At 45.7% G+C, this 144,179-nt stretch overlaps 1 protein-coding gene and 1 long non-coding RNA gene across 8 annotated transcripts; one reads left to right on the forward strand and one right to left on the reverse strand.

The window, feature by feature from the left end:
* Window positions 1-4,257: 4,257 nt before the first annotated feature.
* TRPM8 (transient receptor potential cation channel subfamily M member 8) lies at window positions 4,258-96,503 on the reverse strand. 7 transcript variants are annotated; one of them, XM_086377006.1, is made up of 25 exons: window positions 96,372-96,503; window positions 92,483-92,556; window positions 87,050-87,206; window positions 84,735-84,912; window positions 80,812-80,984; window positions 79,826-80,000; window positions 78,215-78,282; window positions 76,378-76,575; window positions 68,690-68,792; window positions 67,285-67,403; window positions 61,354-61,644; window positions 59,453-59,548; window positions 58,298-58,427; window positions 56,706-56,851; window positions 55,810-55,922; window positions 54,712-54,928; window positions 46,580-46,671; window positions 41,343-41,484; window positions 39,901-40,072; window positions 37,897-38,074; window positions 26,469-26,659; window positions 17,827-17,926; window positions 16,432-16,465; window positions 9,980-10,072; window positions 4,959-6,947 (listed from the first exon to the last, which is right to left on the reverse strand). In XM_086377006.1, exons 1-24 carry the CDS (start codon window positions 96,486-96,488, stop codon window positions 10,022-10,024), a joined length of 3,315 nt encoding a protein of 1,104 aa, XP_086233132.1. In that variant the 5' UTR covers window positions 96,489-96,503; the 3' UTR covers window positions 4,959-6,947; window positions 9,980-10,021. The 7 variants fall into 7 exon arrangements, with proteins under 7 accessions (XP_086233082.1, XP_086233078.1, XP_086233090.1 ...); XM_086376956.1 differs by lacking the exon at window positions 96,372-96,503 and having other exon boundaries at window positions 4,258-6,947; window positions 92,483-92,550; XM_086376952.1 differs by lacking the exons at window positions 84,735-84,912; window positions 87,050-87,206; window positions 92,483-92,556; window positions 96,372-96,503 and adding an exon at window positions 84,284-84,728 and having other exon boundaries at window positions 4,258-6,947.
* Window positions 84,766-86,681, forward strand: LOC147374910 (uncharacterized). Its single transcript, XR_015155085.1, has 2 exons — window positions 84,766-85,012; window positions 86,207-86,681. It is a non-coding gene; the product is annotated as an uncharacterized LOC147374910 (long non-coding RNA).
* Window positions 96,504-144,179: the final 47,676 nt, after the last annotated feature.

Genomic DNA, 144,179 nt, shown 5'->3' on the forward strand with positions numbered 1-144,179 from the left:
GAGTGGTGGCAATAAAGAGTGCTAATCTTCATTGAATCACTTCATGGTAAATAGAAGGGAAAAAAGTCAATTCTAAAGAAAATCAACCCTGAACATTCATTGGAAGGACTGATGCTGAAGCTGAAGTTCCAATACTTTGGCTACCTGATGCAAAGAGCCAACTCATCGGAAAAGACTCTGATGCAGGGAATTATTGAAGGTCAAAGGAAAAGGGGGTGGCAGAAGATAAGATGATTGGATACCATCACTGACTCAATGGGCATGAGTTTGAGCAAACTCTGGGAGATAGATGAGGACAGGGAATCCTGGCATGCTGCAGTTCGTGGGGTCACAAAGAGTCAGACATGACTTAGTGACTGGAAAACAACAGGCCTTCACTGAGCAGTAAAGAAGCGCCAGCCTGGACCTAAGCACCTCTAAACTTACCTCACTTAACCCTCCCACCTCTCTGAAGGGAAGGAGGTCATTTTACACATGAGTAAATTGAGGCACTGGATCACTGAAAAAGCAAGAGAGTTCCAGAAAAACATCTATTTCTGCTTTATTGACTATGCCAAAGCCTTTGACTGTGGATCACAATAAACTGTGGAAAATTATGAAGGAGATGGAAATACCAGACCACCTGACCTGCCTCTTGAGAAACCTATATGCAGGTCAGGAAGCAACAGTTAGAACTAGACATGGAACAACAGACTGGTTCCAAATAGGAAAAGGAGTACATCAAGGCTGTATATTGTCACCCTGCTTATTTAACTTATATGCAGAGTACATCATGAGAAACACTGGGCTGGAGGAAGCACAAGCTGGAACCAAGATTGCCAGGAGAAATATCAATAACCTCAGATATCCAAATAACACCGCCCTTATGGCAGAAAGTGAAGAAGAACTAAAGAGCCTCTTGATGAAAGTGAAAGAGGAGAGTGAAAAAATTGGCTTAAAGTTCAACATTCAGAAAACTTAGATCACGGCATCCAGTCCCATCACTTCATGGCAAATAGATGGGGGATTTTATTTTTGGGGGCTCCAAAATCACTGCAGATGGTGATTGCAGCCATGAAATCAAAAGACGCTTACTCCTTGGAAGGAAAGTTATGACCAACCTAGACAGCAAATTAAAAAGCAGAGACATTACTTTGCCAACAAAGGTCCGTCTAGTCAAGCTATGGCTTTTCCAGTGGTCATGTATGGATGTGAGAGTTGGACTATAAAGAATGCTGAGCACAGAAGAATTGATGCTTTTGAACTCTGGTGTTGGAGAAGACTCTTGAGCACCCCTTGGACTGCAAGGAGATCCAAACAGTCCATCCTAAGGATATCAGTCCTGAGTGTTCATTGGAAGGACTGATGTTGAAGCTGAAACTCCAATACTTTGGCCACTTAATGCGAAGAGCTGATGGATTTGCAAAGACCCTGATGCTGGGAAAGATTGAGGGCAGGAGGAGAAGGGGATGACAGCAGATGAGATGGTTGGATGGCATCACCAACTCAATGGACATGGGTTTGGGTGGACTCCGGGAGTTGGTGATGGATAGGGACACCTGGTGTGCTGCAGTTCACGGGGTCGCAAAGAGTCGGACACGACTGAGCGACTGAACTGAACTGAAATTGAGGCACAGAAAACTTAAGTAACCTTCCCAAAGTCACACAGCCAGAAAGCAGTGAAGCTAGGATTCATAGCCAGGTAAATGTGTCCCAGATTTCTGTTCCCTAGTAAACGATCCATTGAGGCACATAGCAAAACCACAGAAGCCGTGTGGCTTTCCTGGGATATAGGATACTGGATGGTCAGTGGTAAGAAACAGGCTGGGAGGAAGACACAGCATTTGACTCAGACCAGGAGAGCTACATGGACAGCTGTTCCTGGAGGTTGGGGACTAGGCCAGGAGGTCACATCGTGTGTCTGCAGAGGTGGGTGGGGGCCAGGGTGCCCCAGTCATAAGCTCCCTTTTTGGGATTTGGGCAGGAATTCAGTGGGGAACCATTGGAGACTCATGAGCGGGGCACGGGATGCTCAGTGGGGAGTGTCAGGAAGATGACTCTCAGGCAGGGCCAAGGATCGGGAGGAGGGGGTGCTGTGAGGGAGACACATAGAAGGATGTTGCAGTGGCCCAGCGTGACGCGAGCCCGTGGGTGGCTCCAGGTGTGATATGGTCCCTGCACGTGTTCTCTGTCTGCTTCCATGATTCCTTCCTGGTTTGTATTTCTTTCCTGATGATTGGTACCATCATAAAGAGGCGCTCCCAAGAACAACACCCTACACACCCCTTAATACACCCCTCCTGGCCTTCGTCTTTCTTCTCTGTCCCCATCTCAATAACCCTGTCACAATCCACCCCACCTCCAACAACTTCAAACATCTCAGCCCTGCTGGTGAACAGCAGTCAGTGACTAGCTTTAGCTACTTGGGTCTTGCTGTCTACCCCAGGGAGCTTCTCAAGGCATTTCTTTGATACAAACACAGAGGGATTTAGGGGAAGCCAGTCTCCTCCATCTGCCGAAAGATCAGGTGTCTCTTGGACCCTTCACCCCACACAGTCCCTCCTGGGTCCACACTCATGGCCTTTGCACTCAGCTTACTGCCTGCAGCATCATGCATGCATGCATGCTTAGTCATTCAGTCATGTCTGACTCTTTGCAACCTCATGGAATGTAGCCCACCAGGCTCCTCTGTCCATGGAATTCTCCACAAGAATACTGGAGTGGGTAGTCATTTCCTACTCCAGGGGACCTTCTTGACCCAAGGATCAAACCCAGGTCTCCTGCATTGGCAGGTGGATTCTTTGCCACTGAGCCACCAGGAAGCTTTCACTTTTCACTTTCATGCATTGGAGAAGGAAATGGCAACCCCCTCCAGTGTTCTTGCCTGGAGAATCCCAGGGATGGGGGAGCCTGGTGGGCTGCCGTCTGCGGGGTCGCACAGAGTCGGACACAACTGAAGTGACTTAGCAGCAGCAGCAGCAGCAGCACCAGGAAGCATCAAGTCCCTGTTTATCTTAAATCAATCTTGTCTCCCTGGTGGCTCAGACAGTAAAGCATTTGCCTGCAATGCAGGAGACCTGGGTTTGATCCCTGGGTCGGGAAGATCCCCTGGAGAAGAAAATGGCAATCCACTCCAGTATTCTTGCCTGGAAAATTCCATGGACAGAGGAGCCTGGTGGGCTACAGTCCTTGGGATCTCAAAGAGTCTGACACAACTGAGCGACTTCACTTTCATCTCCTTTAATGGATTGTAAGATGGTGGAGAGCAGGGCCTCCTGTTCCTTTCTTATTTTGATTTTTTTTTATTTTATTCTTAATCCCCAGGAAGTATTCACAGTGGGCACTTACTGACAACACATTGCACATTATGAGAAAAATAAGGGAAACTGCTCCTAGTCAAACAAGACTTCTGTAGGCGGAAAAACATTGATTAAAAATTTGAGGCTATAAATGAGCCCATGGAGTCCCAAAGCCCCAGCTTGATCCTAAACTATGGCTCAGAAACAACAACCAAGGTCTGACGGATGAGTGGGACAGGCCACTGAAGGCCGTTTTGCCCTCATGTTTTCCGTCTTCAGGAGAATTGAGACCTGTCCAGTCTATGTGTGCCTGGGTGGGGGTGGGTCAGAGAAGCAATGGGATGCTTGTGTCCAAAACCCGGCCCCAGCTCAGTGGAGGGCCTGACTCCTAAGACGTTTCTTTTTGAGGTGGAGGCTGTGGGCAGAGGCTGTGTCCATAACGACCACCGAGTCCAGTCCACCACATGGACCACGAAGGGGAGGGGCAGCGGAGGGAGACACACTCCCCAGTTGTGTCTGGAACCAAGGTGGCTTTGGAGGACTCTGCCTTCAGCAAGGAAACGGGGTCTGGGCCCCAGCCTCCATCAGCACGTGGGGCTGTGGACATAAGGTACCATCTTGGCCCCAAGACAGATCCTGAGCCCACAGGAGACCCTGTAAGCTCAGAAACAGCCACACATATCTAAAGGGTGGTGACCTAGCAGGGTGTCTCCAAGTCACAGAAGCTGGAGACCCTGGTGGTGTAGACGGGTGCCCAACCGGGGGCACCAAAAAGCGACCATGGATCCAAACCTGGCCCTGATGGCAAGAATCAGAACCATGGGGGACAGCCTTCTGCTTGCATGCGATCAGAATGCTCGAGTTATCTGCTTATCAAAGTCAGCTCATGTAACTCTGCGAGTCAGATCCCCACAGAAATAAATCTGAAGGGAGGGACTGTATTTTTTTCCACTCTCAAAAGAATGACAAAGGCAACCCATGACATTTCCTCCTCATTTAATTCAACACAGTCAATTGAACCAAGCCGCAAGGCTAACAGCAGCCGTGTACACACGCCCAGGACACCTTCAATACCAGATACAAAGACAGCACCTTTGGTTAGAGGTGCAGCTAAGACACTGCTGTTGTCATGAACTGCACCGAAACAAGGACTTGTCCTGCACAGAGACCACGGAGAGGAACCACATGAAAACCTCCGCCAGGCCGGCCGAGCTGGAAGCACCGGGCAGCTCCCCCAAGTGGACTCCGAGCATCATTCAAGTTCTCTGTCATTAGCATCAACGGAGCAGTTGCTTTTACTCACGATGTTGATGTGCACACGGCCTATTTCTTACACTAACAAAAGCATAGTCTGTGAAAACGTGAACACAGGGACAAGCACATTTAAGGAGATCAGCCAAGAGTTATGCTAAGTTTCATCTTCTAGGAGGTTTTCAAGTTACTGATTTTATTCACATTCACCATCTGAATTGAGGACAAAAGGTTGGGATGGTTGTCATTCTCTACGTGGTCTTATGGACAGGGCCAAATACTTTGTTGTTTTTTTTTTCCAGTCACTATGGCGATAACACAAGCCTCATCTTGGTGGATTCAGAAAAGGCAGTTCTTCTAGTTGCCATGGTGAAACAAAAACAAAATTCTCTCGCTAACAGAGAAAACTTGAAAATTCCATTCATCGACAATTTTTGTCAAGTAAATTTTATTCCACCTTTCAGAATCCAAAACCATGAATTGATCATCCCCACCACTAAGATTCCTTGTCAGGTCATTAAAGAGGTTTAGGTAAAAAGACACCTTTTATTTGTGTTCATTCCCTACAAACATCATGAATGTTGTGAGGAGTCATTTTAACTACTGCCCAGACAAAACAGAAAAACATTTTTTTGGTTCATGCTTTTGTAGTTTTTCTAATGAGTTAATCATTTAATAGCTTCCTTCTAAGATTTTCTTCTTTAGCCACTGAGTACATTCTATTCAAAGTGGAAAAACTAATCACGGATGTTTAAATAACTTTATGCACTTCTTTTGTGCAAAGATAACACCACTTCCAGACAAAGCTGGGAGTACAGGCGTTCAATAACATAATACCTTGAATTCTATACCAATGCCCTCACCTCTATAATACTGAAATAAGTATACTGGTTTCTTCCTAAACTAAGGATTAGATGCAATATTTTATCTTAGGAGTTCTAGGTTCTGTATCGTGTTAATAATTCCCATTTGCTAAACATTTCTGAAAAAGCCTTATAAATAGTTTGATAAGACTTATATTGAAGGCGGGAGGAGAAGGGGACGACAGAGGATGAGATGGTTGGATGGCATCATCGACTCAATGTACATGAATTTGAGTAAACTCTGGGAATTGGTGGTGGACAGGGAGGCCTGGCGTGCTGCGACCATGGGGTCGCAAAGAGTTGGACACAACTGAGCAACTGAACTGAACTGATATCAAGCTAACAATTCCTATTTGCTAAACATTTCTGTAAAAAACCTTATAAATACTTTGTTAAGAAGTACATATTCCTGGGAATCTAGCCATGGGAAATTTTCCCATCTGTGGAAAAAGATTCATACGCATAGATGCTCACCCCATTGGCCAACAAGAAACCACCTTCAATGACCAACGTAGCAGAAATCATTAGAGACTGAACAGCAAGCAAGTGTTAATGTAAAGTTTAAGACCCTGTATATAAAGAGTACATCTTGGATAAAATATTAAGTGAAAAAGCTTATGTAAAATCTATATGCTGACTTTATATAAAATTTTAAAAGAGACATAAAACATGCATAGGAAAAAAAAAAAAGCAGACCTGAAAAAACACTCTGACTTGTTAGCAGTGATTATCTTCAGATAGTGAGACTGTTTATATTTTCTACTTTCCTCATAGTCTATGTTTTGTATAATACCCAGGAATTTCCTATCATACCCATGAATTATTTATAATGGGAAAATAATAAGCAAGGGGACACTCAGTGAAAACAAAACCAGATGCGCCTCTGGGGAGGTCATCTTCAGGTGTCTTTTCGCACTGCTAGGAAGGGGGTACTTCCGTCAAGTGGGGTTCCTGGGGCACGTGCAGGAAGACGATGCTTTATCACCTGCTTTAATGATTAAAATCGTAGAGAGCAATGATGAGAGTTTCTCCTGAAAAAAACCAGAGTGCTCTAGCTGTAGCACGTCTTAGAATCTGACCTGACTGCAGAAACGTTTAACACTGTGACAGCTAAGTAGTCACATAATACAAAAAAAAAGGAAACAAAAGAGAATCAGTTGAAGACAGAGTAAGGATCCAGGAGAGAAAGCAAGACCAGGTTGCTATTCCTAGGAGAGACGTTCCCTAACATGCATGGGTCCAAGGAGGACAAGAGGAGGAAACGGGAGAACACCGGGCAGCTCAGAGCATCCACAGGGGGCTCTGGCCCCGGAGACGCGGAGAGCAACAGGGCGGCCTGGGGGAAGCAGGAAATGTTCTTCCTTTATATCCGCCTTCTTGAGTGAAATCGGGGACACATTTTATCCTCAGACTGAGCACACTGGAGTGATTAAAGCCATCAAGGTGCACCCAGGGGCCTGAACAATTCTCGCTTAGTCAGGAACACAGCTGTTGTCAAGATGCAACTGTTCAGCAGGATCCCTTGAATCTTCTCCATGCAGACGTCTGATGCGACCTGTGAAAACAAAGGGAGAGCATTGCCTTAAGAGCCATCTCCCTCTTCTGTTCTCAGGACAGTGTTGGCTCCAAAACACACTGGCAACATACTGACAGAGGGCCTAAGTGCCTAAAGCAGGCACTGAGACGTTGCTTTTCAGTACTGGAGCGAGTACATGACCATTTTTCCTCCCTTAAAGAGGTGAGTTCTGACCACTTTGCCAATGTAAACAAAATGACTATAGTTAAGACTCAACTCAAAGATAAGCTTTGCGTCCCAGAAAGCTTTCAAGTGCCCTATTTGTTAACTGATTTCTGCACAAGGATGAGTTGATAATAACATTAAGAACTGCAATAATGTACCGAAGAGATGAGCTGGAGTTTAAGTGCGGCCAACACAAGAACCGATGGATGATTATGGAGGGACCAAACAATTTCTGGTACCCAAAGGAAGTACCCCCTACCCCACCTTCACTCCATCTTGTCCTCAGGGAAGGTGTAAGGGTACAAGCAAACAAATGGCTTTCTCTCACCCTGCTTCTTACTTCTTTTCCATTTTAGCATGGGAGGAAGAAATATTTATACCCAAACATCTCATCCCAAGTTACTGGATCAAAGGCTGATTCAAGATGGAGAGCCCCGATGGGCAAACTGATAAAGACTTGTCCCCAGGTGTCCCCTTCTGCCCTGCCTTCACTGGTGCCCAGCTTACACCCGCTTGAGTTGGCATTCCCTTCCTTGCCCCTACTACTAGGAAAGATATCCTCACCTCTCTAGAGAAAGCAGTATCATAAAGACACTACAATAATAATATTTCAGCCCCATGTGCCAGTGGGGAGAGGTAAGAGAGAGGGGCAGGATATGGGGAGGGGCGTAAGAGGTACAAACTCTTGGTAGAAAATAAGCTACACGGATATATTATACAACACGGGGAATGTAGCCAACATTTATAAGAACTATAAGTAGAGTTAACGTTTAAAGAATTAACCTTTAAAATTGCAAATCACTATACTGTACACTTATAACATATAATATTTTATAGCAACAATACTTCAATTTAAAAAATCAAAAAATATATATTTTAGCAGCATGTAGGTGGTTGCCCATAAAATTACATTTTCTGCGAACTTCTTAAGGACATGCCAGACAGACGACATCAAAAAAAGAAAATGGATCTTCTACCCAGAAGTAAAAAGTATACCAACAAACTGCACATGCCAAGCACACTGTTTCTAAAGATATCTGTGGTTAAGACTATCTTGGGCCTCTGTGTTCTCATGCTCTTCTCATCCCCAGGCTCACAGATGCCCACATGGACATGAAGTAATGTCCTTCTCCCCATTCATGTTCATTCACCAATGAATTAACTCCCCCTACCTTAAAAAAAATTAAGTCTAAGCAAAGAGCAGGTTGCTAAGAAACCAGTCTGTGCGCTCATTTTCCTCATAGTCAACACTTTTGGGAAAAAAAAAAAAAGAGATGAGATTAGAGCTTTAAGAGGTGGATGAGTACATCTTTTCTGATTATTACACCTCTATGGATTTTTTAATCATTTTGAATTGTTTCATCACCTCCTAATTGCTTTTTCTATGGCTCAGCTCATAAACAAAATAACAAATGCTTCAAAACTCGAATTATAATTTACTGTAAAGTATGATGCTGTGTTCGTGAAGTGCCACGATGGAAGAGCTGAAATGCGTTCTTCCTAAATGTACAAGGTTTGTTTTCTTGAGCAACTTGCGAGGCTATCCCTGCTTCCACACAAAATAAATATGCAAATAAAATATGCGCCAATCTTGCCCTTACAAAATCTTCCAGGATAGAGGGCTTAGAATACGATCTGTAATTGTCAGAACCCAAGGAAAAGTGTTGAGTGACCAGATAAACCAAATGGGTCCTAATACAGTTACCCTTATAACACAGCCACTCTGTGAATAGAAATTCTGCTGTGAGAGGATTTATGCAAAGGTAGAAATCAGAGTCTGAGCCTCAGCGCTTAGAAGATGCTCAGTAAACATGAAGGGAAAGAGGGAAGGTGGAAGGGAGCCTTCATTGTGTTTCCATTCCGTGCAATTCACTTTCTCAAAAAAATTCTAATCAAATGGAATGCTCATAGCTGTTTCCTCCTAGCTCTACGACTCCCTAACAACATTGTTAACATTTGGTTTCAGCATTTGGACAGGTAATGAGAAAACTTAAAGTAAATGCTCAGATCATGGTGCAAAGCCTTGGGCTCAATTTTGCCAGTTAACTGAATTACATTTTTATTGTGCAAATGAGCTATTGCTAAAAACCTTGAAAGTGAAAGAAAGCGTTAGTGGCTCAGTCAACTCTTTGTGATCCCATGGACTGTAACCTGCCAGGCTCCTCTATCCATGGAATTCTCCAAGGAAGAATCCTGGAGTGGGTAGCCATTCCCTTCTCCAGGGCATCTTCCTGACCCAGGGTCTCCCAACATTGCAGGGAGATTCTTTACCTGTCTGAATTATCAGGGAAGCCCCCCAAATCTTAAAAGGTTTACTAAAACATTTTTGGTAGTAAGATGTGATCAACATGCATTTGTTGAGAGAAAATAAGCCAACCAAAAGACCCAGACATCTGTGTATCCCCTACAGCAATAATCATCAATGATGCACCATGAGAATGAGGTACATATTTGAAGCACAGATCTGTAAAGACACTCATGATCTAGAGTTAAGTTAAAAAAAAAAAAAGGCCAACTCTTTGAATAGTCTGATCTTGATTCAATTAATGTCAAAATAGCTGTACAATTTGCAAGTTTTTTTTTAAAGTTTCAAAAGGATGCTATCAGTGCTCACCTTGGACCAGGGAACAGTCTTGGAGTGTGGGCATGAGGGGGAGTTATGGGAGGTGGGTTTCTACCTGTATCCTTTCTATATCCCTTGATTGTTTTTTTTACACCAGTGTTATTTTGCAAATCTGATCACATGTGAAAATAAAAGAACTGAGAAAATATCATGATTTTGAATTAGTCTCAAAATATGTAAATTTTCAGATCAAAAAAAGAAGAAAGCTATTAAAATGACTTACCTTGCTAGAATTAAATTTTTCTCCATCAGAGTCCATGCGGTTTTATTTGATTTTATTAGCAATCTCTTTCAGAATACCTTTGAGGTCATTAAGCTTGGAAAGGAGAAAACAGAACCAGTCTTTAGATCAATTTTCCAACTTAAATTTTAAATCATGATTCTAAGGCTTTTCCATGAAACAGATTAACCATACATGAAATAAGAAGTATGGCCCATGCCTGGAGTACGGCAGAATATCAGACAGGTGATATTTCAGAGCTTGTTCACTACAGACTTTCTGAAATCAAATCACTAGCAGATAAGCATTAGCACCAATTAGGATTAGTTTTTGCTACTGTTGTTGTTTAGTCACTAAGTCATGCCCGACTCCTTTGCGACCCCATGGCCTGTAGGCCACCAGGCTTCTCTGTGGGATTTTCCAGGCAAGAATACTGGAGCGGGTTGCCATTCCCTTCTCCAGGGGATCTTCCCAAACCAGGGATCCAACCTGTGTCTCCTGCACTACAGGCAGATTCTTTACCGCCGAGTCATCAGGGAAGCACGAATCTTAATCACTAGTGATTCCCACACAGAAATGAGAGGTTTTTAACAACACAGAAATAATATATAACCTATATACAGATACAAATTTACACATGTAAGTCATAATGTTATATGTAACTAATACCAATAAATGATATCAATAAAGCTTTGCTTTGATAAGAGTATAACACTAATGAAAATAATATAACATTAATCAAGTTTTTGCAAATAAAGTGTCTCCCCTCACCAAAAACACAGTAAAAAAAGCTAAACAAATTTAGGTAAAAGGCATGATAAAATTATTTTCAATACATGCATATTTCACAAGTTTTTACACAAGATACATGAAGATGATAAAGATCACTTCAAATTACAAGCCATATTGTTACACTTGATAAAAGCTATAGACATAAAGCAATCTCTGTACAGTTGGTTTCCAACGTGCTAAATCACTCACTCAAGGAAAACTCTCAGTTTAACTATGGCTTCTTTCCAGTATTAACCTCATAATTTAACTGTGAGGTTAGAAAAGGACAAAAAGAAACCATGAGGGCTACCTAAAATAAAGAAGGCATAGTAAGATTCCTACTTACAGATTTAAGGTTAAGGAATGACTTTGTTTTCTGGTGTAAGAATGAGATGGAGTTTTTGTTTTTGTTTTTTTTTACTGGAGGGCTTTGGAGAAATCTCTATATTTGTTGCAGTAAAAGGACTTCAATACACTGTTTAGTATGGTTTACACTGTGGAAAATTCTGAAAGAGATGGGAATACCAGACCATCTGACCTGCCTCTTGAGAAACCTATATGCAGGTCAGGAAGCAACAGTTAGAACTGGACATGGAACAACAGACTGGTTCCAAATAGGAAAAGGAGTATGTCAAGGCTATATATTGTCACCCTGCTTATTTAACTTCTATGCAGAGTTCATCATGAGAAACGCTGGGCTGGAAGAAACACAAGCTGGAATCAAGACTGCCAGGAGAAATATCAATAACCTCAGATATGCAGATGATACCACCCTTATGGCAGAAAGTGAAGAGGAGCTAAAAAGCCTCTTGATGAAAGTGAAAGAGGAGACTGAAAAAGTTGGCTTAAAGCTCAACATTCAGAAAATGAAGATCATGGCATCTGGTCCCATCACTTCATGGGAAATAGATGGGGAAATAGTGGAAACAGTGTCAGACTTTATTTTGGGGGGCTCCAAAATCACTGCAGATGGTGACTGCAGCCATGAAATTAAAAGACGCTTACTCCTTGGAAGAAAAGTTATGGCCAACATAGATAGCATATTCAAAAGCAGAGACATTACTTTGCCAACAAAGGTCCGTCTAGTCAAGGCTATGGTTTTTCCTGTGGTCATGTATGGATGTGAGAGTTGGACTGTGAAGAAAGCTGAGCACCAAAGAATTGATGCTTTTGAACTGTGGTGTTGGAGAAGACTCTTGAGAGCCCCTTGGACTGCAAGGAGATCCAACCAGTCCATTCTAAAGGAGATCAGCCCTAGGTGTTCTTTGGAAGGAATGATGCTAAAGCTGAAACTCCAGTACTTTGGCCACCTCATGCCTACACATGAGTTGACTCATTGGAAAAGACTCTGATGCTGGGAGGGATTGGGGGCAGGAGGAAAAGGGGACGCCAGAGGATGAGATGCCTGGATGGCATCACCGACTCAATGGACGTGAGTTTGAGTGAACTCCAGAAGTTGGTGATGGACAGGGAGGCCTGGCGTGCTGCAATTCATGGTGTCGCAAAGGGTCGGACACAACTGAGTGACTGAACTGAACTGAACTGAACTGAAGACATTAAGAGCTTGCTCAAGAAACAAGTGGCCAGCCCTAAAATTCTCTTTGGATATGAAGGAGAATCTTTTTGTTGTTCAGAGGAGAAGGCACAGAGGATGGGGGAGGAGATAAAAGGGAGAGAGGGTGGCGACAGGACTAGAGAGGGGAGAAAGTGAAAGTGAAAGTGAAGTCGCTCAGTTGTGTCCGACTCTTCGAGACCCCATGGACTGTAGCCTACCAGGCTCCTCCGTCCATGAGATTTTCCAGGCCAGAATGCTGGAGTGGATTGCCATTTCCTTCTCCAGGGGGTCTTCCCAACCCAGGAATCGAACCCAGGTCTCCCACATTGCAGGCAGACGGTTTACTGTCTGAGCCACCAGGGGAGCCCCAAGAGAGGGGAGAGAGGCAGTGAAGTCCATGGGTGGGGCCGAGGGCTCTGTGTTGTATGGTTTATGGTTTCCCAGGGATCTGCCTGCTGCTGCTGCTGCTAAGTCACTGTAGTCGTGTCCAACTCTGTACGACCCCATAGACAGCAGCCCACCAGGCTCCTCCGTCCCTGGGATTCTCCAGGCAAGAACACTGGAGGGATCTGCCTAAATTCTACCAAAACCTGAAAAATGCAGCGTGTGGGGGACTTCTTATAAGAGCCACAAAGAGGCTGAGCTCCACAGCCAGAGAGACGCCAAGGGGCCTTGACCCAAGGCCCTCCCCTGAGGGCCCCACAGAACCCAGGCTCACATGTATGTGTGGACAGCCCCCAACTGTGACTGCAACCATCTGGGACCCCCTCAGCAGCCCCCACAGCCCCCACTGTTCAGGCCCACCGCCCCCACCACCGGATCACCCCAACCCTCCCAGAAGCTCACCAACTAGGAGGCCTCCCTGAACCCGGGAATCAGTTCAGCTGGACCAGTGCCCGGATGTCCGGCTGACCTCTGACCCCAGTCCCACTCTGCTCCGTCCCCGTGTTGCCATCCTGCCCAGGCTCTGCATGCCCCCCAGCAAGGTACACAGAAGGTTGAGTTCAACCCCAAGTCCACTTTCCATCAACTCCCTCCAAAGCCACCTCAACTGGACTCACAAGTAAAGCAACAGAATAACCAAAAATAGCCTGTTTTCTCTACATACAGACACACACATCTAGACACATGCTTCATACCTCTATTCCCAAGCCAAACTGTTTAAGTCCCTCTTATGTGGCCACTCTGACTGCCCAGAGGGCTCTTTGAAGGGAGTGTCCCCAGATATGTCCCCAGAGGTTTGTGGGGGAGTAAAACGCATCCCTAAAGAGGCCAACAAGTTCCCTCACAGGACGAAATAGCTTCCCCCTTCTTCCCACTCGGGGTTCCCTCTCGTTCACACTGTCCCTCTCTAGTCTACAACATTCCATGCCTCTCTGGACTTAGGGTCTTCACAGCTGCTGACCTTGTTCCCTGATACTATAGACTCAGGCAATCTGGAAAACACTCCTGATACTGCAAAGTGTTATTCCTAATTAATCCTATGTAATTCGGCTTGAAAATGCTCCCACACCCAAAACATTCAACAAAGGGTCCATTCATGAAATTTGGGGGCCATGTTTGCTTTGATGGCACTTAGCCCAATGGTGTCTTCCTTGTTCAATGGCTCAGTCATCTCCAACTCTTTGAGATCCCACAGACCACAGCACACCAGGCCTCCCTGTCCCTCACCATCTCTTGGAGTTTGCTCAAACTCATGTCCATTGAGTCAGTGATGCCATCCAACCATCTCTTCCTCTGTTGTCCCCTTCTCCTCCCACCTTCAATCTTTCCCAGCATCAGGGACTTTTCCAATGAGTCAGCTCTTCACATCAGGTGGCCAAAAGATTGGAATTTCTGCTTCAGCATCAGTCCTTCCAATGAATATTCAGGATTGATTTCCTTTAGGATGGACTGATTGGATCTCCTTGCAGTCCAAGGGACTCTCAAGAGTCTTCTCCAACACTACAGTTCAAAAACATCAATTCTTTGGCCCTCAGCCTTCTTTATGGTCCATTTCTCACATCCATACATGACTACCAGAAAATCCATAGCTTTGACTAGACAGACCTTTGTTGACAAAGCAATGCTCTGCTTTTTAATATGCTGTCTAGGTTTGTCATAGCTTTTCTTCTGAGGAGCAAGCAATCTTTTAATTTCATGACTGCTTCATCATCTGGAGCCCAAGTAATTTTGGAGCCCAAGAAAATAAAAGCTGTCACTGTTTTCATTGTTTCCCCATCTATTTGCCATAAAGTGATGGGACTGGATGCCATGATCTTAGTTTTCTGAATGTTGAGTTTTAAGCCAGCTTTTTCACTCTCCTCTTCACCTTCATCAAGAGGCTCTTCTTTACTTTCCTCTTCTTCCTTCACTTAGTTCCTCTTCACTTTCTGCCATAAGGGTGGTATCATCTGCATATCTGAGGTTACTGATATTTCTCCTGGTAATCTTGATTTTAGCTTGTGCTTCATCCAGTCTGGCATTTCTCATAATGTACTCTGCATAGAAGTTAAATAAGCAGGGTGACAATATACAGCCTTAGCATACTAGGGGTCTTCCTAGTCACTCAATTAAAAACCAGCAATAGTATAACATCAGAAGGAGAGCAGTTGAAACAGTATATACTCTTGTGTGATGGTGTGGTTCCAAAGATAGCTGTCACGTCTCTCCATGTCTACGCATCACTCCCACCTCGAGGGGTAGAGGATGGACGTGTGGCATTAACTCTTCCCCCAGCTAGATCTCAGTTGGCCTGGGGCTTCTTTACTCAATGTCATGCCAGGTCCAGGTCCCACCTTGGGGAGCACTTCCTCAGTCTTGGAAGCCAGCCCCTATGGAACAAAGGGAACTGACCCAAGATGCCCAAGCTACGTAGATCAGCGGTCATGTGGGGAGAAAAGCAATGAGGAGGAGCACCAAGGGGCCAGGTCCCGGCCTTACTGCCAGTTGAATCCAGCCCCGTAAACCCAGCTGAGACGACAAGAAGCAGAAGAACTGCCCAGCTGTTCCCTTCCCATACTCCTGATCCAGAAAAGCAAGAGGGAAATAAGATGGTTGTTTGAAGTCCCTAAAGTGTAGGGAAGTAAAGCTGATTGTGACAGAAACATTCTACACAGAATGTACCATCATCCTGAGTGGCTGACACCAATGTATGGAGCAGGCGGCTCCAGGGGAGGGAAGGCGATGAAGGAATTGACAAGCCATGGGGGCAGGGGGTGCAGGTAGGAAGGTTCCAGGCATCAGTTCAGCATCCTGCACGGGACCAGAGTGCAGGAAGGGAGACCCATGGACACATGGCCTCAGATTTTTACATGCTGCTGATAACACAGAAATACATATGCAAGGAATTGTGGACTGGATAAATCATCAGTTAGAGCTCTGAAAAGAGCAGTTTTGGTTCATTTATTCAATGTTCCTTGAGACGCTCCTACAGGAGGGGATTTGGGTACTGGAGACCCTGCCACCCCTGATGGGGTATTGTCAGCAGTGAAACGGCACATCCTGGGGGCGGCAAGGCAGGAAGCAGCAAATGTGACATGTGACTGCAACACCCATCCTCAAAACGCCATGATAAGAGAGACACCACCTCCTCCTCAGAGTCTAACAGGGAGCCAGTATTTATGAATCGAATGCCACTTCTCCTGAACCAAATCGTAATTTCCAGCTGCCCAGCTCAGGATGGAGGTGGGCATTCCCTCTCTAGGCTTGACATTTATGTGTGTATTCACACATTCATAATTCAAATTCAGTAGGTGACAAATTAGAGTGGCAACAAAGACTGGCATAGAGGCTCCCAGGCTCCCAAGCTGATTTTCTGAGCCTGCCTGGTGTTCCTTGTCATTGCAAGCATCTTTCTCTTGAGAGAAAAAGAGAAATGGGGTCCTGGGTTAGACAGAAGCAGGAGAAATTTCAGACGTTGTAGAAATGGGACTCAGGACTATTCCCACGTGGGCTAGAAACATCTGAAGCAATTTTGTTCCAGCAGTCAGACTTCACACAGTGAACGAAGACAACTGAACACAGAAGAGGGTCATATCCATTTTTCAAAACAATTAACTTCATTTATTTTTGGACACCGGCCTCTAGCTGAAAGCTCAAAGATAATAGAGTTTAAAAAATATTTCCCAAACTATAAACAGGACCCTACCTTTGTATCCAGCTGTCTAAAACGATGCCTTATTCTTCAAAGATGTTTAAAAAGAGAGAAAACAGAGAAAGAGAGAAAAAAGGTTATTAGGCTCCATTTTAAAAAACAAAATACAGATCATTTTCATCTTCAACTAAATTAACATCAGCTACTTTTATCATTTTTACTTTCTTCCAAATATCCAATCAAAGCAGAATTGCATTCTTGTCCCAGTTGGAAGGACACCAAATTGATGCTACCTTTGTTGATGTGGGTGGGAGGTGGAAGATGACATGTAATGTCCATTCCTTCCTTCCAAAACTAAAATCTCTGAGTCCAGGGACAGAGGAGGATAGAGGCCTCTGCCTCATTGCTCGAAGAGAAAAAGCACACCTCACGTCCCGTGCTCCCAATAGCTGTGTTAAGCCTAACAAAGGGAGTAGTTGTTCTTATGTTTATTCTTCCTTAGACGAATTCTGAGGTGTGTTTGGAGCTCTCCGTTAGAATTACATTTGACTATTAACCCTGTTATGGGGAAGGCAATGGCACCCCACTCCAGTACTCTTGCTTGGAGAATCCTATGGATGGAGGAGCCTGGTAGGCGGCAGTCCATGGGGTCGCTAAGAGTCGGACACGACTGAACGACTTCACTTTCACTTTTCACTTTCATGCATTGGAGAAGGAAATGGCAACCCAGTCCAGGGTTCTTGCCTGGAGAATCCCAGGGATGGGGGAGCCTGGTGGGCTGCCGTCTATGGGGTTGCACAGAGTCGGACATGACTGAAGCGACTTACCGGTAGCATTAACCCTGTTAACCCCATTTTAAGCTCAAAGGGCATGCTCCTGGAGACCCTGCAGCCCACATTCTTCGTGGACCATCTATGGAGGGAGTGATGTGCCTAGTTCTATGGGATGTTTACAGCAACTCCATGTGCCTCATAGAGGATGCTCAGGACTTCTCAGGGACAAGAACAGTCCGTGACACATCAACCCAAGGGCTTTGCCATCTTCTAATCTCTCTGTTTCTTCCTCGCAGAGACACATGTGTGGACCCTGTAAAGTAATGACTGCTGCCCATGATCTGTGGATCTTCCCAGAATTCACCTCTGCAGCTATGGCACAGGGACCCATGCTCTGGTCACCTGGTCCATGGCGTTGCCTTGCAGGTTCCAAATATCAACATCTCTTTCTTCCCTGCAATCAGGAGGGCCATCAGATAGCAGGGGGGAAGGTTTTGCCCTTCCTGGAAGGCTGACACAGCCTTCTGTTTGTCACCTTTGGCTGTCTGAGCCTCCTGATGCTGCTCTCTGGTGCGAATTTTCTTTACACAGAGTTTGTTCAAGTAAGCTGCCTGTGATCTGCTAGCTTCTGTACACAAGGGGACCCTCGCAAAGCAGGAATAAACGGCTGACATACTCCTCTGACGGGTCGCTGGCTTTTGTGTTGATCTTGACAAGGTAATTTTCTTTCATGACACCCTCCCATGCCAGAGTCATGTTGTCTTCATTTCTGAAACCTTGAATAATGAGACAAAGAAAAACATTCAAATTGTTTCCTTTACCCCTTTCCCTCCTAAATCAACACCTGCTAGGCATTTTGCCATACTCTGGAACCAAAGGACTTGGATTCGTCCTGCACAGGCTGATCTGACTAATGTTACTCACTAGTGACTGCAGCAGAGCAATGGAATAGTAATGAAGTTCTTGGTAACGATGAGAAATTGGAGCTTGCATGAAATAGGAATGTAATTTGCATTCCAAACCGAGATCCAGCCATAGCCCATCTGTGTGTCTTGTAACTTAACAAAATCACTTCACTACTCAGTTTGGTTCTCACATTTCCCATGTCCCATTTTGATGACATCAGAATGCTACACTGATTATTCAGTTGGATTATTACTGATGGATTATCTATTCTCAACCTAACGCTGGGGTAGAAACTTTGGAGGAGAGGAGAATCATCCCTGGACTTCATACCTATCCTCTTGAAATATGCAGTCTGGGTGTAGACCTCAAGGAAAATCTTATGTTTAGTCTTTTCCTCTCACCTAAGCCAGGTGTGCTGCAAAATTGGCCTGGGGAATGTTCCAGCAAGATTTTTAGTTCATTATTTTTTTTTTTAACAGTAGGGCTTCCCTGGTGGCTCAGACAGTAAAGAGTCTGCCTGCAATGCAGCAGACCCAGGTTCGATCCCTGGGTTGGGAAGTTCCCCTGGAGAAGGAAATGGCAACCCACTCCAGTATTCTTGCCTGGAGAATTCCATGGACTAAGGAGTCTGGGGCTACAGTCCATGGGGTCGCACAGAGTCAGACACAACTGAGCAACTAACACTTTTTACAGTGACTTAGCTTTTCAGATGGCATGCAAACAAAAGAACAGATCAACGAGTCACCTGTGTTTCCAGGACTAGTTCAATGGACAGCAATCCTCTATATGAATTTGTGGGGAAAGAAAAGTGCATACATTCATGCACGTTATCTTATTCTGAGATAAGATAAATCCCATGGATGGAGGAGCCTGGTAGGCGGCAGTCCATGGGGTCACTAAGAGTTGGACACGACTGAGCGATTTCATTTTCACTTTTCACTTTCATGCATTGGAGAAGGAAATGGCAACCCACTCCAGTGTTCTTTCCTGGACAGTCCCAGGGACGGGGGAGCCTGGTGGGCTGCCGTCTATGGGGTCACACAGAGTCGGACACGACTGAAGTGACTTAGCAGCAGCAGCAGCAGCAGTGTTTAGTTTTAAATTTGTTCCTCAAGATGTTAGAGTTTAGGAATTATTATAAGGTTTTCCTAGGTATAAACAGAATTAATTGGGAGTCAGAGGCAGAACCAATAGGCAAGGGGCAGAATTGAAGCAGATCGCAGATAGCAAATCCAGATTTATTTTTCAATGGTGGTCATTCACTTAAAAAAATAATTCCTAACTGAATTTCTCTTAACTGAATTTTTCCAAGCAAAGTCATTCTCAATTTGTTTTCCTCAAACTAAAGGTATGTGGAAGCCCAATAGGAGAACTTAATAATCAACTGGAAAAGGATAGGTGCTCCTGAACTAGGTGGCTGGACAGCAAAAATGGCCGATGACTAAATGTCCAACCTCTCTAAGAATCAAGGAAATGTTGACTGAGACAATAACATAGCATTTTCATAACGAAACTGGAAACTGAGCAGGGTCTACAATAACGACTGTACCGTGTGTTGGCAAGGAGGTGAGTAAACAGGTTTCCCATATACTGGGAAAAATCTGTGAACTGTTACAGCATTAGGGAACGAGGGATGGGATGGGAACAGACATATCAAAAGACTTCAACACGTACATACACTGTATCTAGAAATTTCTCCTTTGAAAAGAATTCAAAGGGGAAAAAAGTCACTGATGCGCTCAAAAATGAATATATAAAACTGCTTATCATAGACATAGTAACCAAAGAGGAGAAACCATACATGCTTAACAAGGGATTGGTTTAATGAAGTACAGTATATCCACAGGCTGGAATATTCCACAGCTAAAAATTGTCATAAAGGTATATATTTATGGTGATGGGAGATGTTCTATGGGAGGTTATTAGTTAAATGAGCAAATTAGATTTTGAATATGTATGTACACAGCAATCAAATTATCATACACCCACCTAAGAATAACAGAATCAATACCAATATGCTATCAATATTTATCTCTAGATGTGCTGTGCTGCTGTGCTTAGTCACTCAGTTGTGTCCAACTGTGTGTGACCCCATGGACTGCAGCCCGCCAGGCCCCTCTGTCCACGGGGATCCCCCAGGCAAAAATACTGGAGTGGGTTGTCATGTCCTCCTCCAGGGGATCTTCCCAACCCAGGGATCGAATCCAGGTCTCCCGCATTGCAGGTAGATTCTTTACCGTCTGAAGCCCATCTGCTCTTGCCCTCAGTTGAGCTTTTCTGTATTTTTCAAATGCTCTATAAATAAATACTTTTTCATTCATGAAAAGCGATGGGTTTTATAAAACTGTAATCACTGGGTAGCATACATTTTACCATCACTTGAAAGTATCGGCCCAAAAGTACAAAACAGGGAAGCTTGGATTCTACCTTTTCTGAAAAGTTATTCGAAAAATCTTGCATTTTTCTCTAAAGAAGAGCCATGTGAAGCTTAAACCCCATGATTCTCCTATCACTGGAGGCAAATGCAAAGTAAATGTAGGAAATGAGTTACCGTGAGAGGAGTCGACGGCCACAGAATGCTGTGGTTCAGGAATTAGCCATCCCGAAAGAAAGACAAAAGGGCAGGTGGTGACCAGATGCCCCAGAATCTCCAGGGAGTAAAGAGGCTCTTGGGTCCCTGTCTTCTGTCATCATTGCATAGTGGCTGGAGGATTCTGTCCTCCACCCCCACCCCCCATTATGTCTTTATTCCTTCCTGAAACTAAGAACTGTCTGGAGAGAGCGTCGTTGGCTCACTGTTTCTCCAATTGTGGTGTCTCCTTCAAGGAGACAGGTGCAGATGAACACAGCTCATTTCTGCCTTCTTTGCTTTCCCTAGTTGAAGTTCCTGTCAACTTGCTGGCCAGGTTGGGGGATTTGTTTTCACTTTATTTATTTATCTATTTTAATTGGAGAAGACTCTGGAGAGTCCCTTGGACTGCAGGAAGATCAAACCAGTCCATCCTAAAGGAAATCAACACTGAATATTCATTGGAAGGACTGATGCTGAAGCTGAAACCCCAATACTTTGGCCACCTGATGCGAAGAGCCAACTCATTGGAAAAGACCCTGGCTGGGAAAAACAGAAGGCAGGAGGAGAAGGGGATGACAGAGGATGAGATGGTTGGATGGCATCACCAACTTGATGGACATGAGTTTGAGCAAGCTCTGGGAGATGGTAAAAGACAGGGAAGCCTGGCGTGCTGCAGTCCATGGGGTCACAAACAGTCAAACACGACTGAGCAACTGACCAACAAATGTTGCTTTGCTGCTTTACAATGTTGTACTGGTTTCTGCTGTACAACAAAGTGAATCGCCATACGCATACATGTATCCCCTCCCTCTTGGGACCCCTCCCACCCCTCTAGGTCGTCAGAGAGCGCTGAACTAGCTTCCTGTGCTTTGTAGCAGGTTCTCTACTAGTTTTCTATTTTACACAGGGTAGTGTGTGTGTGCTTACCAAGAAACCAACACAGCATTGTAAAGCAATTATACTCCAATAAAAAATAAATGAATGAATGAAAACATATCCCCAAACCTGGCCAGCAAGTGGACAGGAGCTTCAACTAGAGAAAGCAACATGTCAGAATGAGTGGTATTATTCTGTACCTGTCTCCTTGAAGGGCTCACCACAATTGGAGGAACAGTGAGCCAACGACACTTTCTCCAGACAGCTCTTAGTCTCAGGAAGAATACAGAAATGGAACGGGAATGGGAGGCCACCAGACAGCTCATCTCCAATTCACTCACCTTCCTCAGCCCCCGTTTGTCCACATGCCTGTTTTCTACATTTACGTTCTTATTATGCTTAATCACAAATAAGTTTGGGGAGGATATCTGCATCTTATCCTGCCTTCTCAGCCCATCCTGAATCCAAAGGACTGATCTGTCCTCACCCATACATCACGTCTCCTGATTCTATTGATTCTGGGCTGGAGAGCAGACCTTCCTCCCATGGAGCCCCTCTACCTCCCCACCCCCAGCTGGAATCCCACTGGTGATGAGGAATTCCCTACCTCACAAGGCACCAAATTATTTCCAGACAGCACTAACTGTTAGACATGGCTTTTATAGCTCAGTTGGTAAAGAATCTGCCTGCAATGCAGGCAGGAGACCCTGGTTCGATTCCTGGGTGGGGAAGATCCCCTGAGAAGGGATAGGTTACACACTCCAGTATTCTTGGGCTTCCCCTGTGGCTCAACTGGCAAACAATCAATGCGGGAGACCTGGGTTCAATCTCTGGGTTGGGAAGATCCCCTGGAGAAGGGAAAGGCTACCCAGTATTCTGGTCTGGAGAATTCCATGGGCTGTATAGTCCAGGGGGTCACAAAGAGTCAGACACGACTAGGTGACTTCTACTTTCATTTTCACTTTCCTTCATACTTCATCAAACCTTCCTCCCCACAACCTTTCTCCATCATTTGTTTTTCCTCTGTAACCACTCAGGAAGAAGTATGAAACTTGTTGCCAAAGACTCTAGTTGGCAACACATTTCCTAAATTTACTTTGCATTTGCCTCCAAGTCTGCAGGCTTGGTTTGGTCCCCTGAGCCCTCCCACAGGTTCTACAGACATTCATCCATGACATAGCTTCAAAACAGACTCAAAGGTAGTTCTGAGACGCTTCATGACATGCCCCTGATCTTTGGGTGTAGTCTTTGAGTACAAATTCCAGGTCTCAGCTTTCAATTCCCATTCCTGATATAAAGACTTCTCATTCTTTTGGTTAGAAATTACTCACTCTGTCTTCCACAGCAAAACAATGAGAAGAAAGATGGTAACTTATCCAAATTGTCAAAACACTTTTCCTCATTAGGAAAGGCAATTACATACATTCGATAGCTAATGACATCCCCAAAGTGACATTGAACATCTTGAAATAATGCTGTTAAAAGAGTCGACAATGAGGATTCTTTAAACTGTGACATGAGATGGGGGTCCTTGTACATTTACATTCTGAAAGCCAGACTTTAGGGGATCATGGCTGCAGGAGTAACACAGAAGCAAATTATGAACAATACTGAAGGTCATATTCCTGAGTATCTTTCCCCCATTTTTCTTTGCAGGAATCAAACAAAAAAATGATGGTTCTTAGCAAATTAAATTTTTCTTAATTACAGCCAATTATCATATCTAGGTTAGTAAAATTCATGTTTTTACTTTCTGAATCATCAAAATATTTGGGATATATTAGAAAGACAGGAATGATTGGCCCAAAATGAAACATGAATCCCATGATGGTAGTCGTGCATTCTTAGTCACTCAGTCGTGTCTGACTCTTTGCAACCCCATGGACTGCAGCCTGCCAGGCTCCTCTGTCCACGGGGATTCTCCAGGCAAGAATACTGGAGTGGGTTGCCATGCCCTCCTCCAGGGGATCTTCCCAACTCAGGGATCAAACCTATGTCTCCCACATTGCAGGCAGATTCTTTACTGTCTGAGCCACGGGGGAAGCCCAGTCAGTGAGCAGATAAATAGTAGCGTTTCAAGCAACCAGGTCTCATGGAGTTGTTAGATAAGATACAAGAGATCTTCTTAGAGACTCAGTGAGACCCTTCTTGGCTTTTCCTCAAAAAAAAAAAAGAGAGAGAATGGAAATCTCACAGGTTCTAGGGCTGAGTCCAATCTGGGTCATCAACTCTGCATCCCTAGGCAGCACACAGAGCCACTGATGACCTCTGTGAGTCCCTGAACTGATGGAGTCCCTGGGATACAGGACTTCTAATTTTACTGAGATAAGTCAGTCACCCCAGGCCCTCAGCACTGGCACTTCTGCCATCATGGGCCCCTTCCTGGATGAAGAAAATATTTAAAAGATTATATGACTGGGTTGGTACAAAGACAAGTATATACCAACAGGGGTTTCCTGGACAGCTCAGTGGTAAAGAATCCACCTGCCAATGCAGGAGGCATGGGAGACACAGGTTGGATCCCTGGGTCAGGAAGATCCCCTGGAGAAGGAAAAGGCAACTCACTCCAGCATTCTTGCCTGGAAAATTCCATGAAGACAGAGGAACCTGGCAGGCTACAGTCCATGCGGTCACAGAGAGTTGGACATAACTGAACATGCACCCACATATATGAAAGTAAAAGTGAAATTGTGTCCAACTCTTGGCGACCCCGTGGACTGTAGCCTACCAGGCTCCTCCGACCATGGGATCTTCCAGGCAAAAGTACTAGAGTGGGGTGCCATTTCCTTCTCCAGGGGAATCTTCCTGATCCAGGGACTGAACCTGGGTCTCCCGCATCGTTGGCAGAACTTTACCGTCTGAGTCACAAGGGAAGTGCTGGCTTCCCACACATGTACCAATAGATTTTCTGTCACCTAAAAATTATTGCTTTTCCTTCTGACTTTTAAAAGAAATGGAAAGATCCGTGTGGACCCCAAAGGGTCTGGGCCCCATCAATGTGCAGACGTCTGCCCTGCAGCTGCGCCCCACTCCCACCCCGAGATGGAGCCCCCACTTAAGCCTGAGGCTAGAGGACAAGCTACAGGAGCCGGTGGTGCTCTTTCCCACTCTTTCTTCGTGTCCAAACATCCGGAGGAATGAAAATAGGCCTCTCTCTCCCTTGGGCTGAATCTGATGGAAACACATTTGTGGGTGAGGAAGACTTGCCCAGCTTAGTGGCTCAAGGAAGGGGCATTAGGAAACCCTAGGATCTCGGGGGAGAGAGCCGGATGTGGGTTCTCTGCAGCCAAAAAGATGGTGGAACCAGGTGTGACCGAGGGTCAATGGTCAGAGAGTCCAGCTCCCACAGCCGGGGCGAGCAGAGGGGCTGGTGGGGAACTGCCTGCCTAGAGTCTAACAGGGCTGAGGAGGTGGGCAAGCATGCAAGAGAGACAGAGCAAACCCCCGGCCGTGTGGACTCTTGCCTTCCAGAAGGCGGTGTGGGAGAGTGTGCAGAAGACACCCCTGGAGACCAGAGGCTCGGGTCGGGGAGCAGCCCCCAGAGAAAGCATTGCCAGACCCCAGGAGCGGTGGTTGGTGTGCAGGGGTCGGGCAGGGTTCAGCTGAAGGATCCACCACGCGCCACACGATCGCGGGTCAGCTGGAAACACGCACAGGCCAGAGGGCACGGAGCCAGCCCACGGCAGCGCCACTGTTTCCACAGAGGGTTTCTGCTCTTTCCTCTCCCTTCTCCCACGCTCCAACCCACAGAAGACCAGTTAGGGCAGCTGGTGAGTGAGTGGGCAGGAGGCAGGGAGAGAGGAAAGCCAGTGGCCCACCCTTCCTGACGAGTCCACCAGCTGAGAAGGGTGCTAAGCGGAGCCTCCCCTCTGGAAGACGGTGAACGGGCTGGTTAATCTATTGGACAGCGGGTCCCAATTCCTAAACTGAGATTCTTTAACCAAGTAAGGTCATCGGAAGATTTTCTCTAAGAGCCACCAGAAAAGTCACGAATGAAGAGGAAAAGTTAAAATTTGACATAACCTCCTTCTCGTTCTGCCTTCTGTAACTCAGCTCGCCCCTTGCAAAGACTAGATCACGTAGGTCACGTAGTCTCAGAAGGTGGGGACGTGCAATACTAGGAACTTGAGTTTATCTCACTCACCCTTGTCCTGCTCTTTGCAATCGCCCAGCCCCTGCAAACCTGCTTAATCATGCCTGTCCAGGCCAGGCATCCCCTTCCCCATCTTGACTGCTGTTCCTGCATGCATGAAACCCCTTAGTTTAAACCAGCCTATTAACAGCTAGTGTTGCCCACTACAGTCTGTCTATAAAAACTCTGTAACCCCTTTATTCGGGGCTCAGAGCTGAGAGTGTTAACTCCTCTGGGCCCGCCAGTGTAATAAACCTGATTCTCCAACTCTCCGAGTGTGGTGCTTGGTTTCTCGAGTACTGGCTTCTGCAGCAATGAGCCTTGCCAGAATCAGACCTAAGGTTTCCTGGAGAATAAATGTCACGGAAACAACAGAGAGCAAGAACCAAGTCACATTTTGACACTATCCCACCCATTGTGTTTGTTCAACATCCTACTTACACCATTATGATGTCCGTCCAAAAGCGAGCCCCCTGGAACAAGGCTGTCCCAGCAGATCTAGATGTCTTTCTTAATCTACTCTTTCTCCTGAGTTAAGTCACTAGGGGACTCGATGCCTGACCTTCACAGACGAACACTTGGGTTGTTTTTTTTTTTTTTTCGGTTGTGTGGCACGTGGGATCTCATTCAGTTCTCCAACTAAGGATCAAACTCAGGCCCCCCGCCCCTGCCTTGGGAGCTCAGTCTCAACCACTGGGCCATCAGAGAAGTCTCAGGACACACCACTGTGAGTGCTGAAATAACTGTGACTAACCCCACCGTTGAGATGTGGACCAGACACCCTCCCAGAAACGAACCGTCGCCTCTGGGCCCCGGCGCAAGGGTTACTCACAGCAGGCGGAGGGCTCCGTGCTCCTCTCTTTGCAGCAGCACCGGAAGCACTTCTTGGCCACCTTGTAGAAGTAGGCGAAGACCACGAAGGGGAAGGGGATGTTGAGGCGGCTGCAGTATTCCTGCACCAGGAAGTACCTCTGGAACTTCCAGACCTGGTCGTTGTTTTCCTGGACGGTGCCCACGGTGTAGCTGGCGGGAGGGGAGAGAGGGTCGAGACTCAGCCTTCCACAGGCCTGGCCATTCCAGCGCCGGATACGGCGACATCGGTATCAAGCTCTCACTGACACAGGAGAGAAAAATCCATGCTGGTATCAGAGCCTGAACAACTCAGGCACTCTTTCGTTCGTGCTGGGTCAAAATTAGATCTGGCTTTTGTCTTGTTGTTGCTAATCACAAAAGATTGTCCAATGAACTTTAAAATGATTCCTATTTCAAGACCTCTCAAGGGTTCTCTTTGTCCGTTACTCTGGTATTGTGTTTCATATTGAGAGGCCCAAGAGGATGACTCTCATAGGAATAACTTGCCTACGTCATTGTGGGAGTTTAATTATAAACGATCTGGGAGAGCCGTTTGTTAATATTTATCAAGGGCCTTAAAAATATTTATCCCTTTGACCCATTGATTTTATTTCTGGAAATCTAACCTAAGAATAAGGAGACACTGAGAAAAGAGAATATAGAAACGGTTATACATCATAGGTGTCTGGTGCCCCCACCATCCACCCAGCAGCATGGAACAACCAAAATGTTCAACACTAAGAAAATGTATCACAAATTATGGCTAATCCAAGTCATTAAAAATTACGTTTATAACTAACTTTTATACTTTGGGAAAATGCTTATATGTGAGTGAAATAATAAGGCTTGGGTTTTTACTTACAATACCATCCCACTGTGTAAATCACAGTTCATAGGGAGAAAGAGATCCCCATAAGGAAAATTAGGATGTCTATTTACTGGGAAAATGTCTGATTATACTACTGACTTACCAGTTGCAAATTAAACCAAGATTGCAAGGTAGCCAACACTTGTATCTACCAGACCCTGTTGTCAACATATAAGTGCTATGACTAACAGATCAGGAAACTGAGGCAGAAGCAGGGTAGGTAAATTGAGTTGCCCAACTGGGAAGTGATGAAGCCAAAATTTGGACCTTGCGACCCACTCCAGAGCCTGTTCGCCCTGTCACTGCTCGATGCCATCGCATGACGTGGCGCATGAGTGTTCTGGGTTATGCTTGTTTCAAAAGGACCTGCTTGGTGGTGGTTGTTGTTTAGTCACCAAGTCGTGTCCGACTCTTTGTGACCCCATGGACTGCAGCACGCCAGACTTCCCTGTCCCTCACCATCTCCCGGAGTTTGCCCAAGTTCATGTCCATTGAATCGCTGATCTGCTTGGACTACTTAGTAAAAGATTACTGTGATGCATTCTACCATTCACTGAAGTTCAATCATCCAAGACAGTTTTACTGCTAACACCAAACCACCCCATTAAGAGCCAAAGAAGTAGCAGTGAATGCTTAGAAATCACCTCCAAGCAAACCCTGATTGCAGATAGATTAAATTCTCCAAACTCTGGGTAAAAATTTCAGAGGCCAAACTTCTCAGGCAGGCCAAATGGGATTCATTTGTTGTGAGACCTCACTCTTGCTCTCTGCCACACTACCACCTAAGACTTAAATATCTTCAGGCAAGTGATGGTCATACACACAAGCAAAGCCCTAACCTACATGGAGCACGGTTGTGGCTTTGCCTGTAAGTTCAGCTCCTCTTATCTTGGCATTGACTGATGAATCAGACTCCTCCAGGTCCTGGGGTCTGTGCGGGGCAGGCTTTTGCAGGGAATGCCTCTTCAATAGGGGGTGGTTTTTAAAGTGGAGGGAATTCACATTTACTGAGTATCTACTATCCATAACCTCCCAGACTAGGCATGTAAAATGGTTTCTTGATTGATCATGTGTCATCTTTACGTGGTAGATTCTCTAGGTGAAAAGCAGACAGGACTGTGATGCGTGAGCGTGCAGCAAACTGAACCCAGCAGGGAAGCTGCCGCTTCTTCCAAATGTAGGTCAGGTTGCTCGGAGACGAACACCCAGCATCATCATCTGTCCTGGCCAGTCCCTGCTGATTCTGCGTCTGCAAAGGACACCGCCGGCTTCTGTTGCTGCAATGAGAGAGGACGGCAGGCACGCCCGGGTTAACGAAGTCCAGGCGGGCAGCCTGCCAGGAATCACGTTTTACTCTATTCTTTGTGCTAGAACCAGTATCACCATTCAAATGGTAATGCCCTGGGAGCAGCAACTTAAATCCTTATCTATGCACCCAAAAATGGTTTCTGCCGATTGCTACTGCAGTGCCCCAAATTAAAAAAAAAAAAAAAAGTTGCATCAAATGTTGTCTTCTTAAGTTTTATCCAAAAGGAATTACTCCTTCCTATTGAAGGGAGGAACACTCAGGATGCCTAGAGCTGGAGAACATGAACCGTCCCTCTCTTCCTGGGAAGCTTTGAGTGGAACTATGGCCGAGAAGGGTCCTTCCTAGTGGGAAGAGATTGGCATCTTACCTCACCAGTCACTCAGAGGCAAAGGAAAACATCTCACGCCTCCCAGGTCATCTAGAAAAGGAACTGGCAATGTGACCCAGGGGCCAAAACTGCTCTGTAAGGGGCCATGAGCAGAGAGGAGGGGATGGTGCAGGATCATGAGGCATGGCTTCTTTCCGCATTTCTGGTCGAAGCCAGACCATGGCTGGCACATACAGAAAAGGCTGCCAAGCCCTGGTCTAAAATGCACTTAGACCAGTGCCCACAACAGAGGCTGGTGTTGGTAGCAGTCTTCACCTTGAAGAACTCTGCCTCCCGTCTCTGTCCCAGGTGCTCCTCAGGACAACCCAGCAAGCTCCATGGAGCCCCAGCTGGAACCACTGCTTCCTCTGCACTTCAGGGTCCAGGTGGATCCAGTGAGCAGCGTTCCTCTCCTGGGCAAGCAGTAAAAGCCCTGATCCGCATCCCAGGGGTTGTAGACGAGCTGGCTGATTACTGGACATGAATACCCAAAGGCCGCTTTGCAGAAATCACACATTTCCAGGGCTGACCATGCTGAGGTCCACCTTTACTCAGGCCCACCTTCCCCCAGAGAGCAGCAGAAAAGGATAAACGTGACCCGGAGCCAAATCTCACCCTAGACCTTCTAGATTGCTCTTCTTCTCTCAAGTCAGCCCCAGCCTCCGTCAAAAAGACATAAGGACTACCCAGGGCAGGCTAATAACTGGGCACTGCTTCAAAGCACTTTGCTCGAACGATTTTGATGTTCTTAAACATGGTTTTCCATTTCCGTAGAGGAGAGGCTGAGTTCTGCTGTCGATGCATCTCAACCCCCTCAGCAAACCCAAATGTCCAGAGCAGCTCAGGGCCCCTCCCTCAGGTTCAGGCTCTCATCCACCCAACTCTGATGGTCCTCACTCTCCCTGCCAAGCACTGGCCATCTAGTGTCTTCCTTGGGAGAAATTCTGCAAGGTCTCCACCTTTAAAGAAAAACATTTAGCTGAATCACGCTAAATGTGGGATCTTAGTTCCCCAGCCAGGGATGGAACCCACGCCCCCTGTATTGGAAGCACAGAATCTTAACAACTGGAGCACCAAGGAAATCTGAGCACAGTCCCCTTTGACTAAACATCTCTCGTGATATCTTGTGCCCTCAGCTACCCAGCCGGCAGGATCTCTGTCCCCTAGGAGCAGCTGAGTACGAGAGGATGAAGAGACAGGAGAGACGAACCCTCAGACATCCCTTGACAGTGAAAATGTTACTGAGAGATAAATGTTTAGGATTCAGATAGCCTTGTAATACACATGGCTGAAATTCAGCATTACGTTAAAAGAGTAATGTGCCTGACCAAAGAACAAAAGGATGACTAAATATTAAGGTCACTTATGTAATTCATCATTTTCATAATACATCATAGATCAAAAGAAAAAATACCATTTCAATTATTGCTAGAAAGTTTTCTGGCGACATGCAACATCCATTTCTGATTAGGAGGGGAAAAAAAGAAGTAGAAGAAAGAAGGAGCTTAATAAATATGAAATAGGAGGAAACTTCCATGACATGAGAAAAAGAAAAGAGAGAGAAAAAAAAGAATTCAGTAAGGAGACATGGAATTATTTTTTTCTCTCTTTTCTTTTCATCACATCATGGAAGTTTCCTCCTGTTTCTTATTTATTAAACTCATTGGAAAAGACCCTGATGCTGGGAAATATTGAGGGCAGGAGGAGAAGAGGGTGACAGAGGATGAGATGGTTGGATGGCATCACCAACTCAGTGGACATGAGTTTGGCAAACTCCAGGAGATAGTGCAGGACAGGGAAGCCTGGCATGCTGCAGTCCATGGGGTTGCAAAGAGCCAGACATGACTTAGCGGCTGAACAATAACAAAAGAGACTTATTCCAAAATGAGTTATATTTCATAACCTCCCTACACATCAAAAAACAGTTATCGAAAAAACATAATAGAAAAACTATATCACTCACAACCACAAATGGCTAGGAAAAAATGTACAGAACATTGACCATATCCACGTGGAAAAAGTCCACAAAACTGAGGAACTATATGTAATTAAGTGGAGAAAAACCCATTTTTTTCTGGCACTTCTTTTAGATTTCAGCTTCCCCTAAATGAATCTACAAAGTTAACATCAGCACAATAAAATTCATTAACAAACTTTTTGGAATAGGAAAGAAAAACGGATTTCAGAAGATAAGCCTTAGGCCCTCCATCTGATTAAACATACAAGAAAAGCCAGGAAAAGTCTAAGTAAGACTAATGAAGGGCCTTCATACAACAGATGTTAAAATGATTTTTAAAGATCAGTAATTAAAGCCGTTTGGTAGTAAAAACAAAAAAAAAGAAAGACCAATCCACAGAGCAGAATGGAAAGTCTGCAAAAAATTCACAAAGAAAAAGTAGACGCTAAAATGATGTCAGAATCTAGAAAAACCTGCAATACAAAAAACTTGCCAGCTAGACTGCAAGCAGATCAACCTCTCTTCCAAGCTTTTCACAGATTTCAGGCATTTTCCACCTGCCCTTCTTTGCCCGACACACTAGCCATATCCAAGGACCCTGGATCACCCTGACGTTTTGCACCCATGCAGTGCCCCAGCGGGTGTGTTAAAATGTTTCCGCACATCCAGGCTCCCCTCTGACTCTGCAGCACCAAAAATGCATCAAAGAGACCAGTAAGAGACAGTCAGCGATTTCATGGCACTGGTTTTTGTGATGCTAAACGTTGAGTTTGTTTTTGTCAAAGTAACACAACTAAGATTATGCTGTTTGCCTGTGTGCTGCTGCTGCTAAGTCACTTCAGTCGTGTCCAACTCTGTGTGACCCCATAGACGGCAGCCCACCAGGCTCCCCCGTCCCTGGGATTCTCCAGGCAAGAATACTGGAGTAGGTTGCCATTTCCTTCTCCAATGCATGAAAGTGAAAAGTGAAAAGTGAAAATGAAGTCGCTCAGTCGTATCCGACTCTTTGCAACCCCATGGACTGCAGCCCACCAGGCTCCTCCGTCCATGGAATTTTCCAGGCAAGAGTATTGGAGTCGGGTGCCATTGCTTTCTCTGGCTTGCCTGTGTAGAGACCCATGAACACCTCCCTTCATCTGCAAGAAAAACTCCAAATTCTTTGCCACGGCAGACAAGACTCCATAACCTACCACTTCAACTTCCTCCCCTCTGTAGTCGCTGGTCCTCCCCAGACCGATTTATCTCCTCTCCCTCTCCCTCTCCAACCCAACCTCAAAGGGCAAAGGTCTCACCCACTCACTGCTGCCCACCTGGGATCTGTCGCAAGTTATGACCCCCACTCAGCACCATGATCCTTTGTCAACAGCCTTTTCGTGCTGTTTATACTGTTTGTATCACATCACATCGTCTTATATCACTATGCCTCGTGCCCATCACCCTCAGATAGCAGGGATTTCTTTCTCTTTTTTTTTTTTTTTTGGAATATAATTGCTTTCCAATGCTGTGATAGCTTCTGTTGAACAACACGACTCAGCCATAGGTAAGCATACATCCCCTCCCTCTTCAGCTTCTCTCCCTACTCGGTCCCCATCTCCCTGCTCCCTTAGGTCATCAGAGCACGGCAGGGCATATATGTCAGCCCCACTCCATCAATTTGTCCCAGCCTCCCCTTCCACCGCACATCCCCATCTCCACATGTCCATTCTCTACGTCTCAAATAGCAGAGATTTTAACCTCTCTCTGCCTCCAACTCCTCATTTATAAATGGTTATAAAGCCACGCCTACACAAAAATGATGACTAATTTACACAAGGCCACACATGTGAAGCACTTGAATGTGCCTACCCCAATAAAGTATCAATAAATATTAGCTATTATTATCATTAGCATTATCTGCTCCCTTTTCATCCTGATTCAGTAGCCTGCCTGGGACTAATGAAGTCACCCCAACGCTTAAGTCTGTACCACATGATATTTTTTTTTCCTATTCTGCTCCATATTTGTAACGAACATACATTAGTCCTAAGACTAAAAAATCATTCTTAGAAATCACCCTAGACAGGGCATGTCTTGTGGGTCCGTTTCAGCAGAAAAGCCTCTGGTGGATTGATCTTCAGGACCCAGTACCTGCAGGCCCCTCAGCTGTGTGTTAACATGACCCCGAGTCATCTACTGACAACTAAGTTCACTCCGTGCTCTGATAAGCCTCACATGGCCTGTGATCAATAATTTTAATGTGGAATAATCACAGATGTTCACATCCATTTCCTTTCCCTGCTGAATACCATCTAGAGAACACTCCAATATCGCTTTAAAATCCCAAGTGTTCATTTACTTTGAGTTCAAAAGGCTGCCATTGTGTACAGTTAAGCTGTTACATGAATATTTTGATGTGAAGCCAGATGGGAGTCATAGCCCAGAGCTGTGGGCTCGAAAAGTGAAAGTGAAAGTCGCTCAGTCGTGTCTGACTCTTTGTGACCCCATGGACTATGCAGTCCATGGAATTCTCCAGGCCAGAATAGTAGAGTGGGTAGCATGTCCCTTCTCCAGGGGATCTTCCCGATCTAGGAATCAAAATAGGGTCTCCTGCATTGCAGGCAGATTCTTTACCAGCTGAGCTATTAGGGAAGCCCAGAACAACCATTACAACCATCTTCCAAGACAGTGTTCTGATCAGTTAGCCTAAGGATAGCAAGGGGACTGTTCTCAAGTGCCCAGACAGGGATTAACAAAGAAAAGGCCTCTGCTTGAGCCCAAGAGGAATCTGGGAAGCCCCCCTGGGAAGGGAACTCCTCCAGCTTTTACACTTAAGCACTGAATGAGGCAACAGTGGGCTGTAGCCCAGCCCAACGGCTCAGGTCTCATGGGGAAAACACTCAGGTTGAAGTCTCGAATGGACACAGCAAGCTGGACCACAGTGTGGCCAGCACAGCCCAACGGCTCAGGTCTCATGGGGAAAACACTCAGGTTGAAGTCTCGAATGGACACAGCAAGCTGGACCGCAGTGTGGCCAGCACAGCAGATGCTGAGCTGCCCATCTTCCACTTCCTTGACCCAAAAAAAATAGGCCAGACTCCTGTCCCTCTCAGCTCCAAATTCTATCATTTTATGATTGTCAAGGGCATAATGAATTACAAACTGATACAATCCTGAAGAATGGCTTTGGAGAACACCTAGAGGAAGAAATGGCAACCCACTCTGGTATTCTTGCCTGGAGAATCCCATGGCCAGAGGAGCCTGGTCACAGAGACGTCCGCCATAGGCTATAGTCCACGGGGTCATAAAGAGTTGGACACAACTGAGCACGTGCGTGCACACACACAGTCACAGCACACAGACTCAGGCAAGCTCTAAGCACTACTCCACATTGCCTCTTGAGACCTACTGAATTCACGTCACTCAGAGTCCACAGCACTGGGAGCTGTCAGCCTTTTTGTTGAATGGTTGTAGATGTTATATCGGTGGTTGGTTTTTACAGGGGCAGCCCAGTGTTCAACATAAAGGTTGACAGGAGAGGCTATCACTGTCAAATAGAACCCCAGTCATCTCATTTCCTCCCCACTCTTGCTTCAAGTCTGGGACTTGGTCTTCCCTTCTCTGCCCTCACATGGATACATAATCACTCCTCTTGCCATCTCTCTCTGCAAGCTCAGACTTGGGGACGTTTGGCGGCCTGACATGGTCCAGCTTCCCTTAAGCAATACAGGTATCTGGATCCCTAAGTCCTTTTCAGGACCCCGTTAGAGCCAGTGATGGTTGAGGGAGGGGAGTGGTTGCACACTCCCTCTTTAAGGCCAGTGGGACCAATGGCCACGTGACCTCCGTGGCCCACACACCTGACACAGAGCAGATGTTATCCGTGTGATGAACCCGTCACTCATTTGACATTCACCATTAACACTTCCCTAGTGGCTCAGTCAGTAAAGCATTTGCTTGCAATGCGGGAGACCTGGGTTCGATCCCTGGGTCGGGAAGATCCCCTGGAGAAGGACATGGCAACCCACTCCAGTACCCTTGCCTGGAAAATCCCATAGACAGAGGAGCCTGGTGGGCTACAGTCCATGGAGTCGCAGAGTCAGACACAACTGAGTGACTTCACTATTAACACTTCAGCCTGACTAACAGAACAGGAAGCTAAGCTCCTCACTGGTGACCGAATAAGGAACTACAAGCAGAACGAATTCTGTTCTTTCATCCATGGAACAAACCCAGGAAGGGCCAGGCACTGAGACAGACACAGTCTCTGCCCTCCAGAGCTTACAGTCTGGAAGGAGAGGAGGCTATGGCTGTGAAGAGGGTGCATGGGGTCATTATGCACAGAAGGGAGGGCACATGGACCACTCAGGCCAAGGATGCTGCTGGGCTCCTTAGAGGATAAGGAGGAAGGGGGAGGGAGCCATCAAGATGGAACAGGTGATGCCGACAGAGCGGTGACATCTGCAAAAGTGTCAGGCAGGACAGATCACCTCGTTCAGGGATGAACAGGTGGGATGCCTGCGGACAGAATCCTTAAGGTGTTTTCAAAGTTCAGGTCACAGACGGCCTTGGAGGAGGTTGAAATTTACCCCGAACACTGTGGGGAAATACTAAAATACTGCCAGAATTTTAAGCAAAGCAGTGACATTTTGGAAGCACCTGGACTAGAGGCAGATGTCTCTGTGCTCCTGAAGGCCGGATGACCACTCGCTGCCCAGTGCCATGGATGTGTGATGTCCCCAGAGGCACGTGTCCCCCCCAACCCAGCCTCACTCCAGGGCGGGCCACTGACCAACAGAGAAAGATGACCCTCGATTACAATCCTGGCACCCCTCACGACTCTGGGTGACAACTGACTGTTTTTTTAATTATAGAAGTAATATGTGATCATGGTGATTTTTTAAATTTCTTTTTTATTGTCAGAAAATAAGATTATAACCTAAAATAAGTCTGCACTTTGCGTTTTATATTTAACAAAACATCCTTCCAAGTCAATAAACAGAGGCCCCACCTTTTCTTTTTAAGGGCTGCATAGTATTCCACGCTGTGGCTAGAACATGTTTTGTTCTGTCATCACCGTATCGTCAGGCATCAAATGATGGATCTAATAAGTGCTCTTACATATGTGCCTTTAGTAAAGATTCCCAGACGTGAAGGACTTGGGCCAAAGGTTTGTATATTTTTAATAGCTATTTTCAGATCACTCTACCAAAAGCTGGAGACAAGGCAGACTCCCAGAACCACCCCCAACCCTTCCTGTGATGTCTGTTTACCTGACGGATCCTAAACCAGCACCTCGCTCTTGGTTTCATCTGACTTTTCCCACAACAAGGGTGAGCCCCTTTCCATATGATTAGGGACCATTTAAATTTCTCTGAATTGCATTCCCCTTGCCCATTGCCAACAAAGGTTCGTCTAGTCAGGGCTATGGTTTTTCCTGTGGTCATGTATGGATGTGAGAGTTGGACTGTGAAGAAGGCTGAGCGCCGAAGAATTGATGCTTTTGAACTGTGGTGTTGGAGAAGACTCTTGAGAGTCCCTTGGACTGCAAGGAGATCCAGCCAGTCCATTCTGAAGGAGATCAGTCCTGGGTGTTCATTGGAAGGACTGATGCTGAAGTGGAAACTCCAATACTTTGGCCACCTCATGCGACGAGTTGACTCACTGGAAAAGACTCTGATGCTGGGAGGGATTGGGGGCAGGAGGAGAAGGGGACGACAGAGGATGAGATGGCTGGATGGCATCACTGACTCGATGGACGTGAGTCTGAGTGAACTCTGGGAGTTGGTGATGGACAGGGAGGCCTGGCGTGCTGCGATTCATGGGGTCGCAAAGAGTCGGACACGACTGAGCGACTAAACTGAACTAAACTGCCCATTTTCTACTGGCTCATCTTTCTTTTTCCAGTGTGCAGGAGCCCATTCTATCTTAAGAACTAGAAGCCTCTGCTCACATTCAGGCGAAGATTGCCCCCAGGCTATCATTTATCACGTGACTCTATCTGCGGTCCCCTGTACCTAAAACATTTGTTTAATGAAATCAAACGTATTTCTTGTCTGTCATAGTTTCCCAGTTTGGGGGTTCAACTATAGTTTTCATTCACTCCAAGGTTTAACAAATAATTTTTTAATTTATATTTTGTTTCTAAACTATGTGTCTCTCTCTGTGCCAGGATTCATGTACTCAATATAACCAGCTACTTCACAGCAACAGCATAAAAAACCAAGGTACTTCCACTGTAACCGACACATGAGGCTCTCTGAAACCCTCTTAAGAAAGAATAAGGGGTGAGACAAACATGATTTTCTAAATGTATTAAAGAGAATGGCCAAAGGCAATAAAAATGTTTCAGAGTCCCATCGAGTTCTCACGCCAACCTTATTAGACACAAGCCCCAAAGAGAATCACTCTCCTGACCCTGTGCTCTGGACTTGTACTTAAACTCAACATTTTAAAGCAGTGATTACCTAACAGCTGAGTCCCTTAAGCCCTGGAAACCATCCATCTGACTCCATAGAACGTGAGGACCTTGAGCTGAGCTGGGATGCAGTCACTGGCAGGCCAGCATCGCGATGCTCGGGGGAGGTAGCTAAGAGGATATCTAATAGTCTGAACATGCTGGAGGGGGTCACAGTCATCTGTCTTTGGGGTCAAATAAGCTCATGTTATAGCTTACAGGGACACACTATATTTGTAATATAGTCCCTTCAAGGCCTCTCCCTACCCTAGACCACCAGTGCCCTAGAGACCTCCAACATGCGTTCCTCAAGGGAGACCTTTGCTGCCTCCCTCCCAGTGCCTCCAGCCCAGCCCAGCACGGGGCCTGGAATCGCGTGGACACCCAGCCAGTGCATCACCAAGCACGTCCAGTGTATCTCAGAGCACGTCCAGTGTGTCTCCCAGCACGTCCAGCACGTCACCGAGCACATACCCGAACATGGCGACCAGCAGGTTGACCAGCAGGATGTTGGTGGACAGCATGTAGATGCACACCAGGGGGATGGTGATCCACTCGGGGAAGCGGGGCAGGTTGTGCTCGTCCAGCTCCACGCACAGGGGCTTGGACTCGTTCCCAGTGAAGGTGCAGTGGGAGAAGTCGTACGTGGTACCTGAGGATGCAGCAACCAACAGGCAAGGTGAGGACACTCGGAAGGGCAGCACCAAGGCACCCCAGCGGGCCACGAGGTGAAGACCGGGCACTGTGTTGGGCACTGTTCCAAGACACTCTACCCAACTGGGCATAAGCCTCAGAATCACACTTAATTCACTGACTCATATTTCACCGAAATAAAGCCACTGGTAGCAACACGGATGGACCAGAGACTATCACAGTAAGTGAAACAAGTCAGAAAGAGAAAGACAAGTATCATGTGGTATCACTTGTAGTGAAAGTCACTCGGTCGTGTCTGATGCTTTGCGACCCATGGACTACACAGTCCATGGAACTCTCCAGGCCAGAATACTGGAGTGAGTAGCCGTTCCCTTCTCCAGGGGATCTTCCCAACCCAGGGATCGAACCCAAGTCTCCCACATTGCAGGCAGACTCTTTACCAGCTGAGCCACCAGGGAAGCCCTATCACTTATATGTGGAATCTAAAAAGTGGTAAAAAGTTAACTTATCTACAAAACAGAGATAGTCACAGGCGTAGAAAACGAACATGGCTACCAGGGAGGAAATGGTGGGGGAGGGGGTGTGTGGTAAATTGAGAGGCTGATACGCATCTATGTGACCGGGGGCAACAGCCTAGAATGGGGGCCATGGAGAAAGTCTGGATCTGGAAGAGAGGATGAGGAGTTTTTCCTGGGAATCTTAGAGAAGGCAGTGGATGTAAGCGTCTGGCCCTCCAGGAGTCCCGCTGGACTCCACTGAGCGTGCGAGTTTGGCCTGCCGGCTGGTGACACACCTGTCAGAAAAGATGGTGCCACACCCATGTGACCTGCAGCAGGACTTAGAGGCTAAGATGCCAACTGCATCCCAGGTCACACAGCACACGAGTGACGGAACCAGGACTTGAACACTACCTGTCACTGACTCTTTAGGTCACCATGAACCGCCTCCCGTGGGACTAAGGCCACCAACATGTAGGACTGTTGGGAAGACAAAACACACCCACTTATGTAAACTGGCAAGTGCAGAGAGCAGATTGGGGAATGATAATAACAAGCTGCCTTTCCATCGGCGCATGGAAAAGAGCATTCTCTAAGGTCTTGGAAGAGACTGCAGCAGAAGACACCAGAAAGACCACATGAGGCCATGGGGATAATTGAGAAAACACCAAGGAGCTAGGAAATACAAGCCTAGGCCCGGGCGAACATCGGGGGGTTTTTCTTGTGGCAGGACAGAACGCGATGAGCCCAAGCTACTGCCAGCATCACAAAGATGTTCTACAGTTTATCCAAAACACACACCAGTTTGCACATGCCCCATGCTTTCCTTATGCCAACTGGCTGTGATCAAATGAATGCCATCTCTGCTACCATTAACCTGCCTCCAGATAGTTGGCAGTGAACTCATACCAGAAGCTTAAATCCCAGGTTCCAGGGCAAAATTTTTCACTATTGCACTTTTTGAAATAAATGGGTACCCTGTCACTCTGGACAGACCCACAACACTCTTTTCTACACCAGTGAGGATTCTGGCTGTCATCGGCCATGCTGCTGTCATAAGTTTGAGAAACACTCTTTTTAAGAAGGTTTAAAAATTGCAGGCTGAGATGCTGGGGACAAGCTTGCCAGGGTACATAAGATCCTGCTCAGGAGAAGGAAAAGGCTTTGAGGGTTAGTGTCCACTGCCTGATGTTGGCCGGACTCCAGCAGCCTGTTCCTAGGACAGGTCTCAGGATCAAACCAGGAAGCCCTGGAGGCTCCCTGAGAGCTGGTTCTGGAAGCATCTTTCATGTCCCAGCTGTCCCCATCGGGACCATGTCAGGCTCACCATCCACATCGCTGGGCACTTGGCCAAACATGGCCAGGTAGGGCTCATAGATGACTGAGCGGAAGATCCACCTCCAGCGATGCTCGTTCTGTCTAAGGATCCCCTGCCTGGCCACACCAAAGGCCACCATCCACACGGCAAAGAGGAACAGGAAGAAGAACACGTCGATCAGCTGTCGAGGGAGGAGGACAGAAGAGCAGCGTCAGGACTGCACCAGGGCGGCTCGACTGCTCCGCTGACCACAGAGAAGGGCAGAGGGGCCCCAGGGACCTGCGGCAGCCAGCATCATCCACCCACCAATTTTTAGACATGCTCATCATCACCCCCGGGTCTCGGGGCATGCACTGATGGGTGCATCTTTGCTTGCAGGTTCCCAGGCCATCTCAGAGCAGAGACTTTCTGAATGAGACCTGCCTGGGAGCAGAAGAGGGCCCCAACTCCACAGTGCCCCACTCCTCTCCAGCCAACCCCTGAGCTATTGCTTTTTTTTTTTTTTAAGGAAAATAAAAGCTCTCCTTTTTAAACAACAATACACCATTTTATTGTTTTTAATGTTCTGCACACACAGCATGACTTCATGGTGACTCGATGCCCCAGATATGCTTTGAATTAAAACCACAAACTCAGAGGAGCTCAGCGCTGGAAAGGAACCTCGAGATGAGCTCATTCAAACGCCCATCCGATTTAAAGACAAAAACACGGAGGTTTGGGTCACGTGGAGAACGAGCTGGGAGAAGCAACGTGGTCAGCGTGTAATTATCTTTCTGTTCTCTGGCCCCATGAGATGGGTCTGGTGGTGCTTCCCTGAGGTCTGTATTATGTGGTTATAAGATTAAAGTTCCATACCTCGCTTTGCTCCTAGCTCACTGCATGTCTCCAGACAAACATGTGAACCTCCTGAACCCAACTGTCCACATCTATGAAATGAGTGTAAAAGTCCCTATCCTGCCTACGCACACGTGCTCAGTCGTGTCTGACTCTGTGACCCCGTGGACTGTAGCCCACCAGCCTCCTCTGTCCACGGGATTCTCCAGGCAAGAATACTGGAGTGGGTTGCCATTTTCTATTCCAGGGGATCTGTTCCACACAGGGATTAAATCTGAGTTTCTTGCATCTCCTGCATTGGCATGTGGATTCCTTACCACTGTGCCACCACTAGTGAATACTTAAGACTCAAGTGAAAGTACTTGGTAACATGGACGGTCTAAATAGAGATCTTTACTAGGAATGTGCTGAGTTATGCAGTTTGCTCCCAACAGTCATCTTTCATTAAATTTTAACCTGGAAGGGGCCCCTGAGGAAAACAGATCAAAAAAAACAAACGCTACTGATTATGAAATGCCACCATCCCTCTGTGGAGAAAAAGTTCCTCTCAGCAACGAAAGGAACTCTGGGTATAGTCAGAAGAAGGACAACTAACCACAGATACTCTTTATTCTTACCATCCTCTGCAACATTATAATCTTGGGTCCTAAATTTCTGCTGACCGTGAAAATGTGAATCAACCTTAGGGTGAATATAATGTAATCCAGGCAAAAAATCACTCGTCCCGAGTACAGTGAGGTTTTGTTAGCAGGGTGGAGCCTGTGGAAAGAAGGGAAAGACTTTGTGAGATGCTGACAACACATTTCAAAGCTGTGCTTTTGTATCACTTTTATTTATTTCTGGATTGTATTTGCTATATTGTCTTTTAATTTTACTGAAGTGTAGTTGATTTATAATCAAAGTTTTAGTTTTAAAAATAACCAAACGTGAAGAAACAGCCAAAAGCCTGGGAACTGAAAGTGGAAATAGACCAGGGTCTGCACCTGCCCTTCAGCCACTGAACACCAAGGGCCGCGTGCACTGCCCTCGTGACTCCAGGAGAGACGAGGACATCACACACAGCAGAGCTCCCAAGACTCCCGACACTTCAGCCCTTCAGCCTAAATACAGTAAGTCCCCTCCACATGGACCTTCGAGATGTGAACTTTCAAAGATGCAAATATGGGTTCCCACGTCCAGTTGTGTAAGTGAGTTCAGCTGTCTGGTGTGCACTGTCAAGAGCACGCATCCTGTAGATTGCGCTTTGTGTACTGCACTGCACAGCTCTGTGTAGCGTGGGCTTCCCAAGCAGCTCAGCAGCAAAGAATCCGCCTGCCAACTCAGGAGATGCAAGTTCAATCCCTGGATCGGGAAGATTCCCTGGAAAAGGAAATGGCAACCCGCTCCAGTATTCTTGCCTGGGAAATCTCGTGGACAGAGGAGCCTGGTGGGCTACAGTCCACGGGGCCGACAAGAGTCAAACACGACTCAGTGGCTAAACCACATTGTCGAGTACAGTAGTGCTGTAACTTCACTTCAAACCCAGGATGTCCAGAAGCAAGCGTAAAAGGAGCAGTGATATAGCTGCTTCGAGTTGGACTGTGAAAAAGGCTGAACGCCGAAGAATTGATGCTTTTGCACTGTGGTGTTGGAGAAGACTCTTGAGAGTCCCTTGGACTGCAAGGAGATTCAGCCAGTCCATTCTGAAGGAGCTCAGCCCTGGGATTTCTTTGGAAGGAATGATGCTAAAGCTGAAACTCCAGTACTTTGGCCACCTCATGCGAAGAGTTGACTCACTGGAAAAGACTCTGATGCTGGGAGGGATTGGGGGCAGGAGGAGAAGGGGATGACAGAGGATGAGATGGCTGGATGGCATCACTGACTCGATGGACGTGAGTCTAAGTGAACTCCGGGAGTTGGTGATGGACAGGGAGGCCTGGTGTGCTGCGATTCATGGGGTCGCAAAGAGTCGGACACGACTGAGTGACTGAACTGAACTGAACTATACTTTTCAAGGTACCATATTGTAAGATCAAAAATGTTTCATTTTTTGTGTTTGTTTTTAATGTATTATTTGAGTGAAAATTACTATCAATCTATTACAGTACAGTACTATATAGCAGATTGTGTTACATGGGTCCCTAGGCTAACTTTGTCAGACTTAACGAACACACTCCCCTGACATAACACGTTCGAACGGAGGGGATTTATTGTACTACTGTAGGACCCAATCCTGTTGTCGCTAACTTCCCGGCTCACAAGGCTTCCACAATGATGCCAACCACTTGGCACCTGAGCCTGCCAGGTTCCCCCCAATGAAACTTACCTCATTTGCACCAGATCATTTGATTAACTAACCATCTGCTAGCATGTTCACTGAAAACCTTATGTGCTTTCTAACTGGAATGATCCAGAAATCACGTCCAACCGTGATCCAAAAGCTGAGCCTTTAACCCAAGCAGAAAGGGAGGTTTCGAAGGACGAAATTGAGCTTTATCCAGTTCACATCATAGTGTGAGCACTCACTGTAAAGCTTCTCATTCTCAGATCAGATCAGATAAGTCGCTCACTTGTGTCCAACTCTTTGCGACCCCATGAATCGCAGCACCCCAGGCCTCCCTGTCCATCACCAACTCCCAAAGTTCACTCAGACTCACGTCCATCGAGTCAGTGATGTCATCCAGCCATCTCATCCTCTGTCGTCCCCTTCTCTTCTTGTCCCCAATCCCTCCCAGCATCAGAGTCTTTTCCAGTGAGTCAACTATTCGCATGAGGTGGCCAAAGTACTGGAGTTTCAGCTTTAGCATCAGTCCTTCCAAAGAACACCCAGGGCCGATCTCCTTCAGAATGGACTGGCTGGATCTCCTTGCAGTCCAAGGGACTCTCAAGAGTCTTCTCCAACACCACAGTTCAAAAGCATCAATTCTTCGGCGCTCAGCCTTCTTCACAGTCCAATTCTCACATCCATACATGACCACGGGAAAAACCATAGCCTTGACTAGATGGAGCTTTGTTGGCAAAGTAATGTCTCTGCTTTTGAATATGCTATCTAGGTTGGTCATAACTTTCCTTCCAAGGAGTAAGCATCTTTTAATTTCATGGCTGCAGTCACCATCTGCAGTGATTTTGGAGCCCCAACAAATAAAGTCTGACACTGTTTCCCCATCTAGTTCCCATGAAGTGATGGGACTGCATGCCATGATCTTCGTTTTCTGAATGTTGAGCTTTAAGCCAACTTTTTCACTCTCCACTTTCACTTTCATCAAGAGGCTCTTTAGTTCTTCTTCACTTTCTGCCATAAGGGTGGTGTCATCTGCATATCTGAGGTTATTGATATTTCTCCCGGCAATCTTGATTCCAGCTTGTGTTTCTTCCAGTCCAGCGTTTCTCATGATGTACTCTGCATAGAAGTTAAATAAACAGGGTGACAATATACAGCCTTGATGTACTCCTTTTCCTATTTGGAACCAGTCTGTTGTTCCATGTCCACTTCTAACTATTGTTTCCTGACCTGCATACAAATTTCTCAAGAGGCAGATCAGGTGGTCTGGTATTCCCATCTCTTTCAGAATTTTCCACAGTTTATTGTGATGATCCACACAGTCAAAGGCTTTGGCATAGTCAATAAAGCAGAAATAGATGTTTTTCTGGAACTCTCTTGCTTTTTCCATGATCCAGCAGATGTTGGCAATTTGATCTCTGGTTCCTCTGCCTTTTCTAAAACCAGCTTGAACATCAGGAGGTTCACGGTTCACATATTGCTGAAGCCTGGCTTGGAGAATTTTGAGCATTACTTTTCTAGCATGTGAGATGAGTGCAATTGTGTGGTAGTTTGAGCATTCTTTGGCATTGCCTTTCTTTGGGATTGGAATGAAAACTGACCTTTTCCAGTCCTGTGGCCACTGCTGTGTTCTCCAAATTTGCTGGCATATTAAGTGCAGCACCTTCACAGCATCATCTTTCAGGATTTGAAATAGCTCAACTGGAATTCCATCACTCCACTAGCTTTGTTCGTAGTGATGCTTCCTAAGGCCCACTTGACTTCACATTCCAGGATGTCTGGCTCTAGGTCAGTGATCACACCATCGTGATTATCTGGGTCGTGAAGATCTTTTTTGTACAGTTCTTCTGTGTATTCTTGTCATCTCTTCTTAATATCTTCTGCTTCTGTTAGGTCCATACCATTTCTGTCCTTTATCAAGCCCATCTTTGCATGAAATATTCCTTTGGTATCTCTGGTTTTCTTGAAGAGATCTCTAGTCTTTCCCATTCTGTTGTTTTCCTCTATTTCTTTGCATTGATCGCTGAAGAAGGCTTTCTTATCTCTTCTTGCTATTCTTTGGAACTCTGCATTCAGATGCTTATATCTCTCCTTTTCTCCTTTGCTTTTCGCTTGTCTTCTTTTCACAGCTATTTGTAAGGCCTCCCTAGACAGCCATTTTGCTTTTTTGCATTTGTTTTCCATGGGGATGGTCTTGATCCCCGTCTCCTGTACAATGTCTCGAACCTCATTCCATAATTCATCAGGCACTCTATCTATCAGATCTAGGCCCTTAAATCTATTTCTCACTTCCACTGTATAATCATAAGGGATTTGATTTAAGTGGGTGTAAATACGAATAGAAAAGCTTCTCTGCTCCATCAGAACCAGGAATTTCACCTTGAAGCTACTGGGGAGGCAGGTCTGGAAGGAGCAGGACTGGGCAAGGGGGTTCACGGTTTGGGTGCACCCCAATATCCCTATCAGGTGAAGTCATGTTGCTTTTTCCCTCCAAACACAATTTCCAACTGGTTTTTCCAATCATGAGTTCTGAGATTGAGGAAACCTTGCAGCTGGGAGGGCAGGCTCCAGAACCAACATTCGAGTTGAAGTTAAATGCATGTTAGATTATATGGCCTCAAAGCAAAATGCTGTGTGATATTTACACCTTCATCATTCTCTAGGGCCCTCAATTTCTAATTTCCTCTCCCCAAATTATACAAGCGCAAAGAGAAAAACCATGAAGAACCCCTTTCCAATTACAGATCACCAAGAGGGGGGATGAGAGGAGACACAACTTTATATCAACCAGGCTGTGTCTCTAAGAGGCAGAGACAACAGGCATTTGTAATAATCTCTAAATGGGGGGGACAGGGAGGATACATAGCAACTGGGCAGCCCCAGACCAGCTCACCCTCCGGCCACGTGATGGGAAGAACTGTAAGCAAACCAATTCTGGGGTTCAGAGGGACTGCTGTAGTAAGAAAACATTTTTTAAAAGGAATAGCCACCGCTTTTCTGAATGGTGTTCTGGAGATAGTCTATTCCCTCAAAGCTCAGTTGGTAAATCATCTGCCTGCAATGCAGGAGACCTGAGTTCGATTCCTAGATCTGAGTGGGTGGAAGATCCCCTGGAGAAGGAAATGGCAACCCACTCCAGTATTCTTGCCTGGAGAGTCCCATGGACAGAGGAGCCTGGCAGGCCACAGTCCACAGGATCGCAAGAGTCGGACACGACTTAGTGACTCAACCACCACCACCATACTCATAACGTTGCTGCTATTGCTGCTTAGTCGCTAACTCGTATTTGACTCTTTGTGACCCCATGGACTGTAGTCCACAAGCTCCTCTGTCTGTGGAATTTCCCAGACAAGAATACTGAAGTGGATGCCATTTCCCCCTCCAGGGGATTTTCCCGACCCAGGGATCGAACCCGTCTCCTGCATTGGCAGGTGGGTTCTTTAGCACTGAGCCACCAGGGAAGCCCTGTATTCATAAAATATCAGGACCATATTTCACCCTATCTCACATATCTTGGGCTTGAAATGTCTCTCCTCCTTTCCACCTGAGAGAATCCGCACACTGACACTTGAAGATGTGCTGAGGACTACTTACCGAAAGACAATCCCCGCTATGAAGTAGAAAAGCCCAAGTGAATCCATGACGTTCCACAGGTCGGTAAAGTAATTCACGCCGTTCACGCACCACTGCAGAGCAGAGGGACAGAAAGGACACAGCAGCTGGAACATCAGCTGCGTCCAGGTTTATTCACGCTCACACATTTCTCTCCAGATCCATTTTGAGTCCATGATGTACCAAGTATGCCCTGCAACTGACCCCTGTGATTCCCGGGGGATTGGAAAGTAAGGTCACATGCCTGCTGTTCTGTTGCTCATATGTTGCTAAGAAAGTCAAGGAAAAAAAGACACAGGGATCCTTACTGTTCTTTAAAAAGGAACCTGCAGAACCTGTGTGGGCCAAGTTGGAACCCTCCCCCAACCGCCATGTACAGTGGTGTAGGCTGCACACTGGACAACTCTTCAAGGCTGTTACCCATACTGCCATCATCACAGATTTGTGTGTTTCCTATAAATATTTTCCGACACATGACAATAAAACGTCTTTAAAAAGGGAACATTTTTTTGGAAGTTTTAAAAACCCTTTTTTGCACGCAGGTGCTATACATGGCACCTAAGGGAACAGATGTGGTCACAGAAATGACTGATGTGAACAATGTGTCTTAAGGATCTTTTTGTCATGATATGTATATATCAGTCATGATTTCTCAGAAGAAAGTATGTCAGGAAAACACTTGAAGAGGAATAAGATTATCCATTAGAAGAGGCTGCATCTGGACAGCCTCTCTGGCAATCCGTCCACTAGATTTGGGTGATTCCAGGGAGGTCATCTCACCTGTCATTTGCTCATCCAGTCAGAACATATTTTACTGAGAGTCCACAGGATTGCAAATACCTGTGGTGGGCTCCTGAGACACAAAGACATCAGATTGGGTGCAACGTGGACTCTGAAGGAATCCACTGGCCCATGCGAAAGATAGACGTTAAACATGTTTAAAATGAAACGTGATAAGGGTCGGAGGGGAGGTAAGACCAAAGGTCCCAGTGAGCTCAGATAAGGAAACCATGTACCTGCCTTACTCAGGGAAGAGGAAAATAACAACAAACACGCGTCATCAAAGGAACACGGCACTTTTCAACTCTACTACATGAACTCACCACCATGGGCCACCCGCTATCCAGATATCTCCTTTCCTATTCTACACCTGAAACCAGGGCCTGAGAAAAAGAAGCAAAGGAACTCGCCCAAAGACAGAAAGGCAGTAAGTGGTGGGTCTCGGGGTTCTGAAATCCAGTTTCCTCTCTCCAGCATCACCCTGCTTCTTTACAGTCCATGGGGATCCCCCAGTCTTAGACTTGGAAGAGATTCAAGAAACAGCATCAGTTTCTCAGGAAGCCCTTCTCTTCACTCGTTGATAAATGCAAATGGCAACTTTAGTGGGCAAGGGGGTGAGAACATTATGAAATCAAGCACCAAGAAAGTATTACAATCCCCCAGGTGTACCAGGGGAAGGGGTGGTTAGGGAGTTTGGGATGGACAGGTACACACTGCTATATTTAAAATGGATAACCAACAAGGACCTACCATACAGCACATGGAACTCTGCTCAATGTTGTGTGGCAGCCTGGATGGGAGGGAGTTTGGGTGAGAATGGATACATGTATATGTACGGCTGAGTCCCTTCACTGTACAGCTGAAACTATCACGACATTGTTAGTCGGCTATGTGCGTGCATGCTCAGTCGATTCAGTCGTGTCTGACTCTGCGACCTCATGGACTGTAGCCCGCCAGGCTCCTCTGCCCATGGGATTCTCCAGGCAAGAATAGTGGAGTGGGTTGCCCTCTCTTCTCCAGGGGATCTTCCCAACCCAGGGACTGAACCTGGGTCTCCTACATTTCCTGCATTTGGCTGGTGGGTTCTTTACCAGTGAGCCACCGGGGGAGCCCTTAATTGGCTATACCCCAATACAAAATAAAAACTTAAATTAAAAAAAAATACGAAAAAAACAAAAATCCCCCAGATATAAGCAGCCTGATCTGACCCTGTTCCCCTGTGGGTGGCGGATCTCATGGGCTCAGAACGGTCCATTGGGTGACCCCAGTGACGTGGGTCCCCACCCACCCAGGGCAAGATGAGGGCGGCTGGGACAGGCTCTCCCTGCCACCTACTTCCCTCTCTGAGACCTTGGCCTGCGAGGCAGGTAGGCACAGGGCAACAGGGCAGCGCCAGCCTGGCTCAGCCTCTGAACCCGTGATGGGAGGAACGGTAAGTACATCAATTCGGCGGCTGGGAGATACTGTTACAGTAAGAAGACATCTTTAAAAAGGAACAGCAGTCTCTTTTCTGAAAGGAATGCCAGGGTCAGGCTACATTCATAAAACACCATATTTCACCATCTTTCTCAGGATTCGAGGGCCTAAAGAATGAGTGTGCTCTCCATGAAGGGATGCTGGGACTTGCCTCATTTTAAATAAACATTCACAGACTGCTTAACAGACCTAAGAGCTATTTAGCAACTAACTCTGTTTGTTCTCATTGATTGCCTTGGTTAAAAATTCCAATTAACAGAGCAACCTCTGCCACCACCATCCCCCCACGGGCAAGGGGACCCAGGCAGACACCGAGGAGCATGCGTTTGACACCCAGACACGATCTGAAACAGGTAGCATCCCGCCTGGTTTTGATTTTCGCTAACAAGTGTGAATTGGGTTAATTAAGACAGTACTAGGCTGGCAGACCTGATGGTTTGAGGAAACCAACCGCATGGAGGATTCCAAAGGCCTGAGACTGCACACCTGAGGGGAAACAGCGACCTCTAGTGTCAGAGTTCTGTAATGACAAGAATCAGCAAGGCTGGCTGGCATCGCAGACTGGCTCACAGACTACACAATCAGAGCGGCTCTCGGATGGCAGGGCTGGCCTGGGCCCCACGCTCCTGACCCTAAGCATGTCCTTCACCATTGCCTTAATACGCAAGGTTGCTGGATTCAAACTGCCCCTTCAAGAAGAATTTTTACAGGATGAACCTAGAGCCTGTTATACAGAATGAAGTAAGTCAGAAAGATAAAAACAAGTATCGTATATTAATGTATATATATAGGCCTTCCCTGACGGTTCAGTAGTAAAAGAATCTGCCTGCAATGAAGGAGACGCAGGGGATGTGAGTTCGATCCCAGGGTCAGGGAGATCCCCTGGAGGAGGAAATGGCAACCCACTCCAGTACTCTTGCCTGGAGAATCCCATGGACAGAGGAGCCTGGAGGGCTAGAGTTCATGGGGGTCGCAGAGTCAGACATGACGTGACTGAACATGCACGCGTACAATGTATACATGTGGAATCTAGAGATATGATTAGATATGAATCTAATCGCAGGACAGGGATGGAGACTCAGACAGGGAGAACAGACTTGAGGGCACAGCTGGGGAAGGACGGGGTACAAACTGAGAGGGCAGCATTGACGCACACACCAGCACGCGCGAAACAGACAGCTAGCGGGAAGCTGCCGTGTAACACGGGGAGGTCAGCTCGGTGCTCTGTGATGACCTAGAGGGGTGGGATGGGCAGGTAGGAGGGAGGCTCGAAAGGGAGGGAGTGTATTTATACTGATAGCTGATTCACGTTGTACAGCAGAAACCAACACGACATTGGAAAGCAATTATCCTCCGACTAAAAATAAATTTAAAAGAATAACTTTTTACAGAGAAAGAGAGGACAAACTTGGACAGAGCTGCTCTGCTGCTGCTGCTAAGTCGCTTCAGTCGTGTCCGACTCTGTGCGACCCCATGGACTGCAGCCTACCAGGCTCCTCCGTCCATGGGACAGAGCTACACGTGGTCAAATATCAACTTGGACAGAGCTACACACGGTCCAATATCACCCATTTGGAAGGCAGGACAGCTGGGACCCAGTCGGACGCTGTGGGCATCACGTCAGGCCTGGGGAATAACTGGGAGCACACTAGCCCGCCGTCCTCCCACGCAGAGTCCCCGCCGTGTCTCTCCTGGGCAACTCTCCACGCACTCCGCCTGCCCAGAGCCCCTCTCCAAGCTAAACACACCTGTCCTGAGACTCCTTCCTGCATGACCCAAATCAGTGATGAGCAGTTGATATGCATCCGAATCTGAAGGGACACGCTTGTGCTGAGAGGACTTAGAATTTCACTCTCTTGGGTCCTCTCCGCCAATCTCCCCATCAACTCAAAACTCGCTCATTCTACACTACCTGCCATGCTCACCTCCTCTCCTTGAAAGCTCTCAGAAGTGACCCTGACGGTCATCTTTAACTGGTAAAAAGTCTATGAGGACAGAGATGTTTGCCTGCTTGGTTCATCCCTGGGGTCTAAACACTGCCTGGCACCCAGTAGGTGCTCAATAAATATCTGTTCAAAGAAGGAGGGCGTGGATGAAGTGTGTTGGCTTGAGCCAGGATGACTCTCCCTGCGTCCTCCATTCAGGCCCAGCTCTGCCCCTGAAGCAGTCCAGGAGACGCCCTCTCTCTGGACCTGATGCTCCTTTAGGTGCCTGGAGGATACAGATGACCTTGGGAATCACATCGTAGGCTCTGTGATGAAATGCAGCCAGGAGGCAGGGTCAGGAGTGGGACTAAGGGAGAAATGTTGGGAGTGTGAGTAAGGGGCAGTTAAGAGCAGGAAAAGAACTTTTTATCAATTGTTCTAAGAAGCAGCTGCCAACAGCACCCACTGCCCAAAGAGCTACCCCTGAGCCCTTCCTGCGAGCTTCTTCCCCAAAGCCTGGCTCTGGCCTCAGGGCTCCCCACTTATTCTCAGTCACAGCACAGCTCTGGGGTTCAGTCAGGAAGACCCTGCCTTCTCAGTTCATTTATTAAAAAGATACACACGCTTGCCGGAAACGCAATAGCGCCAGCTCCTATGCTAGTACCCAAGGATTAAATGTGAATAAAAACCAAATGTCTGAATGAAGTCATTTCCCTGCCACCCACTTCTGGTCAGGAGCAGAGTTTGGGCGAGGAGCTGGAACTCCGCAGTAGAGTTGATGCGGATGAGATGGGCGAGGTTGCCTCACAAGGCATCCGGTCCTGTGGCTCCTCTCTGGGACTTCCTGTGGCTATCATTTCATAGTTCTATGTACGTTAAGTCATTATACTACATACCTGGAATGGATACAGGGCTATGTCACAATATTTCAATAAAACAGAAAAAAATTACCGCTTACAGTAGGAAAGACGCCCATTTAAGGACAGGAAACCAGAAGATCAAAGAAATTCAATTACTACCATGCTATTGAGAGTCCCTTGGACTGCAAGGAGATCCAACCAGTGCATCCTAAAGGAAATCAACCCTGAATAGTCATTGTAAGGACTGGTGCTGAAGCTGAAACTCCAGTACTTTGGTCACCTGATGCAAAGAGCTGACTCATTGGAAAAGACCTTGATGCTGAGAAAGATTGAGGGCCAGAGGAGAAGGGGACGACAGAGGATTACATGGTTGGATGGTATCACCGATTCAATGGACATGAGTTTGAGCAAACTCTGGGAGATAGTGAAGGACAGGGAATCCTGGCATGCTGCAGTCCATGGGGTCACAAAGAATCAGACACAACTGAACAGCTGAACAACAACCATGCTGTTTGCAATTCCTGCTGGTTTTCTCTTTCTCTCTCCCTCTCCACTTCTTTGGGCTCATGACTTATTTCCCTGCTGGGCATCCCCCACCCACAGAGGACAAGAGGTCTGCTAGCCTCCAAGATGGTGTGAGACTCAGGGCTTTCCCCCCGCAGCCAGCCAAAGCCCCTCAAACTCACCCTTTCATCGTCTTTCTCTGCAGTAGCTAAACTTTCTCTTTGATGTGGCTTTGAAAGGTAGTCAACCACGCCCGGGAGTGGAGCAAAGGCAGGGAGGCAGGGCCCCAGCCCCGACCCCACTGGTCTAGGAAGAAGCATGTGTGACCCTGGGCAGTGCCAACTCCCATGACAACATAACTCAAGAGGTGCTAGTTTAACTTGGTTAACTCTCACGACGGCCCATTTCTAATTGTTGACTCTCCTTCCATCTTTCTCTGATTCTCTCATGCAGGTATTTTCACACCCTGGCTGCTGATATGCAGTTAAGTCCAAAAAAGAGAGAGAACTAGCAAGTAAAGACAGCACTAATAGACTGCATGGAAGGAGTTGTGGGTCAAACCATGTCCCCTCCAAATTGATACTTCTAAGGAATCCCCCCCCAGCACCTTGTTTGGAAGTAGAGTCCTTGCAGGTGTGGATTAGCTAAAATGAGGTCATACTGGAGCAGGATGGGCCCCTGACCCAACGATTAGTGTCCTCATGACAAAGGGAGGCTGGGACAGAGACACGCACATGGGGAGAAGGTGGTGTGGGCATGAGGACAGGGATCAAACAACACATCGCCAGCAGAGGAGCAGCAAAGATGGCCAGCAAGTCTCCAGGAACCAGGGAGGGGCCTCAAACAGGCTCTTCCTTGCATTCTCAGAAGGAACCAACCTTGCCCACAACCTGATCTCAGACTTCTGACCTTCAGAACAATGAGGTGATGAACTTGCACTGTTTCAGCCACCTGGCGGTGCTTCATCATCGCAGCCTGCCCTAGCCCTGCTATCATCGCAGCCCTAGCCCTCATGGGCTCATACAGAAGGTCCCTGGGCTGAACTGTGACCTCCTGAGCCAGTGCTGGGGCTCCCGTGAGGCTGATCCGAAATCACAGAAGCCTTTTGCACTTTAGCAGGACCAGATCCTGGGGGAGACCTGCTGGGGGAGATTATCAGACCAGAAGCCTGATAATCTCACCATGCTCAACACACTTCCACCTGTACCCCATCTCCAGTCCAAACCTGAAACTCCCACCTACTGGACAAGCAAAGGCAGATTCAGGGCACTGGTGCCAGGACTTCTGCCATTCCTTGTGCCCATGGCAGATGCTGCTAATTCATTAAGGTGCGCTCCTGCTGAAAACAGAGCCTCAGAATCTTTCTCAACCCAGGGATCCTGCTGCTGCTAAGTCGCTTCAGTCGTGTCCGACTCTGTGCGACCCCATAGATGGCAGCCCACCAGGCTCTGCCGTCCCTGGGATTCTCCAGGCAAGAACCCTGGAGTGGGTTGCCATTTCCTTCTCCAATGCATGAAAGTGAAAAGTGAAAGTGAAGTCGCTCAGTCATGTCCGACTCTTAGCGACCCCATGGACTGCAGCCTACCAGGCTCCTCTGTCCATGGGATTTTCCAGGCAAGAGTACGGGAGTGGAGTGCCATTGCCAGGGATCCTAGAAGGCACCAAAAAGTATTAGAGTTGGCATGATAATTGAAACCAATTTAGGATTCCCATTCTAGGCAGTGACTCTGTGTGGTCAAAACCAGTATCCTTTGCCCCTCCAAACATCTTGTATCACTTGGCACAGCACCTCACAAACTATAGGCACCTAGGCCATACTTGTTGAATGGATATGTTTTTGCATTTGGGCTCATATGGGACGAGAGTGATGGCAAGAGCAATTCTCATACACTTTACAAATTACCATTTTAAAAGGGTTTTCTGGATGACTTTTTATGATGGTTTAAGGACAGCACTGACCTTCAACATCAACATTTATTTATTCAACAACTATTAACTGAACACTGATACATGCCCAGCCTGGGCCAAGTTTGGATTCAAGGGTGGAAAGAGCATGTCAAACAATGCAGATCCCAAGAAACTACAGAAAAGCACCATGAATAATTGAAACGAACTCCCTGAAATTCACAAGAATGAATATGAATTCTTCCCAACATTGTCAATCTGACACACTGCACATTGAGATGCTCTTAAACGGCAAGTCCTTCCGGTCTCCCTGCCATGCATGGTGCCGCCTCCCCCGGCGATGGTACTGACAGGGCCACAAATAGCTCCCAATCCCTAAACACAGGAGTGGGTTTAGAGTCCAAGGTCAACCTGCTCTTTGAACACATTGCTGATCCCGAGTAATTCATCTCCATTAACATTAATTACAGAGCAAAGCCTGGGCCTGGGGCTGAGATCTCACGGAAGTGCGTCTTCATGTTCACGGGTGATCACCTAAGGAGAACATTTGTTTGGGGGACATAGTGACTTTGGAACTTCAGGAGCAGCTTCTGTTCCTCCGTGGCAGTAGGAAGCCCCCACCCACTGAGGACAGGAGGGGGCACGCACGTGAGGGCTGACCTACCTGTCTCACTTCATCACAGAACAGGACAAAGACGAGCGCGTAGAGGACGAGCTCTGGGGCGTGGGGCACAGAGTGGAAATCCATGAGCAGCACGTAGGCAAAGAGCAGGAGGAAGGCGATGTAGAAGACCACGTTCCAGGAGAAGACCACGAACGGGGAGGTGAAGAAGGCCACGTAGTACCACAGGAGCCTCCTGTGCTTGTCCAGGGGCTTCTTCCTGGACCGAGAGGAGAGAGCCCTGTCACCATCCCAGCCAGCATCGCTGTGTGGGCCTCATCTCCCCTGCTGAACGCAGATGAACACAGACCCACAGCCGGGCTGGGGCCAGGCGGCCAGAATTCAGCCTTGGCATTGCTTGGCTACCAGATCCAAATTCTGCCTCAGATATAAGGACATGACCCCACTTCTGCCTGTTTCAAACCCAGGGAAAACCCACAGAGATCCCAGACCTAATGTGTGCAGGCACTAGAGTGGACGTCATAAATTCCAGGCCTTACAATGCTTTCTTTACACAAGAGCACACACTGAGAGATGTGTGCACAGACACAGACACTTGTACAGACACAGATGCTTGTACACACACAGAAGAATGTACACACACATATGCATGTACACACAGATGCTCATACACCGACAGGTGCGTGTACATACATAGATGCTTATAAACACACAAGTACATCTACACACAGACACTTGTACACACATGCTTGTACACACTCAAGTACATCTATACACAGAGAGATGTATGTACACACAGAGAAATGTTTGTACACACATAAGTACATCTATACACACAGATGTCTGTATATACACAGACACTTATACACCCACAGGTGCATATACACACACACAGATGCTTGTACACACACAAGTACATCTACAGCCTCAGATATATGTATACACACAGACGATTATACACCCACAGGTGCGTGTACACACACAGGTGCGTGTGCATGCACATGTATGTTTGTACACATGCAAGTATGTCTACACACATAGATGCATATACACACACAGATGCATGTGCACGCACACGTGCTCACACATTCACAGATGCATGTACACACGCACACACTATTGTGTGCCTTGGTTTCATACCTAAATGATACAAAGCCACAGCCAACCAAGGGTATAATAAACAGACACAGGATAATCTTCCAGTTCTTGGTGTCTCGGGAAATCTCTCCATACCACTGCTTGGAAAGAAAATTCTAGAGGAAACAGACAAAGGAACAGGTCCTTATCAGTGCAATGACTTGCTGGATGGTGTGCAACCTTTCTTCCCAGCCCTCAAACCTCCCCTCACTCTCTGAATTGAGATCCTTATTCTTTTATATTGGTTACCTGAATTCTAAGGGGCTATGATTAAACCACTGAAACTTCTGCTTGATTTTCAGTTCTGTGGACTTTAAAATAGAGGCTGTATGAGTCCAAATTCACTAAACCTACGAACCTTAACCAACTGTAATTTTTATTGTGCAAGTCTTCGTCAGTAAAACAGGATGATGTTGACCTGCACGCATGCTGTGAAGATAAAGCGTGATTGCACATACGAGGAGTGTGTAGGTGAGTGTCAGTCTGTCCCCTTCTCTACCTTTCCTCCAGCTGGGATGGTGGGTGAAATATTTCCCCTCCCAAACCTGAGGCACAAGACACAAATTGCTGTGAGTGTAATTCAAGGCAGAAAGCACCTACAGTGGCTGAACCCACTTCACACTAAATTCTCTGCTCCCAGTACTACGGATAACGGCTGTGACAGTAACTGCTACCATAAAGGGCCGGCTCCACTCACAGACTGTCTCACTGAATCCTCATAGCAAGCCTTTCTTTACCCCCTACTCTGCCCATTTTACAGACAAGGAAACTAAGGCTCAGGGAGCTTGTGTAACTGGCCCATCCCTACACCGAGCTAGAGGTAACCCTGGGTGCCGAGAGCCAGCTGATGGGAAAGGCCCATTTCTAGGCATGCCGTTCGGTGACGGCATGCTGCTCACCTGGACCCCAGGCTGGGCAATGAAATGCTGGTCGGTTGCCTCCACCGCCAACTCCAAGCAGCTGCTTCCCCCCCAGGCTTCACAGGAATAGACCAGGAGTTGTTCCGCCAAGTCCTCATCGCTGCTGTAACACTCTGTGAACAGCTCTAAGCGACAGCATCCCCAGAGAGAGGGAAGAGGGAGGCAGGGCTGGCCAAGGCATAGCACTTTCTCACCCTGCCCCCTCTGCCCCGGCCAAGCCCCGGCTTCCACAAAACCCCGGCTGTGACTCTCCTGGTTTATAAAAGGCAGAGATAAGGCCAACAGAAGAGAATTCTCCACAGGGCAAGGGGTCTTCTTTGGGTACCCCATGCCCATTACAGCACCTCCTGGTGGCAGGTGTCAGAAACGCCCACTGAGCTGCAGTGAACACATGGAGCCCCCCCCACCACCTGCTTTGATGGGGCTCAGCCACAGCGGGGAGGATTCAGACCCTCAGCTATCTCGTTTACCTTTTGTGCTTTCTTGGTGAGGGTCTCTGCAGTTAAGGCACAGTACCAAAAAAAAAAAAGAGCCAAAATGATGTAATAAAAAAACACTGACCAATTGCATTGAGGATGTCTTGTATTTTGACACATAAGATTTCATATTTTGTGCTCTTATGACAAAGAGATTGGTGTGTTGATCCTCAGAGGAACTATTTTAAAAGTCAAACATTAGGATTCATTGACTAGCTAAGTCAATCTGAAATTAACATGGTATCTTCAAATTTTAAATATATTAGAAGAAAAAAATCAGACACCTTTTTTTTCCAGTGCAGAGAAGCTCAACTCATGAGGATTTCTTCATTAGATAAGACAACAGATAAGCACGGCTGCAGTTGGCAATGTGCCACACTGCAAACTTAAAACTCTCAAGTGGGGGGAAAAAAAATAGAACTGGCCTAACATTCTGCGTTGCTGGGAGGCAACTTGGTCCTGGATTTCTCACACCTCGCATGGCCCAGGCCTTCTGAGCAGGGGCACCGATAAGCTTTGTTCAAGGGCAGGTGAAGCAAATGGAGGACAGATGTTCCGGGAGCATCAGACTCAGCAAGGCCTCTGCCCACCTCTGTTCCTGGTGATGAGAAACCTCCCCCGGAGGGCGCTGGGCAGCTCACCTGTCGTCTTATATTATAGAGGCCCTGAGTCTCCTGATTTGGGGGAGCTGTGGGACTGTCAACACCAGCTCTTATTCACATCACCCCGTGGGGAATCGAGGCACAAGGAACAACCCTGGATGCTGTTCTGAATGCTGCCTTTCCCATAGTAATAAGCTATCTGCGGCCCCTAACTAGGGCTCTGGGGTCTTCCCTAGGTATGGGTATGGGAGACTGGCAGGCTAACCCATCAGCTCACATGTCAGGTGAAACCTCAGACCTGTCACAGTTTCTGAACAGCAACACTCCAAGGCTCTCCTACGGTGCTGAGTTACTTAGACTTGACCTGGATATGGCTCTGGGAGGCTGTGGGGTGAGGAAGCCCCCATTTTTCCCCACCTTCAATCTTAGGAAAGTCAGTAAATGCCCCCTAGCGTGCCTATGCCACCCCCGGGTCCCATTCCAGGAGGCTTACCCACTGCCCGGGTCTCGTACTCGTTTGCCAGCTCCTCCGACTCCCCTGCAGCGTTGATGTCATTCTTCACCTTAGCCAGAGTCTTCAGAAGTTTGCTGGCCCCCAGGGCGGCCAAAGTACAGCCCCTGGTCTTTCAGAGAAGTGAGCATGCTGCCGTTAATTCTAAATCCCTTGTGGTCAAGCCAACATCAAAGTCAGACAAGGAAAAAATTGTGGCAAAAGCAGGAAATGGGTTCCCAGCAAGGTGTGCAATGTGCACCAAGAGTCCTGAACCTGAATATACTCACAGTCTTGAACACGGAATTAACAGGCAAAAAGACAGTATCAAGATCAATGTAGGACAAGCTGATAGTTCGATGGGGCAGTGGGAGGTCTGAAGACCCACCCCCATGCTATAAGAGCTCAGGTGGGAAAGTGGCCAAGGACACGAAGATCTGACAATGTAGTTAGTGAGACTGTGTGTGAATTAATATTCAGTACCTAGTTGTAGGCTCTAAAAATGGAGAAGGTAACTGCTTTTCAACTGCTCATAAATCATTTAGAAAAATCATTATGTAGGGAATCACAGAGAAAAATATCAATCATTTCCCAGAGAAGATTTTGTACAGGCCATACCTTCCTGTCTATAATGTGATAAAGCTAGAAATTAATTTTTAAACTAAACTTAAAAACCTCATCCACTTGGAAAACAATCGCACATCCACACACACCTAAGAAGTAAGTGCTTTCTGGATTGCCCACAATGGCCAGCACTTTTCAGAGACCTCCCCTCCCAAACACACCTCTGTTCACATTAAAAACAAGCCACAACCATTTTCGTTACATCAAATATTTCATTTCATTAGTGATGCTTTAAGATTAGGCTCCCCAGGTGGAACAGTGGTAAAGAATCCATCCACCAGTCCAGGAGATCCAAGAGACAGAGCTTCAAAGCCTGGATCAGGAAGATCCCCTGGAGAAGGAAACGGCAACTTGCTCCAGTATACTTGCCTGGAAAATTTCAAGGATAGAGGAGCCTGGTGGGCTACACTCTCTGGGGCAGCAAATAGTCAGACAGGACTGAGCGTGGACACATATGCGCACACATGTGTGAGTTCTGAGAGGGTCAGAACAACCACAGCAAAGCGCACATTTGCCAAGGAATTGGGCGTTTACCTGCTCCCAAATGACTTTGGAGAGTTCCTTCTTGTTCTGAAGAATGGCCCAGATGAAGAGCGCTTGCAGGGGGTGCCGAGTAATAGGAGACACATCCTGGGAGGGTTAGAGCAGGGAGTCAGCACCTGCAGCTGGAACACCACTTTAGCAGACACACCAGTATGAGAATGAAAATGCGGTCAGGATGCCCTAGGGAGCACCCCGTGTATGGAGGGCTCTGTAACTCGGTGCCTGAATCCATTTTCACAGAATAGGGATGAGCGTTTCATCTCCCCAGTGCACCAGGTGGTATAATCTGACACGGAATCTTTGATCTATCACAAAAGGCAATGTACAAGTAGATGGAAAAGTATAAAGGCTGAAAAAAATGTGCTGACAGCAATTTAAAAACTGAATGACTCTGACAGCCAGAAGAGAAAGCAATTCCTTCTCACCATATAACTCTCCTTCTCATCTAGAAAAATGCTCAATCTAAATTCCGACTTTCTGATAGTTAAAGTTCAATTATCACAATGTAAAACTATATTTATTTCTTTGGAGTGTTATTCAAAGTTTCAATTCCTAATGTTTCAGCTAGAATCCCAGCTTCATTTAGCCGCCCAAGGGAATCTTTTTCAGATAGAAAAACAACTCTATGTATAGATTCCTTTTAATCTTTCCTACAAGTTTTACCAAGATACAAAATGTTTCTGGCACAGTTATAGATACTGTGGAGAGTTTCACTATAAACAGAATCAAACAGCTTTTTAAACACTTCCAACTTCTTCAAACACCTAGCTCATTTAGATTTTTGCAAACACACACATATATTAAAATTCGAGAACTATAAAAGATAATGACCCAGCTTGAGTTTTCCCAGAAGTAAAAGGATTTCAGACAAGCATTTTATTTGAGAAGTGATTCTGGGAAAACCACTCGAAGGTTGAGGAAATGAAATTAGAAAAGGACGGACCAACAGGTTATCATGGTAAATAACCAGAAACTAACCCCACCACGTGGGCCACGTGGGGCTTCCCTGGTGGCTCAGCGGGAATCTGCCTGCCAATGCAGGAGATGTGGGTTCAGTCCCTGGGTCAGGAAGATCCCCTGGAGAAGGAAATGGCAACCCACTACAGTATTCTTGCCTGGAGAATCCCACGGACAGAGGAGACTGGTGGGCTGTAGTCCATGGGGCTGCAAAGAGTCGGACATGACTTGGCCACTGAACAACAACTGTCTCACTAGGCAACTCTAGGAGCCAGTGTAGGACACAGGCCTCAGAATTATCCCCTCTGAGCAGGAAGGTTGCTGGGGTATTTATACACCAACTTGACCCTCAGTGGGCTCTGAGCAGAGCAAGCCTTCAGCAAAGAGTTGCTGGTGCAGGAAACTGGCCCTGCCTGTCCTTTAAGTAGAAAATCTTGAAAGAATATAAATGGTACATCCATAACATCCTCTCAAGTGGAAACCAGGATTATCCTTTTGGAAAGATTTGCTTCCCTTTTCATTCACAAAGGAAAACTTGGCAGTTCTCCAGTCCTTTGCATGGATAGCACAGAACTGTTTTAGGCAGATCACATCTAAAAGGCTAAGGCATGAACAGGTTGCCATTTCTTTGCCCCTGTTCTCTGTTAGATACCTTCAGAAAGTGCATCACACCAACCTCTGCAATTAATAAACACTGCAGTAACTAGTTATAAACATAGCACAAAGAATAAAGCAAGAAAATGCACCATTTATTATCTCAGTAGGATCTGCTAGCTTAAATAAATGAAGTAGGGCAAGAAAATTAACAAACCCAATATGTTGACTACATGATGGTGATGAGATAGGGAGTAGGAATCTAGAGAGGTAGAGAGATTTTTCTGAAGGAAGACTCAAGAGATCAGAGTATTCAGGCAGACAACCATCCCAGTACATACATGGAGCTCTATGTCTATTTCATCTCTGCTATTCCTGTCTTCCTTCCGGAAGCCTCTTCGGAAGTTAGCAACCAGTTTCCAGACAAAGGTGAGGAGGGCATCATTATAGGAATTCTTGGCGATCTGCAGGTTTCGATACACCAGGGAGCTGAAGTGATTGGAGAAGAGCTCCGTGAGGACGTCATTGGTGAGGAACTTCCGCAGGTTCAAGCCATTCTCCAGAAAGAGGCGGACAAACTTGGGTCTGTCCTTTATAAGAGCTGTAAACATGACTTCCTGAAGGTCAGCAGACTGAGGAGAAAGAGCACAGAGAGAGGGCGCACACCCTAAATCCAGTTAAAGAAGCAAGCCATTTTCTTTCTCAGCTTCCATCGCATTTTCAACCACAAAGTAACAGGATTATCAGATTCTCCTTCAGTTCTGCTTTGGAAATAAAATTTATCTTTTCAGTTGTAACACAATGTTGGATTTTAGCTCAAGCGTTGCGGCAGGAGAAGGAAGCAGCATGGTGGGATCTGAAATCAGCCAGACGTGGGTTTGGATGGGACTTGGCCTTGTGCTATGGTAAAGTGCAGACGATGGCACCATATAGGGGTGACATGGATCAAGAATTGATCCCAGTGTCTCGTACAGAAGCACTGGCTCTGTTAGGGGGCAGGGAACCTGCCATCCAGCTCACACGACTTCTCTGAGGTCTGCGGTAGACACCATCATGAGCCAACCACCAACCAGCTCTTCCGTCCGTGCCAGGGGGTCACCCTGCTGCCCTTCACACACCATGAGGCAAACGCCTGGCCATGTTCAAAAACCATGAGTTACTGGAACACCTGACAGTGATACCCAGTTATTATTTCCCTTTATCTCTACTGTCTGAGCTCCTGATAAGTCTTATCCCATAGAAGCCTATTGAAAATCTTAATAATGAATACATTCTTCAGGCACAAACCAGTGGTCCACAGATCACACCACTGGTTCCCAACGTCCTCCTTAGTACTGGGTCGCCCAAAAGTTCGCTCGTGTGTTTCAAAACCTGAATGAATATTTTGACCAACCCAATATTTTTTACAGTTTGATTCAGTTGCCAACATTAACAATTAGACCATATATAAAATAGAAAACTGATAGGAATATACTGTATAACACAGGGAACTCAATGCACCATGGTGTCCTAAATGGGAAGGAAATCCGGAAGGGAGGGGACATGTGCACACGTACGGCTGATTCATTTTGCCGTGCAGCAGAAAATAACAACACTCTAAAGCAACCATGTGTGTGTGTTAGTCGCTCAGTCGTGTCCGACTCTTTTCAACCCCATGCACTGTAGCCCACCAGGCTCCTCTGTCCATGGGATTCTCCAGGCAAGAATACTGGAGGGGGTTGCCATTCCATTCTCCAAAGGATCTTCCCGACCCAGGGATTGAACCCTGGTCTCCTGCATTACAGGCAGATTCTTCACCACTTGAGCTAAAGGGAAGTCCTACAAAACCACTATAAAGTCCTATAAAGCAACTATACCGCAATAAAAATTAATAAAAAATTAGATGGTTCATAAAAATCCACAATTCCAGCATTAAAATCCAGATGCCTCAGACAGTAAAGAATCCACCTGCAATGCAGGAGACCTGGGTTCAATCCCTGGGTCAGGAAGATCCCCTGGAACAAGGAATGGCAACCCGCTCCAGTATTCTTGCCTGGAGAATCCCATGGACAGAGGAGCCTGGCGGGCTACATACAGTCCATGGGGTCACAAAGAGTCAGACATGACGGAGCGAATAACACTCACGAGTAAACACCAGAAGATCTGACACCACAGAGAACCATCAGCTGGAGCCAGTGGGGGCAGTTCCAGGAGCCTGGGCGCTGCAGCGCCAAACCCACACACATCTCCTTGCCGCCCACCCAATCCACTCTCCTCACTGGACGTGACTGAGCCCCAGTTCAGGGGAATATCCCCGGCCAAGGGCATCATTAGCGGTTTCTGTTTCTGTCTGATGTTGGTCTCAGCAGGATCACACGTTACCTGCAGAGGGAACTGCCAGGAGCCGGCATATTGCATACTGAGTGCATATTGAGTGCAGCACTTTCCACAGCATCATCTTTCAGGATCTGGAATAGCTCAACTGGAATTCTATCACTGCGGGGAGCCAGTGTGAGGAACTCCACCCATGACAAAGGTCATGAGGAAGGAGGCTCAGCATACGCAAAGGCGGGATCGAGCCTCAGGAGTCCCCCTGGAAATTCTCGAGCATCTACCCCCCAAAACCAGAGTCTGCCTACTTTCTGCTTTGTGCTCTCACCTACACCTCTGACTTTATGGGGGGCTGTCCCCCACTACCTCTCTCTGAAAAAAGAGTTAGCTTACAGCTCCAGTTAACAATTCCTGGGTGTGACAGTGTTTCAACCTACAAACTCCTTTGGAAATCCTAGCCTGCCTGAATAGGTTTTTCCAGCCACATGTGATTGTTCAGAGCCTCCCAACTGTGAGAGGCGGGAGATGTTCCAAACTGTCTAATACAGAGTCCTTTGAGCAGTTAAAAGATCGATTAGAAATTGTATTGGTGAAGGGTTTTTCACTTTTTGGGCCAATGTTTTCTGCTAAGTCTCTGCATCCCTTACCTGCTGTGTCCCTGGCAGTGTATTGATTAATATAATTGGTGTAAGTAGTAGCTTTAATGTTTGTAACCTTGGACCCTTGAGTTAATTCTTTTCTTGATTGAGCCCACCACACCTTTGCCCTATAGGAATGCAACTTTATCTAATGCTTTTGGAGGGTGGCTCCTGACTTTGGAATAATCACCTTTAGAGAAAAATAAGTTTCTTAAAATGTTAACAGGCCTCCTGGCCAGAAGATGATGTAATTCACCTGAACTTTTGCATATGATAAGTTTGAAAGCCTGGCTTCAATTAGAACCAGGAACTGCTGTCCTTGCATGACTCCACCCCTTCCCCCATTATCCTCTATGCATGACTTAAGGTATAAAAACTACTTTGGAAAATAAAGTGCGGGCCTTGTTCACCGAAACTTGGTCTCCCCATGTCGCTCTCTCTCTCACTCTGGCTGAGTCTCCATCTGGAGCGCGGAAGCCACCATGCTTACTAATTATGCCTGGGCTTCTAAGATCCAACCGGGGAGGCCTCAGTGTCTCCTCTCCTTCGGGAGAACGGAAGGACGCCTGCGGCCTACGTAAGTGGTGCAAACTTCTTGTCTTGAAGTTTTATTGGTCTCCCACGTAAACCAAGCTACTCAGCCTCTTTTCTCCACTGAATTTCCTCACTGAGCTATCCTCATTCTATTACTCTTTATATCTTTGATAAAATATTTAAATAAATAGGTTGCCTATGCTGTCTCTCCTTCAAATACCCTGGATCAGGCAGGGCTGGACCCCGGCAGGGAACTGGCAAGGGGCCCTTCAGTCCCCACACTGTGGCTCCCAGTGGGACAGAGGCAGAAAGCAGTGGCTGACCTGACGATCTGCACTGCTAACCAGCTTCCAGGTTAAGTCCATGCTACCCCCGGTCCAGGGGTCACTCTTTGAGAACCCCTGGCACACAGGAAAAGAGAACAGCTTCAGAGTCAGACACACCTTTGTCTCCACACCTTGGTTTTACCATTACCTTACCTTATGTGCAACCTTGAATGAGACTGTGTCTCTGAACCTCATTTTTCTCATCTGTAAAGTAGGTGTTTGTGGGGATGAAATGAGGTAACACAGGTCAAGATGCCTTTAGAGATTCAAGTTCAGAACAGGCTCCCAAAATGCCATCAGAATGCCACCCCCGCCCCGCCCCCGTGGTACCCATGGCTGCTACTGCTGCTGCTAAGTCACTTCAGTCGTGTCCGACTCTGTGCGACCCCAGAGACGGCAGCCCACCAGGCTCCCCCGTCCCTGGGATTCTCCAGGCAAGAACACTGGAGTGGGTTGCCATTTCCTTCTCCAATGCATGAAAGTGAAAAGTGAAAGTGAAGTCGCTCAGTCGTGTCCGACTCCCAGCAACCCTGTGGACTGCAGCCTACCAGGTTCCTCTGTCCATGGGATTTTCCAGGCAAGAGTACTGGAGTGGGTTGCCATTGCCTTCTCCAAAAACAGTATGAGCTGACCCCAACTCACCACTGTGCAAGGAAATGGAGGCATGGAAAGGTTAAGTAACTTGCAGAGGTTAAGTCATGCAGAGGAGCTGGCTCCAGAGTCCATTCTCTCAACCATTAGACCCTTCATGCTTAACTATCTTTATCTAAGCTAGTAAAATTAAATGATCAATTCAATATATGCCCAACTTTATGTTTATTTGTACCATCTAACCTCACTTAAATAGGACAGTTCACACACATGGGTTCATTTACGAATCAATTAACTAAATCTACTTGCAATTCTACTTTCCCTCAACTAACTCAAGGCTTGCCATATGAGATAGGGCTCATTATACTGCAAAAACCAAACAAAGATAGTGTTTGCTAAAGAAATGAATAATTTAAATGTCCATAAACCATGACTTTATTTGTATTCTATTATTAAAATTGATCACGTTAGTATAAATGAATTCTTCATCTTTGATTATATGATAATGGGCCTAAAAGTTTTCTGAGTCTGACTGGGAAGGATACAAAGTTATGAAATACACATGCCTTATACTGTTATACACATATAAAATGAAATTCTCACTGCCCACCAATGACTGAAGAGCTGAAAACAAAGAAGCCCCTGCTATGTGGATCCATGTGTGACATTTTGTAATTGTTCCTATGAAACAGAATTCCTGAAGTGGATCTCAGTTGAGTTGTATACAAGAGGATGCTGCTGGAAAGTGTAGCCTTACAGCTGTCATCAAATTCAAAGTGAGAGGGATTTCCCTAGCAGTCCAGTGGTTAAGATTCTGTGCTCCCAAGGCAGGGGGCCCGAGTCTGATCCCTGGTCAGGGAACTAGATCCTGCAACTAAGAGTTCCCATGCTGAAATGAAAGATCCCGCATACTGCAACCAAGACTCAGTGCAGCTGAATAAATGTGAAAAAAATAATTCTAAATGAGAAAAGTCAGCTTACTGGGGAAAAAATACAGATTTCCTGGACATACAACTTCCATATTGGAGGCACAGGTTTGCCTGGGGGAGGCCCAATTTTCTATGATATTCATTGTATGTCTTCAATCAACTTGTTCTATTTGTCTCTTATGCATCTCACGTCTGACAGTTTTCTCATTAGAATTTGGCTAGGAAGGTAGAGTAGGGCACAAAATGAGTACCGCTGTCGAGCATATACTTCCCCCAAGAGGAAATCTTCACCTCTACACCCAGATGGAGAATTGCCTCTCACGTCACAGCTGAAAAGCTGTAAACTTTAGATGATATTGGTGGCTTGATGCTACCTTACATTAGTGTATTTAGTTTTATTATCTCTTTACAACCAACCTACAAAGTCAATGTTATTATCCCATACTACAGATGAAGAAGTGCTGGAGAAGACTCTTGACAGTCCCTCAGATAGCAAGGAGATCAAACCAGCCAATCCTAAAGGAAATCAATCCTGAACTTTCATTGGAAGGACTGATGCTGAAGCTCTAATACTTTGGCCACCTGATGTGAAGAGTCAACTCACTGGAAAATACCCTGATGCTGGGAAAGATTGAAGGCAGAAGGAGAAGGAGGTGACAGAGGACGAGATAGTTGGACGGCATCACCGACTCAATGGACATGAGTTTGGGCAAACTCCGGGAGATGGTGATGGACAGGGAAGCTTGGCACGCTGCAGTCCATGAGGTCGAAATGAGTCAGACACAACTTAGCAACTGAACAACAGCAAGAACAGATGAAGAAAATGAGGCCTAGCAACACAGATGCACCAGACAGAGCGTCCATTTCAAGATTCAGTATCAAAGGCCTTCTTAGAAACGGACTAGACCTGCCACTGGAGTCACCAAAGAGGACTTCTTATTTACCTCCCATCGGCGGTCATTGGTGAAAATCTCATCATTGGCTATGTCCAGCTGGTTCCATTCCAGCAGAAGCTTCAGCTGCCCATTCCAGTTATCCTTATCTTGTTCATTGGTGCTAAAGGCTGTAAGAGGACAGGGAAAAAGTCAACTTACCAAACACCCAGAAACAAGAGCATCAGAACCATTCCATATGGCCAACTATCAGAGCCATTTGTCAAAGGAGATTCTGAACATGTTCTCTTAGAATCAAACACTTAGAGGGACTTTACTGGTGGTCCAATGGTTCAGACTTTATCTTCCAGTGCAGGGCATGTGGGTTCAATCCCCGGACAAGAAGCTAAGATTCCCACATGCTTTGCAGCCGAAAAACCAAAACATAACAAGCAGAAACAATATTATGATATATTCATTAAAGGTTTTTAAAAAATGGTCCAGATCAAAAAAAAAAAAGGAATCAGACACTCAGAGCTGTCATTTCACTGACACTTTATTTTCACTGATTCTTATCCATATTCTCTATGCCCCAAAGTATATGATGAGGATCAATTTAGGTGATAATATCTTTCCATTCCATATCCTAACAGTGTAACTATGGCATAATGATATTTTCCTATAGATTCAGATTCCATAAATATTACATTTCCAGAGCCACATCTGACTTATACTATATCTAAATCTATGAAATAAAGAGCTATATTATAACAATGTTCTACTTGTCTTTTCCAGAGCTATTATTTTCTGTATCTGTGTATCTCTACAGATGTAGCCCCATTTCAATAAATATCCTTACAACCACATTTCTGACAAGTACCACAAGAATGTTTCTAATAAATAGTTAATGCTAAAAATGCACTTCCGAGGTGCCTTGCGCTGCTCTGCATACCTTACAGATATTAATCATGCGGTTCAACTCCGCACGGTCTTTGTCAGGTAATTTCACCTGGATGGGATTCTCAGGAAGCAAAGTTCACACATGAGAATTTAAAACTCAGGTTCATTCACAAGCTTCAGGAGGTGTGTTAGCCCCTGAAACTGAATGCAGAATCATCTGTGTGTGAAGTGTGTGTGTACATGTGTACACAGATGTGGAATCCTAGGACAAAGGTCCACAGCTTTTATCACATTCTCCCAGGTGTCTGAGGCTCAGAAAAAGATTTTAAACCACTACTGCAGACAATTCTTTGGAAAGCACCGTGATCATATTTAACCAGTATTTCAATGACATAAAAATTCTTGTTCTATTAAATACATACATCCAAGGAGGTCAATAATAGTTATTCTAACTTTCAACCTATGATAATCAAAATTAAATGCAAGATTATATTTCCAGTAAGGCTGTGTAAAAAATAAATGCCAGCCATTAAAAGCCACAGAAAGTCACATTTCTAGAAGAGCCACTTTTACTCACCTTTGTACAACGCATAGGAGATCGCATTGCTCACAATTTCATCCCCTGCTTCTTCCATTTTAATAACTGTTAATAGGTGAGAACTTTCGACAATTTCTTTGAGCTGGCAAGATTTAAAGAGCAGAATTGTCAGCCAACTGATTTCAGGCCCGAGGAGTATAAACTTCTCTCTCTTTTGGTGAGGAATGTCTCGTTCCATTTTTTTTAAAGACGACCTATAGGAATGTTTCAGATTTCCTTCCCTCCTCTCAGTGCCCATACTCGCAGCATCTAATTTCTAAATTGAAACAGTGAGTCCTTGACCACAATGAGCATAAAGCACTGCTTCTATAAGGACAGGTATATCAAAAGAACCTATCAGAAAGCTGCAAGATAAAATGACTAGGGCTGAGTGTGAGTGTGTGTATGTGACACATGGTAGATACTCAATCATTGAGTGAGTGAATAAATCAGGAAAAGACAACAGAAAAATCATAGAAATTGTCCAAGTGTGGTCCTAAGGGCTTAGACTATAGAAAGGAAAATTCAATGTGTATAAAAGCCAAGACAACGTGGTGATTAAATAAAGAGATGAGGGATTCTCTATATTTTCCTTTGTGATTTTCTGTAATGTTTAATTTTAAGACATTTTGTAAGATTCACGAGCTGGGGGAGGGACTTCCCTGGCAGTCCAGTAGTGGGAAGCAGGTTTGATCCCTGGTCAATAAAAGACAAAAGAAAAAAAGAGCCTGGGGAGAGGCAGAGCCCCTCCTGATTCTAAGGTTTCAGGCCAGCTTGGAGGGAGCTTGCAAATGAAGAGCTCCCTCTAGAGGAGGAAGCGAGTCTGGCTGTGGTTACACGGAGTTCAAGGCGGTGGTGGGTTTTCCCGGCAACATTTGGACATGAAGATCTGGAACTACAGTCTTGGCTGGGCAGAGAGGGAAGCCTCAGGTCAGGTTGGCTATATATGCATTCTTGCATGTATTCAGAAAAGATGAAAACCCTGATTTGAAAAGATACACGCACTCCAATGTTGAGAGTAGCACTACTTACAATAGCCAGGTCATAAGCAACCATAGCAGATAAATGGACAAAAAAGATGTGGTAAATATGCACACACACACACACACAATGGAATATCAATCATAAAAAAAGAATGAAATAATGCCATTTGCAGCAACATGGATGGTGCTAAGCAAAGTAAGACAGAGGAAGACAAATTATATATCACTTATATGTGGAATCTAAAAATAATACAAATAAGCTTATTTAGAAAACAGAAACAGACTCACAGACAGAAAACAAACTCATGGTTACCAAAGGGGGAAGGGGAGGGGACGGATAAATTAATAGTATGGGACTGACAGATACATGCTACTAAATATAAAACAGCAAGGATTGTCCAAATGATAAGGGTTTACTGTATAGCACAGGGAACTATATGCAATGTCTTGTTTTTTTTTTAATGTATTTTTATTTATTTGGCTGTTCTTGGTCTTAGTGGTGGCATGTGGGATCTAGTTCCCTGACCAGGGATTGAACCCAGGCCCCCTGCATTGGGAGTACAGAGTCTTAGCCACTGGACCACCAGGGAATTCCCTGTAATGTCTTTTAATGGAAAAGAATCTGAAAATAATATATACATATTCTTTACATAAAAATATGTGTGTACATATATTCTTATTCTTATATATAGACACACACATATATATGTACAGAAAAACATCTGTCTCTGTTCATCAACTATGCTAAAGCTTTTGACCATGTAAATCATGACAAACTATGGAAAGCTGAGAGATGGGAATACCAGACCATCCTACCTGTCTCCTGAGAAACCCATATGTGGGTCAAGAAGCAACCGTTAGAACCCTGTATGGAACAACTGACTGGTTCAAGATCGAGAAACGAGTACGACTGGGCTGTCTGCTGTCACCCTGCTTGTTTAACCTATACACTGAGCACATCATGAGACATGCCGGGCTGGGTGAGTTACAAGCCAGAATCAAGACAGGCGGGAAAAACATTAACAACTTCAGATATAGCACTCCAATCGCAGAAATCGAAGAGGAACTAAAGAGCCTCTTGGTGAGGGTGAAGGAGGAGAGTGAAAGAGCCGGCTTAAGACTAAATATTTAAAAATCTAAGATCATGGCATCCGGCCCCATTACCGCATAGCAAATAGAAGGGGAGAATGTGGAAGCAGTGACAGATTTCCTCTTCCTGGGCTCCAAAACCACTGAGGACAGTGACTGCAGCCGTGAAATCAGAAAATGGTGGCTTCTTGGCAGGAAAGCAATGCCAAACCTAGAAAAGCAGAGACGCTGCTCTGCCGACAAAGGTCCACAGAGTCAAGGCTACGGTCTTCCCAGTGGTCACGCACAGTTGTAAGAGCTGGACCACAAAGAAGGCAGAACACCAAAGAATTGATGCCTTCAGATCGTGTTGCTGGAGCAGACCCCTGAGAGTCCCTTGGACAGCAAGGGGATCAAACCAGTCAATCTTAAGGGAGATAAACCCTGAATATTCCCTGCAAGGACTGATGCTGAGGTTGAAGCTCCAGTATTTTGGTCATCTGATTGGAACAGCTGACTCATTGGAAAAGTACCCGATGCTAGGAAAGATCGAGGGCAGAAAGAGAAGGGGGGTCAGAAAATGAGATGACTCGACAGCATCACCGATGAAATGAACATGAACTTGGGCAAACTCCAGAAGATGGTGAGGGACAGAGAGGCTTGGTGTGCTGCAGTCCATGGGGCACAAAAAGTCAGACACGACCGGGCGACTGAACAACAACAACAGTAAGTACATTTATTTATATATGCATATATATATTTCAATCACTTGGCTGTACACCTGATAGAACACAGTATTATAACTTGAGTTCAATTTTTTAAAAAGAAAAAAGGAGCGCCCTTGAATTTTGACTTTAGGAGGTGACCTTAAGGTTGCAGTTTCCTGGGAAAGGTGGTGTCCAAGGGCTTCATTCAAGAAGCATCCTAGGGTGACGAGGAAATAGATGAAAACTGCAGGAAGGCACAGACCACAGTGAGTTTGACGGAGAGGGAGAGGGGCTGACGGCAGGAAGGGAAGGGTCCTCCCACCACGCTGGCGGCCTTTGTTCACGCAAAGGAAAGGGGCCTGGCCAGAAATGACAGGTGAGGAGGGGTCCAGGTCCCAGGATTCTGGGGCCAGCTGGGGGTGGGCAGCACAGAAGGGCCAGGACAACTTTTCCTTTGGAATTAAAAGGAAGAAGAAGAAGATGAACATGGATACAGAGCAAATGGATGGAACCCAGAGGACTCTGCAGGGGCACCCACCCATACTCCGTCCCCCTAGGATCCTGACCCCTAACTGCAGCCCGTGTGAGCTCAACTGCAACAGTCTCAGATCATACCTCGCCCTGCCTCAAACTCCTCGGTGACTTCCTGACACACCTGAATGAGACCAAAAGCTCTAGACAGTGTTCAAGGAGCTCCCTGGCCTGGCCCCTCCTAAGTCCTACAGTCTCCACCTCAAAGCGTCCACCCTCACCACCATCTTTCAGTCCCTTCCGGAGCTGGGCTTATCTCGAGTCTCAGGAGCTGTGCCCCAAACAAGCCCAGTCCTCACCCTTGACCCTCACCCATCACTCAGATCTCAGGTCCCACATCACCTCCTCTGAGAAGCCCTCCGCTGAAAGGCCCTCCCACACCAGGCCAGGCTCCCTTGGCTCAAGCCCAGTGTATCCACGCTGCTAATTTTCTTTAAAACTCCCTTTTCTGGTAGGAAATTAAATAGCACACTGTACTGTAATCACTCAACAGGAATTTTTTTTTTTTTAATTTCCATTTTCTTTCTGAAGACAGGCACTCCCTGTTGTGTACTCTCCTTTTTGAAATGTCTGTTGCAGGATCAGGCATCAGTATGTGCTCAATAAATTACTACTGAATAAATGCAAGTGTTGGAAATGAATGATACCGGGTTGGCTGGCAGGCTGGGAGACGCTGAAGGGTCAAGCTCTTGAGAAGGTGGGAGTGGGCAGAGTGGGGAACTATGAGAGCCCTGGTGGGAGAAGGGCCTGGGCCCAGTGGGCAAGCATATGGGGTCTCTTGAGGAGGATGAGAAACTGTGACGCCAGGCTTAGGGGCTGCTTGTCCACATGGCCAGTGAGGCCACTCGCAACTTCCCCGAGAGCTTGCTCAACGAATGTCTGGCTGAATGTATGCATTCCTTCATTAATAATTCCACTCCTGAGCTTTGTCTTTTGGGAAATCTCTACCAACTGCCAAACCCCATATAAGTGCACAATTTTTAATTTTTAAATGCCAGGCTAATTTTTATTATTGATGTATGTCTTCTGATTGACATGACTATAATTATGATAAATCATTAGCATATGAATAGGAATTAGATACGCATCCCAGAAAGGGCAATATAATCATAGAAAGTGAACTGTGTCTGACATTTAGCCTGCTTCATGTGACTTTCCCGTAGCAGATTTCTTGAAGCAGAAAATCAAAACCCTTCATAAAGGGACTTCCCTGGTGGTCCAGCGGTTAAAACTTCACCTTCCGATGTAAGGGGAGCCAATTCAACCCCTGGTTGGGTAGCTAAGATCCCACATGCCTCGCAGCCAAAAACCCAGAACATAAAACAGAAACAATATTATAACAAATTCAATAAAGACTTTATAAAAAATGGCCCACATCAAAAAAAAATTTTTTTTAATATCCTTTATAAAGGGTATGGGGACCCATACGGTGGCATGGCCCTTTGGACATGACCTTGTCTGGACTCTACAAGCAATGTGCATAAGGAATAAGAGGACAGTCACTGGAATGGACCCAGGGCCATCTTTGATGGGTGAGTTAAGAGTTGTCTATTCCTTTGTCTGCGAGCATCCTTGAACTGACCGCTGGATTTCTTCCATCCATCACAGGAAAGTATCTTGACGACACTGCTCAACACACAAAGTCTTGGGTTTCTATCTGTGCTTTGGGGTTGCCCCCTTGATATGTTTGGAAAGACTCAAGCTGTTTAGGTCTGAATATATGGAGAACAGAAATAACCACTGTGGGTTATACGTATTTCTCTCACCCACATATTTTCACCCGGAGGGCACTCTATTCAAATCGGGCTCCTGGGTATTCAGGGCGTTTGTGTCTATGCATGTTCAGCCATGTCCAGCTCTTTGCGACCCCATGGACTGTAGCTCACCAGGCTCCTCTGTCCAAGGGATTCTCCAGGCAAGAACACTGGAGTGGGTTGCCATTTCCTTCTCCACAGTATCTTCCCAACCCAGGGATCGAATCCACGTTTCCTGCATCTCCTGCACTGGCAGGCGGATTCTTCACCTCTCCCTTGATTGGCTCGGGGTTGGGGAGTGACATAGGCAACTGACCACTTTGGCTGTGCCCAGCCAGCCCCTTCCCGCTTCTTCGTTGGGATCTGCTCCTTTCAGGGTGCTAGTGCTCTAGTGTCAGCTGTCACTACGTGTCGCCTGACAGCGGGCCGGCAATCCTCCAGGGCTGCCTCTGTCTGGGTGGGTTCCTCTGTCTCATCCAGGGGCTCAGCACAAGGAGGTCCGTGGTGGTTGCACCCCTAAGCCGCATCTTTCAACTCGGCCTTCATCATCAATGACGCTAATATCACTCTATTCCCCTCAACTGGACTTGAACAAGATACAAGCAAATCCCAGCAAGAACTTTCACAGAAAACCACTAGCTTTGCCCTTTTTAGCAAAATCTGCGAAACACAGATGTTGTAGGAACATCACATGGGCTTTTTTTGGAAAGTGCATCATTCAGCAACAACAGAGACTCTCGGGTATAGGAAGAAGATGCAGCTGCCATCTTCTGAGTCTTAGTAGTGAGGCTTAATCCAGAAAGGACTTGTGTCCTGATCACTTTGATCCTGCCGCACCTTCCCTGGATCATCACCTAACTGCCCAGGCAGGTGAAATTAAATAAAGCCAAGAGGGTCTCCTTGTTCATTAATTTAATACCGCGTACTGGTAGCCTAGACAATGGGCTTGATTCTTCTCATTATTTACAAGAATTTGATTTGTTCATGCTTGCTTTAAATAGTGACAAAGACCAATACACACTACTCCATATAAAATAAACAAGGATTTACTGTTTAGGACAGGGAACTACATTCAGTATCTTGTAATAATCTATAATGAAAAAGAATCTGCAAAAGAAAGTTACATATATATGTAACATATATATATAGGGGGCTTTCCAGATGGCCCTAGTGGTAAAGGACCTGCCTGCCAGTGCAAGAGACTTTAGAGACAAAAGTTTGATCCCTGGGTCACGTAGATCCCTTGGAGGAGGGCATGGCAACCCACTCCAGTATTCTTGCCTGGAGAATCCCATGGATAGAAGAGCCTGGCAGGCTATGCTCCACAGGGTCGCAAAGAGGACATGACTAAAGCGGCTTAGCATGCATGCACATACATATACTTTTGTGCCTATGTATATATGGGCTTCCCCTGTGGCTCAGTGGTAAAGAATCTGCCTGCCAATGTAGGAGATGAGGGTTTGATCCCTGGGTTGAGAAGATCCCCTGGAGAAGGGAATGGCAACCCACTCCAGTATTCTTGCTTGGAAAATCCCATGGACAGAGGAGCCTGGTGGGCTACAATCCATGAGGTCACAAAAGAGTCAGACATGACTGAGCAAATGGACACAGCATATATATATATATGAATCTCTTTGCTGTATACCTGAAATGAACACAATATTGCAAATTAACTGTGCTTTGATAAAAGAAACAACATAATGACAAATGCCACCAAGAACAAGATTGTCTTCACTACTCCAGGATTTCAGTTTGCCAAATTTGACACTTCGAGGTTCTTCTATAATGAAATGCTGCTGAAATACCAAGTTAATTAAAGAACTTATAAAAAATATTTATACTAAATTCAACCTTTCACTCTAATGATGAAATGGGTTCCATGATTAAAATAACTCTTGCTGTCTACATCCTGTTATTTCCTTTATGGCAAACTTTCCAAGTGGAAGCACACACTCCTAAGAATACCCAAACATGGAAGGCCACTTTCAGATGAGCTGATGGGAACGTCCCCACTCCTGCCAATGTGAACTCTATCACAAACTGAACAGTCAACAAGATGAAAGTCATTTCAAGTCAACACCAGTCATGATTCAGAGAGAAATGTGAGAAAGCACAGCACTATATTAAAATACAGGCCAGAGATATTTCAATCAGTACACATTTCTTACACATTTCTTACATGATCCAATAGGAAAGATGAGAGATTGTGAATGAATCACAGGCCAGTTAACTTAGAAAGGCAATCTTTCTATAGTAACAGCTTCTCCACTAGACACAGATTCAAATTAGAATCTGCATTCCTAAAACATCATCACAGGGATTTCACCCCCCACCCCCCACCCCCTCAGCCCCCACTGCTGATACGAGACACAGAAGCATATCATCAGGGTATGAAAGAAGGAGTATCAGCTTTGAAAACAGGCGGACTGGAATTTAAGCCCCATCTGCTACACCTTATGAGGTATGGAGACTAGGCAAGTCATTTAATGTATGTGAGCTTCAGTTTCCAAGGAAAAACCTGTTTGGGCTGGAGTGCAGTTTCCAAGTCCCTGAGAAAGTATAAACGCCCAGAGCTGCTAGTAGAGGTTGGCAGTGGCGGCGCCCGCCCCCTCCCTTCCCATGAACTTGCCCCCCCTGCAACTCACCCATCTGATCCAACTCTCGGTCTCCTCCTCAGGCAGCCGGGACACCGTGCGAGGCAAGAAGCGCACCAGCTTCTCCTTGATGATGGATGACGTCAGGACATCCTCCACCTCCACCAGGCTCGCGATCACATCGGCAATCTGCCCCGAGCCTTCCACCACCACGCAGGGGATCTTACTTTTGACGGAGGTATTGATGGCCTGCGAAAAGGGAGGTAAGAGTCGACCAGAGGATCAACAGAACCCGGCCCGGGGCCGAGGCTCTAATCAAACTGATGAACAAATCATATGGACACATCTCTGCACTGTATCCTTCTGTGGGAGTAGGGGAGGTTCATTTTCAATCAGAAGCAAACCAAATACTTGCAACCGTTTAAGAATCAAAAATGTAAGCCAGTTGTCTTACATCCTGTGTTAGTATCAAATTCCATAGTAAGGACATGTGCAGCTGGCAAGTTTTCCATAAATAAGTGCTTCAAAATATCCCTCTATACAAAACTGATCATTCCAAATATTGACATCATAGATTTAAATGACAACTCTTAAGATGGTACCCAACATTGTCATTGATGGCTTATCTGCCAGAGGTGAATAATATGCATAGATTTAAGGCATGAAAATACCTTCCCAGAAGCTGGCACACTTTTTTGACTCACATATTTCCCTCCTCAAATAATTTTCTTTTCTCCTTTTATGAAAAGAAAAGAAAAATATATTTGTTTTCTGGATAAACACATACCACAGTTTTATTTCCCCAATAAAAACCACAGAGACCAGCATAGGGAAATCGGGTCTTAAGAATTTTAATTACTTGACAACTAGACAAAGTGATGTACATGTGAGCACAGCCCCTTCCTTTAGCCAGGAGTGCTGTCTCCCTTACAGAAGACGTTGCCCATAGAGTGTGGAGCCTTCATCAGATCAGGCTGGGATCCATCTTCACCTCCCTACCTGAGCCAAAGGTGGGTGTCAGGGCTGTGCTGGGGCGGGAGTGAGGGTATAGGAGAGTGAGCTGAAGGATGAAGAGCTCAGTGGGTAGTTTCTCTTCCCTTTCTCCTCTCTCCTGTAGCATCTGTGGGTTGTGAATTGCCTGAACAGACTTTGAGGGAAATGCTACAGAAATGTGATACTCTAGACCGGCAGCACCTTGCTGGAAACCTTAATTCTAAATCTAAAATCTGAGTGATAATAGAGGCAACCATCTTCAATTACTTTTTCTCCATCTCTCTTCCTCTTTAATGTGACTGCCTCTTCAAGCATTTCCATACTGACTATTTCACACTGAAAAAAAATCTCTAATTTTTCTCTGAAAAGTCTTTCCCTGAAAAATCTTTATTTAATAATGTTTTCAACAGTAGGTCTCATAGAAGGTACAATAAATACCTGCTGATGAAGGAATAAACGAATGGATCATTGTTACAGAAAATAATAAAGAGAAGCATTAGATTATGATTCCAACTAACTCTGCCAGAAATTTCATGTAATTCTAAGTGTGTGTGATCACAGGGTGGCCATGGTTTTCCAACATACGTGTTGGTTACCATTCCTGAGTCTTGTGAGTTCAGGTCAAGCCCTTCTATTTGGCTGGTTGATGGCCAAAGCCAACAGTAAGGACAAAGACTATTCGTGTTGCTACAAAGTCTCTTCCTAAATCTTCTCAGCTGAGGAGACAACATAAGTCTGTTAGGGCAACAGGCTGTGTGATTGGAAAAATGCTACTTACTTGCTGTAGAAAAGAAAGCAACCAGATTAGTTTAGGTGAGCCCCCAAAGCCATGAAAATAAAAACTGGTTGAGCAAACTTGTTGACCGATCTTCTAGAAAACCAAACCAAGACTCACTTTCAAAGTCTCTTTCCCACCTCCTTGGGCAAAACACACAATGGGGATCTTGCCACCGTAGTTGGAATCTGTAAAATATAAAACATAAAATATATTTTGGGCTCATCAGAAATACCCACCTACCTCAAGGGAACTTCTGCCCCTTGAGCCTAGGGTGGGGGTGCTGGCTGCAGACCTAACGAACCTGACAATCAGTTGATCACAGTGGATCATCTCTGGGCTCCAAACCAGCAGTAGCATGACATGAGTCACATTGCATGACATTTATTTAAAATGCTAAAGTCTGTGAATGATTGACTTTTGTTAATAAATATTTTGGACTGCATGGAGATCAAACCAGTGAATCCTAAAGGAAATCAGTCCTGAATATTCATTGGAAGGACTGATGCTGAAGCTGAAGCTCCAATACTTTGGCCACCTGATGCAATGAACTGACTCATTTGAAAAGACCCTGATGCTGGGAAAGATTGAAGGCAGGAGGAGAAGGGGAGGACAGAGGATGAGATGGTTGGATGGCATCACCGACTCAATGGACATGAGTTTGAGTAAACTCTGGGAGTTGGTGATGGACAGGGAGGCCTGGCGTGCTGCAGTCCATGGGGTTGCAAAGAGTCGGACACAACTGAGTAACTGAACTGAACTGACCTGAATATATTAAGCCAGGTTCAAATTTATCCTGACAATAATTATACTTTCACTTATTTGCATAATCTATGCATGAAAAATTTGCGTAACAACGTGTTTTCTCCAGAGAGATGACTGCATATACAAATGTCTTCCTCCACAGACTTCCCATTGAGAAAAGAAAAGATTGAGATTATCTCCAACAAGTCTCTGTGATGGAGACTGTCACTAGATGATGTGGTAATCTGGTTCCACAACAGGACACATCTCAACACCAACATCTCAGCAGTAGGAAGACATTATTTATCACTTTCCATAGCAAATAAAGGCTTTCATTCCATGGTTGCATTTTCCCCCTGAAACCAATGTTTTAGGAGGTTTTGGTTGGCTCAGTGGTAAAGAGTGGGAGACACAAGTTCAATCCCTGGGTCAGGAAAATCACTTAGACAAGGAAATGGCAACTCATTCCAGTATTCTTGCCTGGAAAACTCCATGGGCAAGAGGAGACTGGCATTCTACAGTCTATGGGGTCACAAAAGAGCTGGACGGGACTTAGCAACTAAACAACAATGGTATAGAGAAGTAGCCAATAGTCAAAGAAGTAAATCATCTAACTGTGAAGCTAGCGGGTTGGTTTTTTATCACTTCTACTCTAGCAAATCCCATTGCTTCATCAGTGCAATTTTATACCCTGAATTTTACCAGGTCTTAAATGTTATCAAGCAGAATGGACAGCAGGTCTCTTTATTGCCAAGCCAGAGTGGGACAAGGCAGCATTCATCAATGTTCTAGCACACTGGAGGGTACGTATCATAGGAGCAGAAGCATTTCTAGTATATTAAGAAGAGATACAACGGCTCTTCTTTGGCAGTAGAGCATCTGATAGGATGGGTTTACCACGCTTCACTCAATAATTGGAGCTATTGTTGATGCTGCTGCTGCTTTTGTTCATATGTTTTTCTAACGTCCCATCTCGTAAGCACTGACCTTGAATCGTGCGCTCAGAGATGTACTTCTCCAGCTGATTCCGGAGCTTTGCCTCCACTGTGGGGTGCCCATGGCAGCCGTTGTCCACGAGCAGCAGGTGGGTGTGGTTGTTGTCCAGGATGTACAGAGGGTCTCTCTTGAAGTCATCCATAATGTACTGAGCTGAAAAATATCCCTGAAAAGCACACAGCAACTTGTTTTTGAGACTTGCTTGTTGGCCAAAATGCCTGATGACATCTTTATGGGTTCATGAAAGGCTGACTCTTTGGGTTCAACTATATTGATGCCTCTTTCCAGATTCCTAAGTGCAGAAGGGTCTTAAAAATCTTATAGTTCAGGCCATCATTTTAAATATGAGGAAATGAAGGTTCAAAATAGTTGGATCACTTGCCTATTGTCACATAAATGACCGGTGGTAGTATAAGAATCAGATTCCCAATCCAGTTCTTATTCCATCACCCTGTGCTTTTGTATAAATTCACTGAAACTGATAGCATTCAGGAAAGTGTGTGTGTGTGTGTGTGTGTGTCCAGACATACATATTTGTGTGCATGTGGATATGATAGAGGTAGATATTGATATACACATATTTGTCTAGAATCCATCATATGCCAAGACCTATGCCAGGGTCTAGGGATTAGAAAATGAATAAAATGAAGTCTTAGCTCTTGAGGAGCACATAGTTACAGGATTATGAAAAGGAGTAATTAAACATATACTTTGTCATAAGACTTAGTACCAGAGAATAAAAAACTAAAGAACTGACTCTAACAGGATTTGCTGGGAACAAATTTTCATGAACAAAACACATCTATCGGTAATTCCTTCACAGAACCGCTTTGATTATGTCATCCTTGTTTTTAATTCCTGAGGTTCCAAAGGAACCTTGTAAGGCCAACTTCCTACAAGTTGATGGCATCCCAGAGCCCCATGCCAGGGCCACTCTCCCCCGTGACCCCGCAGACCTCCTCATGTCCTGCCCGTACCTCCACATCACAATTCCTGATAAGGGTGTCCCTGTTGGAGACCATGCCCCAAGCGGCGATGCCAATGGCCACAATGTTCTCCTCCGAATTCCTGCTAATGGTGTTGTCTCTCACCACCTCCCCAATGAACTTCATCAGCCCATAGTGGGTGCCTCCAGTGAGAATCCAGGCACCTGCCAACAAGAGAGGAGAACAGAGGCTCTGAATAAGTTTTTCATCCTGTGCTCAATCCCTAAAGAAGCCCCACCTGTGAGCACCAGGACCCAGCATCGCTGGCCACACTTTGGACTATGTTCAACCTAAGACACGGACTTAGGAAAGAGAAGAGGATGTCCGAGTGTCTAGAGATGCCGCTTAAAAAGATACAGATTCTAGACCCACTCTAGACTCACATCATCAGATTCTCTGGGAAGTGGGGCCAAGAAATCTGTCCCTTTAATCATTTCTCAGGTAAATCTTTTCAGGGCTAATAAGCACCTGCCCTTAGCTGTTGAGCAAGTTAAGCAATGTCATCATGGAAAGTGGAACGCTCTGCTCCCACACCTCCCGCCCCATGGATCTGGAGTGATCTTCCCAGCAGGACCCTGGTGCCTACCATTTAATTTTGGGCTTCCCTAGTGGCTCAGATGGTAAAGAATCGGCCTGCAATGCGGGAGACCTGGGTTTGATCCATGGGTCAGGAAGATCCCCAGGAGAAGAGAATGGCAACCGACTCCAGGATTCTTGCCTGGAGAATCCCATGGACAGAGGAGCCTGGTGGGCTACAGTCCATGGGGTCTTCTAGCATGACCCTGGTGCCTACAATTTAACTTTAAAATTGCACAAGCTTGCACACTGGTGTTTGAAGGTTTTTATTTGATGATCTTTGCAAGGCCAAGAATTTTTCACAGTTTTGTTTTCAAAACTGTAGTAAACAAAATACCTAAAAATATGACTTCACATAATAATGGCATCTAAAGCTGAAAATGTGCCTAGGCCAGTGTGCCACCCAGGCAGGAATCTAGCCTGAGGCTTGGCCACCAGTCTCCCTGAATTCTGAGGAGTCCTGAGGCAGCCCCCTCCCCCAACTGTTAGAAAGTCCTTTTGTTCATTGTTGTCTCCATTCTCCAATTTTGTTACTGACTTCCTGACAGGGAGCTACTTTAGTCATCTCCCACAGAAAAGTCCTTCCAATATTTTACGGTAAATGTGATGTAGTCCCTAGAACATTCAGATCCCATTCCTTTGGCCAGTTCTCACAAGATGTGAATTCCAGACCCCCTGGCACCCAGTCTCCTTCCTGCAGACAGATTTCAGTTGTCAATACCCCCGTTTCAAATGAGGCAATAGGAGACAAAGCAGCTCTCCACGTGGCTGACCCAGAGTACAAGAAGACAATGAACCCCCAGCTCCGCCCATTCACTTCATCTAAGAAGAATCCCGGCCTGGGCACTTCTGTCTGCTTTGTTCTACTCTATGTATTCCCAGTACCTAAAACAATTTCTGACACATGGCACGCATTTAAGAAGTATTTGCTGAAGGAATGTATTATGTATGTTCGGGTTTAGTGGTGAGGAAGTCAGCTGCTGGGTTTCATAACAAAGTATCTACTGTGGTCCCATCTGGTTGATCAGGAAATTAAGAATAAATACGGGGAGAAAGCAGCCTTTCTTCTTGATTTTAAGAAAAAGCATATTTAGAATAAGACATGCTACCTTAGTTCTGTCAACTAATATTCTTAATAAAATTGTTTTCAAGGGACTTCCCTGGTGGTCCAGGGGTTAAGTCTCCAAGTTTCCACTGCAGGGGGCAAGGGTTCAATCCCTGGTCAGGTGGGGAACCAAGATCTGCATGCTATGCTGCATGGCCAATAAATAAATAAATGTAAAAACTGATGCCCAAAAATCCATGATGAAAAAAATTAAGTTTTTACAATCTTAGTATTAGATAAACTAATAAAATAAATATTAGACTTTGATAAACAGAATCAAATCTAAAGGAAATATCAGTCAAGCTCAAATGAAAGGAATTCTGGAGAGAAAAAAAAAGTTGCCTATAGTCTTCAAAAAGGTCCTGAAAGGCCAAAAAGATTAAAGAACATTTCCAGAGGAAAGAAAGCTTTTCAGCATTCAATGATATGAAAAGCTAAATGGATTGGAATCCAGGTGGAGAAAAAAAACAAAAAACATTTTTTTACTCTGAAGAACATTGTTGGGATAATTAGCAAAATTAAAACAAGAACCTTTTGTTAGATGACTGTATTGGTCGGTGTGAACTTCCTTGGGTTTGAAATTTATACCGGTTACATGAGAAAACAAGCTTGTTCTTCAGAGACATGTGCTAATGTGTGTGCTTAAGAGCTAAAGCTCATGATACCTAAAATTTACTTGCAAAGGATTTTTTTTTTTTTTTTTGGCTATTGCGCCCCACGGTTTGGGGGATCTTAATGCACTGACTAGAGGTTGAAACTGTGCCCTCTACAGTGGAAATTCAGAGTCCTAACAACTCTTACTCCTTGAAAGAAAAGTTATGACCAACCTAGATAGCATATTGATAAGCAGCCAACAAAGGTCCGTCTAGTCAAGGCTATGGTTTTTCCAGTGGTCATGTATGGATGTGAGAGTCAAGCTGTGAAGAAAGCTGAGTGCCGAAGAATTGATGCTTTTGAACTATGGTGTTGGAGAAGACTCTTGAGAGGCCCCTGGACTGCAAGGAGATCCAACCAGTCCATTCTGAAGGAGATCAGCCCTGGGATTTCTTTGGAAGGAATGATGCTAAAGCTGAAACTCCAGTACTTTGGCCACCTCATGCGAAGAGTTGACTCATTGGAAAAGGCTCTGATGCTGGGAGGGATTGGGGGCAGGAGAAGGGGACGACAGAGGATGAGATGGCTGGATGGCATCACTGACTCCATGGACGTGAGTCTGAGTGAACTCCAAGAGTTGGTGATGGATGGGGAGGCCTGGCATGCTGCAATTCATGGGGTCGCAAAGAGTCCGACACGACTGAGCAACTGAACTGAACTGAACTGAACCACTGTATGAGATGGTTAGATAGCATTACCAAAGAGTCAGACACAACTGAGCAACTGAACAAGAACAAAACTCGATTAACAAGAACCTGGGCAAACTCTGGGAGATAACAGAGGACAAGGAGCCTGGCATGCTGCAGTCCATGGGATTGCAAAGAGTCGGCTACAACTTAGCAACTGAGCAATACCAACAATAACCACTGGACTACCAGGGAATCCCTCAAACGATTTTTAAAATCATAATACGAGAATATCTAGAGAGAGGGAGAAGACAAACATGAGAAATTGTTAACAATTGGTGAATTTAAGTGAAGGCTGTACAGATATTCACTAGATTATTCTTACAAATCTTCTGTAGGTTTACAATTTATCATAACAAAAAATCAAAAAAGAAAAAAATAAGCAACATATTTCAAATAACAAAGCCAGGGTTCTGTGTTTTGATCCCCATCAGACACTCACCTGGCGCTCACAACCTGCCAGGCACGGTCACTTTTTCCAAAGCATATTATTGGTCCCCAAATGAAACAGCAAAAATTAAACTTTCTTTTTTGATTGGCCAGAATACTCTGAGTGTTTTATGTAAAAACGACTAAATGAAAACTTTAGGTTAAGAGAAACATGCAACTACCCACATGCAATTTCCTGAGCTCTGATTAAGGAAATCCTCCCTCCCTCCCCGACCTCACCCCACCCTCCAGAGTTCCGGATCTGTTTCCTCATTTAAGGATCTTGTTTCTAATTAAGATCAGGATTAATCATACAGCCCTAGAGTATCTGCAGTCTTGCGCATGAATGGTAGAGGACAATTTCGTTCAGTCTCTAAAGACGTGGCGCAGCCTGGACGGACAAACCCGCGGGCGCCACGTCCCCGCCCGGGACGGTCCCGTAGGCCACCGCGGGACCCGCGCACCTTTCGACTGCGCGATGTAGATTAGGCGGCTGAAGATCTTGCGCATGCGCGGCTTTAGGGCGAAGTTTCTGGCGCCGCCAGTCACGGAAATGACCAGGTTGGGTGTTTTCAGGTGCCAGTGCTGGGTCAGCAGCTCGTACAGCGTCTCCGCGTCCGTGTCGCAGGACAGTCGGATATACTGTGGGGAAGGACAGAAGCATCAGGATCCGCAGGCGCTCTCCTGATGGCGGGGGCGTGGCCCAGTCTACCTGTTCCTTTGGGAGGGGAGCGCATGGCAGGTGAGGAAGGTCCCCTTGGGGCAGTGGAAGGGGACACCCCAGCCAGCTGGAGAGCTGGAGACTTCATCCCAAAGGCAGTGGCGCACCCGTCAGGTGTTCTAAGCAGAGTAGAAGCCAGAAGGGATTTACATTTTTGGGAGCCCTCCAGCAGGAGTGCTAACTACAGACTGTGAGCCAAGACAGGGGGGGGAGGCAAGACAGTGGCAGCCCATTCCGAGACAGAGCCCTTGGGAAGAGACAGAGTGGACAGAGGAGAATTTAAGGAAACTGTTAATAATGGCCAACTGAAAACGGTCACCTGCCATCTGCCTCTGAAAGGGGAAATATTAGTCGCTTAGTTGTGTCCGACTCTTTGTGACCCCATGGACTATAGCCCGCCAGGCTCCTCTGTTCTTGGAATTCTCCAGGCAAGAATATTGGAGTGGGTTGCCATTCCCTTCTCCAAAGGATCTTCCCAACCCAGGGATCGAACCCAGGTCTCCTGCATTGCAGGCAGATTCAAGCCCTAACGGGACCTACAGGGAGGTCGGTAGGTGGCAGGGGGAGAGGAAGAAGAAAGGCTTCCCTGATGGGGAATCAAACCCGGGCCGCGGGGGTGAGAGCACCGGATCCTAACTACCAGGGAGCTGCCTTTACAAGGATGCAATCAATCACTGTCATCAACTGACATTCCACACATCATGAAATGAGTTCAGGGTGGAGATCAAGAATGAAACTCTCTGTGCTCTGGGGAAAACCCACAGAACTGGGCTTCAGACAGTTAGGTATTTTCAGCATATTATATGAGCCCAAATTTTTGCATCTTCTCATATCTACAAAAGCACTAAAATCGTTCATGGAGACATCTGCTTCTCATGACTAGCAGCAAGCATCTACCAAAGTGGGTGCCTGACTGCACGTACCCCCTTCACTGAAATCATAGGTAACACTGACCTTGCCCCCCTACCTCTTTGGAGCAGCTCCTCAGAGCTATCTGAGATGCTGTCTCCTTGGCTATAGTCCTCATTTGCCCCCAATAAAACTTAACTCACAACTCTCACATTATCCTTTTTGGTTCCATTAAACAGCTTTGTAAAATGCTGTGTAAGAGCCTGCAGTGTGGGTGTGCAAAGGAAAATGTCACCTTATTCAAGACCACATTTACTGTCAAGAATGTCATATGCCAAACTAAACCATAAATGCATTTGTCTGTAGCAGGGAGGGTCAACGAGGATATCACATGAGCCTGCGCTGTGCCTGGAGAAAGGACACTGTATGACAAGCCAGCCATCCTGGGTCACAGGCCAATATTTCCAGAATGAGCCAAGCTCCACGACCACCATTGTCAAAAGCCATCTTGTTTGTCAAGAGCCAGCCTGCCCCTAACCAGCCAGCTCCCATCTCTATATTAAGTAACACGTGTACCATATAGAACCAACGACTAAACGCCAACCCTTCCCTTAGGAATTTTCTTTGTCCTGAGGCTATAAAAACTGGCTGCAAGCCCACAAAAGCATCAGCTGTCTCTTGAAAACACCTCAGGATTGGCCTGCTGGTCTAATAGCATCTCCGGCTCTATTCTCTCTTTGGCGGTCATCTCTCCCTGGTCTGTCAGAAAGCCGGCCTGCTGTCTTTGCAGCACCTCTCACTACCTCAGTCCTTTGTTCTCAATGAATCCTCTCTTCTAAAATATTCTGTGTCTGGAAATTCTTTTCCAGCCCATGCCCAGACAGTCATAACATTTGGTGGCCCATATGGGAACTGAACCCGCCACCTTGGCGTTACCAACACCTTACAGATGGAACTCATTCTGCTCTTTCCTCGCTACTCACTACTGCCTTAACAATCACCTGAGGAGTGTTGCCACAGCACGTGATCTAATCACAGCGCTTGATTTTTCACAAGATTTATCTTTTTCTGCAATCATGTTTTGGGTGACAACCCATCTCTTCTGCTTTCATACATACTATCAGACAATTTGAAGTAACTCAAGGTACTTCAGTAACCTACCATGTTAGCATATGGATTAGCTAGTTCAAGTAGAAAACCATCGCTTACCTTCCCTTTCTTCCCCTGAGTCTCAAACTGAACATCTCCAAAAGCATCGGTGGGAAATTCCTTGGTATGTTTCTTGTAATTCCATTTCTCGTTTTGGTTGATCTGGGTGCCTTCTATGTGTTGGTTCTGGGCGTAGCCACACTTGCACACATTCTCCCTGAGCAGGAGGATATTGACAGGAAGGAACAGATTTCATTAAACCTACTTTAATGTTTCATCACGTCTCGTAGACCACACATGATTAGCTTAAATCAACACAAAAAGAGATTTTAGCATCACATCTAATTTCCAGACTGTTTTCATCATCTCGGTTGTTTAAAAACTATCTTGATGTTTTATCCCTGTGACATGGAAGATTCAGGCAATACACTTCACTTGCATCTCCACTGAGAAAGAAGAAAGCAGGAATGTAGGGAGGCATGGAATAAACGACAACAGAGAAGACTTCTTGAGCCTTCACACACTCTGGCCATAGCCCTAACTATTCTAGATCCCAGCCACTTATCTCTCAGGTTCTGCAGGGAACTTCCTTTTCTTTAGAGTAAATTTCTTCATTTAGGTTAAAATAACCTGGGTTCCTTGTAACTGAAAGTCTTAAGTACTAACACTGTGTATGTGTGTGTGCACAGGAATGTTCAGTCTCTCAGTAACATCCGACTCTTGCGACCCCGTGGACTGGAGCCTGCCAGGGTCCTCGGTCCATGGGATTTCCCAGGCAACAATACTGGAGTGGGTTGCCATTTCCTGCTCCCCAAGATCTTCCCGACCCAGGAATCAAACCCATGTCTCCTCTATTGCAGGTGGATTCTTTACCACTGAGCCACCAGGGAAGCCCAGATCTTAATTACTTTAGGGTATAGAAATTATCTGTATTGATATCAAAACATTCTATATTTTCTAGAGTTATAAAAATTGAGCTAGAACCTAGAATCCAAAATCACTCCTCCACCAGTAACCTTGCCTCTTTTTTTGGAACAGGTCTTTCAGGCATCACTCAGTTTGGCCAAGAAAAATTTTAAAAAGTCAACTGGACTTGATTGCAGTTGCTTTAGGCTTTTCTCTGACTAGCCCTGGGGCACTTCCTGAGCTGAGGCTGCTCCTGGTGGTTTCAGGATCCTCCCCACTGTTGTGGTCCAAGGTGGCTTCCTCCCCTCTCTCTTTAGCTGTTTCTGTGCCACTCTCCTTTGGGGTCCTTCCACACCCACCCGAGTTCATTGCAGGACTGGGGAGGGAAGCCCCTGTCCCATCTGTCTTTGCTACAACTGAAGAGTGACTCTCAAACCCTTTTCCCTTCCAAGAATAGGGGTGTGTTTCGGGTGACCTCGAATGAGAAGCTTGTCTGGCTCCATCTTGATGATTGGGTTCAGTTCAGTTCAGTTCAGTCGCTCAGTTGTGTCCAACTCTCTGCAACCCCATGAACCGCAGCACGCCAGGCCTCCCTGTCCATCACCAACTCCCGGAGTCCACGCAAACCCATATCCATTGTGTCGGTAATGCCATCCAACCATCTCATTGTCTGTTGTCCCCTTCTCTTCCCGCCTTCAATCTTTCCCAGCATCAGGGTCTTTTCAAATGAGTCAGCTCTTCACATCAGGTGGCCAAAGTATTGGAGTTTCAGCTTCAGCATCGGTCCTTCCAAAGAACACCCAGGACTAATCTCCTTTAGATGGACTGGCTGGATCTCCTTGCAGTCCAAAGGACTCTCAAGCGTCTTCTCCAACACCACAGTTCAAAAGCATCAATTCTTCTGTGCTCAGCTTTCTTTAGAGTCCAACTCTCACATCCATACATGACCACTGGAAAAACCATAGCCTTGACTAGATGGACCTTTGTTGGCAAAGTAATGTCTCTGCTTTTGAATATGCTGTCTAGGTTGGTCATAACTTTCCTTCCAAGGAGCAAGCGTCTTTTAATTTCATGGCTGCAATCACCATCCACAGTGACTTTGGAGCCCAGAAAAATAAAGTCAGCCACTGTTTCCACTGTTCCCTATCTATTTGCCATGAAGTGATGAGACCAGATGCCATGATTTTAGTTTTCTGAATGTTGAGCTTAAAGCCAACTTTTTCACTCTCTTCTTTCACTTTCATTCAAGAGGCTTTTTGATTCTTCTTCAGTTTCTGCCATAAGGGTGGTGTCATCTGCATATCTGAGTACCAATGTACGTAAATTGGTTTACAAATGGAGAGGAGGTGGGAAGAATGCTAGGAAGGCGTTAGGAGCATAGATACTTGGAGGAGGCACAGAAGTGACAGACAAGGGAGATAGAGAGGATTAGGAGAGAGTCAGGATGCTAGTTCTACCCCTTGGGACAAGTCAGACTCCTACAGAACTACACTGTTAATATAGTAGCCGCTAGCCATGTGTGGCTATTTAATTTAATTTGAAAATTCAGCTCCTTGGTTGCACTAGCCAATTTCAAATGCTCATATGGGCTGATGCAGATAAAGAATATTCCCATTATAGTAGAAAGGTCCATTGCACAGAGCCCATTACAGCAAAAGCCAAGTTCTTCCTGTCTCTACCTAGAATCCAGGATAGCTGAGGCAGTGAGAACTGAAGAGAACAAACCCAGATCCAGGGACCTACAGCCTCGGGAGTGCCAGGAGGCGACCCCTAACTGGCAGCAGTGTCTCAGAGGGTACCCTCAGCAACAGGGGCCATAGTCAGGCATCACTCTCCCGTGACCACACAAGAAACAGACATCCGAAAGGGGTTAAAGAAGAAAAACATGAATGGTCTGGGCTTAGCATATAAGGGACAACTCTGGGGAGATTTGCAGTAGCTTACGTCAGCTGGTGTGCCAAGCAGCAGCAGGATTACAGTATCACTGTTACCAGTCACTTCCCTTGATGAGTAATTTAGATTACACAGAGCATCCCCGCTGCCGATAGACAGATGAAAATAACAAATATGAGGAGTTAAAAAGCTTATGGAGTCTTGACTCTGGTCTGTAACCTTGGGTCTCCTCTGAGATAGGCACTGGGAGACCCCGAGGTGTTCCTGTCCTCAGCTGGTGTTGTGGAGGGTGAGGGCTACTCACAGCAAGTGCCTTCGTTTGGGGTCAGACCTGAGCTGCAGTCAGACACCATCAGCTGGGCAGTTGTAGATTTCCCTATCCTCCATCCACTTCTGCTGCAGCTAGTAGAAACACCCCGTCTTTCCTTTGAGGACCCATCCTTCCCACACCAGGTCCATATGGACACAACACCCAGTCAGTCAGTTCAGTCACTCAGTCGTGTCCGACTCTTTACAACCCCATGGACTGCAGCACACCAGGCTTGCCTGTCCATCACCAACTCCCGGAGTTTACTCAAGCTCATGTCCACTGAGTCAGTGATGCCATCCAACCGTCTCATCCTCTGTCGTCCCCTTCTCTTCCTGCCTTCAATCTTTCCCAGCATCAGGGTCTTTTCAAATGAGTCAGTTCTTCGAATCAGGTGGCCAGAGTATTGGAGTTTCAGCTTCAGCATCAGTCCTTCCAATGAGCCAAGACTGGCCAATTACATATTCCATCACCTTCCCAAGGATTAGAGCTGGTCCATGGCCCATGCCAGGCCAATAAGAGCCATGAACTCCAAGATCAAGGTTCCAGGACTTTGGGTAGAATTGCTAGGAACCAGGCCCTCTTTCCCCTCAATGGTAAGCTGAAATGGTATCAGCCAGAGCTGTGGTGTCCATTTTGCATTACAAAGGAGGAGACTTCACACCCAGAGAAGGACAGACTCACAGGTAAAGAGGCAAGGTCTTGGTAATATTAAGCCCTGGATCTGGCTGTGCTTTCCAGCCACGAGGTCCCATTACAACCACCACTCATTTAAGCCAATTAGATTGGCTATCTGCAAATGACAAGGTACTGATGAATACAGTCAGGCCAGGGCAGGGTCGTCCTTAGAAGGGGCAGGAGCTGGGCCCGAAAAGAATGCACGCATGGTTGCTTCCATGTCCTAGCTGTTATAAATAGTGCTGATCCAGCGGGGTGGTCTGGGGGCAGGTGAGGGAGGCTCAAGAGGAGGTGATATAAGCATAATTATGGCTGATTTGCATTGCTGTATGACAGAAACCATCACATTGTAAAGCAATTTTCTCCCAATTAAAAAACAATTTAAAAAAAGAATGCACAAAGAAGAATCAGAAAACTGGGTTCAATCCTTTATTTCTCTCCTACCAGCAATATGAAAGTGAAAGTGTTAGTCCCTCAGTGGTCTCTGACTCTTTGCCACCCCATGGACTGTAGCCCACCAGGCTTCTCTGTCCATGGGATTCTCCAGGCAAGAATACTGGAATGAGTTGCCATTTCCAACCAGGGGATCTCCCCAACCCAGGGATCAAACCCGCATCTCCTGCATTGCAGGCCGATTCTTAACCATCTAAGTCACAAGGGAAGCCCAGCAATGAGACCCTGGGTAAAACACTGAGCCTCTCCAGGCCTCACTTGACTTGTCAGTCAAATGATAACAGCTACCTTGCAGGGCAGTTGTAGAATTCGTGATCAAGTATGTAAAGTCCCCTTGATACAGTTGATGCTCAATAAATATTGATTGAATGAGTGAATGAATCCAAATGGTGTTTTCTACCAAACAAATTAACACAAAATCTTTCAGGGAAATATGGGGGGTAGATAGCTGACTCACAGAATTTATACTCTGTCAAAATGCTTCATAATGACTAAGTTTATACCAATGACAAAATAGAAATCTCTTATTTTTTCTGATATTCATTTTCTAATTTATACAAAGAAAGAAAGCACACTGACTGAGAACTTTCTAGAGTAGGGATTTTATGAAACATCCCACTGAATCCTTACCACAACCCAGAATGTATACTGTGCTGGATTTCTAGGATAAGAAAATTCAGTTCAGAAGATAATAATTAGTTCCAGTTCATGCAGTGAACAGGCAGCCAAGCCAAGGTTGGATCTAAGGCTGATTGTAACACTCCTGATCTTGCTGTAACTGCCTCTGGTCAACAGTCTTTAAACATAAACTATGGCAGCAACTACACCATCAGTTAGTAGCTAGACTACTATATAGAGAAAGGATAAACAACAAAGTCCTACGATATAGCCACAGTCAACAGCCAGACAGAGGAGCCGGTCAGATTGCCACGAGTGTGCATGCCTGCTGTCGCCTGCCAACGGCTATGAAATAACAAGGCTGATTGCCACGGCCACTCGGGCGGGCTCCCAGGCCCACGGGAACACCAAGACAGTGACAACCTGTCTTGGAACCTTCACCCACTCCTGCCAAAGCTTAAAATACGAAATGATACCTCTCTAGGGACAAGCTGCTTGCCAAATTCTTCCTGCTCGCACACCATTTCTGAGAACTGCAAGATGCAAATGACTTGAATAATGAACTAGTCTGTTGTCGTGGTTGTTAATAATTTATCTTTGAACATACTAGCAAAATCGGAGGCAAAAGAGGTGCTTACGTGGCCTTGGAATCTTTGGTAAAGAAGACACACTCCCGTTTCTTAAAATTTGCTTCAATGAAATTCACCAGGTCCTTTGGAGAGAGAACATGGGAACAATATATCACTAATTTGCTCTTAACCCCCGCTGCTCTTCATGAATGAACTAAACCTACTTCAAAGGGTTTAAGGATTCACTGCAGATCGGTGGCACCCAGTATCCCGTCACACCTTTAGAGCATACAGAGCTTGTAAAAAAGAGGCATACGTTTAAGTTTTTATAACTAAATATAAATTTTTCTAACAGTTACTTGGCATTATCTTGTAACAAATGTCACACATGCAAAGTATGTTTTTTCAACTCTAAAGCAACCAGGGGAAAATAAGGATCTGTTGGTAGAGTATCGTAAATAATGTACTACTGCAGATTCCCATTCCTCTAATGCTTGCTTTTCCAAAGACGATAACGTGTAGATGCTCTTTCCGAACTTTCATTTGTCCCCCCACAGGCAGGTGATCAGGCATATTCAGGACCTAATTCTGACACATGATGGAAAACTTCCCTTTAGGTGACAGAAGCAAACCAATTGGCAAAGGTTGAAAACTACTTTGAAAATATGTATACTCCCCAGAGTGGGAGAAGATATTTGCAACATGTATTGATCACCACAGGCTTGGTCAATAGAATATATAAAGGATGATGAGACACCAAGAATAAGACAGACAACGTCATAAGAGAACGGAAGGAGACGTGAACAGGCATTAAATAAAAGAGGATATACAACCATAAATGTGTGAGAAGGTGCTCGGCCTCCTCGGGAATGAGGCAAAGGTGAAGGGAAACCATAATGATGTCCCACGACACTCGCACCAGGCTGGAAAAATTAAGAAAGCATTGACACCAAAGGCCTGGGAAGGGCAAGGCAGGGGCCTCAGACCCACTGTGGGCGGTGAGCGAATTGCCACAACTCTTGGAAACTGGTCACCGCTGTCCCCTCGAAATAGTCCCTTTGTCCTGGGAATGCCCTGCACGCTCAGATGCCTGGCACAGGGCTGTCAGCTTTAGGGGACTATCTTGCCCCGTGGAGGTGCAGTTGGCAGCCCAAACCCACTTCCATCAGGTCACGAGGCACCCACAGTTCTCAGACAGTGTCCTGTGGGTTTTCCTCCTGTCTTTGCACCAAAGCCAAGCCTGACTCCTCATCCCCCACAGCGAGGCCACCACAAAAAGGGAGGGGACAGTCCCTGTCCTGGGAAAAGGCCCACCATGCCTTCAGCAGTCTCCTCCAGCCATCTGGCGCCCACCACTGTACATTCTGAGACATCAGAGAATAGGAACCACATGCCCCCTTTACCTGGCCCTTTAAATGATATTTCGCCATAAATCCTGTGTCTTAACCCCAATTCCCATTAGGGAGAGGTGTTCACCTTCACCCAGCAGCCTCAATCCAGAGAACCTTCTCCAGGGACCACCTCACACATCCAGGAAGGTTCAGAATGGCCCTGCTCCTAAAGGCAAAATCAGAAACTCAAATGTTCATCCCCCTTAAGCTGGACAAAGGAGCGCGAGAGAAAGCCCAGCCCAGCAGGATTGAATCAACAGCCACGACACATGGTCACTCGGAGAACCACGAACACAGGACGCTAGCAAGAAACCGAACCCACAGAGGAGCTGATGGTGGGGCTCCACAAATGTCAAAACGGACGAAACGGAACCATCCACTGTTTACACACGTATATTCAAACCATAACTTATGAATAAAAGCAAGGAATGGGGAACACAAAACTCAGGAGAGCGTGGAGGGCTTTGACATGCGGTGAAAAGTGCTGGTGATGGGTGCAAGAGTGTTAGTTGTATTGTTTTTCCTTAGGCTGGGAATTTAGGTTTGTAGGTTCTTTTCTACCAATATTAATAATAAAAATGTAGAAAGCAAAAATAAATCTTATATCCTCTGAATGAATAAGTTTTGAAGCCCTGTGATGGCCTTTCCTCTTCATAATTTTTTCTAGCGCTTCACTAGTTTTAAGTCTACTTCACACAGATAAAGAAAACTCCACAGTATATATAAGCTTATACGTATAAGCTTTTGAAATTGATGCTGGTGATGGAGAAAGGGTGGGGACGAAAACTATCTTGTTGCTAATAGTTCCGTCTGAAAAATGTACTTTGCAGAGGTATATGTTCTCAGGGATAAAGAGGACCCTCAGAACTGGGATGTACCTGTGTGGTCTCAGAAATCCTACCCCATGACAGCTGGCATCTCTGAGCAGAGTGGGAAATCCATCCAGAAATTCCGGGGGAGCCCAGAGGAGCAAAACAGGAAAGAGTCAGTCTCTGACTGCCAACAGCACCCATGCCTGCCTCCACGTGGGATCCGGAAAGACCTTTTCTGCCCTCCCAGGGGTCTCACACTGCTGGAGGCCAGAGGAGAGGGCACTGGAGAAGCCACAGGGTCCTTGCCCATGGTGTAATTCTCACAGGGCCAGGGTGACCGCAGCAGTTACAAAAACCTAAGTGGGCATGGGGTGGTGGGAATGGCAAGAGCCTGGGTGCCCAGAGAACCTCACCCTGCAGATCAAAATACTGGCATGGGGACTTTTCCTGGTGGTCCAGTGGTTAAGACTCTGAGCATCCACTGCAAAGAGCACAGGTTCAATCCCTGGGGGAGCGAAATAAGATCTCGCATGTCCAGGGCTAGGCCAAAATAAATAAATAAATAGCTTAAAAAAAAAAATACTGACATGCCCAGCACCCCAGAAGCCCCAGCCCAGTCCCTCCTCCTCCTTCCCTTTTCCAGAGTCAGCCGCCACCCGACTTTCATCACTCTGGCTGAGGGGGACCTTGGTATCAGACTGGAATGTTGTCTTTATTTCCTGACACGTGAGAGTGTTCTCTAGGACCTGAGAGTGAGTGGAAAGCCTGCAGGCATCACTGGAGCTGCAGGTGGGACTGGATGGGAGGGGCGTGCAGAGAGGAGCCTTCTGCCCCTCCCCACCCCGAGTCCTAAGCAGCAACTCAGTGTGCAGGGACACAGAATGGCAAGAGGTGAGACGGGCACCAAAGAGAAGGGTCAGAAGCTACAGCCAGGACAAATGCAGATGCAGAATGAGCCACCAGCCACGGAATTAAATAAAAGGACTTCAAAACTCACTTCTAAGGTGAACCCACAGGGCTGGAAGCAAGAACACCAAGCATTAAGTAGTAAAAACCAAATATTCATACTATGGTGTTTCACTATTGTGTGTAAAATAGATACCATATGTAAAATGGCCAGTGGGAATTTGCTGCACGACTCAGGGAGCTCAAACAGGTGCTCTGTGACAACCTAGAGGGGTGGGATGGGGTGGGAGGCGGGAGGGAGGTTCCAGAGCCAGGGGACATATGTATACCTATGGTTGAATCATGTTGCTGTATGGCAGAAACCAACACAATATTGTAAAGCAATTATCCTCCAATTAAAAATAAATATTTTTTAAAGTGCAGTATTTAAAATGTTATATAAGTCAGTTAATAGGTGCACTCTTGAATGGATAAACAAGGTCCTATTGTAGAGTACAGAGAACTATATGCAATATCTTGTAATAAACCATAATGAAAAATATGAAAAGGTGCATATATGTGTTTGTGTGTGTGTGTTAACTGAATCACTGTGCTGTCAACTACACTTCAATAAAATCTACTTTGGCCTTTTTAAAAGGCTAAAACAAATGCATTCTTTAACAACATAAGGTTACAGTTACAAACTTTAAAACAGAAATGCTTGACAAACAACACAGAAAAGAAAACATCTCTTCGTTCGACAAAAGTAATCCACAGACAAGAGTGAGATGATACATGAACTTTTTAAAGAAGGAGTACAGGTCCCCAAAGAACCTTAACTGTGTGTTGCAGGGGACGCGGTTAACTCACGCTCTCGGCGTAGGACACGTCGGTGCTCCGGGACGCGCTGGAGTACAGGGTCCGGGTGCTGTCCGGGGTGCCGTTCCTTCTGTTCCTCATGCTGAACCGTGCACCCTTGAAGGACATCTCTTCTCCTGTGGACAAAGTGGAGCGGGGAAGATGGGGTCACCAACGTGGACAGGCTTCACTGAAGGCTTCACCGCAGTGCCCTCCCTGAGCCCCTCCCGTCTCGCCGTCTGCTGCCCCCACAGCCCCATCCCTACCCGCCCCCACCCCGGCCCCCCTAACGGGGTAGTTGTCCCCCCGCCTCTGCTCTCCTCGCTTCATCTCTCCTCCAGGACCCAGCCTGAGTTCAGTCCCTCCGTATGTTTTCCCTGGCCCTTCCCTTGTGGGCAGGGCCCCTCTGGGTGCGCCCTCTTGTCTGGGGGGTGGGATCCAGCATCCCTGACCACCACATAAGAGGGGAAAGGATGGCTCCTTTCAAGCTGATGGCCCTGGAGAGAGCTGTAACCAGCGGCTTGCAGCAAGAAGACCAGCTGACAGGTAGGAGGACTCCTGCCCTGATCCAGTCACAGGAAGGGGGAGGAGGACTTTGATCGACAGGGCAGTAGGGTCTGAGGACCAGTGAGCTCTGGGTCACCCCAACACTTGGAGCCAGCACATGAGTCCCAGGGGCCCCTGACAATTTCCTCCCAGGCTCCAGGAGCAGGCCTTGAGCCGGGGGTATCATAGAAGCCTTGGTTGCCATGAAGATGTCCCCGGATACCCCTGCTCTTCTGGGAATCCGAGTCTCCCATCCCAGCTGCAGGAGCAACCTGTCCCTCTTGTCTCCCAAACATTATCTCAGACCTGTATCCACCAACAGCTACACCACATCCCTGGGCGGTCGAGCAGACACAACAAACATGGGGTTCCTAGAACAAAGGCATCATCCTTCTCCTACACTCCCCTCTGCCCCGCCCCTGGCCTTCTGTCTGCTCCTGGGACCAAGCTCCCCCAGTTTCCCATGACCTCTCCCCCCACCACCCTCACCTCTGTCATCACCACATCCAAGGGGTAGTCCCACCCCTTCGTCCCTCTCTGGCTCTTCCAGTGGCCCACAGCAGCCCCCCAGACCCAGGTACCTCAGCCTGACCTCACTCGCCTCCCTCTCCTTCTGGGCCAGGCTCCTCACTGGGCCCTGACTTAGCCGTGTGAGTCCCATGGTGTGTCTGCAGCCCTCTTCCCCAACTCCCCCCACACCCAGCTGGTTATTTCCTGCTCACCCTCCCGATCTTATGCACCATCTCTTCAGGGAGGTACCAATGATGCCCAGGCTGGCACAGGTGCCCAGTGGCCTATTCTGGAAGCACCGTCTACTCTCCACCAAGATATGAGTACCCTGATATGTTTCATGATCTGTTCGGCCCCCTGTCTGTCTACTTAAGGCTAAAACCAGATCTATCTGTTCAGCAAGGAGATCAAACCAGTCAACCCTAAAGGAGATCAACCATGAATATTCATTGGAAGGACTGATGCTGAAGCTGAAGCTCCAATACTTTGACCCCTGGATGCTAAGATCCCACTCATTGGAAAAGACCTTGATGCTGGGAAAGATTGAAGGCAGGAGGAGAAGGGGCCAACAGAGGATGAGATGGTTAAGCAGCGTCACTGACTCAATGAACATGAATTTGGGCAAACTCCAGGAGATACTGGAGGACAGAGGAGTCTGGCATGCTGCAGTCCATCGGGTCGCAAAGAGTTGTACATGACTGAGCGACTGAACACCAACTGTATTCCCAGAGCCTGGCACAGAGCCCAAAGCAGAAAGTATTAATACCAAGATTGATGGAATACATACGCGATTATATGACACTCTCCCTCACCCCCAAAATCCTCCTTTAGTTTGCAAATTACTTCCACCTTGCCTTCCGCACCCCCTGCGCGTGGAAAGGCTGAGACCCACGGCTCAGCCACTCGGCTCCTGACTTCTCAGCCCGGCTCCTCCTCCCAAATCCCCAGTCCCAGCCTCAAAACCCTCCCAGGCCACAGAGATTGGACGCCTCTTTAAAGCCCGCTGAGAACCCTCAGGCCAGGCTGTTTAAAACAACAAGCGCTTCTTTTACTTCTCTCTCTAGGCGTTTCACAGAGAGACTCGGAGTATTAATTGGTACTTTACATACATTATTGTAAAACCACAAATCAATCCTGCCAGGGATTTACTGCGATTCCCATACAGCAGCAAATGGCTTCTAAGTAGGGCACTGACGGTCAGCAAGTGATTTCATTTGCTCGCAATGAAAAAACTGCTTATTTCATTGCAGCAGAAAAGGTCTATTTTTGCTTTATAATCACAGTTCAAATAAGAAATGGGAAGGCTGTGTAAAAAGGGCAGGAAGCAGTCCTGTTCTGACATTTCAGGGGCCTTTATTCCATGTTAGCTTCTAATTGGTTTTCTGAGGTCAGCTGATATTCTAGTTGACTAATTATGGGTCTGGACCACCTTCACACTGCCTCACAGGTGAGATATTCCAGGTACAGCGTTTATCCATCTCCTAAACACAGTTGGGAGTTAAGGCTTGGGTGTGAAAGGGATATTAGGAGAGGGGACATGGGGTCAAGGACCAAGGGCTTCTAGGGAGGTCTGAAGAGGAGAGGAGAGGGCCTACAGGGGCCCCCAGGATCCTTGAAAGGGGGCGAACTGGAAAAGCAGAATGAAAACCGCGAGGAGGAGAAAGTGAAAGTCACACCAGGGAGAAACCCGTTAATGCATCAAATACTAAGGAAAAGTCATAAAGTCATACCACTAGGTCGAACAATACAAAACCCTGTAGAAAAATGGGTAAACGAATCCAAAGCCATCAAACAAGGAAACTCAAGTCACTAATACACACAGACGTATGCTCTGCCTTCCTAGTAATACAAACAATAAACCTTCAGTGACAGTGAAGCGTCCAGGGGAGACGGTCTCAGATGATGCGTGTGATGCTGAAAAGAGCTGAGTGCAAACTCTCTCTTATGGTTGGGGGTCCGGGGGAGGTAAAAATCATTTTCCAGTTTGCAAACCAGTGTGGCAACAATGTAGCAAAAGTTCAAATATTATCCTTGGGGCTTTGGAGAATTCTAGATAAAAGAAGTCATCAGAAAGACGTTAAAGGGTATACTTAGATATTTATTTCATAGAAAAAATTAGAAATGACCTTAAGTTCCAACAATAGGAGAACATTACATGCAGAAGGAGTAAGAAGATGGTGCCATGAATGAGGTGTATTTTAATGACACAGAAAAATTAATAAGATTTATTGTGGGCAGAAGAAAAGCAGGAAGTAAGAAATTCCAGTGGTCAGGAGCTCTGACCTTAGAGAGACAGTCAGCTTGGGTTCAACCACTCACCCTGTGACCTTTAGTGGGTCTTCCACCCTCTCGGCTTCCTTATAAAGGTGAAGGCAGGAGGAGAAGGGGATGACAGAGGATGAGAAGGTTGGATGGCATCACCAATTCAAAGGACATGAGTCTGAGCAAACTCTGGGAGATACTGAAGGACAGGGAAGCCTGGCATGCTGCAGTCCATGGGGTCGCAGACTCCGACACCACTGAGTGACTAAACAGTAACAACAGAGGAGCCAACACACGATGCACCTTCAGGAAGGGCAGCTGTCGAAGAAGGGGGCGTACAGTCATGACGCACAACGTGTGTAAGGCTGCTGCTGCTGCTGCTAAGTCGCTTCAGTCGTGTCCGACTCTGTGCGACCCCAGAGACGGCGGCCCACCAGGCTCCCCCGTCCCTGGGATTCTCCAGGCAAGAACAATGGAGTGGGTTGCCATTTCCTTCTCCAATGCATGAAAGTGAAAAGTGAAAGTGAAGTCGTTCAGTCATGTCCGACTCTTCACGACCCCATGGTCTGCAGCCCACCAGGCTCCTCCGTCCATGGGATTTTCCAGGCAGGAGTACTGGAGTGGGGTGCCATGTATAAGGCACATGGAAGCAAATGCACCAAGATGGTAACCACTGCTATATGTGTGGGTGGGACTGAGTGACTTTAATTGTATCCTTTTGCTTTTTATATTTGGGAAAATTAAATGTATTCCTTACGTAATCCTGAAAAGACACTTAATAAACAGGAAACATTTCTAGAGACTAGGTAAGGCAAAGATAACCATTGACCTTAGTGATAACGTTTCAGTAAGTGAGGGTGAGAGGCTGAGGACCATAGGACAGACCTCGCCATCCACAAGAGCGCATGGGTGGGGTTAGCCACAGGGGAGGGGAGGATCCCAGGCTGACTTGTTAACTCCCAAGGGGTGGGATCATGTTTAAATCTTGGGGGATGGAAACTAGCAGAGACAGAGAAACAGTTATGACAATATAGAGCACAGAGTAGGACTTTGTGGGGTAGTTGGGAGCAGTAAGACTATCGGCATGGAACTGATCAACTGAGGGTAAATGATAAATCAAAAATAAAAGGAAAACAGAGTCGAGAATAACATAGTAAATGCTGATGACAATTTGGGGGATCTTTTTTTTCCCCCTCGCATCATATTCTTTGAAATTATTCCTGGACATGACACTGACTTCCTACGGCCCCAGGTCCTTGGTCTCAACTGGACTGTCTGACACGTACTCCAGAGAAGAAATGCCAAGTCTGCCCCAGACGGGAGGCTGGCTGGGGACACTGCACGCATATGAAACTGCACCTGTGAAACTCTAGAGCAGTCGTTTAAAAAGCCAAGTTTAGAGTGGTGGTCTCAAAGGTGGAGCTTAGGGCTTCCCGGTTGTGGGGGCTCAAGGACCCCTCCCCACACCTGTGGGGAGAGTGCCGCTCCTTCAGATTTGCATCTTCAGGGTCCTAACAGGCTCCCTCTGGGGAAGGGTTTGTGCTGCCCAAAAGCATCTGCACACATCTGCTCTGGAGCTTGGCTGCACACACACTCCCGGTCACCCAACCCCATGGGCAGCCAGGAGACGTCTGCGGCTTCCGTCTCTTGGAATGGAGAAGAAAGAACTACTTTACTTGAGGAGAAGTGAGTTTGTAAATGGTTTGCCAAGCTCCAGAAGTTAAAGGTGATGGGCTGGTTCCCCAAAACCCGAACACTTAGGGGTCAGAGTTTCACATATGTCTTGGAATACATGACCAGGTACCTCCCAAACTGTAACACGACACAGAGGCACACGACATAAGCATGATATGTAACTCTTATGCTCTTAAAGCCTAAACAAAGTTCTCTCTTGGATATTGCTTTCTCTGGGTCAGAAGTGAGGTGTTTGGGACTTCAGAAATGAGGTGTGGTGGTCCAGTGGTAATTCGCCTGCTAATGGAGAGGACACGGGCTCCACCCCTGGTTCCGAGGAGCAACTAAGCCCGTGCGCCACAACTACTGAGCCTGTGTGCCACAAGTACTGCAGCCCGTGTGCTCAGCAACAGGAGAAGCCGCTGCAGTAAGCCCACCCACCGCAAGGAAGTCTAGCTCCGCTCACAGCAGTAAGGCCTGCCTGCAGCAGTGAAGACCCAGAGCAACCAAAAGTAAAAGTAAATCAGTTGTTTTTTTAATGAGATATTTGGTATCCACATGAAAGAGACATTCCACCCACTTGGAGGGCAGTGGAGTATAATGTTGTCAAGCATGAGTTTCAGGCCTAGGGCCATCTTTTTGCTTTATCTGAGTGTAGTTCTCTAAATTAATGAAATTCTCACTGAGAAGAAGGAAAATGGAGTCAGGAAAGTGATAGCACCAGATGTGGACTGACCCCACCCGGGGACCTCCCCAAGTAAGAACCCACCAGTAAGATGACACCGAACATGCTCCGTAATGTGGGCATGATGTCCAATAAGGTGGATTTCATGTATTCACACACACAGTTTATTATTCTACTTCTTAAAAGACTGTAGGGTTGGCCAATGCATCAGGAAGGCACTAGCTTCATAACACAGGCCAGGACTTCAAAAGTGAAAGTGTGAAAGTGAAAGTCCAAATTGAATGCGACTCTTTGTGACCCCATGGACTACACGGTCCATGGGATTCTCCAGGCCAGAATACTGGAGTGGGTAGCCTTTCCCTTCTCCAGGGGCTCCTCCCAACCCAGGAATTGAACTGGGGTCTCCTGCATTGCAGGCGGATTCTTTACCAAAAATTCAGGCAAAAAAATGAAAGATGTACTTTTCTTCAATAATGAAACACATAATGTCAAGAGGAATTCAAATAAACACACCAAGCATGCATGCTCAGCTGTTTCCAACTCTTAGTGACTTCATGGACTCCATGAGCCCACTAGGCTCCTCTGTCCATGGGATTTCCCTGGCAAGAATACTGGAAAGGGTTGCCATTCCCTTCTCCAGGGGATCTTCCCAACCCAGGGATCGAACTCACATCTCCTGCATTGCGGGAGATTCTTTACCACTGAGCCACCAGGAAGCCCAGGTGTTGATTCCTGTAGGATCACCCTCACCAGCTTCAATGTGAAGTCTCTGAAGAAGGTATGTGCTGACCTGCAGAGGCATGAAGGAAAAGAATCTCAAAGTGAAAGGCCCTGTTTGGATGCCTCCCAAGACTTGGAGAATAACGACGAGGACAACTCCTTGTCATCATGGTTCTAAGACTTGGGATTGATTCCAGATGAGGATCCACAAGCGACTCATGGACCCACACCGTCCTTCTGCGATTGTCAAGCAGATCCCTTCTATCAAGACTGAGCCAGAAGTCAAGGTGGAAGCTGCCATTGCCAATGTCTAAATCAACCTTTTTAATAAATTGATAATCAGTTGTTTAAAAAAAGAAAAGAAGAAAAAGTTCCACACAGCAGATGTAGCAAAAGTCAATAGGATAAATCTTCTTCCCTGGAGTAGGGAAAGAACTGAAAGTGAAGTTGCTCAGTCGTGTCCAACTCTTTGCTACCCCATGGACTGTAGCCTACCAGGCTCCTCCATCCATGGAGTTTTCCAGGCAAGAATAGTGGAGTGGGTTGCCAACTAAGTCTTCAATATTTAAAAAAAAAAAAAAGTCTCATGCCAGGTGAAATTAATAGGCTTAAAGGTACCCAGTGAAATTTCTTAAGGATAAAAAGATAAAGCCATACAAGCAGCTAAAACAGAAAATTTCTTGGTATGTATGGATGTTAGGAATGGTTTGTGTTCTTTGTCCTTTCACATACATTTTAATGTCTAAATTTGAAATTTTATTAAGGATGTCTTGATTTTTTACTTTTAAAAATGTTCAAGACAATGAATTTTCTTGAATTAAAGGTTACAGTAGCTTTAAAAATGACCCAGATACATGTGGAGAAGGAAATGGCAACCCACTCCAGTGTTCTTGCCTGGAGAATCCCAGGGGCGGGGGAGCCTGGTGGGCTGCTGTCTCTGGGGTCGCACAGAGTCGGACACGACTGAAGTGACTTAGCAGCAGCAGCAGCAGCAGCAGCAGATACATGTACAAACTAAATCTCAGATGTTCTTGGAAACTTTACAGGCATAAGACTCTGATTGAACTTCACAATGTAAGGACTGTTAAGTGAAAATTGCCCAGTGAGAGGAAAGCCCTACATCTAAAAAAAGACATTGTGAACAACCCTTAAAGGTTTTAAAACCTTAAAGATTTAAAACCTACCCAGAAATCCACCTCAGTATCTGAAATTTCCCTCTGTGTCTTCCTCTAATTAAGTTTGTTATTGGTTATAGCATTCAAGATAACAAAAAGCATTGCATATAAGGCGAAAGATTGCGATGTAGGAATTGCATCCTCAGCCAATACAAATGTGAATGCAGCAGAAAGCACCCTCAGGAATTGGAGGAGGAGGTCAGAAGGCACCCACACAACTTTCAGCCGTTCAAAAAAAGGGTTTTGAAGGGAGTGATGAGTTTAAAGAATAAATGGAGAAGATATTGGAATTTTTTTTTTGCACTTTAATTTTTTTGTATTCTATCTGGGTGCACAAATATTTGAAGAGACTTACTAAGATATTATTGAAAACAAAGGAACCAGAGAGAAAGAGGTGAGCAGAGATTAAAATGAAAGAGAAACTAGTAAGGCGAAGGGCTCCTGCAGAGCATGGAAAGCCTGCTTGTAGTGCATGGCTACAAACTGCAACCTAATTGCAAGAGACATTGTCACCCTGCTTATTTAACTTCTATGCAGAGTACATCATGAGAAACGCTGGGCTGGAGGAAGCACAAGCTGGAGTCAAAACTGCCGGGAGAAATATCAATACCCTCAGATACGCAGATGACACCACCCTTATGGCAGAAAGTGAAGAACCAAAGAGCCTCTTGATGAAAGTGAAAGAGGAGAGTGAAAAAGTTGGCTTAAAGCTCAACATTCAGAAAACTAAGATCATGGCATCTGGTCCCATAGCTTCATGGCAAACAGGTGGGGAAACAGTGGAAAAAGTGGCTGACTTTATTTTTCTGGGCTCCAAAATCACCGCAGATGGTGATTGCAGCCATGAAATTAAAAGATGCTTACTCCTTGGAAGGAAAGTTATGACCAACCTAGACGGCATATTAAAAAGCAGAGACATTATTTTGCCAACAACGGTCAGTCTAGTCAAGGCTATGGTTTTTCCAGTGGTCATTTATGGATGTGAGAGTTGGACTATAAAGAAAGCTGAGTGCTGAAGAATTGATGCTTTTGAACTGTAGTGTTGGAGAAGACTCTTGAGAGTCCCTTGGACTGCAAGGAGATCCAGCCAGTCTATCCTAAAGGAGATCAGTCCTGGATGTTCATTGGAAGGACTGATGTTGAAGCTGAAACTCCAGTACTTTGGCCACCTCATGCAGAGAGCTGACTCATTTGCAAAGACCCTGATGCTGGGAAAGATTGAGGGCAGGAGGAGAAGGGGACGACAGAGGATGAGATGGTTGGATGGCATCACCAACTCAATGGACATGGGTTTGGGTGGACTCCAGGAGTTGGTGATGGACAGGGAGGCCTGGAGTGCTGTGGTTCATGGGGTTGCAAAGAGTCAGACACGACTGAGCAACTGAACCGAACTGAAAGCAAGGGAACACAGTCAATTACATGTTTCACAGAGTCCATAAAGCAAGATCAAACCCATATTCCCTGATCCAGAGTCCAGTATACAAACAGCTCCTGCAGTTTGGGTGGGATGGGGCAGGCGGCGAGACTGTGAAGGAGCAGCATGGGGGGTATTTTTCTAGCAGTAACAGTAGAACAGTTCCACAATGTGATTGTGGTGGTGGTTACACAAATCCACTCATGCTAAAATCGCATAAAGCTCTACACCTGCTTCCTAGGTGGTGCAGTGGCAAAGAATCCACCTGCCAATGCAGGAGAGGGTCCGATCCCCAGGATGGGACGATCCCCTGGCTTTTCCCATGGACAGAAGAGCCTGGCAGGCTATAGTCCATGGGGCCGCAAACAGTCAGACATGACTGAGCACGCAGGCACGCACTGCACATGCAAGTGAGAAAAATCTGAATAAATAAAGGCTGCGGAGTATACCAGTGTCAGTTTCCTGTTTTTGATATTACACTCTGGTTATGTGTGATGTAACCTTTGTGGGGAACCAGGTGAAGGTGACCTGGGATCTCTCTGTACTATTTTTGCAATTTCAAATGGATAATCCTCTGTGACTGTTCCATACATATTTGAGTATGCATGAAAGGCAGCAATCTGACTCTTAGCATGTGCAAAAGCAGTGACAGTTTCCAAACTACAATTTAAGAGGGCCTCAGAGGCAGCAATTTGACTCTGACTGGTGCGCTACTATGAGTCTGTTATTATCTCAAAATAATAAGTTAAAAGAAATAAACCTGTATAAAAAGAACCCTGGGCCACACGATAGGAGACATCGTGACATAACCCTGTAATACCTACAGCACCAAACTGTGTGGCCGTCTAGTAGAAAGTCCTGAATGCCAGTGGAAGATGCGTGACTAAGGTAAAATCCAGTGCAGGCAATTCTGTAGTAGGGACGAATGATGGCTCCAGTAGAGAAATGTCTGAGAGTTTGGCCAGATTTAGGACGTACTTCTCGTTCAGTCGCTCAGTCATGTGTGACTCTTTGTGACCCCGTGGACTGCAGTACACCAGGCTTCCCTGTCCTTCACTGTCTCCCTGAGTTTGCTCAAACTCATGTCCATTGAGTCGGTGATGCCATCCAGCCATCTCATCCTCTGCCGCCCCTTCTCCTCCTGCCCTCAATCTTTCCCAGCATCAGGGTCTTTCCCAATGAGTTGGCTCTTTGCATCAGGTGGCCAAAGTGCTGGAGCTTCAGCTTTCGCATCAGTCCTTCCAATGAGGATTCAGGGTTGATTTCTTTTAGGATTGACTGGTTTGATTTCCTTCCTACTTGTGGAATGATGTAAAATCTTTTTGTTTTCATTAATATCTCAATTATTTTTACTTATGGTCCTTATTCTCAGATTGCAGATGACTCATTAAATTAATGGAGTCCTAATACCCACCAAGAAGATTATCTCAGTGACAATTAAAGCCACAGTGGATTCTGAACCAGCATTCATGGTTTCCAGCTTTACAATAGATTGTGAAGACACTGCTTACCATCCACATCAGGACAGCAGCAGCTCTGTGCTAACCACTGCCCACTTTCTCCAATTTCCCACGTGAAAACACATGATGACTGGGCAACAAAATCACTGGGGCCTCACTCAAACTCAGACTTGTGGGCCCCACCCACAGGGACCCCACAGATGTGGGGTGGGACGCAGATTCAGCAACTCTAACGTGTTTCCTGAGGCTGCTGAGGCTGCTGCAGAACCACTCAGCTCAGCCAGGAGGCAACCAATAACACCAATCAAAGCTTGTACTGGAATCTTTTTCAAGCACAAGCATGGAATTGACTAGACACTTCAGAGGAGGTCGCGTGTTATGTATTCCGTGTGTATTTTTGTTGCTGAGTCGCTCAGCCGTGTCTGAATCTTTTGCGACCCTATGACCTATAGCCAACCAGGGTCCTCTGTCCATGGGATTCTCCAGGCAAGAATATTGCAGTGGGTTGCCATTTCCTCCTCCAGAGGGTCTTACCAATCCAGGGATCAAACCACATCTCCTGCATTAGGAGGCAGATTCTTTACCACTGAGCCATCAGGAAAGCCCTCAGTCTGTATTTAGAGAAACCCTAGATTCATAAGCCTTGGGTGCAAAAGTGTATTCATCCACCTTCTGCCACCTCTTTTCATTCACACACAAAAAAAGGAGACCTGGGAAGGGGGAGAGGGACTTTTTGGAGCAAGACGTGGAGAAGCCTAAGAAAGAGATTTTTACCTCTCTGGAAATAGTCTGGAATTAAGAAATCCAATAGCCCTCCTCTCTTCATCCTGTTTCAACCTTTAATTTTGTTATGTTGGCTCTATCCATTAAAGTTCTATGGTCAGTTATAACATTTTTACAAACAATAATACTAGCATTTTTGTCTGGAAGCTTCTACTAAACACTGCATTGCTAAGAAGCACAGGCTCTAGACCTGAGTGGTTCAGTCCAGCAGGCTCGAGCCACTTGTGCCTGGGGCACATGTGACATGCGGCTGGTGTAACAGATACTCTGTGAGTGTATAATACACAGTGGATTTTGAAGATTTAAAATGAAAAAAAAAATAATGTAAAACATGGCATTTATAATTGTTATATTGATTACATTTTAAAATGAAAATATTCCGGGTATATGACTAAATGAAATATGGTACAGAAATTTTAGAAAATAAAAGAATCTTTGACTACAAAAAAATAAAAGTATTCTCAAGAAAACTTGGGCTGAGTGTTCTTTCGTGGTTACAAGTTGAGTTTATAAACGACACGATTTGTCCTGACGGCATATGACACATACATCTTCATGAAGCTCGGAATAAATAACAGCTTCGTCTTATGTGAAGCTGGTTACGTGCCAGACACAGTGCTATACTCTTCACATGGGTCAACTTTTCTAATCCTCCCATGCATTACACGGAATATTATTTTCCCTCTTAAATGAACGAGGAAACCAAGGCACAGGGAGGTAAAGTAACTTCCCCAAAGTCACACAGCTGATAAGTAGGGTATACAACATTCACACCAAAGCAGCCTGGCCTAGGAATCTAATCCTTAAAATTTAAGCTTCTTTGACCACTTTACTAAGCCCTTGTGAAAGAAAAGATTGTCACATTTACTGTATCAACACCCTATCAAAATTTAAAGAATTAAAAACCTTGTTTTGTTGATTGAGGGGAGTAGGCTGACATTACTTTTATCGCTGACAATCACGATAATTTCAAATAGTCTAGAAATTTCAAATGGTCACCCATCAACAACAGAATACTCTTTTGTCCTGTAAGCCCAAAACGAAAACAAAAATCAACTTGCTATGTTATTGTTCTAACACATGAGTGGTTTTTGGCATGTTTTTAAAATTGTGTTTCAGCGTGCCTATCACCACGTTCAAACCAGTTCTAAGATGCCATTTTCAAGTTCTAAGTCTCTCTCTGATTTCTAAAAGAACAGAAAGAAAAAGAAGAAGAAGAATTTCTCCTTACTAACCCTGAATGAGAGAGGAAGTAAATTGTTCATGTTCTGTTGAAAATGTTCCAAAAGGCCCCAAACCAAACCCCAGCCATCTCCACTCTTCCCTCCCATCAATTATTCATTGTAATGATGAGTGTGACACTTGCAGAGGCTTCAAATATAAATGACACCATCCAGAGAAATCTTCTTAATTCTCATTTTGGCAACAGTGTTACAGCGATGCCTGCAAAGCTACAGACCTGCAAGGTCTGTGCACAACTTTGTCTCCACGCCTCGTTCACCCGTAGAGGAGAACTGAGGTTTGTTTGGTTACAGGAATTGTCCTGCTTTTCTAATTGCCTCTGTCGACCATATTTTTTTTGTGATTTGAATAGATGGCTAAAAACTGGGTAAATGGCAGAAGCCAATGGAGGCTCCTAAAGTCATCAATCTCATGTGAAGGGAAATAATAGTGTTAGTCGCTCAGGTGAGCCTGACTCTTATCCGACCCCGTGGACTGTACCCTGCCAGGCTCCTCTGTCCCTGGGATTCTCCAGGCCAGAATACTGGAGTGGGTAGCCATTCCCTTCTCCAGGGGATCTTCCCCACCCAGGGACTGAACCCGCATCTCCTGCATTGCAGGCAGATTCTTCACCATCTGAGCCATCAGGGAAGCCCCACGTGTCCTGAACCAAAGGTAATAGGAAAGAGACAGGAGGCAGGACAGGGCAGCAGATGATGCTTGAAGGAGAAAGGCAGAGGGTCCCTGTGGTGCCTGAAACTGTTGTCTGATGTGATGCCAAGAATCACATCAGTTCTTAGGCAAAACCAAAAAAAATTAATAATGGATGATAACAACTTTGTTCCAAATTTTAAAGAATTGTACATCCAAAGCCCTAACCTTGGAAGAAATTTCTTTATCCTCTACGATACTGACAAGCTAAAACTCCTGCCATAATAAGCATATTTGTAGGCATACATATAGAACAGACCTGAGGAATAACCATTCTCTTACTTTCTGCTTAAGAATTTTTACACCGAAAAAGTCAGCACTAGCAATAATGGCTTCAAAATTAAGCAGAAATAAAACCTTTAATTATTCATACAACTCCTCAGAGTTTCTTTCTTGCTTCTAAATGATACAAGCAATGAGCGGGTTTCAGAAGCTGGAAAAAAAAAAAAAAACTAAAGGAACCACAGTGTGTAAAATCAAAAATACCTTTTTCCTTTTATTATCAAGACCATTGACCATCTGAATGCATACTTTCTGAATGTTCCTTTATATGTCACAATAGTCTAGATTTAAGAACAACCTGTTTTAAGGACCTACCGTATATCACAGAGAATTCTGCTCAGTGTTATAAGGCAGGCTGGATGGGAAGGGAGTCTGGGGGAGGATGGATACAGGTATCTGCATGGCTGAGTCCCTTCCCTGTTCACCTGAAACTATCACAACATTGTTAATAAGCTATACTCCGATACAAAATAAAAAGTTTAAAAAAATTGAAGTCATAAAAATTAAAAAAAATAAGAACAACCTGTTTAGCTCCCAATAGGTTTGGAAACATAGGATTGGTTAAGGTAGTCAATTGCAGACGTAAGAAGCTGGCAACTTTTTAGTAGAACTCATCTGAGGACGTTTCTGACTCTGCCGATCAGAGGGGAAAATACTGCAGATCTATTTTAAATCACTCAAAAATCCAGCACAGATTTCTACATTTCTAAGTAAATCCGAATGAGACTAAAGACACCTGTGCACTAGCATTTTGCTTATCCACACAGATCTTTGAGAAATTTCCAATTTCATCTTCCTTTAGTTTCTTACCTTCATAGAAAAAACAAAGGGTATCCTCCTCAGAGACACTAAACTCACATCAATTCTACAAGCTACACAATTGCAACACTTATGGAAAGATGAAAAGCAAAAGTTGGTACCTTACCCCTGGAAGTTTATCAGACAGGATTTGCTTTACTCCAAGGATCCTGCTCTTCTGATACACTTGCAAAAGGAAGAGGCTTTTTATAACTTGAGCCTTCTCAGCCCCGCCCTCTTCTCTGAAGTTCTTTTAAGAGGAGGAACCGAAAAAAAAAAAAACCTCCAGGCACCAAATACAATGTAAGTGTAGTCATTGACTTTGAGTAAAGAATGCATATTCACAGAACAGAGTATTTTAAATGCTCATAAAGCGGAATACCAAATCCCCACTCTTGGCTTGCCAGTTGTACCATAGAATTAAACACACTAAAGCTGAATTTCTACAATTATGGCACATATTAAAAACCACAAATGAAATAGAAAATGCTCATTATGGAACGTCATGACAAGATTAATTAATAGATTAAAAGCTAATGATTAAGATTAAGAAAATTTCTTAAGTAGAGGAAATTCAACACAGGTATTTTCGTCGGTTTTGTTAACTTTCTCCACACCAACATATATTCAGTATTGGGATGGCTGGCAGGGCTGGGGTACAAGTCACAAGAGATCTCAGCAAGGCCAGGGGCTCCCCAGCTAGCCCAGTGGTTAAGACTCCCTGCTCTGAATGCAGGGGCCTGGGTTCCATCTCTGGTCACAGAACTAGACCCCACATGCCACACTTGCATGCTGCAACAGTCAAATAAATAAATAAATATTTTTTTAAAAACTCAGCAAGGCTGGCTTTATTAAGTTCAGTTCAGTTGCTCAGTCGTGTCCAACTCTTTGCGACCCCATGAATTGCAGCACGCCAGGCCTCCCTGTCCATCACCAACTCTTGGAGTTCACTCAGACTCACATCCATCGAGTCAGTGATGCCATCCAGCCATCTCATCCTCTGTCATCCCCTTCTCCTCCTGCCCCCAATCCCTCCCAGCATCAGAGTCTTTTCCAATGAGTCAACTCTTCGCATGAGGTGGCCCAAGTACTGGAGTTTCAGCTTCAGCATTATTCCCTCCAAAGAAATCCCAGGGCTGATCTCCTTCAGAATGGACTGGTTGGATTAATTCATAGTCATTTCCATATCCCCTTTAAACTATACTTTGTCTTTGTGACAACTCAACTAGGAGAAATAAAATAATAATCAATGGTGGACAATTTTCAGTCATTTTATTTAAATGATGTACCACTAGCATAATTTAAACAGTTTTGTTATAGTTAATGTTCCTTGAAAAATGAAGTGAAAGCCGCTCAGTCACATCCGACTCTTTGCAACCCCATAGGGTACAGTCCGTGGAATTCTCTAGGCCAGAATACTGGAGTGGGTTACTTTTCCCTTCTCCAGGGGATGTTCCCAACCAAGGGATCGAACCCAGGTCCTCTGCATACAGGCGGATTCTTTACCAGCTGAGCCACAAGAGAAGCCCAAAGATACTGGAGTGGGTAGCCTATCCCTTCTCCAGCGCATCTTCCCAACCCAGGAATCTCCTGCATTGTGGGGTCTCCTGCATTGCAGGCGGATTCTTCATCAGGTGAGAGATTCTGTTATGTAGTCATATATGAAGTATACATTTCAGGTAAGTAGAAATAGGATGGTATAATTTAAAATTTGATTAAAGGGTCAAACGAATGCCAAGAGGCTAGAGATTAAATATAATGAAAGTCAAGGGGCAATTTTGTAAAAACAGAAGGGTTTGATCAAGATGTGAAAGGAGGGTTATGACATAATTAATTATAGTGGTAACTCCTAGAAAAAGCTTATTCAATTCAGGGAAGAAATCCTGTTGACAAAGAAAATCTTTAAGAAAAACTTAAGATAAGGCCACAAATACTCCAAGGGTCAGACAGGTAATGAATAATGTGACCTAGTGTGAAGCAGTAGGGAAGGGTGAGGACTGTGGAAAACTGGGAACATCGGGGTCGCATCTGAATGAGGACCCACGTAAGCAGAGATCTAGCCAGAAGCAGAGAGAGAATCGGAGAAACCTCAAAATCGCCGCAAATGTGGACCCTCGGACTAAAAACTCTTACACCCTTAACCCCCACAACTTCCTTCCCGACATACAACCCAAGTACACGCACATACAGACAAGGCCGTGGATCTGTTCCTCTCTGTCCTCAGACTGCAATCTGCACAGCATCCTTCCCGGTATTTTTAGAGGTGCAAAGGAATTGGAAAGCAGAGCCTAACGTTTAGTTTGAAAACCAAGCTATGAACTGAAAAAGGCCGCAAAGCTAGGAAATTACAGAGACTGAAGTACCAACTGCATACTGCTCTGCTGTGGAGGAATAATCCTTGTCAAAGGTGGCGGACCAGTGACCCCAGGCTGGCAGAAGGAAAGCTGAGAGCAGAGGGGGATGAGCACAGAGTCGGGGGAGGTGAGAGAGATGGGGGGAAGGAGGAGGCGCTCCTCAGTGAACCATCGTAGAGCCATTGCACATGGGGATGTAGAGCTGTGTTTGCAGGGAAAGGTTCAAAATATGTGTTGCCAGCACTTCCCTGATGGTCCAGTTAAGACTTCACCTCCCAACACAGGGAGTGCTGGTTGGATCCCTTGTTGGAGAGCTAAGATCCCACATGCCTTGTATATACCAAAACATATAACAAATGCAATATTGTAGCAAATTCAATAAAGACTTTTTAAATGGTCCACATTAAAAAAACTCTAAAAAAAAAAACTATATATATATATATATATACATGCTACCAACTAATTGGTGTGAGTTACAAAACAGGGTGTACAATTACATCTGGGGTTTAAAATATACCTGGGGAGAAAGATTGAAGGCAAGAGGAGAAGGGGACAACAGAGTATAAGACGGTTGAATGGCATCACCGACTTGATGGACATGAGTTTGAGTAAGCTCCGGGAGTTGGTGATGGACAGGGAGGCCTGGCGTGCAGCAGTCCGGTCGCAAAGAGTCGGACATGACTGAGCAACTGAACTGAACTGAGGGAGAAAGAACCAAAGGAGAAGGAGGCTGCCTTGATGCTGGAAGGAGGGGGACTGTGTTGTGGAGAACCAACCGGGCTGACACTGCAGGAATGTCATGGTCCTGAGGAATCAAAGAATGACCCGGCTTTGAGCACCAGGCTGCAGGGCTTAGACTTGGGTTTTCCAGGTTTGTAGGGCAACCTCCTGTGGTCCTCGACAGTGACAGCAAGAGTCACAGCAACAGGAGCTGGAGGGGTCAAGACCAGAGGAGACGAGAGTCCCCAGGCAAGTCTCGGACAAGCCAGGCTCTCTGAGCATGAAGAGAGCAAGACAGGCCTGGACGCTGCCTACCCCTGTTATGGTCTGAATCATGTCTCCTTCCAAATCTATGTTAAACTTCTACCTCCCGGGACTTTGGGACTTCCCTGATAGCTCAGCAGGTCAAGAATCCACCTGCAATGCAGGAGACCCAAGTTCAGTTCCTGGGTCAGGAAGATCCCCTGGAGAAGGGAAAGGCTACCCACTCCAGTACGCTGGCCTGGAGAATTCCATGGACTGTATAGTCCATGGGTTCACAAAGAGTCAGACACGACTGAGACTTTGGGGCACCCCCACCTCCAGCCTCCATCTTCAGCACTGTACAGCAAGCATGTCCTTCTGAGGAGAGGTAAAATGGGCTTTTATTGTAACCGATAGAAGTACTGGGGGCCAAGTAACCCTGTCTTGGTCTCAGAGTGAGATTAATGGAGCAACAAAGGACTTTTCTCCTTTATTTTCTGATTATTAAACCATCAAGTTCTTTGCTCTATCCCAGTTTTCATCGTAATTCCAAACCTATATCCACAGCAAATAAAGTATCACTTGGCCTAAACAAGTTCTATGCAAATGTTTTCAGTACGACCTGAAATTCTTCAGTGAATGGATCCTTGACGTAAGTAAACACTGTCATTCAGTGGGAGGGATGGAGATGAAAATGAAGATGGAGGTGAAGATGGAGATGAGGTGGAGATGGGGATGAGGTGGAAATGGAGACAGAGGTGTGTGTGTGTGTGTGTGTGTTAGTTGCTCAGTCGTGTCCAGCTCTTAGTGATCCCGTGGTCTGTCCATGGGGTTCTCCAAGCAAGAATACTAGAGTGGGTAGCCATTCCCTTTTCTAGGGGATCTTCCTGACCCAGGGATAGAACCCATATCTCTTGCATTGTGGGCAGATTCTTTACCATCTGAGCTACCAGGGAAGCCCAGATGTGTATAGGCATATATGTGTGTATATATCTGTGTGTGTGTATATGTATACATATATATGTATGTATATGTATATGTATATATACATATCTGTATATATATACAGATATATAGGTATAGATGTAGAAGTACAGGCACAGATTTGTATGTATAGCTATAGAGGCATAGGTATATAGCCTACAACTTTGTCATTTTATCCAAGACTTAATGAAATGCCCAAATTCCTCTACAGAGACAAACGTGATTTTTTAGAGAATTTTAAAATACTGTATGAGGTTGCGCTCTCTTTCGGTACCAGCAGGTGGCTTCTCTGAGCAAATTCAACAGCTAGCAGGAGAGACATTTTCAATCACCTTTATCCCCAAAACAGGCTTCACAGGTGGACAATGGCATTGGCTTGCCGAATTCCTCAGAGCCCTCTTGGTCCCACAAGAGTGAGCACAGAACGTCCGCTCAGTGAGTGGACCAGATTCTCACTTTCGCTTCCCTGTTTTCTGCACTGTGAGAAAAATAAGTCAAAATTGAACAAACTGGAAGCTGATGGTGGTGTGTGCTAAGTGGCTTCAGTTGTGTCCCACGCTTTGTGACTCTACGGACTGCAGCCTGCCAGACTCCTCCAGACAACAATACTGGAGTGGGTTGCCAGGCCCTCCTTCAGGGGATCTTCTCAAGCCAGGGGCTGAACCTGTGTCCTTTACGTCTCCCACACTGGCAGACAGGTTCTTTACCACTAGCTGGCGATGCTGAGATACAGTGTGGACACACGTGCTGACTCCTGCTGAATTAGACGCTTACAAATGGGGAAGATGGCAGATTTTATGTCAGGTCAATGAAATGATTTTATATGTCAACGAAAAATAATGTTTAAAAATGTTGAATGAAAAAATATCTCATTGTAGGCAGTCTTGCTTCATGTATTACTTACTGGGTCATGTTTGTTTCCTGCTACTCATAAATGTATGTATTTTATTTCCAGATCTTTTTCCCCAAGTTGCTGTTACAAAAGAGTACTCTGCCAAGTGTGGATACAATTACACATGTTAAAGCACATCTGGAGTCTGAAGTAGCTAAGTGGCTATGAAACTGAGAAATACATTCATAGCTGCAGGAACCATAATAGCCAGAGAACTTTCCTTTTGGTTTTTGTTTTTTGGTTTTGAAAAGAAGAGATTTTTATTATAAAGAAAAACAATTCCAGCAAATTGTACAGAAATACTGGTTTTTACACCATCCTAAAGGAAAACTTAGGGGGTTTTTTTAATGTAGAAAAGTTATTAAAGTTGGGATCTTAAATTGTGCAGGGAGGAAAAAAAAACACCATTGAGTGTCAAAGTTCTAAAAGCAGAACTCATTTTGTGCAATGAACACATGGAAAGACTACTGTATAATTTTTGTTTTGTTTTTTCTTTGTTTTATTTTTCTTTTAAATGAGGGAAAGCTTTGCTTAAGGGTTGCCTACTTTAATTGGAGTAAATCTGAATGATCCTACTCCTTTGGAGTAAAACTTAGTGCTCACCCGTTTCCAATTGTATTTAGCTTCTGGTTGGAATTTGAATAAATGAAAACTTAAATAAAATAGATGAAAGTTCCCTGACTGTTCAGGTGAATACACACACACAAACACACACACACACACAATATTAAATGAAATTGGTTCTGAGCTTTTGCTAACTGTGGGAGCTCGAGAAAGCAGCTTAACCCCTGACTCCCAGCTCCTTCTCCCCATGGGGGATCCTAACACTTGCATCTCAGGCTGAGCCAGGATTTGGGGGGAATTTTGGGAGGACGGCTGCGATGGAGGCACCGACTGTGTTAGCATCCTTCCTCCCCTGACTTCTTTTGTCCGCTCAGCTCGGCAGCCGTGTGTCTGGGGCTCCTCTCTGCAGACCGGGCAGGCGCCTTTTTCTGTCTCCCAGCGCCCACGGAGGCAGAGAGGCGAGCCCCAGCGTGTTTCCAACATGTTTCCCTTTGTGACCCATGACCTCCTGCATCAGCCTTTCAGGGCCTCAGCTTGGAAACGACATCCACGTCCCCCACCCCTGAGACCTGCTGAACCAGGAATCTGATGTTTCTCAGATGTGACGGAGTTCAACCACCATGGCTCTGAAGAAACAAGCGCCAGCAGTTGAAATGCAGTCAGCTGAACAAGGCCGAGCACAGCCAGTGGGTGTCAGTGAATGTGCCGTCCGGGGACAGGGAGCTGGGCCACCACACAGAGGAGCGGTCACACTCCCTGGGGGACCCCCAATGTCACCCCTAAGGCTCCTTGTCTGCAAGGGTAGAAGAAGGTCAACATACGCACTTTTCACCCAGAGCTAGGGTTCTTTCTGCTATACGGGCTGTCTCCTTATTATATGCTACACTATACTATATATATGTACATATATGTATGTCTGCTGCTGCTACTGCTAAGTCACTTCAGTCGTGTCCGACTCTGTGCGACCCCATAGTCAGCAGTCCACCAGGCTCCGCTGTCCCTGGGATTCTCCAGGCAAGAACACTGGAGTGGGTTGCCATTTCCTTCTCCAATGCATAAAGTGAAAAGTGAAAGTGAAGTTGCTCAGTCGTGTCTGACCCTCAGTGACCCCATGGACTGCAGCCTTCAAGGCTCCTCCGTCCATGGGATTTTCCAGGCAAGAGTACTGGAGCGGGGTGCCATTGCTTTCTCCGATATATATATATACATATATATATATATACATATATACTACCATACATAAATACTATATATACAGTATGAGAGAGTGAGTGAGTGAAAGTTGCTCTGTCGTGTCCAACTCTTTGCGACCCCATGAACTAGTCCATGGAATTCTCCAGGCCAGAATACCGGAGTGGGTAGCCTTTCCCTTCTCCAGGGGATCTTCCCAACCCAGGGATCAAACCCAGGTCTCCCACATTGCAGGTGGATTCTTTACCAGCTAAGCCACAAGGGAAGCCCAAGAACACGAGTGGGTAGCCTATCCCTTTTCCAGAGGATCTTCCCAACCCAGGAATCAAACTGGGGTCTCCTGCATTGCAGGTGGATTCTTTACCAACTGAGCTCTCAGGGAAACCCATATACACAGTATAGTATAATAAATAGCCCAAACGTACTATGTGCAGTATATATACAATATGTACTATATACTGACTCTGAGCTGCTGCAGACTCCACGGGTCAAGGGAGAGATGTCTCGGCCAGTCATGTCCCCGAAAGTACCCATCTTCAAAGCAGGGCTGTCCTGCCCTCCTCCCCAGTACCCACCCCTGGTACTGAGGCTTCCTATAGGAGATGTACAGAGGCCACGAAACAGAGCCCAGATGTCAGCAGATGTGCAAGGGCCCTGCCCTGGCTCCCTTCCATCTCCCCAAGCTGCTCCCTCTGTAAACTCCCAACTTCCAGGTCCACTGGGGCCTCCTCCTCTCCAGGCACTTGGGCCAGCTCTCCTGCATCCCTCCCCACAAAGACTAGGCACAGCTGTGTGTGGCAGCCTCGCCCTCTGAGTCTGCCCCACTGGAGCTGGTTGCAAGACACAGCCTCTGCCACAGGGCGCGAGGGCCCATGTGAGCACTACATGAAGAGCCCACCCTTCAGGGAGAGGCTGCACTTGCAACTTCCCATGAGCTCATGAGCCCATTCTTCCCTGACCAGCTGCCTACACTCAGCCCTGGCCCTGCCTCAAGCTTTCATATGTGCGTGAACCACCTGAGGATCTTGTTAACGGCAGATCCTGGTTCAGCAGATAGAAGTCAGGATCAAGGATGCTACATCTTTAACAGAAAGAACCAGATTTCTGCCAGGACCACAGTCAGCCCCAAGACCAGCAGCCATGAGAAAGGTAGGAATCAGAAAAGTGGTCAGGATAAAGTGCCGCCCACCTGAAAATGGTCCTTCAGATGAACCCAGGAACCATCTCTGCCTAGGAGAGAAGGGGTCCCTCTGGATTTTATGCTCCTCAGTCATCTCCCCAGCCCCCCAAATTCTGCTCCCCTGGCAGAATCAGAAGTAGCCAGCTCACTAAGGCACCAGTCTCTCCTCTGGTCTCCAGTGAGAGGCTCCTGTTCTAGCCATGAGTTCAAGGTGTCTGCGCACTGGCTGGCCTCAGCCTGACTTGCCCTGCACCACTTAAATTTAACTGCACCCCACTTCCATTGTAGGTGACCTGACAAGGGAACTGTGTGGCTTGACAGCTCTTTAGAGATCAGAGTTTTCCAGAGTGATTTGATAAGAAGCAGGGGCTTGAAACTCTCTCACACTCATGGCTAGCCCTCCTCCGTTACGCCAGACCTAAGAGACTCGATGAAGCTCTTCGATGGTTTTGCTGTGTCAGCCAAGTCGCTTTTCATGTGAGAAGCAACACTGGGACCAGATGCAAGAATGAACAGGAATTTTTATAGACAAATGGAAATGGAGATAAAAACAGAGACAGGGACAGGTAAAGAGATGGAGAAGATGAGGATGGAGATGTGGATGAAGATGAAGAGAGACAGAGATGATAGAGATGGAGACGAAGATGAGAGAGGTACCAAAGCAAAACGGACCAAGAATAATTCAGACTCGGGGAGCAAGCATTTGATATTCACTAACATGAATGTAAACTATGATAATGTTCCTGAGGCTTTTACAAGAACGCTCAGAATAAGACAGAATACTGTAGCACCAAGCACTCCACCTCTGGAAGACAGGTCTGGATTCAAGCCCAGGCTCCAGGGCAACCTTGGTTGGACAAGGCCCCTGACTTCCCTGACTCGGTGTCTTCCCCTCCAGCACCCCCTGTAAAGCCCTCAGCTCAGGGGTCATGATACAGGGTAAAGAATCAGTGAACATCCAGCACTGCTGAGAGAATTAAGCTCCTTACACACCGCAGTGAGCTCTCTGACAACAAAGCACAAACACTCCATGACTGTCAGACAAGCTTGTCCATGACGCTGATGGACAGAACTCAGAAAGTGGGTTATGAGACTTCAAGTAGATTCCTTCAAAAAGCCACGGAGGAAAGTGCACTTTGAAATCTGCAATTCCGATAGACAAAGCAAATGGGATGGTGAGATGGAAGAATGTCTTTTGAGGAAATGTTTTTGGCCTGCCTCCAGCCTGAGTGTGCTCCAGCTCCCGAGTATGAGAAGAAATGAAATTCTTTGAATATTGAAAATACGCACAGTGGTCCATTTGGCCTATATGACCTTTCTCCATCCCATTTTAGAGCTTCGGGCAATAAGAACCCATTTCTTCCCTTTTACCCAAATTACTGAAACTTTGCTCGAGAAGACAAAAGACGCTTTGAGTGATTTCTGACCACTTTTATGTGGTAATGGTGTGAGAAGAAAAACGCATTCCAGGCCCACTTGGATTAGAGGAACTGCTTGTCTTCTTTCTCCTTTGGGGGAGGGGAAATCCATCCAAAGACAGAAAGGATGCTTGAATGCTATTTAAAAGCGTGATGGCTATGGGTGATGAAGTGTAATGGAAAAAAGAACATGCAAACAGTAGACAATTAGGATTATTAGAAGTATTACCATCCCACAGAGTGGTCCCTAAGTGGAAAAGGGTTCAAGTGTCAGAATCAAAAATAGCCAAGTGACCCCAAATGGTAACTAAATATTTGTCCCCAAAGTAACCTGACGGGAAAGACATTTTCCAAGGCGAGAGCAACCACTACAGTTTGCCGACCCCTAGAAGTCCCATCCAGCCAGCCAGCATTGGCTGGCTGCCAGGATCCGGGCTGAAAAGTGAAAGTGAAAGTCGCTCAGTCGTGTCCGACTCTCTGCGACCCCGTGGACTACACAGTCCATGGAATTCTCCAGGCCAGAATACTGGAGTGCATAGCTTTTCCCTTCTCCAGGGGTCTTCCCCACCCAGGGATGGAACCCAGGTCTCCCGCATTGCAGGCAGATTCTTTACCAGCTGAGCCACAGGGAAGCCCAGGATCCAGGCTAGGGGCTGCAAATTCAAACACATTGAAGAAAAAGACTGGACACGATGAATTCAGTCCAGTAAGAAGAATCTTGCAGGAGAAACTGGTGTCTGAATCGGAATTCTGGTCAGTTTCGGTGAGGCAGTCCGTCCAGCAGCCAAGGATAGGCTTTCTGTTAAGCTTTCCTCCTTATACCCATTCTGTAACAACAATATCTCAGGTAAGAAAGCATTGGACCATTCACTCAATAATGAATTTCTGATTCTAGCAGAAATTTAAATTCTGAAGTTTATCATCACAAACTCACTCTACAACTATGTGCACGTGTACACCTGTGACAAAAGCTAATATTTATGAGAGCCTGTTCTGTGTCAGGCACACTTCTTGGTTCTTGACATGTGCCGAGTCATGGAACCTCCCAGAAAACCTGGGGGGGAGGGGCGCCACCACTACCACCAACCCCACTTTACAGATGATGCAACCAAGGCACAGATGGCTTAGACAACCTGCCAAAGCTTACATTATGAACAAGCTCCAGAACCAGCTTTGGAATCCAGACTGCGTGGTTCCGGAGCCCTTCTGTCTGACCTCTCTGTTACAGGCACATGTGCAGATGTGCACACACAAACACGTGCCTACCCACACATGGATACATGCACACACACAAACACATGCCTACACACACATGGATACATGCACACACACAAATACCTGCTTACACACAGACACATACAAACACATGCCCACATACACAGATACACACACAAACACATGCCTGCACACTCATAGATGCATGCATGCACACAAATATGTACCTACACACTCATCATAGACACCTGCACAGACACAGACACATATCCACACACACATAGACACATGCACACACACAAACACATACCCACACACACACACCCAGTCAGAGCTACTCAGCTCAGAGTCATGGGGAGGCAAGGTGGCCCAAATCAAAAGCAAAGAAAGGTCAGGGCTGTTTCAGCTGTCCTTTCCAGCCTTCCTATTGTGAGACAAGTTATGTTTTCAGGGATTTCCAAGGACTACCCTTGACATCTTCACTGACGTGTCCAATATGCACATCCCAGACTCAGTAGGTCCCATCTACGGTGTCTGAGTCCTAGCCATCTCCTCCCTCCCTTAACCTGCACCCTCCCCAGGGCAGCTCACAGGCCCCTGGAGTCATCCTCCACCCTGGAGTCATTCCCGGTTCTTCTCTTTCCCCTGTGACCCAACCCACCCGTAATCCCTGTTGTCTCTGCCTCCAGTTCCAATCCTGCAAACCCCAAGCCCGCCACCTCTCTGATACCTGCCACTCCCTCCTCCCGCTCAGGCTCTGCCACCTCTCTCCTGGAAGCTCATTTGCCAGTTTTGCTCCCACGATCCACTCTCCCGCTTCTCCAAAGCCATCTCGTCAAAGCCCTCATCAGACTGTATCAGCCCCCTCTTTACACTCTTCGGGTGGCCTCCCGCTGAAGTCGGGACAAAACCTACCCCTCTTGTCCTCATCCAGCTCCTGGTGTTTCCCATCTTCCCCAGATCTTCCAGCACGTGGCTGCTTTGAGGATGCGGAGGGCAGAGGTTAAGAACTCAGGCTCCAGGAGGGCACTGCCTCCACCACTGCCCCTGGGTGATCTTGGGGAGGTTTCCTAACCTCCTTTGTGCCTGTTTCTTCACCTAGAAAACAGTGAAGATAATCATAGTATCTATCCAGGGCTCTTGTGAGAACTAATGAGTGAACCCACGTGAAGCACTTAGAGCACTGCCGTTCCTAAGCAATGTGCACTGTGGTTATTGTTATTACTATTCTCATCAAATCAATTGTGAACTTTGACTCTAGAGTCAGACCACCACTCACTGCTGGCTGTGTGACCTTGGACAAATTCCTTGACTTCTCTGGGCTCAGTTTTCTTGTTTGTACATGCAGATAATAATTACACCATCCTCACAGATATTTTGTGAGGATTTTATTAGTTAATCTGTGCCACACACTAAAGATGGTACTTGGCACCTAGGAAGCATTCAGAAATGCTTATTATCATCATTGTTGTATTCTTAATAGCCTTCTCCTGCAGGTCTCCGTTCAACCATCCCCTCAGTCAGGAAGTCCTCCTTGATTCCCCAAGTCAGTCACTGTGTGTTCTGGCACCTTGTCCTGTTTTCCATCCCTGCATCGATCACCACCAGCTGTTCGATTCTGCTGCTCCGTGTTACTGACCACCTCTCTCTCCCTCTAACCTTTACTCAGCTTCACCAGGGAGACATCAGCCTTGTCTTCTTGACAAGCGTTTCCCCCGGGCCTGGAACAGTGCTTAGCACATGGTGTTGTGTTAGTTGCTCAGTCATTTCAGACTTTGTGTGGAGCCTGTAGCCCGCAGGCTCCTCTGTCCATGGAATTCTTCAGGCAAGAATACTGGAGCAGGTAGCCATTTCCTTTTCCAGGGGATCTTCCCAACTCAGGGATTAAACCCAGGTCTCCCCCACTGTAGGCAGATTCTTTACTGTTCTGAGCCGCTAGGGATCAGTAAAAACCAAATAAACAAAATAAGTCATAGAAGTCAATTTTCCACATATGGAGATACCCCCTTTGTTCCCTGGGGTGATTATTCTGCTGCCCAAGTTCCTGTCCAGTCATCGCTGCACCTCAAACCTTAACGGGAGGTCTTGACATCGTGTTGTATATTCTGCGGTTCTTACGCGCTGCCGTCCAATCAGCGCTCTCTGTGGTCTTGACATCTGCGGGTCTTTACGCGCTGCCATCCAATCAGTGTTCTCTGTGGTTCAATGGCAAGTCTACCCTGGTGCCCAAGTGCAGACACACCTCCTGGTATTTCCCTCTCTCCCCTCTCTCTTTACTCACTAATTTATTTCTTTACCCATCCTTTGTTTCATTCATCAACCCGCCACTAACTGAGCACCAACCATGAGCAGATCTAACACTGAGCACCCAAGTCTCCAAGACTGGTAAGACCTGGTACCTGCTTTAAGCATTGCAGTATAGCAGAGGATGAAGGTGCCACATCACAGAATAGGAGGATAAGAAAAACTACCCGACAATCATGTTCCTACAGGAGCAAGAACCAAACACGGGATTTGTGTGTGTGTGTGTTAGTTGCTCAGTTGTGTCTGACTCTTTGCAACCTTACTCCTCTGTCCATCGGATTCTCCAAGCAAGAATACTGGAGTAGGTGCCATTCCCTTTCACCAGGGGATCTTCTCGACCCAGGGATCCAACCCGGATCTCCCCAACCTCAAGCAGATTGTTTAGTGTCTGAGCCACCTGAGAAGCCCAAACATGGAACGCCTGCCAGCAAACAGATGGGTGTGGCTAGAGTTAAGGGTGGAAGCCGGACTGAGGGACAGGAGACTGAGCAGGTGGGAAGGGGCCTGTGTGAGCCTGGGAGAGGACTTTGGAATGTATCTTGGGAGCACATAGGCACTGAAGAGCTTTATCACAGGGTCATCTCCCGAGCTGTGTTTTAGGAAGATCATCCTTGAGTCTTCCCAGTGGTCAAGTTAAGAAGGAAAATGAAGAAACAATTTTGTCTCAACAAGAGAAGAGGAGAGTGATAGTGATGATGAAGAGAAAGGATGGTTTTTATTATCATAAAAGGTCTAGAATGTAGGATATGAGAAAGAAGGGGAATCAACCAAGCTGTCCAGATCATGCTTGGAGGCTTATACACAACTGCTTCTAATTCACTTGCACTGTGCTCCTTGCAACTGCAGTAGAAACCCTCTTGCAAACACCATCAGAGCTGGTGGTAGGATGTAGTTTCTTTAAAGAGCAGCAAAATTTTAAAGACTCCTGAAATGCATTCAATTGAAAATGCTATGGTAAGTTGAATCATAGCCCCCAAAGATGTCTATGGCCCAATGCCCAGAACCTCAGTTCAGTTCGGTCACTCAGTCGTATCTGACTCTGAGACCCCATGGACTGCAGCACTCCAGGCTTCCCTGTCCATCACCAACTCCAGGAGTTTTCTCAAACTCTTGTCTATCAAGTCGGTGATGCCATCCAGCCATCTCATCCTCTGTTGTCCCTTCTCCTCCTGCCTTCAATCTTTCCCAGCATCAGGGTCTTTTCTAAACACTCAGTTCTTCATGTCAGGTGACCAAAGTATTGGAGCTTCAGCTTCACCATCAGTCCTTCCAATGAACACTCAGGACTAATCTCCTTTATGATTGACTGTTGGATCTCCTTGCAGTCCAAGGAACTCTCAAGAGTCTTCTCCAACACCACAGTTCAAAAGCATCAATTCTTCAGTACTCTACCTTCTTTATGGTCCAGTCTCCCATCCATACATGACTACTGGAAAAACCATAGCTTTGACTAGACAGACCTTTGTTGGCAAAATAATGTCTGTGCTTTTTAATATGCTGTCTAGGTTGGTCGTAGCTTTTTTCCAAGGAGCAAGAGTCTTTTAATTTCATGGCTGCAGTCACCATTTGCAGTGATTTTGAAGCCTAAGAAAATAAAGTTTCTCACTTTTTCCATTGTTTCTCCATCTATTTGCCATAAAGTGATGGGACTGGATGCCATGATCTTAGTTTTCTGAATACTGAGTTTTAAGCCAGCTTTTTCACTCTTCTCTTTCACTTTCATCAAGAGGCTCTTACGTTCCTCTTTGCTTTCTACTATAAGGGTGGTGTCATCTGCATATCTGAGGTTATTGATATTTCTCCCGGCAATCTTGATTCCAGCTTGTGCTTCATCCAGCCTGGCATTTCACATGATGAACTCTGCATGTAAGTTAAATAAGCAGGGTGACAATATACAGGCTTGACGTACTCTCCCAATTTGGAACCAGTCCATATCTGATTCTAATGGTTGCTTCTTGACCTGCATACAGATTTCTCAGGAGGCAGGTCAGGTGGTCTGGTATTCCCATCTCTTTAAGAATTTTCCACAGAACCTACTAAAATGTTAGATCACATGGCCAAGAGGAATTAATTAAGTAAGAAGATTTTCCTGGATTCTCCAATGGGGCCAAGGTAATTACAAGCATCCCCTTCTCCTCCTGCCTTCAAACTTTCCCAGCATCAGGCTCTCAACATATTAAAAAGCAGAGAGATTAGTTTGCTGACAAAGGTCTGTCTAGTCAAAGCTATGGTTTTTCCAGTAGCCATATATGGATGTGAGAGTTGGACCATAAAGAAGGCTGAGTGCAGAAGAATTGATGCTTCGAACTGTGGTATTAGAGAAGACTCTTGAGAGTTCCTTGGATTGCAAGGAAATCCAACCAGTCAATCCTAAAGGAAATCAGTCCTGATTATTCATTGGAAGGACTGATGCCGAAGCTGAAACTCCAATATTTTGGCCACCTGATGTGAACAGCCCAGTCATTGGAAAAGACCCTGATGCTGGGAAAGATTGAAGGCAGGAGGAGAAGGGACAACAGGATGAGATGGCTGGATGGCTTCATAGACTCAATGGGCATGAGTTTGAGCAAACTCTGGGAAATGGTGAAGGACAGGGAGCCTGGCACGCTGCAGTCTATGGGGTCGCAAAGAGTTGGGCACAATTGAGTGACTGAACAACAACAACATATAGGTATATGCACTTTTTAGATTTCCTTCCCATTTAGGTCACCACAGGTCATCGAGTAGAGTTCCCTGTGCTATACAGTAGGTTCTCGTTAGTTATTTTCTACTATTTATTTAGGTCACCACAGGTCATCGAGTAGAGTTCCCTGTGCTATACAGTAGGTTCTCGTTAGTTATTTTCTACTATTTTGATGGGATTTCTTTGCACATGACCAACCCTCTTGGGTGAATTATGAAAAGAGTGCCCAGGTTAACTTCCATCTGAGGTGTTCACACTGCCCATGGGACACTTGTCCTCTTTGTCCTGCTAAACCTTGGGAATCCTAACTGCCCTGTAGTGGACTTATCTTTATCCTACCACCTGAAATGCAGGGCATGTCAACCAATCTGTTGCCTATGCAGATGTCCAGCTAGGGAATCAGGGTCAGAATCCCTTTCTTGAAAGTCCTTCTGGCTGCTTCCTGGCTCCAGCACTCTTTACAAGAGCACGTAATTCATGGCTCTTAGGATTTTCTTCTTTCAACTCCCTGAGCCTGTTATTAGGCAGACTAGAGGAGAATAATGCAAACTTAAGTGATATGACAGAGGATGAGATGGTTGGATGGCATCACTGACTCAGTGGACATGAGTTTGAGTAAACTCCAGGAGTTGGTGATGGACAGACAGGGAGGCCTGGCATGCCGCAGTCCATGGAGTCACAAAGAGTCGGATACGACTGAGCAACTGAACAGAACTAAAGTGATACGATCCTAGTTACGAGCTATAAGGACCAAGGCTGGTTTTACCAGCTTCCTTTATTGGTGGAAACTGTGTGTTAGTTGCTTAGCCATGTCCAGCTCTTTGCAACCCATTGTCTGCAGCCCATCAGGCTCCTCTGTCCACGGAATTCTCCAGACAAGAATACTGGAGTGGGTGGCTATTCTTTCTCCATCAGGGGTAGAAGGAGAGGTTCAAAGTCCTTCTAAAAAGTGACTGAGTAGCAGCAAGGATTTGATGTGACCTGGACCAAATCCCAGAGAAGGCAATGGCACCCCACTCCAGTCCAGAAGATTCTATGGAGCAGATTAACAGCACCATTCACATCTTGTGACTCAGCTAAGTGGGAAAAAGGTGAGAGTGTTAATCTCTCAGTCGTGTCTGACTTTTTGCAACCCCGTGGAATATCCACGGAAATCTCCAGACAAGGATACCGGAGTGGGTTGCAATTTCAACTCAGGACTCAGCTAAGCAGAGACCAATTAAGAACACTTCCTTGGTACTATTTATTGATTGCTCTTATTACTTTTATTGGCCTTTATTACATTAATTACAATAACAGAGTGGGCTTCCCAGGTGGCACAGCAGTAAAGAATCTGCCTGCCAATGCAGAAGAGGCAACAGACACAGGTTCGATCCCTGGATCGGGAAGATCCCCTGGAGGAGGAAGTGGCAACCCACTCTAGTACGCCTGCCTGGAAAATTCCATGGCCAGAGGATCCTGGCAGGCTCCAGGATGTAGAGTCTCAAAGAATTAGACACAGCTGAGCACCGCACACATAGCACACACAATAACAGAGTAAAGACAGAAAATGTAGAAGTCCAGGCAGACAGGATCACGTTTTGTTGGCAGTGGTCAGGCTGTGTCAGAAACGCCAGTGAACAAGAGTCACAAACCCCTGGAAGTCACTGCCCTGCTCTGCTCATCAGAGCTCTCGGTTCTTCAGGCTAAACAATAACACCTCCCTGCCTGGATGTGGCTGCCTCAGAAGGCAAGTTTTCATATGTGGAAAAGCTCTATTTGCACCTGGTTTCTCTTTGTTCCCTGGGGTTGTCATGCTGTTGCCTGGGTTCATGTAACAAAGCACCCGGCCCCTGGTGATGCTCAATCAGGCTCTGCTAAAGCCATGGCAGCCAGCTATCCCAGCAAGCATCAAAGGATGAGAGGAAGGACCTGGTGCTATCTGCATCTGTGCATAGGACCCTCAGGATGGAGAAGCCTAGAGCCACAAAACACAGCAGAAGAAAGCTTTGTACTTTCTTTGGAGTATATCATCTTTGATTAATTGGAGAATGTGGGTTGAGGATCTAATGCATACATCTTCAGCCCTTACCTAAAAACGTATGGCTCTGACAACAAGCAAGACTCAATGCACATAGACGTGGAGTCCTAGGAACCGGGGGTGCACTTGTGTGTGAACTTTTGAACTGTTTTGAACTTTTCTGACCCCTGACTAACTTTTTCCTAATCCCAGAATGGGATAAATAATCCAGACGTAAATACATTCGATGTCTGCTTGTTTATTTTCCCATGAACCACAAACACATGGAAAATTAGTTCCTGTGCGATGTGATATCTCGGGTGTCAACCACCTTGGGCCTTGGAGAGGTGACAGCACAATAGCCGTGTCCCCTGTGGTTCCTGGCACTACTGGTGCCCAAGAAATGTTCACGGACTGATGGATGGACCGAGCCATCTGCATGCAACCGCAGTCACTTCAGATGGCCATGATGTACGCTGTGATGTGACACCAAGAACAAACACGGGCGTTCTGCCTGTGCTTCCACCTCCTGTTGAATTTGAGTCCCTTTTCTACCTTCACTTGAAGGTAAGACGTCTCCTTTATCAGGAGACTTTTGTCTGCAAACAAGTCTTTTTCTAGGGTCAAGTGACAAAAAGGCATCAAAGATAGAGGGCAGCAGGCACCATCTTATTTATGCTGCAGGGTGGAACGGAAATGCACATGAGCACTTAGCTTCACAGTTCAGTTCAGTCACTCAGTCATGTCCAACTCTTTGCATGGACTGCAGCACGCCAGGCTTCCCTGTTCATCACCAACTCCCAGAGCTTACTCAGACTCATGTCCATTGCATTGGTGATTCCATCCAACCATCTCATCCTCTGTCGTCCCCTTCTCCTCCCACCTTCAGTCTTCCCCAGCATCAGGGTCTTTTCCAAGGACTCAGTTCTTCACATCAGGTGGCCAAAGTATTGGAGTTTCAGCGTGGTTCTTTTTCCTTGAAGAATATTTCCTTTTTTCTCTGTCTGTATCTCTATCTGCCTGTCTTTCCTTCTCTCTCTTTCCTCATCTTTCTTTTATACTTTCTCTTTCACCAATGCTGCTGCTGCTGCTGCTAAGTCCCTTCAGTCATGTCCAACTCTGTGCGACCCATAGACGGAAGCCCACCAGGCTTCCCCATCCCTGGGATTCTCCAGGCAAGAACACTGGAGTGGGTTGCCATTTCCTTCTCCAATGCATGAAAGGAAAAGTGAAAGTGAAGTCGCTCAGTCGTGTCCGACTCTTAGCCACCCCATGGACTGCAGCCTACCAGGCTCCTCTGTCCATGGGATTTTCCAGGCAAGAGTACTAGAGTGGGGTGCCATCACCTTCTCCCTTTCACCAATGACTCACTAACAAAAGTCAGTTACCAAATCAGAACTGTTTTTATTGTTGTTGTTTTGTCTGAATGATTGCTTTGGCAAAGATAATTGAGAACCCTAGCTGGAATCTCAATCACTGCCTAAAAGGTTCACTTCATTGTGGAATCTTATGTCTACACCAGATCCTATGGAACCCTCAATTGTCTGGGCTGTAGACTTGCTCTCAGGCCAACTGCAGACCTGGCTTCTGCTCCCACCAACTTCTGAAGAAATGGCTTTCGCCCTGAGGCTCAGGGAGAGCCACCCTCAGAGAAACCAGCGCTTAAGGGTGTCCACAGGTGTTCCCAACCCTCCCAGCCTCCCTCTTTGGTGTCACCACTCCTGGTCAGAGTGGTGACAGAATCAGAAGGTAAGAAAGGAACACCCAAGTCACGGGCTTCTCTGGTGCCCATACTGACAGAGAAACCCCGCCACTGGAAGCAGTTGAAAGCAATTATTGAAAGCAATTTAAATTCTAAATACATGGGACTTCAGAGAAAAAAACTGCAATGAAATGACACTTTCATGAAAAATATATGAGGTTGCTTCCAGTAATTATAGATCGGTGCGGATATGTTTCTTTCATTGGCCATTAATTTAAATCAATTATTTATCAAGTCCTGTGATGCTGTGTGCCAAAAACCACTTAGGACTGGCTACTTTAATGTGTTCTTTAAAGGGACAGATTATAGATTTCACTTCAAGGTTTCTTTTTTTTCCCTATGACTGACATGGAAAGGAAAAGTACACTGTTGGGATCAAAATTAAGGGGGTCCTTTCAATGAAGCACCCACCGCCCCTAAAACTATGGTGAGAATTTTACAACTTTTTTTTTTTTGCCATTAGCTTCTCTGATTACAGACAGTGCTACTGTTAAGAATATCCTTGGTGGCCCAACATGACAGGCATCTTAGGAATTGTCCTTGCGTAGATATGTTCCTGATTAGGTGACTTATTTGGTGTTGTGGCCACACACGTAATTACAAGATCAGAACTATTTCAGGTTTCTATACGACATCTGGTCAACCCTCTGAAAGTGTGAAAGTGATAGTCACTCAGTTGTGTCCAACTCTTTGCTATGCTATGGACTGTAGCCTGCCAGGTTCCCCTGTCCATGGAATTTTCCAGGCAAGAATACTGGAGTGGGTAGCCATTCCCTTCTCCAGAGGAGCTTCCCAACTCAGGGATCAAACCCAGGTCTTCTGTATTGCAGGTAGACTTTATCACATCTGAGCCAATACCCCCTAGGCAGCATGAAAACTCAAAACTTAGGTCCAGCTGATAATATTTCACAGATAGCTGTTTTATTCTCTTTTCTTTTTGCTTTTCTGCTGTTTTCGGTTCCTGGATCTCTAATGATAACAAAGGTGCCTCCTCTATACAGAACACTTTCTGAGTATCAGGGAAGAAGAATTAGGAAAAAATGCTGAAGACGGCTCCAAGATAGAAGCAGTACCATTGGTGACATTAGGGAAGATTGTGTTAACTGTAAGATGAGCTTGATTGCAAGGAGTCATTCCACTGACTCAGACTACTTCAACATAAGTGAATTCCAACCCAGCTCACAAACTCCCGCCAGCCTCCTGGCGGTTATCACCAGCTGGGGACGCATCTCTTCTCACTCACACCTGCCTGTGGTCTCATGCTCTGCTCCTGGCAGCCATCGGTGCCCCATTGCCTCATATGCTTTATCTCCCCCATGCTTTGCCTGTTGTTTTGCTCTAGCACCCAGACGTTTTCTCTTCCATGTTCCTTGCCTGGCTAACTCCTATGCTCAGCATCGAAGGTCCAACTCAAGCACTTCCTGTTTTCAACTCAAGCACTTCCTGTCTCAAGAACTTTCTCAGGTGGCACCAGCCACTTCCTGTCCTTTGCTTCTCCAAGTCCTACATCATGAGACCACAATTGCCACTTCATTTTGCAGGCTCCCTTCTATGTCATGGGGCTCCCCAGGTGGCACTAGTGGTAAAGAACCCCCCTACCAATGCAGGATACTAAAAGACGTGGATTTGATCTCTGGATCCGGACTATCCCCTGGAGGAAGGCACGGCAACCCACTCCAGTTTTCTTGCCTGGAGAATCCCATGGACAGAGAAGCCTGGAGGATTACAGTCCATGGGGTCACAAAGAGTCAGACATGCCTGAAGCAACTTAGTACGCACGCCTCTGTTTGGTGACTTCCAAGAGGGTGGAGATTGTGCCTTTTGCATCGTGGTAATCTCAGGACATTCTTGTATTCTCAGAGCAGTCAGGGAGAGAGTACTCGGTATGTGCTGTGTAATTCATGAACTTCATAAAAATCTGGCAAACCGACCAACCCTAGAGCCTCCCTAGGAGGACGTGTTCCTTGTTGACAGGCTCAGAAATTCTTCATCAGTTTCAAACCCCAAGGTTTGAATTCTTTTCTTCTGAATGATTCACACACTAGATGCCTTCTACAAACATTCTAAATTGCAATTTCATTTTAGATTTAGATAGTTGGTTTAAAAAAAAAAAAACCACCGAAGGAAGAGTGGCTTTGTAGACCTTATTCATAGAAAAGGATGAAGAAGCTGGTATTGATTAGATTATAGATTTGATTCAGTAAAAGAATAAGACTGTAAATGGGAACTAATAAAACCAGAAATAACTTCTCATGTTTAAATAGTTCCTTATCAGTTATAAAGTACTTTTGAATTATACCATGTCATTTTAGTTACCCATCAGATCAGATCAGATCAGTTGCTCAGTCGTGTCCGACTCTTTGCAACCCCAGGAATCGCAGCATGCCAGGCCTCCCTGTCCATCACCAGCTCCTGGAGTTCACTCAGACTCACGTCCATCGAGTCGTGATGCCATCCAGCCATCTCATCCTCTGTTGTCCCCTTCTCCTCCTGCCCCCAATCCCTCCCAGCATCAGAGTCTTTTCCAATGAGTCAACTCTTCGCATGAGGTGGCCAAAGGACTGGAGTTTCAGCTTTAGCATCATTCCTTCCAAAGAACACCCAGGGCTGATCTCCTTCAGAATGGACTGGTTGGATCGGGACTCTCAAGAGTCCTCTCCAACACCACAGTTCAAAAGCATCAATTCTTTGGCGCTCAGCCTTCTTCACAGTCCAACTCTCACATCCATACATGACCACAGGAAAAACCATAACCTTGACTAGACGAACCTTTGTGGCAAAGTAATGTCTCTGCTTTTGAATATGCTATCTAGGTTGGTCATAACTTTCCTTCCAAGGAGCAAGTGTCTTCTAATTTCATGACTGCAGTCACCATCTGAGTGATTTTGGAGCCCAGAAAAATAAAGTCTGACACTATATCCACTGTTTCCCCATCTATTTGCCATGAAGTGATGGGACCGGATGCCATGATCTTCATTTTCTGAATGTTGAGCTTTAAGCCAACTTTTTCACTCTCTACTTTCACTTTCATCCAAAGGCTTTTTAGTTCCTCTTCACTTTCTGCCATAAGGGTGGTGTCATCTGCATATCTGAGGTTATTGATATTTCTCCCGGCAATCTTGATTCCAGCTTGTGTTTCTTCCAGTCCAGCGTTTCTCATGATGTACTCTGCATATAAGTTAAATAAACAGGGTGACAATATACAGCTTTGACGTACTCCTTTTCTTATTTAGAACCAGTCTCAGTTAAATGCCAGACTACACCACATTAAGCTTAGGTATCCAGCATGGCAGTATAGTATATGGGTCATATAGATCTTGTTGAAGAGGGTCTGCTTTAAACCCAGACAGCCTTGTTCCAATCACAATCATCACAGACTAGCTGTGTGACCCCAGTTTCATAGACTCTCTGTTCAATGAAGGTGATGATTGAATTTTCTAGAGTCATTGTGAGATATAAAATGAATTATGCTATGATTCTCAACCTTGGCTGCATATTGGAGCTCTCACAGAGGCTTTTTAAAAACACTAATGCCCAGGCCACCCCAGACCAATGATTGTGAGTATCTGGGTGGCAATTGGCCATCCAGACATCACTATTTTAAAAGCTCCCCAAGTGATTCTAATGGGCAGGCAGCATTGAGACTTGCCAAGCTAAGTGATGGAAATCACAGGGCCAGGCACACACATAACATGTTGTTCAGAAGATGGGGCCATTCTTGTTATTTTGTGTGCGATTTCCAGCTAGTTTACCTGCAGCTTCATGGGAGGGGGCTTCTGGATGATGCTTGATTTCCATTTTACTGATTTTCCTTTTATCTTAGTTATTCATGTGGGAAATCTCTTTAAAATATGCTACAGACTGGGACTTCCCTGGTGGTCCAGTGTTATATGGTTTCCAGTCCATAAAAAAAAATGAAAGTTGTATATTAAGAATGTGAGACAGAAGCTGATGTGCTAACAGCAAGAAGCAAAAATTAAAATATCTTGGAAGAAACAAAAAAAATTTAAATATTACTTAGACTGTGTTCTGCAGAACACAAGGGTCTTACAATTTTGAGAAGTGATAAATAAGTTCCTCTTGAAGGTGCAATTAGCATACAAATGTTCTGAGAATTTTGTACCAAAAAAAAAAAGGTTTAACTTAGTTTAAACTGGAGTTCCAACCAGGAAGCTTTTCTTTATCAGATCTTACAAAATAAGTTTCCCATGAAACACAGTTTGGGAAATGCTAATGTAAATGTATATAACTTTAAAGAACTAAGCAGGAAACATTTGCTACTTGTTAAAAGTGTTTCAAATATCACAGAAGCTTTACCAGAAGGTTTTACCAATTTGCTAAATAAATAGTTCTCATGTTATTAACACTGTTTCAAAATACACACACATACACACAAAGAACATGAGATGGAAAACTTCCCAATTTACTCTACCAAGCAAGAAATGCTAAGACAACAAAAAATCTGAACAATACAGGAAAAGAAACAATACTATGGATCAGGCTCACTTACAAAGATCAAAGAAAGTAGAATCCAGGAGCAGAAGGGACAAAACTCTTTGACCAAATAGGGCATAATCTGGGATTATTTAACATTGAGAAATTAATGAAGATAATCCATAACAACAGTTGACTCATTGGAAAAGACCTTGATGCTGGGGAAGGTTGAAAGCAGAAGGAGAAGAGGGTGACAGAGGATGAGACTACTGGATGGCCTCACCATTTCAGTAGACACGAACTTGGGCAAACTCTGTGAGATGGTAAGGGACAGGGAAGCCGGCATGCTGCAGTCCACAGGATCTCTAAGAGTTGGATACGACTGAGCAAGTGAACTGAACTGAAACTCCATCTCAGAGCCTTCTTCCCGGAAAACCAACCTGAGATGACAGCACATTACAAAGGAAACCAAATAGCACATATCCATGTATGTTGTTGTTGTTGCTGTTTACTTGGCTCAGTCACGGCTGATTCTTTGTGACCCTGTGGACTGTAGCCTCCCAGGCTCCTCTGTCCATGGAATTTCCTAGGCAAGAATACTGGAGTGGGTTGCCATTTATATGCAGCTCAAAAAATGGGCCAAAACAAATTTATCATTTAGTGATGCATTCACTGAAGAATTGATGCTTTTGAACTCTGGTGTTGGAGAGGACTCTTGAGAGTCCCTTGGACTGCAAGGAGACCCAACCAGTCCACCCTAAAGGAGATCAGTCCTGGGTGTTCATTGGACTGTTGTTGAAGCTGAAACTCCAATACTTTGGCCACCTGATGGGAAGAGCTGACTCATTTGCAAAGACCCTGATGCTGGGAAAGATTGAGGGCAGGGGGAGAAGGGGACAACAGAGGATGAAATGGTTGGATGGCATCACCGACTCAATGGACATGGGTTTGGGTAAACTCCGGGAGTTGGTGATGGACAGGGAGGCCTGGGGTGCTGCAGTTCATGAGGTTGCAAAGAGTTGGACACGACTGAGTGACTGAACTGATGCATTCACGTGTTGCAAAACTAGAGAGTTAGGATGTTATTATCTTAAAGTCAGAACAGAGGTCACTTAAGTGTGCAGGGGCACACAGTGGGGTGCTGGCAACGTCCCTCTTCTTGATCTTTGTGGAGGTCCGGGGTGTTTGCTCATGAACATTCTTTCAACTGTACGTGGATGTTGTATGCAGCCCTCTGTGATAATAAATCTCACATTCAAAAGAGAAAAGATTTCACTGCAAGAGAAGTCCTTAGTGTCACTGCCAGTGTCGCTATTATTATTTCAGGGGCAGCGCTGTGCATTATTCTGTCCTTTCCCATAACCAGGACGAAGGAATGGTTTTCCTCGCAGCTGTGTCCCCAGCTATTCTCACCCACCTTTCCTGATGGATGGAATTGCAGGGAAGGCCAGTGTAGGTAGGTAGCGATGAGGGCTTCTCGGGTGCTCTGGCGGAGTGACCCTTCTCTCGACCTGCAGCAGGTCTAAGTGCTTCTGTGAATGAGGAAGTCAGGTCCCCTGTGACCTGCTCTTCCCAGCAATGGGATGCTTGCCCTGACTTCCTGGAAGTCAGTTTCACATCAAATGACCCTCTCCGTGACATTAAAGGACACTCTCCCCTTCCTGAGACTTTATTCAGTCAGAGAGCAAGTGGACATCAAGACGGATATAACAATCTCCAGCCAACGGGTGGGAGCTGAAACTCACCTCTCCAACAGAAAAGCCGCTAGATGGAATGCAACCTGAGGCCACACGGTGGCATTTCTAGAGATGTCTTAAAAAGCCTTCCACTCAGGTAAGGAGGAAAGCCACAGCCTGAGAGGCAACATTCCCTGCTCTCAGTCTTTTCAAAATTGTGGCAAAGAAGTGTGATCGTTTCAGACCACTCTGGGGCAAAATGGTCCATTAGGCTTCATTTGCAGCGCAGTAGGTGTCCAGTAAAAGCCAAGAAAGAAAGCACAAAGCAGACACCTCGAAAACGCAAAAGTGTTGCCCTCCAAAAAGAGGAGAAGGAAAGTCATTTAGCTAAAGTCTCTGTACCGGAGCCATTTAGAAACTTCTGCCCTCTTACCTGCACTAATACTTCTTTGGTTTCCATCAGGCTTTTTAAAACTGAAGCTAGATCTAAGAGTTATTCTCTAAAATAAGTTGGTAGTTCTTTCCAGGGTTCAGTAAAACAGTGAGGTTTGGGATGTTAATTGGAAAATGGCCCTCCACCCAGCTTTGTTTCTTAACTACCTGCCTTGGATTCACACCCCTCTCACTGCGGATCCCGGCATCGTGATGTGACTTGAAAGTAGCCTCTCTCTTCTGCCTGTTCTCCAGCCCCACACCAGAATGGTTAGGAGATGACAGTATCAGTAACCATGATACTTTACAACAAGTGCTGTGCCGGGTGCACTTACCAGCCTTCGTGCTCAGTCACTTCAGTTGTGTTCAACTCTTTTCAAGCCTGTGGACTGTAGCCAGTCAGGCTCCTCTGTCCATGGGATTCTCCAGGCAAGAATACTGGAGTGGGTTGCCATGCCCTTCTCCAGGGGATCTTCCCAACCCAGGTATCGAACCTGAGTCTCCTGCGTTGCAGGCAGATTGTTTACACCTTGAGCCACCTGGAAGCCCGCACTTAACCTAGCTAGTTAACCTCCATTAACTCCATGAAGTAGATACTGTTCCCATTTCACAGATGACATGACTGAGGCTCAGGTCAATTACCCAAGGTAGTCTTGGTTACAAATTGAAAGACTGGGGCTTCACGACAGGTGACCTCTCTCCTTTGTTGGGATGATCAATAGATATGATATATGTAAACCACTGAGCACAGTCTCTGCTCAATGAACAGTGTGATTACTATTTCTAATATTATCGCTGCAAGAAGTGGATTGCCCCAGGATCCATCTCCTCGTCCCCTTACATTTTCTAACAGAGTCATCCTACCGGGGGCATCCTCGAGGACCAGGGGAGGCACCGTGCTCTGATGAGGAGGGGCCAGTCCTGCAGAGCGTGCTGTGAGAGAGCAGGATGTTGTGGGGGGGAATCGGACCTTCAGCCACTGCCACGTGGCACATAGGCCCCCAGGGAGCACACGCATGCACATGCATGCACACACACACACACACACACACTTGTCTATGTGCTTTCCTTTCGATATGCTTGAAAAGACATTTGAAACTTGCTTACACTGTTCACAATTGGCGCACTAGCTAGACTTTCGCCTACACCGCATTGTAACCCAGAGTTGTGGTTTATGATATTTAACAATGCTCAACACTTTGTTAACCATGCTTAGCATCGGGCTTCCCTCATGCCTCAGTGGTTAAGAAATCTGCCTGCAATGTAGGAGACACAGGAGATGTGGGTTCGATCCCTGGGTGGGGAAGATCCCCTGGAGAAGGAAATGGCAACCCGTTCCAGTATTCTTGCCTGGAGAATCTCATCCACAGGTTATAGCCCCTGGGGTCACAAAGAAACAGACACGACTGAGAACAAGGCACTTAACACTTTGAAATGCCGCTTTTGAGAAATGAAGATGGTATAACATACTTGATTATGTGTGATACTAACCTTTTAAAAATAAAATATAAATTATAAATATATAGGAAATAGATATATACATATAAAAGCAGGCATCACGGGATTATGGAGTCCAAGAAGCCCTATGATCTGCCTTCTGTAACCTGGAGACCCAGGATAGCTGGTATGAGGCTCCAATCTGAGTCTGGAGACCTGAGAACCATGGGACCAATGCCCCTGTCTGAACAAAAAAGACCCATTTCCTGGCTTAAGCAGTCAGACAGAGAGAGCAAACTTTCCCTCTGTTCTCTGTTCTTTTCAGGCCCTCTAAAGATTGGACGAGGCCCACCCATGCCTCTGTGTGTGCTAAGTTGCTTCAGTTGTGTCCGACTCTTTGTGACCCTATGGATCGCAGCCCGCCAGACTCCCCTGTCCGTGGGGTTTACCAGGCAAGAACACTGGAGTGGGTTGCCATGCCCTCCTCCAGGGGATCTTCCCAACCCAGGGACTGAAAATGCATCTCCGGCATTGGCAGGTGGATTCTCTACCACTGAGCCATGCGGGAAGCCCCGGGCCTACCCGTATTTGGGTGCTTTATTTAGTCTATCAGTTCAGATCCTGATCTCTTCCGCAAACACCTTCACAGACACAGAAATAACGTTTAACCAGATATCTGGCTATCCAGTGGCCTAGTCAAGCTGACACATAGCATTAACCATCACAAGATCCTAGTCTGATGAGTCACAAACGCACTGTAGGGAATTCCCTCACCGTCCAGTGGTTAGGACTCCGAGCATCCATTGCAAGGGCCATGGGTTTGAACCCTGGTCACAGAACTAAGATCCCACAGGCCACACCGTGTGGCCAAAAATTTAAAAAATAAAATAGCTTTTAAAAAAGTGCACAGTAAGTACTCTTGCCTGGGGAATCCCATGGACGGAGGAGCCTGGTAGGCTACAGTCCATAGGGTCTCTAAGAGTCGGACACGACTGAGCGACTTCACTTTCACTTTTCACTTTCATGCATTGGAGAAGGAAATGGCAACCCACTCCAGGGTTCTTGCCTGGAGAATCCCAGGGACGGGGGAGCCTGGTGGGCTGCCGTCTATGGGGTTGCACAGAGTCAGACACGACTGAAGTGACTTAGCAGCAGCAGCAGCGGCAAACACAAGCAGGGACCACATGAGAGGAGAAAGCTTTTGCCATCACTGTCTTAATAATGGCATCATCTCAGTTATATCTGGACGTCCATATTCTTTTTTTAATGTTTATTATTTATTCATCTGCACCAGGCCTCAGCTGTGGCACACATGATCTCTGATCTTCGTTGTACGGTGGGAACTCCCAGTTGCAGCATGTGGGATCTAGTTCCCTGACCAGGGATTGAACTTGGTCTCCCTGCATTGGGAGCATGGAATCTTAACCTCTGAACCTCCAGAGAAATCCCTGGATGTCCATATTGTTTAACACACTAACTTAAACTGAGGACCCTTCAGGGTTCAAGGGATTCAAGCAGCTCCTTTGTGGACAATTAGGTTCCATAGCACTTATTGCAAATGATTACAGGGTATTCCAGATAAAGGAGACATTGGTTTCTGTAGTTTCTTCTCCTCTGACACTAACAAATTATATTACTAATTTCAGAAAAATACTTCAAATAAAAACACATAACATTTTCATAATAAATTTAATAAAAATACTACTTAGAGACTATAGAAAGAAATAGGTATTGAAACAGAAGTTGTTATACTTCCTTGTCGAATACTTGCAAAATTATAGACTTAAGGAAATTCATTCAGGAATAGAAAAAAATGGGATATAAGCAAGATGTAAAAGACAGAAGATGAGAAAACAAAGGAGAATTTATTTTCTTTCCATATTTTTAAATATTTATTTAATATTTTATTTTTAGGTAGAGCAATGCTTATCATCCCTTCTTTTTTAAAATTAATTAATTTACTTTAATTGAAGGCTAATTACTTTACAATATTGTGGTGGTTCTTGCCATACATCAACATGAATCTGTCATGGGTGTACATGTGTCCCACCATCCTGAACATAGAAAACCTTAAAGACACCACCAGAAAATTACTAGGCCTAATCAATGAATATAGTAAAGTTGCAGGATATAAAATGAGATAATTTCTTTTTAAAAATCTAAATTCCGTGCATTTTACAACAACGCTAAGTAATTGTGATAATAAGGTATTTCAAGAAATAACTTTGGAAGCAATGGTGCTGGTGGTTGAATAGAAAAAGAGAAAGAAGGTTGAGAGAAGAGAGAACACTGTGATCCAAAAGGGCGTTTCGAGTAAGGACTGGATGCAGTAAACCTTTTCAGAAAACAGAACAGAGCATCTCCTGTGCCTTTCGGACATCCTCCAGTAAACCATGGGAGGGAGGAAGCGTCTGCAGTGGATTGACAGGTTGATACAATAAGCAGAGGGACAGGCAATCCTGGGACATGTTTATGGTAGGTAAGTTTTTGTGGTTTTTGTTCTGGGTTTTTTGTGGGGAACCCCTGCCTTTTCTAAAATTAGTTTTTGCTGGAACATAGTTGCTTTACAATGTTGTGTTGGTCTCTACTGTACAGCAGAATAAATCAGCTGTACATACACATATGTCCCCTCCTTTTTGGATTTCCTTCCCACTTAAGAGTCACCGCAGAGCACTGGCTAGAGTTCCCTGTGCTATACAGCAAGTTCTCGTCGATTATCTGTGTTATATGTAATAATAATAGTGTATGCATGTCAATCCCAACTCCAGTGCATCCCACCCTTCCTTCCCCCTCTTAGGGTCTGTATATTTGCTCTCTACCACTGTGTCTCTATTTTTGTTTTGCAAATAAGATCATCTATACCATTTGCCAGACATGACTCAGGGACTAAGCAATGAAACAACATACCATTTTTCTAGATCGCACACAAACGCTTTAATAGACGATATTTGTTTTTCTCTTTCTGACTTACTTTACTCTGGATGACAGCCTCTGGGTTCCTCCACATCTCTAAAATGTAACCTTTCTACAGTATTTAGCAAATTATCAACCATCCTGGTGCCTCCCATTTTAAAGCTATTCACACACAGGAACAGAGAAGGAGCTGATCTTTTAATGCTCCAGAGAAAGATGTCCTGAGAGTTTTCATAAATAATGGGGTTGATTAAAAATAGGTCATCCAAATCAATCTAATTGCCTTCTATTTTTAATGCAAGTTCTTTTCATTGATTTTTAAAATGGATAGCCCATTAAAACACATTAATCATGACCCTAAGAATGTATTTCTACTTCAAAAAGCCTAAAGTGAAGAATAAAAAGCAATTTCCCACCACATGAAACTGAGGCAGGACCAGCACAAAAGAGGAGTTGGAGCCCTACTTTTCCCAGGAAAATCATCTCTGGGGATGTGAGGGATCATCATGATAAAACACTGTCCAGCTTTCCAAGAGCAGGTTTGGAAGGTCTGGAGCATGTGTGTCTTCTTTGGATAAATGGTCTCTCATTTTGTAGAGCCAAGGTGAAAACACATGATCAGTTCTGCTGGGATTTTATTATATGAGCAATGCATGCTCACAGTCGCAGAATACAGGTTTAGTCTAGAGAATGCAGCTAAGGGAAACAAGTGCTTAAAATAATCCACAATTCCATCATCCTGAGATAACACTGGGAACATTTTGAGATATACACACTCAAAATTTTTAAATATACAATGCATATATTTTAAATGCAGATATATGATCCATGCTTGTAAACTTCTGTACTAAAAGTCATACACATTTTAGATGCCAATAAAAACATTTCTCCAAAATTACAGGTCGTGGAACATAGATATGTGTGTGTGTATCACCATTTACTCGGAGAAGGCAATGGCACCCCACTCTAGTACTCTTGCCTGGAAAATCCCATGGACGGAGGAACCTGGTAGGCTGCAATCCATGGGGTCGCTAAGAGTCGGACACGACTGAGTGACTTCGCTTTTACTTTTCACTTTCATGCATTGGAGAAGGAAATGGCAACCCACTCCGATGTTCTTGCCTGGAGAATCCCAAGGACGGCAGAGCCTGATGGGCTGCCGTCTATGGGGTCGCACAGAGTCGGACACGACTGAAGTGACTTAGCATAGCATAGCATCACCATTCACTAAAAACTGTCCTTCTAGTGGCATAAAAACATGCCACCAAACTGCCTTCATGAGAAACTGTACAAATTAATGTTCTCTCAGAATATAAGAAAATATTCCTCTGTTCTATGCTGAACTATTTTTTTCTCTTGACTTCTTTTCTTTGTTTCCACATACCCTCATTTCCCTAATTAGTAACTGATTGAATCTGTTCTTTGGAAATCAAGGAAGGCCTAGGAGACTCCTTTTCCTACAAACAAGAAACAGGATACACAGAGGGGCTTTTGTATCTACGAGGGACCCAAAGGGTCCTTCTCAGTGGGGACTTTTCTTTGATCCTCTTTGATCCTCCTCAATCCAGAGGGGAACAGGAGAAGGACAAGAAGGGGAATAAAGGATTGTATAAAGAGGTTCATCATAAACTCAGCAGGGGTACTCGATTTTAGGAGGACTGGGTTTCAAAGCTTAGAAAACTAGAGAATGCTATGTACTCATTTCAACCAATAAACTTGTCAAAATGGATGATCACTTTTTTTAATTTCCATTACTCTAGGAGGTAGGTCACAGAGGATCTTGCTGTGATGTATATCAAAGAGTGCACTGTCTATGTTTTCCTGTAAGACCTTTATAGTTTCTGAATTTACATTTAAGTCTTTAATCCATTTTGAGTTTATTTTTGTGTATGATATTACAAAGTGTTCTAGTTTCACTGTTTTGCATGTAGCTATCCAGTTTTCCTAGCACAACTTATTGATGGGGCTATCTTTTCTCGATTGTATATTCTTGCCTTCTTTGCCAAAAATAAGGTGTCCATAGGTGCATAGTTTTACTTCTGGGCTTTCTATCTTGTTCCATTGTTCTATATTTCTGTTTTTGCCAGGACCATACTGTTTTGATGACTATAGCTTGGTAGTATAGCCTGAAGTCAGGAAGGTTGATCCCTCCAGCTCTGTTTTTCTTTGTCAAGATTGCTTTGGCTATTTGGAGTCTTTTGTATTTTCACACAAATTGTGAAATTTTTTGTTCTAGTTCTATGATTATTGGTTTGTATTGTTGTGTGGCAGAACCAACAGAACATTGTAATTTTTTAAATTTAAATTAAAATAATATAAAAAACAAAAGCATCTTTCATTTGTAAAAAAATGGATGATTACTTAGAGAAATATTTATTCTATAAACTGGTTCCTCCCCCAAAGTATGTATTCCTGATTGTGCAACTGACAATTCCAAGGATGATAATTTAGCCTATAAATTTATTGTACATCATATATTGATATATTTTAGGCATATTTTAAACTATATAGACTTTAGTCTTATTTAGTCTCTGTTACAATAAGAGAAAACACAAAAGATATAGACTTTTCTACTATCTTAACTATAAAGAAACTATCTTAACTATAGTCCTATAGTTTATAGGACTATAAAGAAAGCTGAACACCAAAGAACTGATGCTTTTGAACTGTGGTGTTGGAGAAGACTCTTGAGAGTCCCTTGGGCTACCAGGAGATCGAACCAATCAACCCTAAAGGAAATAAGTGCTGAATATTCATTGGAAGCACTGATGCTGAAGCTGAAACTCCAATTCTTTGGCCACCTGATGTGAAGAGCTGACTCATTTGAAAAGACCCTGATGGTGGGAAAGATTGAAGGCTGGAGGAAAAGGGGATGACAGAGGATGAGATGGTTGGATGGCATCACTGACTCAATGGACATGAGTTTGAGCAAGCTCTGGGAGTTGGTGATGGACAGGGAAGCCTGGTGTGCTGCAGTCCATGGGGTCACAAAGAGTCGGACATGACTGAGAGACTGAACTGAACTGAACTGAACTATCTTAACAGAAAGAACACTAGAGACAAAAGTTCCCATTATGGCTTCAGCATGGTAAAATAGGAAAATGTCAGTACTTTGAAAGGATAACACCTGGAGAAGGAAATGGCAACCCACTCCAGTATTCTTGCCTGGAGAATCCCA

This window comes from Bos grunniens, chromosome 3 (assembly GCF_055505025.1).
Source record: "Bos grunniens cultivar Pamir isolate PY7600 chromosome 3, Bosgru_T2T1.0, whole genome shotgun sequence".
Lineage (NCBI taxonomy): Eukaryota > Metazoa > Chordata > Mammalia > Artiodactyla > Bovidae > Bos > Bos grunniens.

What these genes read in the sequence shown, in the direction of transcription:
- TRPM8 (XM_086377006.1), bottom strand. Translation starts at nt 96,488, where the DNA reads ATGTCCTTCAAGGGTGCACGGTTCAGCATGAGGAACAGAAGGAACGGC. An exon ending in GTGGGAAAGAGACTTTGAAA is followed by an intron (nt 76,576 to 78,214) that starts GTGAGTCTTGGT and finishes CCCTTTTCGCAG; the next exon opens with GCCATCAATACCTCCGTCAA. An exon ending in AAATAGACATAGAGCTCCAT is followed by an intron (nt 59,549 to 61,353) that starts GTATGTACTGGG and finishes TAACCCTCCCAG; the next exon opens with GATGTGTCTCCTATTACTCG.